Raw genomic sequence first — 101,662 nt, 5'->3', positions numbered from 1 at the left:
TGCCTGGGCATACGTTTTTCCGGTGCCGGGGCCAGAGGTGGGTCCAGAGATTTCTGCAGTTGCAAACTGGGTAAAGGTATCGATGAGGTCCTGGGCTGTAGCCTTCAGTCGTGCTGGGGGCCTCCCAATGAGGGCATCTAGGCCTCTAGCGAGGAGGTCCAGGGCCTCATCTCGGAGGGCCCGACCCTCTCGAGCCTGTTGGAGGGCGGCAGTGGCCGATCGTGGCCCCCTTCCCAAGGGCCGGATAGGGGGGGCGTGAGGCCCCTCGGTCGTGGAGGTAGGGAGGTAGGGGGAGGAGGGGTCCGGGGGAGTCTATGCATAGAGGATGAGAGGCCCCTAGGGGCCTGCGAGGGGCCCGCGGCTGGCTGCGAGGCCATCGCGGGCGAGGGTTCCAGTTGTGTGGGATGGGTTTAGCAGTGTTAGTGTTGATATGGCGGACCCAGCGCAGCACTAACAGTGGGTGCTGGTGGATTGGTATGTAGGAGGAGGGTGCACAGCCTAGGTTAGCCAATAATATCTATGGCGCGCTGATTGGCGCTGCCGTGCAAAAGTCCCAACATGGGAGTAATCGGCTAACCAATTGCCCTCGACGAGCAGCCCCTGCCAGCCACCTCAGATAAGCCCCGGAATAAAGTGACAACCCTCCGAAATGTTGGAGATGTGATCCCCGACTTCCACGATGAGGCCGAACAGGTCATTCTGGAGTGTCTCACCATCCTCCCAAGAATATGGCTTGGCCCATATCTTCGACACCCACGGGTGCCGTGTTCTTATCGTTGGGCTTCTGTAATGCCATACTGTGCATCCTTCCCCGCGCCTTAGCTATCCTAGCCCTGCTAGCCAAATTCGCCGTAAATGTCGCTGAAGGCTCCCCGCCATGTAAGGGGTTTACTTGGACGCCATATCGGTCCATCGCACTGGAGCGCCTGGTTTGTTTCATCGAATACATGGTCGGGATATTAAATCTTTCTGATTGATTCACAGGTCCCATTGATTCTGATATTCACCGCTCACGTAGCTTCACTCATCCTTTATTCCATCTCTGGAACGAACCTAGAAACCATCCGCACCGCAACTACCCTACCAAGCCATGTCACAGAGATTACCTGCGCGCTGATAATTCTCATACTTTACACCAATAGTCGAAAACGATCACACTTACTAGAACTTCTTCTCCTCGGGTTCGCGATTCTAGACAGTTTCAGACTCGCAACACTATGGACTGTCCTAACTGACCATGGGTTCGCGCCAATATATACGGCCATAGTGGCTATTCAAACGACAGCTACAGTCCTTTATGCCGTCTCTGGGTTCGTGATATCGTGTTTGAGTGGCGCTTCCCCTCAGTCAGACACGATGGCGAACGGGTATGCTCTTTTCCCATCAAGAGAGAAGGAAGTAAGCTTGGCCAGCTTAATATTTCTGGGATGGCTTGGTCCGATTCTCTCGGCCGGGAAAAGAGGAGATATTTTACAAAGCGACCTAGAACGCATCGAAACCCACCCAACCTCGGCCTTCTTCCCATCGCCCGATGCAGATCCGAAGAAGGATGAGGACTGTTCTTCTATGAGGCAAATGGCTCGAGACACTTCCCTTCGAACCTACCTCTTGTTCGTGTTGGCCGTGATATTAGCTGCGTTGACAGCTGTGACTACACTTTGTCAACCGATCATAATTGGCGCTTTAGTAGCCTTTCTACAGACTGAAAGTCATACATCTGTCGGCTCATGGCTGGTTGTCGCTCTGTTCATTGAGTAAGTTGCCTAGATTTCAATGCGATTCCCAGTTCTGGGGTCACCAAAAGTGTTGAATCGACAACTAACTTGAACTACAAGCTTCACTCTTCTCAACATCCTCGTTGCACAGAGTACTCATATTGTCGACCAAATATCATTCCGCATTCGGGCTTACCTCACCTACCGCATTCACCTCAGATCTCTAGAGCCGGCGACATCGCAGGCGACCTCCTCGAACGACGCCGAGAGCGCGAAAGTCACAGTGCTGGCAAATGTGGACGTGACACAGGCTGTCTTTGTTCTTAAAGTAATCCCCGACGTTATCACAAGTGCCATCGTTGTAGGGGTCGGGGCATATCTCTTGTACAACGCTGTCGCCCTAGTCTTCCTCGGACCTTTGCTGTTGGCCCTCGTAAGTGTCAGTGTCCCGATAGCCCTTGGTAACAAATTGACGAAAAGTCAACGCTACGCTCTTGAGGCTACCGAGCGTCGGATACGTTCGGTGGGCCAGCTCATAGAAAAGACGCGGAGCATTCGCATGGCTGGTATGCAGGCCGTTGCTGAGAAGGAAGTGCTTGAAAATCGCCAGATCGAAATAGAGGCAATGTCTCTGTACCGGAAATTCCTGATCGGAGTGGTGTTTGCCTGTGAGTTCATGCCTTTTCTCTAGGCTTCAGGCATCCCTGACTTAACCCGTACTAGCGGACTCTGTGAACGGTCTCTCACTTCTAGTGACCTTTGGCATCTACGCAGCTATCAACGGAACAAACTTGGACTACTCGACTCTATTCACAGCTCTGTCGGTTATTTCTATCATGCTCGGATCATTTCCGACGTTCATCCAGATGCTTCCGGCATTGTACGAAGGTGTCGTCAGCTGGGGTCGCATAATAGCCTACGTGAAGCCCAAAGTCAGGTTGGCTGAAAGGCATAACGACGCTACAGCTTCCAACGGGCTCATTCACCTGGAAAAGCAAGTCTCTGTTTTAGCAAAAATTTCCGAGGCATCTTTGGCATGGGGCAATGAAGCAATCATTCACGACGCCTCCCTCACCATTAAGAAGGGAACAATGACTGTAGTCACGGGCAGCTCAGGCTGCGGCAAGTCAACCATCTTGAAGTCTCTTGTGGGAGAGGTTCGCATCTCTGCAGGCACGATACAGTTGGGCACAAAAAAGATTGCATTCTGCGACCAGTCTCCATACTTCCTGGCCGGCCGTACTATTCGCCAAAACATCATCTTACAGCGCCCCTTCGACGGCGCACTCTACGCAGCTGTTCTCAGCTGCTGCTGCCTGGGGCCCGATATCTCGCGGTGGTCAAGCGGTGACGAGACCATCGTTGTCGACAGTGCAGGGACCTCTCTCAGTGGAGGCCAGAGGAAACGATTGGCCCTCGCACGAGCGTTATATCACGAAGCAGATCTTTTGATCCTCGATGACGTCTTCACAGGGCTTGATGCCAAGACTGCCAGAGAGATCAGTACAGCTCTGTTTGGCCCGCGGGGTTTTGTCACCGAAAGAAGACAGAAAATGGCTGTTCTGGCTGCTATGCCATTGGAAACCATAATGATACCATCAAGTTTCGCTCATGAAACACTCTCAATCGTGGAAGGAATGCTTCAACGGACTGAGGCCATTGAACCTGGCCAACATCCTTCAATCATAGACTTGGAGGGACCCTCCACTGTCGAAGATAATGTCGACTCAATTGCCAATTCTCGACGGCAGGCGGACGTGGAAGAAACGTGTCTATCACCGGAAACCGAAAAGGCAAAAGCTCTCGCCACAGAAACCACGCCAACGGCTACAGATGCCGCTCAGTCGCCTCGAGTCAAAAACCAACAGTTCTTGATGCGTGACTTCGGGAATTACATGAAGTCGTTCGGAGTATGGAATCTTGCGGTCTCCGTAACAGCAACATGTGTTGTTTCCGGCATAAATAAAGCCAGTCGTACGTTCCTGGTATCCTCGGGTTTCCCATGGCTAACGTGTTGAGCGGTTGTGCAATAGCATTCTTTCTGTCGTATTGGACAGGGAAATATCAAGCTGGCGACTATTCGAGCGCCCCTGGCTTCTACATTGGGATGTATTCTCTCATTGTGGGTTCAGGGTTCATCGGTACCCTCGTGGCCTGCGGGTGAGTTCGTCCAAGGAGTCTTTCCAAGAGCGGCAGTTAACCGAGCTTTGCTTTTTAGTGTGTTCTTCCTCCGCATGATACCACAGTCTGCAGTCTCAATCCATAGGGATATGCTCGATGTCTTGGTCAGGTCAGCAGTCTTAACATGACTCTCTGTTGTCCATAAGTGGTCCTAATATCACAGTTCCGCAGCTCTTCCGCCGGCTTTCTCGAGACGAATGGCGCAGAAACTCTCAATAGGTCAGTTACAATCCAGATTTTGTGCATCCCCCTCTACGTCGGCTCCATCTGCTCACGAGACGTTCAGGTTCACGAACGACGTCAATGTCCTTGACCTCGCCCTTCCTCTGGCTGTTCTCAACTCAACATGGGGTGAGCTCTACCGCATTAACTGTTCAAAGACTCTCACTAATCATGGTGCTCCTTTTTGAAAGCCATCGCCGCCGTTCTAGCATCCATGGGGGTACTTGCTGCAGGTTCTGTCTTCACTCTGATCAGCCTTGCAGTCTCTCTTTTTGTCCTCTACTTCATCCAGCGCAGCTACCTAGCCACCACTTCACAACTTCGGACTCTACAAATTGCTTCACAGGCGCCTGTAATCGGAACTTTGCGAGCAAGCTGTGACGGACGTGCAACCATTCGAGCCTTCAATTTACAGGACAGCGCATCCAGCACTCTCGTCAATCAGGTCTATCAGGCCAGCAAGTCAGCATACCTCTTTCGATCCCTCCAATCTTGGCTTTTTCTTGTCATTGGACTTCTTGGAGGTGGGGTGGCTGGAACGCTGGCAGCCCTGCTGGTTGGGCTAAAGTCTAAGGTCAACGTTGGCTGGGCTGGCGTTGCTCTGGTGAACACAATTACACTGGGATCTGACATGAAAATGCTCATGAATTGGTTGACTCTTCTGGAAGCACAATTGGGCGTCGTTCGACGCATCAGGGAGTTTATTGCGACTACCCCTAGCGAGAACTTTCGAGCGGTGGACGGAGCTTCCCCGCGTATTGAAGAGCTGTTAGATGACTGGCCATCTAGGGGCGAGGTCGTACTTCGTAATGTTTCTGTGGCGTACGGGTAAGTGTCCCGAGTCAATCACTCACGAAAGACCCTTCATAATCATATTTTTCCAGCGATCATACGGTCTTCACCGATGCATCAATTCATATCCAAGCTGGCGAAAAGGTTGCCGTGATTGGAAGAACCGGGAGGTAAGCTTCAAGGCTTTTGACTTCATCTGAAAGGAAGTAACTGAATCTTCAAAGCGGGAAAAGCTCCTTGGCTCAGCTTCTATTTGGGCTGATAACAAAGACCGGCGGCTCTGTCCACATAGACGGTGTCGACTTAGATACGGTCTCGCCTCAATTGCTTCGCCAGAGACTTGTCGGAGCACCTCAATTCTCATTCTACAACGGACAGGCTAGCGTCAAGACAAATCTGGATCCCGGCGATAACCACTCTCCATCTGATGTTATGGACATGATTAGACTTGTGTCAGTCGGTTTGTCGGACAGCGGCCAGCCCGAAGTCATGGTTGACGTCGATCAACCATGGGAATCTTCTCGATTCTCCTCATTTGGTAGGCAACAGCGCCTTGGTATTGCGAGGGCGTTGCTGAGAAGAAGTGCTCTGTACGTCATGGATGAGCCGACAAGTGGGTGAGTGTTCTATCTTGTCCCTCTTCAAGGGCCGCTACTAACATCAATTTTGAATAGAATGGATACTATGACTCATAAGGCCATGATCCATAACATTCTCAGCACCCATACTAGTAGTACAATGATTATTGTGACACATCACACTGAGGGGCTGGACATGTTCGATAGAGTTCTAAGGGTCGACGAGGGGAAGATAGAGTGGTGAGGGACTTGGGGCACGGTTGGCAAGCCAACACTTTCACTCGGTGAAAAGGTGATTTCATCCAGTAAACACATCATCTTTTCGGAGATATTTGCATGATTGTCCTAGTCAAGCAGGAGACCTAAGTAATGAAAGATCGTCATTATATACCCCAAGAAGATCAGTGCCCACAGCAGCATTACAATAATTTGTATCCATTTCCAGCCTTCATGTGTCTTTAGACAACTGCCTTTTAGGGTGATTGATAAACCAGACCTGACTGAAGTCTGGTCGGCTAAGGTCTTACCCGTGACGCTGCTTGCAACCAACTCGGAACTATTTCGCTCCCGAGTTACCGTTTCGGTTGCCCCCGGAAACGATTCCCTTGACGCAGCATTTCAAAAGTCTTGGCTTTCCTTGCTGTGGGATGATCAGCATGGAGATCGTTTGCACTTGTCTGTCTTGCGGCTGCAACTCGGCTTCCCCGCTAAAGGTGCCCGGTCCAGCTAACGTCAGTCGGGAATAAGCTTGTTGAGAGCTCTGTCGAGGAGCATCTTGGCAAAGAAGCAACAACAGATGAGCCGTTCCACCTTACAACGTCAATTGAGCCACTCCGGCCCTACCGAGGAATACAAACCGGTTTGATCGCTCTTTAGAAAGCTACATCTGCCGATCGCGACCTTGTTTAAAAGACTTTACAAATCCCCGGGCTGGGATTCCATCGGCATAGACTTCTAAATCGAGTCAGTGGCCTGACTAAATATGGCGACCGTATGCGGGGATAGTGTCGCATCTATACTACCGTACGGTAGCGCGCGGGAAGCTCAACTGCCTCTTCGGAACCTACGAGCCGAGATGAACTCAGATAGAGAGCGTTGATCGTGCATCCCGATGGCAACCGGTGATGTACTCTCATGCACAACAGTGGCGCAAGGTATGCAATATCACGAAAACGAGAGCAGCAATAGATGGCATCGTAAGATTGAGTGTCCGTAGAACGCGATGCTACCTGGTGGGAGGCCGGTGAGCGAAGATATAAACTCTCAGAAGAATCTCCGTCGGCATGCCTTTCCACAGCCGCCGCCATCGCCTATAACCACTACTTGCAGCTCTTGTCAATAGCCACAACTCAACTTTCGTTAAGTCGTTCACTCTCAAAATGAAGTTCGCTGCCCTCCTCGCCCCTCTCATCCCTGCCGCTTTCGCCGCAGAGTGCGTCCGCGATGGCGGATGCCCCGGCTGTGGCACTGTCGACAGCGTTAGCTTCTCCCAGAGCGGCAGCACGTACACCGCGACGTCTCCTTCCTACGGCTCCATGACCATGACCGATACGACTCTTTCCGTCAAGAACACCTCCAACAAGTGGCTCTTGTTCTGCGTCTACGGATCCGTCTGCGTCCCTCTTGGCGCTGGCGACAGTTGCTCCACGTCCCGCCTCTCCACCGACAACCCTACCCTCGGCCTGCAAGTGTGGTCTCAGTAAATAGTACGACATTACCAGCTTTCTTTTTCTTGCCTTACAAACGTCTGACAAAATGACCAGTGGAGCTATGAACGGGTTTCTTTCGATAGGAAGAGTTTAGTAGTAGACGGACACACGGGTTCTTTTTGAACAGGTACGGTGCTGCCATGGCTGCAGCAAGCCATCACGCGCGTGACTTTGAAGATGGCCTTGAAATAGGCTTGCTCGAACGCCTGCGATGGTGCCTGTAATAGCAAACTCGTGGATCTGGGGAGTTCTCGACCTTGAACTGCGGGGAGTCACTACATCCATAGCAAGCTAGCAAGTATCCATGACCACCAGACGCAATCAATGACTAGAAATGCAAAGTCGCTGTCAGCAGATCAGATGGCATTCAGTAGCAGCCTTCATGCATTGTTCAAATGACGTATATTGCGGCCTTAAGCCTTGGCCTTTGGCTAAGGAGTGGAGAGTTGGCCCTGGTCCTCCACCTCAATGGCGGGTTGCATCCGCACCCTGCATGCCAGCTTGGCGCTATGGCCAACTCATGCTTGAAGCTGGGAGATGTCGTATCCCAAGTAAAGTAGTTGGTAAATATGTATGGATGAATGAAAGTGTCGTTCCTTCGGGTGCAAGTTCCATGGCTTGCTCCTGTGGTTGTGTTGTGTCTTCCCCGAAACACCAGTAACCTGTCCCTCCTATGATTCAAAAGGTTGATCTGCAACTCAAGGCAGATCATCAACATTTAGTAAAACACTCTCCCCCAATGAAGTGAAACCGTCTCGCCCCATTCGTCGCAACAGCTGGGCTGCTCGCGACTTTGCTTTCTCTGCGGTAGAGAGATCGCGGTAGTTGTGGAAGTTCTCCACGAAATTTTTGTTGGGAAACTCGCTGCGCAAAATGTCAAGCACGGCATCGAAGTTGAAAGGCTCGGCCCACGCAAACACTCGTTCGCCTTGGACCTCTGGCAACACAGCGCAGGCAACATGAAGCCTCGCGGTGTCTTCAACATCAACAAAGTGCTCTAGATTCGCCATCAGCTAAGTCGCCACATAATGATGCGAAATAGAACGTACGTGGTGGACTACACGTCAGTTGGTCCATGTTAATTCCGTACCACAGACTTTCGACGAATGATGATGTTGAAGGGTGGCCTTGGTTGATAACATCGAGGCTCCTGCCGAAGTTGCAGCTAGGGAGCACTTTCAAATCATCAGCAAACTCCTCATTGACAAGACTGGCAGAGAAACTACCTGTGTTGACAACCAAGTCTGGACGGCAGCTCTTGTCCTGGTTGTAGAACTTCCAGACAGCCCTCTCCGCTTCAATCTTGCTTGCCGCATAGACGTGCCATGCTTGGTGCGGATGAGGCTTCCCCCACGCAACCGCCACTGACTCAATGTTCCAGCTTGTTGTTGTCACCTCTTCGCCTTTCTGACCAGGCTTGGGTAGAGCCGCTGCAACCGACGAGCTTGTCAAGACGAATCTCTTGACAGTTGGCGATCTGTTGGCTGCTTTGAGGGCATTCATGGCGCCGTTGATGCTGCTCGGAATGACGCTCTCTGGGTCGGGACTCAAGGACACTGGCGAGGCCACGTGGATGACAGCCGAAACGCCTATGCACAAGTCATTAAAAAGCAACCAGACTGTTCTACTCCAAAAACCAACCATCAACAAGAGAATCAAAGGCCCCCTCGTCCTCCAGGTCCGGCAGAGAGGCCAACGTGAAGCAACCTTTCGGGTTGTCCCTCTCCATCAAGTCCTCGACCCAAGCGTACTTTGTCGGATCTCTGACGGTCCCGCGGACATCGAAACCAAGCTGCAGCAGTTGACTGCAGACATGGGAACCGATGAAGCCATTCACACCCGTCACAAGAACAGTAGAGCCCTCTGGAATGCCAAAGCTCCCTTCCGACTGCATGTTGACGTTATTGGCGGTTGGTGATCGTGTGGGCCGGATAGGACGCGGTGGAAGACGTCAAAGGTCTCGAGGTGCAGGAAAGCTGCTCGGTTGCTGTAGATCTTAAGTCGATCATGGCTGTCAAGACCGTCTAGGGTGTCATGAGCCATCCCGGGGAAGACGGCAAGAATGGAAACTGCAATGAAACAGTGGCATGTCAGTTAAAAAACGCCTCAATTCGAAAATTCATTGCAAAGCGATTACTTTTCGTTTCTTTTCGTTTTACCCCGCCACGAGAAATTTTTATTTATTTTGGATGGAGGGGGGGTTTCGTCTTTGACACTTTTGTGACATTTGTCAAGTGGCTTGAAACGCAACTCGCCCAGAAACCGCTGTCGTTGAGTGCCAAGTGGGACTCCTGAAAATCCCCAAGATGGGGGGCTGTGGGCGACCTTTGAATTCTGGCATCGTGTCAAACCCCGCCAACAGGCACAATAAGCCGCGGTGTTTTCTTGACAATTGCCCATGCACGCGATCCAGATCGTCGGTAGCAACGAAAAATCGGGGAAGAATTAATAATTAGAAATCGCAGGTCCGAGACCGTGCACGAATTGGGCAGTTGGCCGGGAAAGTCGAGACACCAAGACGGGAAGCTAGCCAGGATGAGAAACGCGAAACGCAGCAAGACGATCGATAGGAATGACGACGCTGTGATGAACCCCTGGGCAGATCATTTCACTTGGCCAGTTACGAGAATCTCTCTTCGTTCGCGTCTGAGCGCTCGCAAGAAAGAGGCCGCCATTGGAGCGCCTGGCTGCTGTGCCATGGGCTTTTCAAACCTCCAGAGAGGGGAACGGGGTCGAAATCACGACATTTTCCACCTGTGGCGCAGATCCAAAATTGGCTTCAGGTTGATCATCCAATCCTGGTTGACAGAAAAAGTGGTTGTTTGAGTCTAATTGGACAGTAGCGGTTGTCGGGGATCCAAGACGTACACACAAGAAATCGTGACCCTCTTCTTGCAGGGCTAAGGCATGAGCTCGGGCGGGATCTGGCTCAAGACAAGGCATCCTGCATTTCAGCTCGACTCTTGGGGGTTCGACGTGTCTCGATGCGGAACCATGCGCCTTATCTCGGCCTGGGCGCGGGTTCCTGAGACTTGATTGACATGTGAGCTGATCCCACACGTGTGATAGCACCAGGAATCCTTGACTAACACTGAGTCTTGGGACGAACTGAAGTGACGACGGCTCTGCATAAAATTCATCGAGACATGGCACCTTAGCTGTTGTTAACATGCCAATTATGTGCGGTTTCTACTTTCAGAATCGACAGTTCAAGATCAATAGATTGCAATGACCCTTTCGTTAGGGAACTCATTGAGTCTTCTAGAACGCAATTAATCAGTCACCGAACTCAACAATAACTCGGGAACAAACTCTGAAAATAGGGTATTGGAGAAACGTGTCTTGGCTTGAAAACGGCCAAGCTTCTCGGCAAAACCAAACTGGCAAACTACCTCGAAATTGAGCAGACATCAGCGTCAGTCAAATTCGCGCGGGTACGGGTTGCTGTACCTTCAAAACCAAACAAGAAAAGAGATGAAGATCAAAACCAGCCTGTCTATTACTGATACACATTACTATTCGCAACCGATGTTCCCTTTTCACAAGCCACCGTCTCAGACGCGCACATCTACGGCTTCTTGACAAAAGCACTGTCCCTCAGCCAATCTTCCATGCTAGTCACACCGGGATGAACCTTCTTAGCTTCCGCCAAGTTAGCTTTGTAGCCATCGTTCTTGAACCAATCCACCATCACACCAATCTCCGAAACTCCATGCTTCAGCGCCTTGCCAAGCAGTCCAAAAGTCGTGCCAGTGGGAGCGCCCGTGACCTTCTCGAAAGTCTGGCTCAGCTGCGCGTAGGTCAACTCGTCTCCCGCAATTCCGAAAGCCTTCTTGTTCCACGTAGCTGGCTGATGGAAAGCTTCCGCCGCGAAGAAACCAATATCTTTCGTCGCGATCCACTGCAGAGGCTTTTCCTTCATGGTATCGCGTAGCATGGTGAAGAAGACTTTGCCGAAGAAGCCCGGCAGAAGATTGTCCATGAAGATGACTGGCCGGATGATGGTCCATCCCATGGGACTTTTTCCGTTCGCCGTGGAGTCGCGCAGATGATGTTCAATCTGATGTTTTGTGATGAAATGCGGTACCGGAGTGGGATTGCTCCATGACCTCTCGTCGCCGCCACGTTCCACACTACTGTAAACAAAGTGCTGCACGCCGGCCTTGATCGACTCATCTACAAGAGCCTTCCCCTGCCTGGTCTCGTGGTCTGCATTCTTGCTGTTCGTTTGAAGAGCTTGCACGGAAAAAACACCCCACAGAGGAACAGCCCCGGCAGCGGCTTTGGCGGAAGCGAAGAGTGCGGGTGTCGCGTCGAGGTCGCCTTCAACGAGTTTGATGTTCTTGGATTTTGCGGCCAGACTCTTGGCTGAGGCGGATTGGGCGTTTCGTGTTACTGCGAGGAGAAGAAAGTCCGACGGCTGGCGAGCAAGGAGGGCGTTGATGACGGCGCCGCCTTGTTTGCCGGTAGCGCCGGTGATGAGGAGTGCGCGTGACATGTCTTCGGTTCAATGGTACCGAACAGATTTAGAAGACGTGAATGGAAGATGAGAAAATAGTTGGATGTTGATGGAGATGGAAGAAGTCGCACAGTTTGGGCGGCCGTTTCTTCAAATAATGATCACTTGCTAGACATTTCACAACTTATGGTCCACCGAAAATCCCTTCAAAGCTTTTGCACGATTCAGTACACTTTTCCATTGAAATCTCTGAGATGACAAAGTCGGATGGTCTACCACACCGGGTCGGGCTAGTTGTCATTACGGCAGCACTCACGTCGGACATGGTCGGAGGCCGGTGCTCCTGACGGCGGGAGATCCACCCGGCGTCGGCCCGGTCAATCTGCCTACAACCTCTCGCTATTTTCGGTAGTCTTGTTGTCCCGTTTCAGTGCAGGCTCCTTGACGCTGCGTAATCAGATAGATAGGTAATTGGTAATGACCCGGTGTGAACGGGTGCTTTTCGGAGCCCTGACGGACCAACTGATGACATATGCGGCGTCTCGTGTAGGACCAGTTCAACTTGAGAGATCAAGTGATTATCATTTATAAGAGAAAGATATTTAGAGACCAAATAGCATCTTCCTAACAAAGACATTAGTTTCATTAAACAACTTCTTCGATCATCACTTCTCCAACAACTTATCACCCCATCAAAATGACTATCACCGTCGCTTTGGCTGGCATCACCGGCAAATTTGGACGCCTGCTTGCTTCCAAACTCATCCAAAACCCCAATGTTACCCTCCGAGGCTACTGCCGTGACCCCAAGAAGGTCATCGCGGCCTTGGCATCTTCCCCACAAGTTGAACTCTTTCAAGGTGAAGCCTACGACGAGGAAAAGATCCGAAACTTCGTCAAGGGCTCCGACGTCGTCATCTGCGCATACCTTGGCGACGATAAGCTCATGGTCGAGGGGCAGAAAATTCTCATCGATGCATGCGAGTCTGAGGGAGTTCCTAGGTACATCGCCAGCGACTGGGCTCTGGACTATACCAAGCTCGAGCTCGGCGAGCTCTTCCCTAAGGACCCCATGAAGCATGTGAAGGCGTACCTTGAAACCAAGAAGTGCGTCAAGGGCGTTCACATTCTCATCGGGGGCTTCATGGACGCCATCATGAGCCCCTTCTTCTCGGTCATCGACCCTGTCACGCACACGTTCAAGTACTGGGGCGAGGGCACCGAGCCGTGGGAGGGTACCTCTTACGAGAATGCCGCTGAGTACACGGCGGCGGTCGCGACTGATCCTTCTGCTGTTGGTGTACAAAGATGTAAGTCAAGCTGTCTTCTAATTATACGAGCTTCTTCTGATGCCTTCTCAGTCTTGGGAGACAGAAAGACCATCAAAGAAATTGCGGCCTCTTTTGAAAGGGTCTACGGTATTAAGCCGCATATGGTACGCTTGGGTTCGATTGACGATCTCAAGTCCACCATGCACCGCGCCCAGGCCGAGAATCCGTCCGACATTTTCAAGTACATGTCTTTGTAGGTCATCCAGTCGCATGTAATGACAGTCACTAAGCATTATCAGGTTCTACATGTACTACTGGATCAATGGTCGGACGTTTGTTGGACCCGATGTTCAGAATGAAAAGTATCCAAATGTCAAGCCTGTCACGTGGGAGGATTTCATGAAGGCACACAAGCTGGATGAGCTTTCTGGAGTGTTTTCCGCGTAGGAACTGACAAAGAAAGACACTTGGTTGATGACCTACATGGTCGAAGCAGACGAACTGGAATGTTGAGTTTAGGCATTCAACGCTAAGAATAGTCTCCATTTTCCAGATTATTTGTATGTTGGTCCGAATCGCTCAGCTCACTGAACACTGCATGGGTACTCCTCCTTCTCCTCCTTCTTTAGCGCGCCATTCCTGTAGTACAACTCGATCAATGGTGTCCCTAACCCTCTTGTCTTTGGCGCGACTAATTCGATCCCATATCTCGCTGCAATACCCTTGGCGATTTGTTTCATCGTCTTGCCCTTAGCAGGGTCAGCAACGAACTTGTCAATATTCTCGTTGAGATCAACGGAAAGCTTCCTCATCAATCTTTCGGTGCCGACCCGTGGCACGTCTTCAATGAGCTCCTGCAGTATTCCTTGATATCCGGTTTGACCTTTCCAATATTCTTGAGGCTGAAGGTATGTAGGGCGAGTGTGGTAGTGATGCAGCATTAGCGCAAGGTCGTACTCAAAATGTGAGCGAGCTCCTAAATAGCTCCTCGCAGGCGAGAGAAATGACAACCTCCAAAACCAATTGCTGGCGCTCCGGATGATGAACTTGTCAGGTTCTACTCGGGCGCAGCTTTGGGCCATTTCACTGACCACGGCACAAATTGTATGCCAAATGGGCCAGTCACGCTTCCATGCATCTCCTGTAGGGCGCCCCTGGTCATCGAAGAACCTTTCTACACGCACAGGGTGGGCTACCATGCCATAGTCCACGAGGAGCATATGCTGAAATATAGAGCGGGCGGTACGATCGAAGTCTATGTTTGACTTTCCGACTAAGCACATCAAGTCCCTCCAAGTGCTCATTTTCGAGTGATACTGGCCTTGTAGCTCCACATTCGGATGAGTGTCTCCTTGGCTTCCTTTCTGCAACTGAATGTCATAGACTATAATGGACACGGCCCCAAAGAATGGTTTGCTTATGGAAGGCTGACTGAATGGCATTATTTCCTCGAGTCGTCTGCCATGGCAGAATCCAGAATGAAGCTGTTGCATAGCTCGCTTCCATGCCTGGCTTGGTGGTCTTCCTAGCATTGCTGTGTACTCGAATCGTTCAGGGCGAATGGCACTAGACTCCGTTCGCCAAACCTCGTGGCTGTCCCATCTCGGTAGACAGAGTTAGCTCAGTTTCTCGAACTCCAGATCTTCCCATTCATGAAGAGGAGGTAACGGCTTCCCTTCTATAAACGGACTTGAGCTGTCGAGTGCGTTGGTTTCAGGACCTGCTATAGGTTCCAATTGCTTTTCGTCGGTTTCTAACTTTGGATCTTTCAGTTCATGAAGTATCGGCAGGGGTTCCATGACCCCTTCTCCGAACGAAGTCGGGCCATCTTTTTCGGATTCAGTCGGACAGCTGTTTACGTCCGTTTCCAAGGAGCTTTCCGGGCCCGAACAAAAAGAGATCAAATCACCGGACTCTGGCTCCATGATCTTATGAAAATACGCCGCAAAAGGACAGACACGTCAAACTAAAAGTTGAAGTTGATCTGAAGATTGATTGGATTTGACATGAGTACGAAACCCCTGAGGACGCCTATCGTTTTGTTTGCTCTCAAGGTCCCCTCCTACCTCGGCCCATAATGCTCCCTTGAAGCCACTTTCTTTCATGTCCAGGCAGCGCCATCGTTACCCTCCTTCTACTACGATTGCGATTAACTCGTATGATGGAAGGTCCGACGTTTCACCTGGAAATATTGAAGAGTGTCTTCTGTTGATGACTTCGCGGGCTGGTTCAACTCATCCAGCGAAGGGTCTTCTGAGGGTGGAGACCTTCCCATCTCCAACACCACCAACAACAATAAGAAGCGGAAGGTCCTTTCCGCCACTGACGAAAATGCTCATAGCGACACAAGACGGTGGGCTAATGTCTAACTAAAACAAAGCATTATAATCGTCAGAAAGTGATGTTGACGCAATGTGATTTCTGCCCAGTGCTCAGCTTCCTATCAAGGGTGGCTCGTTCTTCCCTAGTGTTTGTAGTGCAATTGAGAACAAATTCCATAATCATGAGCATCTGTCTTACCTCCATCAATTAGCGTCTTCTTTACCGTCCTTGCCTTTGTCGCTATTTCTGTCCGTCATCGTCGTCCATCGTCGTCGTTCATCGTCGTCTATCGTTTATAGGTGGTCCAACCTATCAAGCAGAAGACAGACAAACAAACATCTTTACTTCACATTTGGCGGACAGGCTTCGGCTATCACAGGAACGTTGAATCTCAAGCCACAATCCTTTGAACTACCGCTGAAGAAGACGGACGTCTACTTTCTCTTGGAGAGCTTTTGCAACACAAAGACTTGTGTGACACAGTACCAAGGCTTCCGGCGATATACACACTCCTCAGACATCGACAGAAGAACTGCAACTTTCCAAACAGAAGCCCAAATCTGCAGCATGTTGTCGACCTCACAGGTACCAAACACCACAAAGTCTATCTGTGCAGCATGCGACCTCAGCCAGGCTTTATGACGTCCACATAAGCCTCCTAAAAAGCTGTTTGATTACCTCTACATGTTAAGTGTGTCAACACAAAAGCAATACCTCCTATCGTCCCATCGAGAGTTCTCAGTCAGGCCACATACCATTCTGTCTCAAGAGTACTTAGATGCATCACTCTCCGCCTTTCATTGCTCCGCATACCGGGCGTTTGGTACAGCTTGCAGAGCTTTTGCCAGGCGTCCTCGCCATCAGCATGCCACTCCACCGCCTGGTAACACATTCTCAGCCAAATGACACTGAATCGGCGTAGCCACTCGACCAAAATATCACGTAGTCAGCCAGATCGCACATGATAGACATCGCCGCCGAGCCTCACTGCCTTGAGTCAAACTTGACCACATGCAAAATCCATCAATAAAGCCAACATCATGGACCACACACAGTGAGCTGCACGCAATGCCACTGACCCAAGCCTTCTTACCATTTAGCTAGACTACCATCAAACCAAATCATGAATCACAACGATCAACCTATAAGACCAGGGCCAGACAGCCAGGAAAAGAAGACGAGCCAGCCAAGTCATTGATTAAGCAAGATTCTATTTAGATCATAGACGTAGATTCCCTCCACTCCAATCTTCCAAGCCGCTCATCCCTCGTGTGATCTGTTCTTGACCTCATCCGTATGCAGCCATCTCATCACCATCGAGGGCACTCAACACTGAAACTGTTTGACACTCGACCGTTGTCCGCACAACGTGCCACCCGTCCGTACCCCCCGAGATCTGACGTTTGTGCGCCCAGCCCCTGAATCATATCTGTCGAGAAACCCACCACCTCAGTAGATAAAGCCTCTCCAAGCCAGCACCCCGATCCTTCCTCGTCCGCGTTCAACAGCAACTTCCATCACATCGCCCACACCGCACCGTGCCAACTCTCCCCCCAACATCTGACGAAGCCATGGTAAGCCCCCCCTCCGCCCACCTCACCTCACCCACCTAACACCCCCAGAAACTCCCCCTCATAAACCTCCTCCTCCCACCCTCCCTCACCTCCCACTCCGCCCCGACCACCCGCTCCGTCCCATCCTACTGGACCTGCACCGCCTCCACCACAACCACCCTCCCTGGCCCAGGCCTACCCGCCCTCGCCGCCATCAGCGATGTCTTCACCGCGCTTTACGGCTCCGACCCAATCACCCTGCGCGCCGAGCAGGCCCGCGTTGCGACCTGCAACGGCCTGCTCTTCGGCCTCTGGAACGGACACCCGTACACCGTTACGGAGCCGGAGGGTCTGCGGGCGGAGGTTGCGAGGCGGGATCCGAGGGATGGCGGGGAGTGTCTTGGCCATGCGGATCAGGAGACCGGGGTGGACGATGATTTGAGGCTGAGTTATATGTTTGGGCTCGCGGAGGACTCGTGGGTTAGTGGTGGGTTGACGGAGATTCGGCGGTGTGAGGATTATTAGTAGGCTACGCACCATGCACGTTCACACGGATAGAAGCTCACAGAAGGGAAAAGGCAGATTTTGGAGAAAGTTCACATGTAATTCATATCTAATGATGATACCTCGTCCTGCCACCGCCTCCTTGCCCCGAGGGGTACCGCCGCCCGTTCACCGCGAACGGGACGGGTTTCCTCGAGGGCTGCACGGTCGTGATGGCGTCCCACATCTGGCGGATGCCGGCCCTGCGCGCGGGCAGCATGCTGTACTGCAGACTGTACAAGTTCTTGCGATTAAGCGGGGGCACGAAGCGGCCTGTCAGGAGGCAGAATAGCACCTGCGGGGACAGGTAGTGTTTGCGGATGCGGTTGCCCATTTGGAAGTACTGGTGGAACATTGCGCGGAAGGTGAGGGGGATGGACTGTGTAATCTGTTAGCGAGCGCGGTTGTGAGAGTGAGAGGCAGGGGTTGCTTACCTTGAGGTAGATGACGGACGTGGGTGGTTCGTTGGAAGTATTATTAAGTCTATAATCATGGGTATCTCGAAGTTCAAAACGAATGCCGCCTGTTCATGTTAGTCTGATGGCTTCTCAGTTGGATACGAATGGGATCTCACCTGGAAGTCGTCGAGGGTCTTTGACCCGTAACATCAGCGCGAAAAGGGGAAAGTGGTTTAAACAAGAAAGAAGCGTATCAAAGACGGCTTTGAGGGAGATGATGACCATGCGGGCGATGGCGAAGTTCAGGTAGAACACAACCACCGTTGGCAGGAGGAAGAATAGCAGGGTGAAGAGGATGGTGCCGACAAGCAGTTGGTCCAGGTCGTAGTCGCACGAGTCGATACGGTTACGGAGGACATTGTGCTTCTTGCCGCGGAAGAGGTGGAAGAGCGAGATGAGTATCGTCAGTTGCCAGTGGTAGATGCGGGCGGATGCGAGGTAGAACGAGTAGATGTGGACGGTAAGGGCAGAGAGGAGGTCGGAAAACATGGCGATGGGCATACTGGCGCCGGCGAAGCTTGAGAAGCCGATGAACCAGATGATGTGGGGAAGCACCGGTTGGAGGGTGACGATGCAGTCTGAGACGTTAGTACAGAGCTTTCATCTGATACGGGGAAACATACTGGACCAATAGTCAATGACCCAAAGGAAGAGGTCACCGAGGAACATAGCCAACTCGCTGTTCAGCTTCAATCCGGCAGGCCATCCCATCAACCACGAGATGCTGCGTTGAAGCGCTTGAACCGTGTACTTGCTAAGGAGCTCGCTGATGGCATTGGCGACCCATTCCGCATTATCGATAATGTACGACCCCAGAGCGATGCCAATGATGACGTCGTTGGCGACGAGCCACAGGCTGTTGTAGAACCTTATGTAGTCCGGATGGCTTGTCGTGACGCTCTCCCAGTCGTTTTTGCGCTGTCGCAGCGTCGTGTACTGCATTGGCCAATAGCAGAATTGCTGCAATCGAATTTCCACCTGTTGCGCCGTCGCCGAGATGTCCTTCAACGCCAAGTAGTTGTCCTTCAACCTGAACTCCAAAATCTGAAGCAGAAACTCGGCAACCGCTCTGTGGCCCATGAGCATGTAGACGAAGCCCCACTGTATCAGCGGGAGGAGGTAGAAGATGAAGAGATCCCACACAAAGTTCCGCATCGTTGTCGCTTGTTCCACCACTCGTTCCGAGACACTCAAAGTCCGCTTAGGCCTGGTGCCGATCCGAGAAATGTTCTTCTGCAACAGCTGTTCGAGCTCCCAGGACCAGTTGATCTGGTTCACGATTTTCGGCAGAGCTCTCTCCTTCGGTGACGGGGACCGCTTGACGATGGTGTGTTGCTTCAGCTTTTCCACCAGCTTCCTCTTTTGCTCCTTCTTCTTCAACTCGTGTTTCTCCTCCTCCGCCATATGTTCTGTCGGGGGTAGGCTCGGTGCCTCCTTGTTGCCCAACGCAAGGGAGATGGGGTTCAGCGAGATGTACTGCATCCGGCTGGGGCGCGGTCGGTCGTAGAGGATGATCTGTATGCTTAGAGCTCTGGCGCAAGTGATTCGAGGTGCCTTCGCGTTGGCTGGGGTCGTCGCAACAAACAAGGATGGGTCCAGGACCACCGCATCACTCGGGTTGGTGAGGCCCAAGACATGCATAGCTCCGTGGCCGCATCGCTCGTAGATGCTGTTGACAGGGTGCGGGGAGTTGCGAAAAAGGGTCCCCGCCTTCAGGGCAAATTCGACATGGCCGGCCTGTTGCTTCGTCAATTGGTGTCCATTTCGTCGGTCAAGGTGTTGGAGCGTGCTGACATCGACATCGTCAAGGATGGCTACGACGAAGACGTCTAGGCTCGAGTTCCTCCATCCCACGACAACGCCAGGCAGGTCGGAGCGCTGGATGTCCGTCGGCCAGAATATCCTCATTAATCCATCATTCTCTGGCATGTCAACCACGCGCGCAGCAGCGGGAGGCGACACTTAGAAGGACCCTCGCCGTCGCAACTGTTCCCTGGCTGAGACGCCAGCTCCGGGGGATCTGGGATGCTAGAGGGTGAAGTTGCTGTTAGCTGGGAGCTTCCTTGCGCCGGCGCAACCACACATGTCTCAGGGGCGAGTTTCGGGGGATTCGTCGTACCAGGTCCGACTCCCTCGTGGCCAAGCGTTCCACGGGAATGAAGACGAGGAGGAAGACAAAGGTCAGGAGCGCAAAGCCTTTGGCAGCGCGGGTCTATCGAGAGAGAGCTGGTCAGAGGCGTGTGAAGTTGGGGGCGGCGCAGGGAGGTCCCTACCACGACTCCGTAGTTCCAAGCAAAGATGGCAAGCTCATAGAGGCGAGTAACCAGATCCCATCGGGCGGTGATGTAGCCTGCTACGAAGATCCCAAGGCTGAGAACGGAGAGGGGGTGCATAGAATCGCTATTCCCTTGGGTTGTGCATGCCGAGGCTTGTCGCCAAGCTGATTGCGGTGCGCTTGGGGTTCGGAGGAGGGACTCGAGGCGTCTTGCGGCTGCGGGCTTGCGATTGCGGGGGAGCCAAGAGGGGGGAGCTTTCGAAGGTCGAGGGGCGAGATCGCGAGCTGGATTCGAGCTTGGAGGGGTTTCCGGGTCTTTCAGGGACGAGATATGACGATGTGACCAGTGGAAGACTCGACTCGAGATAGGCTGGTGGTACAGGACAGCCGTGTTTATCGCGCGTTGTCTGGGGAAGGAGAAGGGACTGGACAATTGGAGCGGACGGGGGGTTGGTCCTTGGATGTCGGAGACGGGGTCGGGAGGTGGGCAAGGGACAAGCTTCGCGCGTGGAGAGGAGGCTCGCAAATCGGGGATTGGGCCTGGGTGGTGTGGCCCGGGACGGGAATTGGCAATGTAATTATTGGCGACAGCGGACCGCCTGTTTCCTGCTGTTCCCCTGGTCTTTGCAGCGATGTCCTGCCGCTAGCGAATGCTGTCGTTAGCGGGTCGAACATGCTGAAGCGCTGCGCTGCCGCTCGGTATTGGGCGAGCAGAGGGCGACCCACCGAACTGGACACGGTTTGCTGCGCGGTGTGTGTGGCCTTTTTTTTTTTTTTTTTTTTCCCTTCCCCTCCTTGACACTCCCGCAGAAGCCTGCGACGGCGACAGACACGGGGGGCCGCTAAGGTGACACGGCACAAACCTCAGTGGATTGGGGGCCAGTTGCAAGCTTCACATTGTCTTGACTGGGATGTGGGCGGTCTGGAACCTGGAACAACCCGCCCTGAGCTGCTTCTGGATTGGCCCAAATCTGGTCCCTGCTTTGACGTTTGACGCGATCCGGGACTGGGAACAATGTTTCTTTCCTCCCAGAGACGGACCACGACGGACTCCCAGCTGAGCGACGAGAATGGAAGAAAAATGTGCAATCACGTGGGCCCTCGGAGTCCGCAAGACGCTTCCCGACTGCGGTGCTCTCGTTGGTTGATTTGACGGATTGTCAGTTTCAATATCTTCAGATCTTCTCGCAGTATGCATTGCGTTGATGGAGACCCGGGCTGATCTCAATCTTTGCCGTTGGCAGTGCTGCCAAGTACATTGCAGTGTACCTTTGCAACAGCATAACGATGATGCCACCTGTGAAATGCACTGCCATCATACTTTATTTTCTGTTCAAAGCTCTCCCGTCCACACAGGGGATTCTCTCGGGGAATTCAAGCTTACGCTAAGGTTATCTGTCCAGGGATAACTTAGTCCTGGGCGGCTCACGAATGATGAAATGCAGAGAGACACGGCGGTTGGACGCGTCATGGGGAAGAACGGGGCATATTTTGAGATTGCGGTTCCTACACTGCCACCTTGTGCCCAACAAATGCAACCCTGGAAAACGCCAAACCGACCGCGAGATATGTTGCTAGTTGGATCACGTCCTGCATGAGTGGTCAGATTGGCCTCCCATCACGTAGGAATTGAGATAACTCACATTTGCGGCCCAAGTACGTCGCGTCGCTCTCTTTGCTGTCCTCCCGTGCCTCATCCAGAAGCTTGTCTATTCCGCGTTCCTTCAACGCCACCTGCGAAGTTGCCCACTCAGCTCATGCTGGCCTAGACCACACACAACAGATGGCACTCACCGTCAGGCACTTTTGGTAGTTCTTGAACAAGTCGGCGCACTCATTGTTATCCGTGCCGGTGCCCCTCAGGTACTCTACACCTACGTCAGATATAACTCACAAACAGCCATAGGGGAGCGGGTTATGGGAATAAGACTGACTTTCGCTGTACCATTTCAGGAAGCACGTGTCGTAGCGTCTGTCACCGTTGTCAGTTTGAGCTCTAGAAAGACTTCACCCGGCGACTCACTCCTTGACTTCATTGCATTCGGGTGCTAACGAGGCAGACATGGTGGGTGTTGTGTTACGGATGTCACGGAGAACGTGAGATGAAGTTTAGGGAGGGCGGCGAGAAGTCGAGGCAAAATCGTCACGGCTTTTCCTTAGGCACTCAACTGCGTCACAGCGGCTGCATCCGCTGTAAGTCTGAGGCTCGGTTGAGTGTCAGCACCTTACTCTCGACTTTCTATCTGCCGCATCTCTTGAATTGAGGCCAAAATTGACTCAATGAAGGAAAACTCATGTATTTCGTCTACTTCTCGTAGCCACAATCATTTCAAGAACCTTGGTTCCCCAGCTCTTCCTACCGACCATACACAACTATGCATTTCTACGTCAGTGACAGCTGGATCGCTGCTTACCTCATCCATACGTATCGATAAGACGGTCAGTGGGGCGTACTATCTTATCAGCAAGGGACCTCTCCCAATTGGCATAATTTTTGATCGTCAAACTTCGCAGCCAAAGCCGCGACCAACGCTCACGACACCCCAAGCGTCGCGCCGACACCATGACCTCCCCTCAGGACTTCAAGTCTCTCCAGGAGAAGGTGCAGTCCGCGCTTGTGGCCACCACCCGCTCGGTGAACCGCATCGCCGCCGAGGACCTTGCTTTCCAGCGCGCCGTGAACCCTGGCGTTGGCGACGACCTCGACGCCAAAACCGAGCGCCTCCTCGAGCTTTCCACGACCCTCCTCAAGTCAGCGGCCAGCGTCTGCGGCCTCAACGCGCCCAATCTCGAAGATGCCGACGACATTGATATGCGCTGGCGGAGCGTTGTGGACGTAGTAGACTCGGTACTGGAGAAGGCCGATACCTCGATCGATGAGTACACGGGAGCTATCAAGAGGAAGGATGCGCCCACCGCAGATGTGAGCGCCTTACGACGGATACAGGAGACTTTGGATTGCTAACAACTTGCGCAGGCTTCCCAGGCGAAGAAGGCAAAGACTACCGGAACTGATAAGGTCATCCGGAATGCCAACATCTCGAAACCCCAGCTCAACTTCGATCCCCCTGTCGACAACAATGCGACATGGAAGCCCATTCTCACCGAGAAGCCCCACGCCAAGGTACCGCTTGAGCAAAGTTTGGTATCCAACGAGACGGACGGCTTTGTTACGTATGATTACACCATTTTCTTGCCTTTACTTCACATGGACGAATCCGCACACTCCAAACAGAATAGATCTCGCATAAACAAGCGCCACAAGACAAGAGGTTCAATTAAGAGTATTAACGGGGAGATTAGGTACAAGCACCCGTACGAAACCGAGATCCTCGAAGCGAAATACCCCGACCGCGTCTATCAACAAGCCGAACCGATTCCCTGGCAACCCGTCGACAAGACCGAGGCGACATGGGTCGATACCTTCGAGGGCGTGCTGGAGATGTTGGAGGAGCTCAAGAACGCCAAGGAGATCGCTGTCGACTTGGAACATCACGACTTCAGGACATATGTGGGACTCACATCACTGATGCAGATCAGCACGCGCGAGAAAGACTGGGTTGTCGATACCCTGAAGCCTTGGAGACAGCAGCTCCAGGTTCTTAACCAGGTGTTTGCCGATCCAAACATCGTCAAAGTAAGCTCACCTTCAACTCACATATGGACAGCGCTAACGAGACTAGGTTTTCCACGGCTCCTACATGGACATTATTTGGCTGCAGCGCGACCTCGGGCTGTATGTAAACGGCCTCTTCGACACATTCTATGCTTGCGAAGCTCTCCACTACCCCCAAAGGAGCTTAGCATTCCTGTTGAGCAAGTTTGCCAACTTTGATGCTGATAAGAGATACCAAATGGCCGACTGGCGCATGCGGTAAGTATAGTCTAAGTAAGGGGTTGACGCACACATTACTAACACTAGACAGCCCACTGTCCCCGGAAATGCTTTACTACGCCCGCTCTGACACACATTATCTCCTTTACGTCTATGATAAGGTCCGCAATGAGTTGGTGATGAAGTCCGACCGTGGTAACCCTGGAACCGATTACATCGAGACTGTTCTCCAGAAGTCCAAGAGCCAATCTCTGTCTCGATACGAGGGTGAACACTTTGACCCGGTCTCTGGAAAGGGTCCCAGGGGCTGGTACGGCCTCTTGCTCAAGCACCCAGCGCCCTTCTCAGGCCAGCAGTTTGCCGTCTACAGGGCTGTTTGGGCCTGGAGAGATGAGGTGGCGCGGAGAGAAGACGAAAGCACTGCATACGTGCTCCCCAACGCGATCATTGGCGACATCGCCAAGCGCATGCCGCCTGATGCGAAGGCTTTGCACGCTCTCATCCCCCCCAGTTCCCACATTGCCCGACGAAATGTTACCGACATCTGGGCACGGTACCAAGAAGCGAGAGAGCGCGGTGTGGAGGAGCCGAGTCTGTACCATTTCTTCCGCTCGGATTTGCCGTCTCGCCCAGCCAAGCCATTGGTCGAGACCGCGGTGGATGATGCAGCTGAAGTTGCCGCGGAGCCGGGCCAACTGGCTCAGTCCCAGCTTTTCGGCAACATGGCTTTGAGTTCGGCGTGGGAGGCGACGCCGTCTGCGGCTAACGGTCTCGGAGACTTCGTCATGCTGCCCTGGCAAAAGTTCGTGCAGAACGTAGCAACAACTGAGGCGGCCGCTCAAGAGGATGTCGCCATGGAGGGAGGAGTCGAGGCCGAAGCCAAGGCTGCTGTTCAGCCTGAGGCGCCTCCGGTCGAGGAGGAGTTCACCCTGAAGGCCGGCACGAAGCGCAGGGCCCCGGCGCAAGAGGAGTCAGATGGTAGTGACGACGAATCTGGATCGGAAGAGAGCTCTGTCGACATTGTGCTGGAGCGGGCAGACGGTACGCCCAGCGGCAAGAGGGGCAAGACTATAGAGGGTGACCGCAAGGCGAAGGTCGAACAGAAGAGGGCCGACAAGGTTGCCAGGTACACCGAGGATTACCAGCGTGCCCAAGCCGAGGTCGAGCGTCTTACGAAAGACGTCGCCGAGGATCGGGCATACCCAGTGCAGCTTGAGGAGGCGCAGGGCATCGCCGCTGAGAAGAAGCAGAAGCTGGACAACTACGTCACCGCGCTCGCGAACCGAAAGGCCAAGGCCGAGAAGAAGGCCGCGGCCAAGGCGCGGAAGCAGGAGAAGGCGGAGAGGAAGAAGCAGAAGGAGGCAGAGAAGCTGGCGAAGAAGGCTGCTAAGAAGGCCGCCAAGAGCAAGAGCGAAGGCGAGGGTGATGACGACGAGGAGGAGGAGGCTTTCGACTACGGACAGGCTGCTTCGGTGCTTCACGCGAAGCGGAACGGGGGAGGTGTCAAGAAGGTCGCGAAGCCGGCGTTCGACCCGTACGCCAAGACGGGAGACGATGCGCCGAAGGGGGCCCGCAAGGCGCCGCCTCCGAGGGGTGAAAAGAGCGCGACCTTCAAGAGGTGAGGGGCGGGTGATGATGGTTGCTTGGATTTGCAAATGGGAGAGGTTTAGTGCAGGAAATATTATTAGCATTGCTCTCGGGCAGGTATGCCTCGAGATGCCAAAATCAAAAAGTTGATACCTGTGGGTGCCTTGGAACCCAAAATTGTAAAATCATCAGGATGGTACATTGTCTTATCGCAAGTTTTCCGCGGGGTGCGGAATTCCCTGCCTCCCCGCAGACGCCCTGCCGCAGCCGGGACCCCACGAAAGGGCGTGATGTCAAGATCGGATCTGACATTTCGAGATAGGGTAAACGGATGTCGTCGTATCGATGCCGCTGATGGCTCCGGGATTGGAATCCTTCCCGCATGCGTGCTTACTTGCGTGACGTGCGAAACGTCAAAATGACAATTACCAAGTGCCGCCCGCGCCCTGCGGTGGACGGCTTGCATGCGCGGAGGGCCGATCTTGGTGCCCCCCCGCCCGCCGGTTGTCGGATCCGCGGGGCCTAGCGTGTGTGATAGGGAGCGGGAGACATATTGTGGTGCCGGGTTGAGGACCCTAGATGGCATTTTCCCCTCACGTCACGGTATATAGTCAATGTTTGTATCTCTCTCTCAATTGAATACTCGTTGTTATAAGGCCTCTGTTTCTTGAGCTTTACAGGGAAAGTAGTAGCCTCCGTCTTGCATAACGGCCCGCCCCCACCACCTTGGGCGCCCAAGCTCCCAGAGCTCACCAACTTCCTTGCGTTAACTTCATCACATCTAGATTGTCAACGTCCAACTCCTCATTAGAGCCGTATACTCCCCACAGCTCAATCTTTTTCGTCTTCTTTTCAGTCAATCTCAAGAATCACAAAATACGGCGAGAAATCGAAAAGGGAGGAGCAAGCACCATGTCCGACCCCGCAACAGAGATAAAACGCCCCGCGAACCTGCCCTCGGCGACGCACCACGTCGTCGTCAAGCTCGAGACGATCCACGTGGCACTGCCGGAGGTCGACACGGGCGACCTGACGCACGAGGTCATCGGGTACGAGTACACGCGCCCGTCGGAGCCGCAGGTCGCCGCGGCGCGGGTGTGGCCGGCGAGCATCCTGATCACGACGACGGTGCCGATTAGCAAGGAGACCTTGGGGGAGGCGCCTTATTTGTGGGTTTTTCTTTTCCCGCATTCTTTGACGGGGAGATTGAAAACACGATGGACGAGGTGGATTAGGCTAACTGGTTCATCGCAGAAAATGCATCATCACGGAAACAACGGGCACAAATCACATTGACCTGGAAGAATGCAAGAAGCGCGGCATCACGGTCATGTACTCGCCGCAGGCGACGGTCGAAGCTGTGTCCGAACACGCGCTGGGCTTCGTAAGTCGTCAACCCTCTCATCATCAAGACACCAATGCTCAGTGGAACAACAGTACTTCTCAACCCGCCGCCGCCTCGTGACGCTGCACAACACGATGATGGACCACTCCCCCGCGCACGCGAACCCGTGGCGCACAAAGGGCAGCATGTCCTCGCTCCTCCTCGACGCCGAGGGCCGCCCGCCGCACACGTGCGGCAACGAGGTCGTCGGCATGGTCGGGTACGGGCCGATCGGGCAGCGCATCGCGGGGATGTGCAGGGCGCTGGGGATGCAGGTCCTCGTGGCGGCGCGCAAGGACTCGCCTTCTTCCACCCCCGCTACCACAAACGGCCCCAACACCACCACCAACGGCGATATCGCCCAGCAAAGGACGCCCTTTGAGGAGGTCCTCCGCCGCGCGACGACGCTCTTCATGGTCGTCCCGCTCACGCCGGAGACGAAGAACCTCATCGGGGCGGCGGAGCTGGCGCTGATGAAGCCGGACGCGATTATCGTCAACGTGGGCCGCGGCGGGACGGTGGACGAGAGGGCGCTGCTGGAGGCGCTGAAGGAGGGGCGGCTGTACGGCGCCGCGACGGACGTGTACGAGGTCGAGCCGGCGGGCAGCGGGGCGGATAGCGTGCTGCTTGGGGAGGAGGCGCGAGGGGTGAATCTGACGCTGAGTCCGCATCTGGCGTGGTGTGCGGACCAGACGCGGGTGAATATCAGGAGGGTTGTGGGGGAGAATTTGAGGGCGTTTGTGAGGGGGGAGAAGGGGCCGAATGTGGTTCTTGATATGAGGTAGAGATGGCGATGAAAGAGAAGATGATGAGCTGGGTCTAAGAGGATATAGAGAGAGCCGGCGGGATGGGTTGCGGCTTCAACACCGAGACGGACGTCTTGGCTCACCGAGAATCCTAGAGGAGGGCTACTGAGAAATGCTCCGCTGCGTACGACACCCCGCACCTTGCGACATGAAAATGTCCGATGCTTCTGCTTGATTCGATTGGCCTGGGTATGGTCGTTTCCCGATGGTGTGCCCGTTCAGCTGCGATGCCAAGATAGGGCGACCGGTGAGCTGGGCTAGCTTGTTTTTGCCTTGCCTTGCCGCCCTCGACCTCGTCCGCGATTGCATGCGACTCTAAGACACGAATCTTTCAGGAGCTTCGACAACGCGTAGCTCGATGGACAGAGGGGAAAGGTCCTGCAAAGTTGCAACTCATACTTGCCGCAAGCTCCAGACAATTTTCCCTGGACATCAAGAAAAAGGGGAAATCGAAAGCCTTGGAAGTTCGAGAATAGAAACATCAGCTGCCATTACCCGCTCCCGCAGCCGCCAGCAGCTTTCTTCTTCCCTCAGCCATCCCGCGAACCATTTCCTGCGTAGACAAATAGCCCTCGTCCAGACTTGCAACAACGAATTAAAAACTGCAGCGCGTCGTCAGCAACCACTCAACCTGCCGGCAGTGGCTGAACCCCAGCTGCATTGTTGATTGAGGGAGCGGGAAACCCCACTGATCGCCTTTAATCTCCCGCTGCGGCTGCAACAATCCCCCTGAGCAGGGCTGGCTGTGGTGTGGGGAATTGGGATGAACCACAACGGGTTTGGGGGGAGGTGCACGACTGACCCTTACGTGAAGGCGGGAAGTGACAGGTTTTCGAGACATTTGTGCTTCTTCCAAACTGCCGTGGTGGTCTAGAAGAAACACCCGCAATTATTCGAAGATGAGTGTTCCTGGTGGTGGTAGTGTTGTCTCGGGAGATGAGCGTTGTTTGGTTTTGTTTTATTAACTTGGATGGAGTGGCGCGTCACACAGCTTTTGGTCGAGACACTGTGAATGTGCTGCCGGCTCCACCACGAGAAATCGAAGACTGTGGGGGAGCAATGTTTCCAGAAAACTCAGGAGAGAAAAAAATTCAAGCAATTGCCAGTGCACCTTGAACCTCGTGTCAAAACATAACATAAACAGGCAACGCGGACGAAAACACAAGAAACTACGTAAATTTGGTCCAGACCGCGGCGGGAAGGCAGGGGTGTTTCCCGGCCGGGCGGGATGGACATGCCGGAGCCGCGACCCGATTGCTCGTAATGGCCCGATGGGAATCTGTTCGAAACGCGGCGGGTCCTGGGAGCTAATTTACATGTCGACGCTACGCAGCTTCGGAACCAAGGAGTTGTTTGGCAGCAATGGAGGGAACGGGCAGACGATCCATGGGATGGGAGGGAGATGATATAAAAGTCAAAGTTCCTTCGATCTAATATGTGCCTCTTGCTATTACCATCATCACCACTTCAACAATCCACAGGCCGGACCACACAGACACAACACACTCTTTTGACAAGACATTCGCTTCAATCCAACCAAACAAACAATCAAAATGCAGTTCGCCTACTTCCTCCTCGCCGCCCCCGCCCTCGTGGCCGCGACCCTCGACCCGGCCACCTCCAACACCAAGGGCGCCTGCCCGAGCGTCTACAACTGCAGCGCGACCAAGGTGTCCAAGGCCATCCAGGCCGCCGAGTGCTCGCACAACACGCGCACCTCCAAGACGCAGACCTTCGCCGTCTTCGAGACGGACCACCAGTACGACGGCAACAACGGCGCCCCCTACGGCACCTGCTCCGCGTACACCTGCGACCCGCCCACGAGCTCGCAGATGACGACTGACGCGGACTGCTGGACCTTCTTCTGGAGGTGAGTTTGCGACGAAGGAACTGTGTGGGAGATACGTGATTGCTGACGAAGACTTTGTGACAGTGGCGAGGGAACTTCTTCTGGCGAGGGCGCTGGATGCATCAAGGACCCCAACACTGGCGAGTGCGGCTGCGAGAACTCTGACGGAACCTTTGTTCCTGGCAGCGACAGCTGCGTCTAAGCGAATCTGCGAGCGGATTATGCTAGGGGTGTGGAGGACTGGTCCGGCGTGATGAAAGAGTCGGCTGTCCTCTTGGACGAGGGGGTACACATCTATTCGTGTATATATAAAAACATTGTATAAAACCAAATCACCTTTGATGGCTATCACTATTGGTCTCCCATATGCATGTTCTTGACGTCTAGCAACCAGACAACCTTGCCGGAAGACAGCACGAACTACTGGCTTGGTTTAGATCATCGAATATGTGTATGTTCCTAGGATTTGCTTGAGCTTTTGCTACCAACTCAATTTAGCATGCTTGGACTTGGACAAGGTCAGACTCGTGCCGATGAAACTAGCACTGCTCATCAGACTTCAATCTCGGGGATGTGAAGCTCACAGGATTTGCTCACAGAAAATGGATGTAACATACAGTTGATGTTGCGTCCAGTTAAAAAGAGGCAATGTCATGCACGTGTGGAGCAGCACTAGGTACTACTCATTCCCAATCAGCACGAATGTGCAACACAGCTCCGCCGCCTTACCCCGCCCGTGATAGCCTGATTCGTTTTTCTGCATGATTCGACATACTCGTGTCGATCTAGTGAATGAACTGCCGGCAAACTAATTCCATGATCCATCATGGATGATGGGGATTGGGACGAGTTCTGGGCGGAGCTCGACATCGATCCCGACAATGACTTGAAAAGCTCTTTAGAACTAGACCCATTCTCACTCGAGGAATGCCACAGGGTCGACAGCGAAAACATATTTTACCAGCCACTGGCAGAGGATGAGATCCGCTTGCTCACCGTCTGGCCTGGGTCTTTTGGCGATGCAGTCCGTTGCAGCCTTGCGGTCACAACGACAACGCGCGGTTACGAGGAGTACGATGCCATCTCTTACACCTGGGCAGGCGACGACGATATCATTGACAAGTCGGGCCGGGTCTCTATCGCTTCGGAAGATTTCCCAGTCACTCCGAACTGCGAGGCTGTGCTAAGGCGAGTTCGGCAAGAATGGGAACCAAGGATAGTGTGGATTGACGCTATCTGCGTCAACCAGGACGATCTTCACGAACGAGGGCGCCAAGTCAGCTTGATGCCGCAGATATACTCACGCGCACGAGAAGTCATCATCTATGTGGGAGAAGCGACTAGTGACATACCGGCACTGTTCAAACATCTCACCTGGGCTCAGCATAATACCACGCCTGGCAAGCGAGAAGAGATCCAGGGGGCTTTGGCGAGGCTACTCAGTCGCCGGTACTTTTCGCGGGCGTGGATTATCCAAGAAGTTGCACTGGCAAGACAGGCAACTCTCATTTGCGGCAGCCACACATTGTCATGGTCTTTGGTCCATGTCAACAACTTGGCCGCTCGCGGTCTTTTATCAGGCTTAGTATCAGAGGACGGGAGGATACCAGGATTGCAAGCGCTGCCTCCTGTAATCCAGTTCAAGGCGCCGGCCTTCAGAACCACCGGCGACCTCCTCCGCCTCCTGGACTTAGCTCGTAACAGTCGGGCAGCAGATCCACGCGACAAGGTCTTTGCTGTGTTCGGGTTGATCACATGCCCTGAGAGCGAGGGCTTTTCAGCCGACTACACCAAAACACCCGCAGAGGTCTTCACGTCGACTGCTCTATGGATAGCTCAGAGGTTCGGCCTGCCGGCCCTTCTTGCGAGGGCTGTCGATGTTGTCCGCCGTGCAACAGTGAGCGAGGCAGTTGTGCTAGACTCAGCGTGGATACCCAACTGGACGGAGGACACATTTCAAAGCCCGGACTCGTTGATTCCTCAGCTCAGGAGAGAGTATCGCTCGGTGTCTAAGGTGGCAGGGTTGCCAATCACGGTGTCCCAGAAAGACCCTGGCGCGATCCGGTTCCCTGCATTCAGATTGGGACGCATCATTGACGAAGTCTTGGCGTACGACGAAGAATCCTACGAGTCGTTCTCCAAAAACGTCATAGGTAGAGCGAGGGATGTACATATTCCTCCCCCGCCATGGGTGTTTAAGATATTCGGCGACTATATCGATGGAAGGAGAGCTGCTAAGACGTATTCATTCGTCTTTTTAAGGAACGACAGAGATTTCTCTGGTCTGGCGAGCGAGGCATACTCACGGTGTGACAACGGCTTTCCGATCACTTTCAAGACTCTAGAAGCTTACGCGGGCTGGAATAAGGCCAGCATTTACCTTCTGCCAGAGCCAGACGACAACGGGAAGTTTCAGTTTACCCACCCTGGAAATGTCTCTGTCTTTGTAAACGGGAAATCACTCACTTGGCTCCATGAGAGAGTGAACGGGAGGACAACGAAAGGCAGATTCAGCAAGTACGCAGTTCTCTGCGCGGCCGATGAAGTCAATGAGCCGGAGCGTGTGCAAGGACTTTTGTACATGGATGGGACATCCCACAAGGGCGTTTGGAGAACAGGAGAATTTACATTTGTTTGTGCCAAGTAGGATATAATACGAGGCGTAATATTGGGGGCTGCTCGCTGGATGCTTCTGTCTGATCTTATTCTCAGCTATCGGACTGACACGTACTGGCAACTCGGCATGGTAGCATGAGGGACTTTATCCCCAATCACTTTGGTCAGCCGCAAGATTAAACTCACTCATAACAATAGGGATTGCATCGGGAAAAAACTCACCTTTCGCTGCACCTAGTGCTGTGGAGAACTAGGGTATATCTATCATTCCAGTACATACATGGCTTCGTAGTTGTGTTCCACCTATTCTAAACTGCTGCGCACACTACTCCTACGCGTGTCTCTGAGCCTTGAGGGACTGATGACACAGCAAAAATACTTGGTGAAATATGATTCGAGGCTTTGCTAGAACGCCCGCTAATCAGCCTGGCTAGGCATGCAGCTCACCCGTATGACCCCGCTTCGAAACTGCCTAACGTGCCACCTAAGTATGTAAGCGCTGGGGCAATTTTATCGGTCAAGACAATTGATTCCTTGTACGTTCAGCTTCAATCATCATCATACAGACACCGACACCTTTTTCTTCCTCATGGTTGCATGGCATGACCCGCGTTGTCGGAAGCTGGACTTTTCCAACAGCGGCGGCTTGCTAAGTTGCCTCAGCTGTGGCTCCGTCCAACTTGAACAGAACTCAACATTAGCCCCTATAATCCGACAACATGCCCCGTCTTGCCGAAGACCGGACACCATCGCCCAAAGTGGTGTGATTAGTTGCTTAAGCTGCGGCTCAGCTGAGCTCGAAACAGATTCCGAATCACCCTTTGCGACTCATAGCTGCAATAATGTCAATGGCAAGAACTCTGCGGCTGCTGAATATGGCTCTATCTACCAACCCTTGAAAAACAGGACAGATATGCGACTTCTCACCCTAGAGCCCGGCGAATTCAACGACACGATTCGATGCAGTTTGTCACAGAGCACTACCTCGAGCATGACCGAGTACGACGCGATTTCGTATACATGGGGAGGAGAAGATAATGTTATGGAGCGTCGTGGGCGAATCCTACTAGATGGCCGAGATTTTCCAGTCACACCAAACTGCGAGGCAGCACTGAAACGGATCAGGAGTCGAGGGGCAAAGAGAATCATCTGGATCGATGCTGTCTGTATGAACCAGGAAGACATACGAGAGAGGGGCCACCAAGTACGGTTAATGCCCCTGATCTATTCTCGAGCACAGAATGTTCTCATCTACGTGGGAGAGCCAAGCCCAAACGAACAAATGCTCCTCCTCTCTTTGACGTATGACTACGACCCGTTAGAGGAGACGCGGCCACTACAAGAAGGAATGTCATCATTATTCCAACGCAGATACTTCGCCCGAGTTTGGATTCTCCAGGAAGTTGCTCTAGCAAGAAAGGCAATGTTGATTTGCGGGAGTTACTCTCTACCATGGTCTTCTCTTGAAGTATCTGAGCTTCATAAACGAGACCTTGTGTTCCTATCAGGCTGAATACCTTGGCTACCAAACATCAAAGCTCGACTGCCTCCAGTAGTAGTCAACTACCGCAAGCCAGCTTTTCGAAATTCTAGCGAACTACTCAAAGTTCTAGACTCAGCCCGTCACAGCTTTGCATCGGACCCCAGAGATAAGGTTTTCGCAGTCTTCGGTCTCATCACCTGCGCGGAAAGTGATGGGTTCTCTGCGGATTACTCTAAATCAACGAAGGAGGTGTTCATGCACATTGCCGCTTGGATCGCTGAGCGATTCGGAATTGCAGCAATGATAGCGAGAACCACGAACGTCATGCGACTCGCCGATCGAACTACCGGCGATTACATGCCTTCTCGGGAGCGCGACGGTGTGCCGGTGTGGGTTCCGGACTGGACAGATACACCATTACCGGTTCAGCATCCAGTGCTTGAAGACATCTTGCAGGATTCCAGAGCACTGCCTGGCATGCTGAGAATGCCCGTCGCAGTCTCAGTTACAGCTTCTACTATCAAGTTCCCAGCCTTCTGTCTTGGAACCTTCCAGTCAGTGGCAGCGTACTCTTCAGTACGTCGAAAGTCGTTCACCTCATACTTATTATTCAAAAATCAAGGAGGTGTCACACGATGTACATCTCATTCTACCTACTTCACGCGGAGTTCAAAGGATGAATGGACGACTTCCGATCGGTCATTCTTACCCTTTAAGAATTTCTTAGTCTACCTGGTCCCCAATCCCGACTCATGCGGCGGTCTCCCACCTGACTTTCTAGACTTATGCCAACCGCCTGCCATGGATGATGAATACGACAACCTCCCGTTCGCTCCCCCAACAGCTGGAATGGAAGTTATTAGTCACAAAAAATATGCATCAGGGCACTTGAGAGTCAAGAATTCGCAACTCCCGTGGAACAATGATGACCTAACAACTATCTGGGGCAGAGGAGAAGACCTATGCTTTAGCCAATACGCACTCATCTCGCCTCCTATGCACGGGTCCCCTCGCACACGCACAATATCAGGGATCCTGTCTACGCACGATTTGCTTCGCGAAGGATATGAAATGAGGGGACAAATTTCAGTTTTCAACTTAGGTTGAGTGTAACTATGAGCCATTAGACCACGATTGGAACAACGCTTAGTAGAGCAGACAGGTTGATGTTGCCGCGCTGAGTATCCATCATCTTGTGGCAAGAATTGCTTCGTCGTGCCATCCGATGACTTGCTTACACTGCAAAGACATTGGCTTGCTAGACTTGGGACACATGGGTCAATCAGACAAATACTAGATAGCAGGATTTATCGCAAGCGAAAAGATGTTAATGATGGAAGGGAGTGAGATATGAGGCCGAAAAGGGAAAGGAGCTTGGGCCATGCAGAGTTTTGGATGGTTGCGAATGGCGGCAACCGAGATGATTTTTTAATTGTTGGCGTCGTGTTGGGCTTGCCCGGAAGGCCGTTGGATCGCTGGCGCCGTCGCGTGTGAGGTTGAGGCGTGTCGGCGTCAATTGCACGAGGAATTCATACGTGTCGACCTCGTTGGAGCTATTTTTCGCAGGGCCAGGAAAATGATCGGCCTGGGCTTCGTATGGAATGTTGAAGCGACTTACTGGAAGCCTTCCCAATTGAAATCTCCCGGGAATAGAAAACTTTTCTGACAGGGTGGCCTGCAGCTTCCTGGGTGCTTGCAAGGTTGTTATTCCCGTTGGTTGAGACTCATTTATCATTCCGGAAAGACGCTGGGATTCGAATTGGCGAATGCACCATCTGGGCGTGACGTCTCACAGTCCCGTTCCTGCCCGTTGGCGCAGGTCCAAAAAGGCTGGGCGTCATCGGGTGTTTCGGTTGATGATGCAGCCACAACGGAATTAAGCTTGAGCCTAAGGCAACGACGTCCCGTCTGGCGGCGCCTGCCTGGGTTGCAAGGCTGAACGTGCCTGGCCCTGATTTTTTTTTTTTTTTTTTCGTCCAGGACGGCAGGAGACGGGCATGGAAGGGACGCCGCCGGGAAGGAACCAACCAACCCAACCACAAGCGAAGGAAGGAACAAGGAGCTCGGACCTAGGTAAGGTCGAACAAAGGGAAGAAAATTTTGCAATAAGCTCGGACGGACTGGCATCCGTCGTTCTCGTCATCCCAACCGTCACAATGGGCACCTCAGTCAATTCCGTCTGACGTTCTGACCCCCGTGGCTTGAACAGGTGTCGTCGAATCTCCCGTTCAATTGGCTCAATAGCGTCAGCAAGCACAGTTGCTTTTCTCTTGCGACACCAGCTGCAGCCAATTTAAGATACGATCAGAATGCAGAAGTCAGACACCGACTCGGAAGCACAAGCAAGCTCCGACTCAACCACTGGCGTCCAGGTCTCAACACGATTGGCGGTGCATTCTAGTGGCTGATGCAGACGTCCGCCGGTAATGCGTCATTTTTTTTGAGGCTCTTACGCCTCAGGCACGCACCGAGAGACAGAGGACAGAGAGACAACGGCGATCGCCCACGCCCAGGAGCGCCAACGTTGTGCCGGCATTTCTTCTTCAGCGAACGTCAGCGTACCCGTGGCACTGCTGTCAGCGTTACGAGCAGCCATCAGTGGCCTATTGGCATTGAACGGCTTGGCCGCAAAATTTTCTTCCGCCGGGCATTTCAGGTTCCTCGAACCGTAATGGTACCTGGACCTCCGAGACAGGACTGACCCGGCACATTACGGACGGCAGTGATGAGGTGTGTACGTACTGCAGGCCAAGCCTGTGAAAGGGCTGCATTGCGTTGGTGGTACCAAGCACTGGGATTGACACAACGCTAGATTTGCGTTTGACGCTGAATCAATCTCGCAGATAGCGCTTTTGTGGACCCTGCAATACGGCCACGCTGGACGGCGTCGCACCCATCTCGGCCATCTCAGACACTGGAGCCTCGGACGTCGGCTGAATGGGGCGATGGCATCTCCCATTGGCGGTTTTTCCGAGCCGGCAGCTGCCAGCACCTCACTGTTGCCTCTCTGCCAGCGCACGCCAGCCAGGTTTCTGGATTTCTGCCGGGATCTCACGTAACACTCGTCTACTGTTTATGCGGTAGGGGGCGACGTCTGGAAGGGGGTGTGAGTGTTCGGGTGCAGTCGCCGACAAGCGTCCCTGACAGCGCTAGGTCTATGTGCCCAGCGTGCTTCGATTGACTTCATCCCATCTCGCCCGTGGTGCGGCCCGGCGAAAAGTCTGATAAGCGGCGGTTGGAAAGAATGGCGACACAGGGTGGACGGGAGGGAGGGACAGCGCGAAGAAATGAAGAGGGAAAACAGAACGGAGGACCATCGCTCGCCACGGCCACCAACCCGCGATCCGTCTCACCGCGTCCCTTTTTATCTCTGGAACCGGATCCAAGCTGGGTCATCGTGCCCACTTTCTTCTGGCGTCTTAGGGTCGCTTTTGCTTGAGCTATTTTGTCGGGTCCACCCACGCACGTGTGAGTGCCAGGCTGCGGCTGATTGGACCCAACCGCCGCAAAGTGGGGGCCTTTGACGGTGTCGAGTGGGGGTCACCACAAGCCATGGCCGGTTTGATATCAAAGCTGACTTCTTCTCTAGCGCGCTGTGCCTGAGGGAATGATTTTTGAGAAAATTTTCTCGCCGTGGGATGCCCGTCTATCGGATTTGGCAGGCGCTGGCAGCCCCCAACATCCACCGTCATCGATATCTCTCACCTTCGATCCGTTACCAGCCAGCACCAGCACCGGCTGAACAATTCCAGTGAAAATAATCCATTGTATGCCCGACCAACAGCATAGCATCTCCGTAACGGAACCCAACTCGATATCCATTGCTATTTCCATTACCTTAGCCGGCCGTAACGGACCCAACCTTGCGGATTCGCAGCCTTGACACAGCCTAACCCACTTCTCATGATTCGTGCTCCCGGCCAAGGGGACTTTTCGCCCTTTCATCCCTCTAAGCAGCGCAGCAAAGCCTGAGGCGCCTGCGCAGCAGTGCTATGCCCAAGGTCAGCCTTTTTGCAGCGCCGTCTCGCTATCAAGGATGCCCTTCGCCGCCCAGCCTCCCGACAATGCCCGAGATCGGTGCGAGGGCGTGTGTGTTGGGTCCGTTGTGTGGATGGGAGGTCCACGATATGTCAACAGGTAGTCAAGTCTTAACCTGATTGGGACGCCTCGCACATTGCGAAATCCATCCCGGCGCCGGGCCCACCGAGCGACTGGATTCACCAATGTCTCTCCTGTTTGATCCGATGGTTGGATGCTGGTGGATGGCTACAGTATTGCCGCACTGCCAGTCACCGTATCAACCTCAGGCTTCTTTGCTACCGTCTTTCACCTCACACAGTAGCAACCCGTGGAACCTGAGGAACCGACCTTGGCCCAACGGCCGAGCCATCTGGATCAACTTCCGCCGTCCCGTTGCCCGGGCCCCTGCCCTCTCGCTCTACCGAGCTTGCCCATCACCTGAGCAGAGCTTTTCCCGTCTCCGAAGCTTTTTCTCTCTCCTCCTTTCCTCCTTCCACTTTACCTCTCCATCCCCAATCTGTCTCTTGTTTTCCTATCTTCTTCCTTCCAGTCCATCACCACCACCTCTCCCCTCCATCAGTCACAATGGCCTCCACTCGCGTCCTCGCCTCCAGACTCGCCACTCAGATGGCCACCAAGGCCGCCCGCCCTGCGGTGCGTGTCTCTGCCATGCCCAAGCGCACCATCTCTGGTAAGTTTTTGAAGACACGTTCGAGGTGAATCCGAGGAGGGAAGGAAAGCAAGAGGAGGAAAAGAAGGCATCGACGACCACAACTTTCACATACCCCGCCGATGATGAGACCAATTGGCCTCGCCGGCACCAATTCGATGTCGATATCGATCTTCCTTCCCGTCCCCCCGACACCATGAGACACAGAAAAAAAAATTACTTACCGATCACCATTTCTGACCCGACTCGAAATTTTCAGGCTTCAGCCCCCTCCAGGTCGCCCGCAAGCAGACCGCCCAGAAGGCTTTCACCCAGGTCCAGGCCAAGCGCGCCTACTCCTCTGAGATCGCCCAGGCCATGGTCGAGGTCTCCAAGAACCTGGGTATGGGTTCCGCCGCCATCGGTCTGACTGGTGCTGGTATCGGTATCGGTCTGGTCTTCGCCGCCCTCCTCAACGGTGTTGCCCGCAACCCCGCCCTCCGTGGCCAGCTCTTCTCCTACGCCATTCTGGGTTTCGCTTTCGTCGAGGCCATCGGTCTTTTCGACCTCATGGTTGCCCTCATGGCCAAGTTCGTACGTCATCACTCCATCTCATTTCCCTCACTCTTCATCGATGCTAATTCACTCCACAGACGTAAGCGATTCAATTCGCACTGGCGAGCTGGGGAGAGAAGGATGCCAGCTTTGGACAAGCTGTCTATCTCACGACTCCCCTGGGACAGGTCGCCTTTTCATCTACGGTTGACCCCCAACTGTATGATGAGAGAGTAATAGACGGGAAAACTTAGACAGCATGGTGGGCATCCTAGAAGATAGAGGTCATAGACCGCACACTCTGTTGTGTTGTATAGATGGAGATTCCGTTTGGCAAAGGAAGGCCTTGGGGCAACGCACTACTCATCCAGCGAAAAAGTCTTGCTTGTACCACACTTTTCTCTTGCACCTGGGATTTTCCCACGTATCCCCCGTGGCTCCTGGCCCCGATACAAATTTTTTCTGTAAAAATACTACAACGTCAAAACACTTACGATCCGTGCCACTTGGTGAAATTTGAAGTGCTGTGAAGAGAAATTCTCCGACTCTAATGGAATTCCACCTGAGCACTTGCCTAAGGCGTTTTCCCGTTCGAGAGAGCTTTCGACATGAACATCTCACTAGATCTCAAAGCCACGGTATCTCCACTCTGGAGAAGGAGCTCCCCTCGATCAGCTCGAGATTCCAAGGTGAATTGGCCAATGTGAGGTGAGAATTGGGACGAAGGGAAGGGGGCGTGTGAGAGCTTTCTTCGCCGGGAGGGAAGCTACTGAGGGCCAGGCACACACAGGCACCACGCGGGAGCGGATGACAAGGAAGCATCACACCCCATGGGGGAGCGCGCACAAGGCAAGCACAAGCTTGGTCTGGTTCCAGTCCCTTTCGACTGCTGCTCCCGTCCGTTTAGATTTTGCGTTCGTGCCCTTCCCGCTGCCCCCATGAACCAAACCAACATCTTTAGAATGCTGGGGGCCTGGCTGATGAACGACGGGGCGGCCCTTCACGATCCTCATCCTGCGAACGTGTCGCTCTCACCCACCCACTCACTCACTGCCACCAGAGGACGATCTCACTCGAGCTCCCGACATGCCAGGCCCTTTGCCCAAGGCCACGCAGCACAACAAGCACACACTGTGCAGTCGAAGTGAACCCAGATTGAAAAATAAAACTCGGTCTCCGAGGCTCCGCCCGCCCATTGGACCGTATGTCCTTATCTCTCGCGATCTCAAGTCTGAAGGGGGGGGGGCCTTACCCCCGAGTCGTGCTCGTGCGTCCGAACACTAAAAATTGCCTCATCGCCCAGCTTGCCCGCTGGTCCGCCCCTTCAAACAATGACGAAAACTCAATTGAAACTCCAAGGAAAAGTGAGAGGCCAAACTATACATGCCCTCTGCATTTTACCTCATACTTCAACTCTGATTCCTCAACTTTGGGAATTTGGAAATGGGACATAGACATGTGAAATGCCGTCCGCAGCGATAAGATCGAACTTTTGGTCCGATCTCGATGACGGTCATCCGCCCGCCATCCATCCCTGGGAGAGCGAGCGAGCGACAGCAAGCTCGGCCGCCCGCCCGTTGATCGAACGTACTTGCTGTTTTCCTCCGACGCCAAACAACCCTCTCTCCTTGAGTCTCTCCTGCCCCTCGCCCCAGTCCGACGATCCAGTTACTGACCCCGCCGTACCGTTTCGTGAAAGGCGCCAAAAAATCCTGCTCTTATCGTGGGATCCGCAATCATCGTCGTCCTCGGGGGCGCTTGGGAAAAGGTGGCCAACTGACCAGCGGGTCCCGACCCAGGGGTGCTCCACACAATTCCCATCACGACATTTGCTGAAATCGGGTCTACGTACCCATTCATCCGTAGCACCGTTTTCGTGTGTCCATCTCACCGTTTTTACGTAGTGCGTTGTGTTGTGCTGCGGCGCAGTGCGTTGTGCATTGAATAGGCCTCACGATGTGTCGTTGAAATAATGAGATGTAGTTGGGAGGATTACTTAATTCCGAGCCGGGGGGCTGGGAATTTGGAGATGTGATATACCCAAGGGAACGGAATTGACAGCTTTCCCCTCACGCAGACGTCGTTCGATTTTTCTGAGACCTGGGCTGTTTTTTTTCTGGCGCGCGTGGCTCGTCTGCGCTGTTTACTCCAATTCTTTTTTTGGTGAGGAGAAGCGAACAACCGAGAGCCGAGGGCTTGGGCCGGTGTAACGGTCGCTCGCTTCTGTGCAGCAGAGGATGGGGGTCCACTTTTCGATGCCTGTTCTGAGCGTGAAGAATTTGGGGGTCTTTGTTTTGACGACGGTTCTTGGGGGTTGTGGTGTGATATATGGAATGGAGTTTTGAGGCTTTGGGAGAGATATCGCGAGATTTAGGGGAGGTTTGGATGGCGTTTGATATGAAAGACAACGTCCAGAGACCGTATCCATGGGCTTTTGCAAGGGAGGGAGGGGGCCTATGGGGCGCGAGTCAGAAGCGGGATGAGTGCTCCGGAGCTAGGTATGGCGAGGGACGGGTGTTTGGTCACGATGGCACTGGGTAGTAGGCCAAGGTATGACGGAATTGAGATGATGTCAGGGCTTGGATTCCAGTTATCCGCCGCGTCTTTCTGCCGTTCCCAAGGGCCTCAGGAGCCGGCCCTGACAAGGTGTGAAGAGGCTTTGTTGGCATGCAGCAAACCGTTATGAGGAGGGTTGTCGTCGGCGTCCTCGAAGTCTGGAGAGATGGGGCACTGAACTTTGAAGCTTGCCCCCGCCCCCCATGGGGAAGCAGTCCCGCAAGTTCGTGAGGTGACTGTGGATGCTTTGCTGGGGATGGGCATGCTGTAGAAAGCGGGCTGTTGAAGCACGGGATGACTCGGGATGGTGGCCATGTGGTTCTCATGACAAGTTTAGGGAGATGGGCCTGATGTCATGGGTGAATCTACCGTCGGCTGCTGCCTCCCCCTGTCTTCATATTCTGCGTCTGTCGTGCTTGATAACGAAAAGGCTCCGCTCGATGTGGCTCAGCCCAGGGTCTTTCTTGGGCGTGAAGGTTATCTAGAGCCTTGAGATAACCATCGTAAGATAAGAAACTTTTCGTTCGTCGGGCTATTACAGATTTAACTTGACCGTTGCCTTCGGTCTCTTGAAGCAACCGCAAGTGCGGCTTGGTTTCTGGGTTCTTGGAAATGGCGTACTTTAACACAAGATGTCTCTCACGCGCCACGTAATCCTATTGGTACGTAATCCAGGAAGCACATTGATCTTCGTGTTTGTCATCGCCCATATTGTCCCGTAGTTGCTTGACGTGTACTCCGCCCTTTTGAACAGTCGGATGCGGTGACCAGTCACGCCAGTGTCCCATAGGCTTTTGCGCAAAGATTTCGCCATGCGGATGGGCCTCTTGCTCACCAGCCAGGCTGCTGCAATTGTTCATTATTCTGTTCTCTTCTCCCAACCACACCCGCCGTTCTTACTGCCGTTCTGTGGTCTAATTATACCACCTCCATCGTTCTGGTGCGTCGCCAAAATTATGTTCCAACACATGGGTATTTATCGATGTTTCCAAATATACCGTGAGGCCTCATCATTAACGGAATAAGTTGCCTTAAGCCTCAAGTCAATTGACTAAGCTGTTTGGACAGTTTTGAGCATAAGGTATGGCAAAATTACGCCGTTGGCCGAGCTTAAGGCCACTATGCAACTCGTGAACGAAATAGTCGATGGCCATTCCAATGATGTCTGAGTCAAAAATACTTGTTTGGGTTATCTCAAGCTGGGTTTGATACAAAGGAAATGGTTCTCCAATCTGGTAACAGTACACCTGTGAACACGTAATGGAAGAACTCGTCCGAATGACAGCCGGTGAAACACAAAGGGAAAGTAGCATTCTCCATCCCGCCGATGTTGAAGTAAATCCCCCAATCCTGCTACAGCCAAATTCCGATATTCAGAAGATCTCAGTCTGCTCTCGCTCTATGACGCCCCGCAGCCACAATCTCTGATTTGCTTCCCATGAAGGTGAAGACTTCATCATTAAGCACACCGATCGTGTAATGCATCGTCTGATCCGCCTCCCTCATGAACCATCCCATTCGAAACTGTACACCCTTCATCATCTTGTGGACTTTGGCTGATGGTAAGTTTTGTGCACCCTGTGGAATATACCTCATTGCATTTGAATTTTTGAGTAGGGCGAAGCTTGTGGCAGGGCTGTTGTAGGCTTCCGGTGCGAGTCCTTCCACATCCAAGGGCAACCTGATCCGCATATCCAAGCTTCGCGCGCATCTGCATGCTATTGTCCATAGGTGGACTAAACAAGCGAAACTTAGAATGGCTAGGAAGGGGTAGGTAGAATATATGAATGTGTCTAGGTATAGGATGTAACCATCCACGGTGGCATTTATCGGAGGTAAGGTTTTGAAAGAAGTTGAGGCGCTCGAATCCTGCCTGACCTCCAAGCGGTTCTCCAGGTTTGCGATTAGAGCGCTTGTTAATGCCATATTATCGTGAAGTCCATCCAATATGTATGTTTCCATGCTCATATTACCGAAGGCACAGAGAAGGGCGGGCTCCAGGGTGTCGATTCGTTTGAGTACGCATAAAAGTGTGGCATGTTGTCCCCGGTGATCCGAAACTTCTTGTCTGTCCATTTTGTAGATAACCGCAGTCGAACTTCAGCCCATGAATAGTTGCACTGTATGAATTTTTGGGACTCAAAATTTCTGTTCTCTAAATTCAGAGATCCCCAACAGTAAGTCTGCGTTAGTTGTGGCGCGAAGAAACGGCTAGTTACGTTGATGCCAAGCTGACAGGGGTTGTTGAGCGAAACCAGGTTTTGAGGAGAAAGCAGCACTACTCCAAAATAAAGTTGCGGGAGGTTGGCCTGAGACTGCTTTGAGGCCCGAAATTTGGTGTTCAAGTCGACGAGGGTCCCGTTTGGACATCTGGCTTGCCTCCAAAAGTCTAACTGTATTGACTGTGACTCTGTCACAGCAATGTTGGAATGAACAGTGCCCTCGGGTAACTCTTTGCAATTCGCGATAAGCTTCGCTGCAGGAATCTCGGCGTACACATTCGACTGCGTGTCTTGCTTTGTATATAACTAACCGTCCAGAGTTCGGACTTCATCTCCGAAAAATGGATATACGAAAGATCCAAATGTGCCTTTCGGATAAATATCTTGCACATCCTTCTGCGCAAAGAGTGTTTGCAGTCTTGCTCGATTTTGCTGATAGATTTCCAGTGTGTTGTTTGTATTGTTGACAAAGCGGCTTTTTTGTTGTACTTGCACAGGTTCTGTGACATGCTGCATCGATATCTCAAGTAGGCGTGGGGACAAAGTGGTCAAGAGTCCGCAAGTAAGAGCCATAATCTGGGATATGGACACAAACGAGGCTTTCAGACGATATGATACCCACATCGCACGAAGGCCAAGCATATCCAACGCGGAGGTATCAATTTGCCAAGAGTTCAAAGGTGTCCTGGAAAGAGTCGACAATGGAGACAGACCTTTCCATGCCATGTCACAGGAGTTGACAAACAACGAAATGCCTAGACCTATGAGACCTGGTATGTAGAGAACTGCCCATACTTGGCTAGAAGAATGCTCAGATGTGTCAGAAAGAACTAGGCCAAGTTGCATGATAACTACAAGAAATGTGATAAGACCAGAAAGAAGTGCCGTGAAAGTGACTTGGATCCAGCTTTTGAGCACCAAAGGCGTATAGGTGTCTTGGAACCAGCGCTTGTTCTCAAGCTCGGAATGTTCGGCCGCAACCTCTGGATGTGTTTTGACGTACAACATCATCCCAAAAGTTGTGGCGGGATCTCGATACCATAACTTCGTATTTTTTCTCTGGAAAATGAGAATGCTACTCGTCATCAAAGCTATAGCTATGAACAGAGCAGACATTGACACAACATTCCCGTATCTGAGACGCATTGGTTGAGAGGATGTTTCTGAGCCGAATCCCGCGGTTGTGTGAGTTATGTTCTGTCGTAAATTGCAATGAGCAATAAAAGGGCCAAGTTTTCTGGTTAATTCGACCAGAGAATCTCGGAGCACATCGCTGGTAATACTCGTCGTATTTCGTTGGTTGAATACGAGATCTGCTTTGAGAGGTCCATGAATTGACTCCGTGCTAGCTTCAGGTGAACGCCAGCCGCCATCGTAGATTGGGATGGAAGATTCGAGTGTGTCCCGGACGTCGACTTCGATTGAATTATTAGGCTCCGTCGGCAGAATGATAACGTCCGGGGTGGTTCCATTATCGATGACTTTGACTCTCAACTGCCGCGCATGCATGAAACAAAACGTCGCAGCTACACTGTCCAATCTTGAGAGGAGAGACGACGAGTTTGACCGCCGCTGGCTCCAACTACCTAGAAGGTATACAAAAGACTTCTTGAGTTGTGGATACCCTGAACATGTGTAGACACTTGAGTTGAAGTTTTCAATCACCCAGTGTCGAAACTCGTTCTCAAGCGGCAAGCTCCTGCTCTTCTTCATTGGGCATACCTTGCTGAACAGGGAAAGTTGCCCGTCACAACTGTGGAAAGAGAGCGCTATTCTATAGCGAAAGCACAACTCTTCTCCCCCTGTAGTATTATGCGTTTGGACATCGCGTTCAATTTCCTCAAGAGAAAATCTGTCAAGCAACCGGCACTCAGTTTCCACCATGAGCCCATTGACATTGACTTCGATGGTACGCTGATATTTGCGTCGCTTCCCAGTTGCAGAGTCCACAAACTTTTGATACGCAGCGCTCTTGTCCACTCCAAACTCGTAGGACCAGCCCAGTTCGTGAACAGCTCGTGCCTTGTAATAAGCATCTAGCCTTGTGTCATCCGCATTGGCTCGAGAAGCGTTGGTAATATTGAAAGTATCCAAGGTCTGAACACCAATGGACTGCATAAACTCGTGCGGTGGATCGCTGGTAAATAGACTGCCTGCAAGGAGAATCTCAGCGTTGAGAATTAGGGCGATGATGGAAGACCACGATGCCATGATATGCTTTTTCCGTATTGAGAGAATCGAAGTCTTTGGTGTCCACATCGTCACGTAATCAATAGTTGGATCGAAGAGGCGCCCACTCTTAGCAGCCATCCAAGGCATGTATCTGAGTACTTGCAAATTGACTCTTCCCCAAAGAGCCGATAGTGTTGTCAGGACTGATGATCACGGATATTAGCAAAAGATGGCCTCCTCCGGACGACACGTTTCTGTCGCCGACACAAGGTAACAAGGGGAACTTACGAAGAATTAAACCAAAGAAAAAAAGGGTTTGGACGAAGTAAATGTCTTCGGAGGCTTCGCTGGTGTTCCTGAATATCCAAGAAATTACTGGGAGCCCAATGCCAAGACCCCAGAATATGCCAGCAAAGCATAACAGAACAACCGGCCGTAGCCAGAAAGGACGCCAGTCCCACATCTCGGCATCGCCAGAATCTCTGACTTCGTCGTTTTTATCGTTCTGCACAGCGATAGCCTCTGAAGTCTGATGGATCGCTTCACTCAACCCACCTGCGTGGGGGCTTTCATTGTTGATCCCAGCATCGTGGCCCACCTCGTTACTTCCTGCCATCTCATGCTCTTCACCATGTTCCATGCCACAGTCAAGGTTATTTTCTGGAATAAGGCGTTGGGGTTGCAGGTCGCCTTCGATTTGCGAACGGTCTTCCATGTCGTTATTCAGTAGTTGATCGGGTTGAGTGGATTCCGTCATGACCGAAATATTAGATAAGACAAGCGCTTTTTGTGCTCGGTCAAGACTTTTGATCGAACAATGAAGAAAGGGCACAAATGAGTAAAGATCAACAAGTTTGGAAGCTGGGCTCGCGTGGCTTTACATGCCTTCTCACCTATGTGAAGTATGCAGTGTTTCATTTTCAAGCAATGGGACACGAGAGACCTTTGAGTCACAACATGTGTGTAAGCTGTAACTACCACGGAACGGCTCAGCTCTTCGAGAAATGCAAGGTAGGATCAGCGTGTTCGTCTAAGTGAGGTAACCACAAGGTTTACAGACGTCGCCCAAGACGTCGCACAAGGCAGAGCAAGTCTGGTCTAGCAGCTTATCGTTTCACGTCATCTGTGCTGCTGCTGTCTTTGGTATTTGTCGGACATCCGTTGGATTCGTAGTTCATCTGAGCCCATTCGCAGTCTCACAAGGCAACTCCGAAGTACCAGCCATAGAATCAAGAGGCTGCAGCCTTGAAGTACTCTCATTCCCCTTATCGAAGAAATTGGTGTTTGATTGCTTATATTTGCATCTGATGTTGCTTCCGTTTTCATACTCGAAGTAGATAATCTTATGCTTCTTAAAGCGTCCATATTGAGTATGTAGACTATGCCTACTAGCTGCTGGGGTCTGGCCATTTCAATTTTGTGTTTCCTTGTCTTGTGTGCAGCTGAACACACGAGGATCAAAGGCAACACTTGTGCAACAAGCAAAAGTTTTCGCTACAGCTCCCGTCACACTTGTGGAACATAAGTCTAAGTAATACAGATGGGCACAGCAGTATTAAATTTTCAAATCATGCCAGTACCCAGCCAATCACCACACTAAATGCCAGTTAAGTCTAAGAACTAGGTGAGATTGAGGACGTAATACTTTCTGCAATTGTATATTATGACACAAACACAAGGACAGAAACAGTCATACAAGTACACGACGCATTAGTCGCAGAGAGGAAATGGATAAGTTGGCAGCGATGTACACGAGAAACATGGATTGTGTCACATATGCAGATCACAGAAAGTTTTTCACGCATGAAGGTTCAAGATTGGCAGGTGGACTGGGCATGAACACTCCGCAAGATTCAACACAGGAGCAGTAGCGCAATGAACTTGATGGGCGTAGAATTTTGATTTCGGGGCATGGGAACCGACACTTTTGGAAGTAAACAGTTACCAAGTTAACAGTCAACCACCAAAACCCTGGGAAATCGACCGCTGGTTTACTCCCAAACCCTTGGCCCAAGGTAGGCGGTAAACGCAACACTGTTTCCATCCCCAGTAGGCACAATTGATGCCATGTTATGCATACCCGTGTCTCTCTTGTCACCTCTGTTTTGTGGATGAATTAGCTATTATCAACGAACTTTTAAGCCCCTGGAAGAGATTCCACAGCAGGGAAGATACTCACAATGTGCACTGAACAGCTGCTTCCATATCATAGTTCCCCAACCCCTGCGTCTCCAGCAATCGCTGATACCGCCTCACGACCCCAGGCTCATCGCGCGCGTACTGCCAAATAGGCACATACATCTTCACATGCGGGACCGCACTGCCCGGCACCAGCTCAAAGGTGGGATTGAGCCCGCAGTACTTACTATCCGGCTCGGCGAGCGGCTTCTGCAGTCCGTCCCTCTCGGCCAGGGGAACGTCTTCCATATCCATGAGCAGGGGCCAGACAGTATTCAGAAACTTGGGTGTGGGGAGGCGGCCGCCCATCGTCATGACGTGCTGGGCTGATGCGAGCGAATTAACGTGCGTGTGGGTGTAAATCTTGAAGCGAGGCTTCATATACGGCGCCACCGCGTCGATTGCAAAGAAGTGGATGAGGTTGTCCTTGCCGTCGGTGGTGAGGAACGTCTTGAGCATGTCCCAGGCATCCAGCAGCGCCTTGTCGCCGTCAGCGAGACGTATCAGGACTGACTCTGTGATGTCCATGAGATCCCGGCCTGTTGCGAGCGCTTTCAGCTGCGGGAAGAGATACGTCTTCATGTGAATAGTCGGGCTCCCGTTCTCGTCGGCAGGCTCGAGATCAAACGCACAAAAGACGTTCTGCTGCGGCAGCGCGCCAGCCGCACCGCTCTTCTCAATCAGGCCGGCTTGTTCCTCATCCGTGAGGAAGACTGCGTCGAGAAAGGCATCCTGGCGCGTGCGGTCCGCGTGGCATGCAATCGCCATATCATCGAGCTTCTTACATAGCTCCTTCTGGCCGAGGAGGTCGTCATCCCTGGGGCTGTCCACCAGCGGCTGCACCGAAAACCGCACTTTGGCCTTTTTGCGAGGTGCGAAGGCGATGCTGATTTCGTATGGCGCATGGTCGTGCGTGCCGATGTATTTGGGCCAGTCGGCCGGGCGAGGCGGGTTGAGGCGGGGGACTACGACGTCGCGCGCGAAGTTGAGATAGTAGTCTTGTAGCTTGGCTGGGTAGTGGCCTGTCCAGCGCATGAGCGGGGAGAGGGTGTCGTGGAAGGTGGGAAGCCAGGAGGAGACGAGGGGTTTTGCTTCAGAATGGCCTTTGTTTGTAGAGGAGTGATCGACTCTGCTGTAGACGTTGGAGATGTTCCGTGTGGTGCCATTGGCGCCTGGAACAGCGGTAGAGTGGTGGATTTCAGTCATGTTGAGGTTGTTGATGTCCGTAATGGTATCCTACTGTATGTTTGGCATTCGTACCTGCGGTCTTGATTGCAATAGTAACCTCGACTCTCTGGCCATTTAACATCTTCACCTGAGGTCATGGCCTTTTAGACGGTTGCTTGGGGGTCAAATGCCGGCAAAGCCGAAGCTCGCAGTCAGTTGCCTCTTCAGGTAGGCCATGACAAAAAGACTTTAGTTCCCCAAGAGATCGAATGGCTTTTTAGATGAATTTAGCTCTTTAGAAGCAAAGTTCTCGCAGAGTGATTAGAAATTAGGTACGGGTCCGAGTGCAGGCGCGCGCACAAGCCGAACCAGTCAACAGGAACAAGGTTGATTTTCTCTACATGTGAAACTGGAACTACACAATAGCATCTTACCGTTCTTCGTCCCATCCGAACAAGCCGGCCTGACAGGTCTGGACTGGAACTCTGAAATACACATTTCATGCAGTACGGACAAACCCCAACAGGGCTAGGTCCCAAATGTTGACGTTCATACGTTACCAACTTGAAGGCTCAAACCTCACGATGAGGCCATCCGTAGAGAATAGATTCAGATGGACGATACATTGAGAAGGCTGGATATCATCGTCGCCAACCTTAGAGCTGAAGCTCTCGCAAAATCTCGACACATTTGCACGTAGTTATTTGGACCGCAACAGCTTTTGTGTTGTTCCCCATTCCCTGTAACACAGTATCATTACCCCTCAGCCACTGAATGCGAATACGGCCTTAGAACTCGGGCGACGGCAATTATGGGGATATCATAACTCAAATAACAGCGCCAAACCTAACAAGAGAGCACCACCCAACTTTTACTCCTCATCGCCATCCTCCTCAACCTCCTTAATCGCATACCCCTCCACGAACCCGTCCGGATCGCATACCTTTTCCAGACTAATCTTATTCGCCTGCACCCACGCCCAGACAGCCTCCTTGTCAACCTTCACCCTGGAGACATCGGGCTTCTCCGCCTCCTCCTCCCCGGCATCCTCCATCTCCACATCCTCGTCCTCGCCCTCCTCCCCGTCTGCCCTCAGCCTCTTCCGCTTCGCGGGCGGCTTCCCCGGCCCCGTGCCCCCCTCCACAACGACCCCCATCTCCCTAAGCGTGATCAGACAGTCCTCCAGCGTAATCCACGTCGCCTTGCAGCAGTCCTCGACATCGACCAGCAGCTCCCTCACCACTTCTCCGTTGTTGGTCTCGTTCGTCCCGCAGCCGAGCAGCCAGCGCGCAATCTCCCCGCCCCAGAAGCGCTTGTACCCCTTCCGGCCGAGCTCCGAGATGGGCTTCTCCGGCCCGCCGAGCACGCCCTCGCGCCGCGAGATCTCGTACGAGACGCCCATCAGCAGCGCGCCGAGCCCTTTGCGCTGCCACGGCGGGAAGACGAGGATGCAGGCCAGGTTGTTGTTGTCCCATGACATCTTCTCCTTGGAGAAGAAGCCGACGATGTGCGGGCGCGGGGGTTGCTGTTGTTGCTGATCTGCGGTGGCGGCGGGTGTGGCGGCCGGGTCGGGTTTGGGAGGAAGGGGCGTGTAGACGAGGAGGAAGTAGTTGAAGCCGCGTACGTCAAAGAAGACGGACTTGTTATCGAGGAACAACTTTGCGAATAGCGACAGGTTCTGGCAAAAGAGCTGTGTGATCCCAAACGTCAGTATGATATTCCACTCAAGGGGGAACGAAAAGGATAGAACTCACAACATCCTGCTCACCATCAACCTCCCATACACTCCACTCCCCCTCGTCCGTAACAACCTCCTCTGTAAACCTCGCCGCCACGTTCCCCTTCTTCCCGCCCTGCCGCGGCATCTCCTTGCGCACCAGCCGCCGCCCGCGCGGGTGCGTGTACACCTTGCGGCCGGGCAACGCCCCCGCGCGCTCGCACATCCGCACGTGGCCCCACCACGCGACGAGCTCCTTGGAGTACTTGAAGCAGACGGGGCACACGTACAGCCTGTCGAGGATCGGGGTGTCGGCGCCCTTGCGGTGCTGGTTCTTCGCGCCGTCTCCTGCTCCTGTGGCCGGCGGGTTTTTCCCTGATGTCGTGCCGGCGGTGGCGGCGCCGGACTTGCCGCTGACGGAGGCGTCGCCGAGGACCTCCTTGCCGTAGTAAGAGGGGTACCACGCGCGGAAGCAGATGTTGCCGAGGATGACCTTGTCGATGTTGCGGTCTGTACGCGGGGCGGATTTGTCCACCGCCCGGGGCGTGGATGTTTGTGCCTGCGTAGTTTGCGTTTGCGGTTTCGTGTGCGTTTGCGTCTGCGTCTGCGGTTGTGGTTTCGAAGGTGTAGGCTTCGGAGGGACCGGCGTATGCTGTTGCGACGGCGGCGGCGCTTGCTGCTGCTTCGGCGTCGAAGTCGGCGGCACCGGCACGGGAACATGAGTCACCGTCGCCGGTATGCCATGCTGGTACGGCTGCCTAGCCACGGGACGGAAGTGCGATGTTATCGGCGGCTGGCTCGTCGGCGGGCTGGGCCGCACGAGGCTGCCCCCCGAGCGGTGCGGCGTGGGCTGCGAGGCCTGGTACGTGATCTTGGGCGCGACGAGCGTCACCGGCCGGACGTTCTCCTTGGCCTCTTTGATGGCGGCGCCCATCGCGGCGGTGGTATCGGCGGCCGTGCCGCTTTGTCGTCGGCTCGCGCGGGGTTCGGGTGCGGCGGCGGCGGCGGCAGCTGGAGGATTCTGGCCTGCAGACTGCGCTGTCGACGACGATGATGAGGGCGGCACCGGAATCGGGATGGGTGTCTCGGAGATCTTGTGCAGCTGCGGCCTGGGGTTCGTCGAGGCTGAGGAGCGACGGCGTTTGTCCTCGGCGGCGGCGGCCTGGGACAGCGAGGTCGGGATCGGAGGGGGTAGGATCGGAGTTTGACGCGTTGCGCGACGCGTCGAGTCGGCTGCGCCAGCGACGGCGGCAGCGGTCGGAGTGGGAGCGGCGGCTACGGTGGTGGTGGTGGAGGAGGTGGGGGGCGGAGGATCCGGGTCTTCGTGGGGTCGTTTGCGCTTCAGCGGCGCCATGCTCGGGGCATGCGTGCTTTAGCCTTTTTTTTTCCCCCTCGTTTCTTTTTTGGCACAATTTAAAAAAAAGTGATCGGCCCGGTAATGGAGTGAGATGGGTAAAAATTCCGTGTGGTTGATCAATTAGACTTTGCGGTATCGTGGGCGCGGGAGTGACCTTGCAGGGGTGCGAATGATGGAGAAATGGCGTATTCGGGACCCGACGTGGGTGTGGGATCGGAGCACGCGCGTCGGCGATGGCCAGAGACAGGTCTCGCAGTGTGAAGAATGCGAGAAAGGGAATGATGGTTGAGAATGTGGTTTCACTGGGTAATTGGAATGCGATCGAGTCAAAAGCAGCCGGCGCTGGAATTGGAACGACCTGCGACGCGCGATTGGTGCTTCTCTGGGCGATCTGTTGATTGTTGACGGATGTCTCTCAGGGTCGTGTCCCAAGCAATGACGTTGGCGCTTATGTAAGTCAGGTGCAGGGTTTCGTCTGCTTACAAGCCTCCTCGCCGATAGGCAATTCTCCGAAGCCCTCGTTACATGCATTCCACGAGCTGTCAAAACTCACTTTGAAGAGTACTAGGTAAAAATCAATTCGCTTCTAAACAAGAGCCACGCTGAGCTCAAACACCGCCAACAGCAAAAGAATTAGGTCCATCCAGGATTCGAACCTGGGCCTACGGAAGAGACTGATGCGATCAGAATCCGACGTCCTAACCAACTAGACTAATAGACCTGAATCAATTGACTTATTGACAGAGGAGAGCAATTTTTCGCAACCTATGATTCGAGCGTCATCCGTGCGCAAGGTCATTCCGTCAATGCGACCTTGCTTCCGAGGCGGGCCCATGTCGCCCGACTGCATCACAACTTCTCCTCAACCATCTCGCTAATGGTTTTTCCCTATGCAGCATCCACGGTTCCCATTCAGTGTCTCCGTCGGGTGCGAACAGGACCCTGCGCATTCGCAATATCAACAGGTTTGCGTCGGGTGCAAAATGGACCCTGTGCGTTCATCACTCGGTCCAGAGTGTCGTCGTTCTCGTCCCAGTCCTTCACCAATGCCTTGAGCCGCCGGCGCGCGTAACCGGCATCGCGATTGCGGTACACCGAGTCAATTTTCCGCACGTCGGCTTTATCGTTCACGATCCACCGCCTCTCCTCATCCATGAAGCGGGAGTAAGTCATATCGCTGCCATACTTGGCTTTCACATTGGCCTCGAGATGCTCATCGACTGCCTTCTCGACGGCTTTTTGATCCTTGGTAAGCGCCCCCAATGAGTGCAGGTTGGGCATTGTCCGATCGGCTGACGGATTGAATCTAGGCTCCTTGATCGTCGTGTCTGGCAGGATAGACTCGGCATCGTAGTACAGCAGCAAAGACTTCAAGACAGCCGCGTCGATCTCCCGTAGGACCGGCGGTGTGATCGGGCAATGGCCGAGGTTCAGGTATTCGATGACCTGGTTCGTCGACAGGAGCTCAATGATGAAGGGCGCGACAGCGTCCTCGATGTAGTTCCAAGCTTGGCCGAGGTCCAAGGTCGCATATGCCTGACCAACGTCAAGGAAGCGAATCCTAGGATGCGATGCGACGGCATTGCAGATGGCAATGGCACCCGCCGTGTGCAGACCGGTTGATTGAAGTGACAAGCGAGTCAGTTGAGGAGCCTGACGAACGCCCTCGGCCAGTGCCTGCACGCCTGCGTCGCCGAGTGGGTTGCAGGACAGGTAAAGCGAGGTGACACCGCAGGCTGGAGAGCCCAGGAAAGATGCAAGCCTTGCGGCAGCCGTTGTCGACATACCGGTGCCGTTCAAGTAAAGATGTCGCAGGGGCAGCTTACGGCCGGAGGGATCGGAGTACATGGCCAGACGAGTGAACAACTCTGCGAGACCGGCATCCCCGAGCTCCGTTTGGTCAAGGTCCAGCGTGCGAAGGTTTTTCGTCTGGGTGATGAGTCGATAGACATCTGCAGCGGCCGCAGCGCCCAGCGGGTTGCGTTTCAGCCAAATGTTTGTGACGGCGTCGGACGTGACCATGGCATCGACGAGGATCTTGAAGCTGGGGGCGTCGATGCAATTGCCAGCGAGATACCAAGTGTCCATGCGATCAGGCAAGTCTTTGATGAAGCGGGCAATCTCCTGAGCGCCAACCGGGCCAATGATGTTGTTCCCCAGCAGGAAATGTCGGACGAAGGGGTTCGGCCGTAAGCTGTCCATCAGGCTGCCGATGTGGTCTGGGCCAACAACCATTTTGCAGAGGTCCATGCGACCATCCTCGTAGACGACTCCTTTGCGGAACTCGGCGCCCTTGACGCCGTAGTATGGCTCGCCCTTGCCATTATCGAGGTCAGCTCCAGCAGAGTTTTCGTCGAGCTCGTGGGTGCCGCCGAGCTCGAGGTGGTCGAAGAAGGATGCCAGGTCGGCGGCGTCAGCGACGGCGACGGGCATCGGGATGGCCCTAGGGCCAGCGGTCGAGACGGGAAGTTTTGACGGGTCCCACGGGCCCTGAGCAAGGATCCGGGATGACCAGAATGGGGCATGCACACCGGGAGCCGCTCCGCCAGTCAAGCCGCGGAAGCTGTGGCCGTTCCGTTTGGTGGCGGCAAATATGTCGTACTTCCGCTGCAGTGCGACCCACGCGCGCAGTCTCACACGAGCAGCGTCGTACCGGATCACGGAAGACAGAGCTTTCTCGTGGGTGGCGGGATACAGCAGAGTCGCAATGGCAGATGCGAGGGAAGATCGCGTAGATTTCCGGCGGGGCAAGCCGTGCAACTCGTCGGGGATGCGAACTGTGTCAAGAGGAAGGGCCAGAATCTCGTCTGCGGTGAAGGCATATGAGTGGTTGAAACGGGGCATCTCTGCGTCTAGCAGGTTTAATGCCTCGCGGCAGAGGGGAGCGAGCCGGATTGCCTCTTCCATGTCGGCGACGGTGACATTGTCCGTGTCACCCATGCTGGTGGCTGGCGACATGCCATAGGGCTGATTGGCACCGATGATGGACGGCGTTGTCAGTTGGACAGTAGCAGCGGCGGCCATTTCGTCGTTTTTGCTGTCCTTCGGGTTCTGGTGCGAAGTCTCGGGTTCCGATGTTCTTTGCGACGTTGCGTGTAATGTGGATGATTCAATGTGCTTTTTTTTGATAATGAATTTGTAGTATTGGCTGATGATGATGCCAATGCCAATGCTTATGCCGATGCCAATGGTGTTGATCACTCGAGGCGATTCGACAGTCTTATAAGCTGGTTTGGTGATTTCGCCAAAGTACAGAGAGTAATACTCATACGTCTGGCCGGCAATGAGTCAAACGATGGAGGTTCTGTTATGCTCGACGTGCTTCTCCGCACAGGCAAGGCGTTCCTCTGGGCTGATGTTGGTTCGCAAGGCTTAGGCAGGTACACCAAGGATTGACTTCCAGGCAGCCGCTCGATTGTCCAATGAGGAAGGCGCATGGCTTCCATCAGGGGGCAAAGGGCCCCGTCGCTCATGTCGTCGATGTCGTTCATGTCAATGTCAAGGGCGCAGTTGACCACTTTTTGACAAGAGACCAGTCATAACCTGGGCAAGATCCAATGACATCGGATGGAAGGTGCGAAGGTGGTTGCAACCCACCGTCACAGTTGTCAGCATTGGCAGCGGCGACAATGACAACGATAGCAACAGCAGCAGCAGGTACAGTGTAAGGTAAGGTAGGTCGAATGCTAGTGGAGTTCATCGGGGACTTTTGCTCACCGGCCCCCACCTGCCATGAACTGATGGGAAACCACCATTAGGTCAAGTTGGAAAGTGGAAAGTGCGACTTCACGGGCAGGTGCCTCATGGGATTGGGAGGAATGTACCTGGCCCTTCCTGGAAGGTGTCCAATTGTTACGCTGCAGGTGCAAGTGGCTGGCGCCTTCTGTATCCGTACGAGAGAAACATCTGTGGCGGGGCTCTCGCAAACGCTGCGACCTTGCTGCAAATTCAGCCACACGAGGTGAACCACTCTTTTCTTCCACTTCCACCTCCCATCACGCTGCACACTGCACACACGACAAGCGACGGGACAGACAGGCACACCAACACATGCACCACGACGCTGCCCCTGGACCGCCTCACCACCACCTCCATCACGTCGCTTGCCGCGTCCTCCACACACACACTCACAGCTCTCTCTGCGACTCGGGTCCCGTCAGGTCTCTTCCCACCGTACCACCCACCCTCGCACTACGGAGTATTCCCAGGTCTTGCTTCTCGCCCTCCCACACCAAAACATCATCTCGGAGCTTTTCAGCTGCAACGCAACTCACTCAAAAGCAAACAACCACGGTCCTCCAGGTCGCATCACATCTGCCATCACCTCTGCCACGCAGTATCCGTACCCTCCCTCCTGTCTCTGTCGCTTCTTCTTCGCGCCTTGCGTTGCACTGCGTCACGTCGCAGCCGGCACTTTGCGTCCCTCCGTCCCCGTCTCCGGCCGCTGCCCTCCGCTGTTCCGCTGCAACCTATCACTCCTGCTCCCGTCCCCTGTCGTTGTATTTCATGTCTCGTCGCCATTTAACATCCTTTGGCAACCTGTCTGACTCTGTCACGGCTGACCGCGGCTTCCAGGAATCCACCGCAATCAATCTGTGTAACACATGGCAGCCCGCCCTCCACCACGTCAATAAACGCCGCCCGTCACGTCGCCAAACACTCAAAGCTCCAACGTGACTGGCCTGCAGAGACTACCACTGCTATATACCACGCTCCCTGCGGTTATTAATTTAGCACATCTCTGATTCGCGCGATGCCATTGTCTCGTCCTGTCTCTGAGGGTCTCATATCCCGGCGCTCGGACGACCATCTTTGCTTTTCCTCGCCTTGCTTCTTTCAAGACGCTCACGCCATGTTCCCGTCTCTCATCCAGCGGTGAGCAGACTACGGATCCCGCCGCCGACGCTTTTTTCATTTTTTCAAACGTCAGCCTCCCGAGACTCCATTCCTGGCTTTTCGGGACGCCCTAACCGAGAATTCAGCGCAAGCGAACAAATCTCCAGGCGAATGTCAGACGAACAACGCAGCCGTCATATGCATCCAACGCATCATCGCATCCTGGTCTTGTTGCCCCGCCCTCCCTGTTCGGATGGACTTGGCTTGTTTCGTGCCGCCACGCATGGTCCAAATATGATATATCGTGCAGTTCCGCGCCTGCAGCCCGCTAATGGGGGTGTGAAGGGCCTAGAGGGGGGCCAACACCCGGCCACTCACAGGCCCTCGAGACCAACTTTGCTTTTGCCGTCATCCTCCCTCGGGCAGCGACGCATGCAATCAATCGGCAATGCCACAATTTCGGCCGGTTGACACGAGGCTCTGAACCGGCCAGCAGCACGCGGGAGTGGTTGCCGGGCTCCTTGATTGGTCTTTACCTTGCTTTTTGCATAAGCACAAGGTCGATCTCTCGGGAGGCATGCAGGGAGGTGACAAGGGCCATCGAGGCTGTGGAAGACACTTGCGCACACTAACACACGAGATGGTGTTGTGTCTCCCAAGTGCCCGGTCAGGCGGGGGCCATTTACCTCAGCGCATACCATCGACGAGGATAGCCCTACCAACTCCTCCTCCAAAGTGTCGTGCGTTGGATGCGAAAGAAGAAGAAAAATAAGGCCCTTGGTATGTTGGCTGCTGAGGGATTGGCTGCTGCGGGGAGGACGCAAGACACCATGTCTCGGTGTGCTCCAGTTGGCTGACCGCTCCCCCCCTTTGGACCGATCGTTTGGTTGGTCTTCGATGGAGAGCATCTTCCGTATATATGACCAGTCCGCCGGCAAGTGTGCGGCCCATGTTGGCTCTTTTCTCACGGGTTCTCTGCTTCCGAAACTCTTCTTCTTTACGTTTTTGTTTTTGTCCTTCAGCATGTCCTCCATGTATCGCTCTATGCCGCGAAGGAATATCGAGGGACAAGTTTCCCTCGCCAAGTGGCCCACTGTGGCTCGCTCTCCAGCATCTCCATGGGACATAGACGAATCAACGGCCCACACAGTCAGTAAACTCAACTCGTACTTCGGTTTCCGCCCTCCAACGGGATACGCCAAGTCAATATACGGCACGCCTGACGAGACTGGATACTCCCCAGACATTACCCAGCTGTCCGCAGACCACACGCCTGAACTTCGCCACGATACGCCATCGGAGGTGAGGACAAGGACGTCGTCTTTCGGACCCGAGACACCGCCAACCAAGTTCGATCCGTCCTTCACCTCTGATCCGCATGTGCAGCCTTTGACGCCGGCACGGCACGGCCCTTCCCACCTCCGGTCGTACTCCGACGGATGCAACCTGCAGAGCTTTCGGTCCGATCGAGCCGGCTCGGAAACGGCAGACTACGACTACAAGCGGCACTCGCATGCTGCCCTGATGCCGCAGGCTGAAGAGGGCCTTCACCGAGCCTCTTCTCAAGAACCCGCCTCTCCGCATCACAACTACACTGTCAATCTTACGCGAGACAACAGAGCCGTCACTCTCTGCTTGACGTCCGGCGGTTCCCCAAATCGGATGGAACCTTCTATTACATGCTATCGCCAGACGTACCTTCCCTTAGGCGGCCAGTATGCTGAGTTTTTCAAGGCATCCGAGGCCCTGTCCCTTCTTCAGCACATGGTCAACGCACCGTCTCAACCCTTTGTCCCTTTCTCCAGACGTGAGCGGGCCGACTTGATGCTTCGCATGCGCAACACCCCGGAGAGCATGGTCCTCGGCGACCCTTGCTCCAACGCGCGCGCGTGGACAAGCTTCTTCGCCGCAGAGCTCTCCGCTGGCAGAGCCTGGGAGGCTGGTACCGTCATTTTCCCATGGGCAGTGCTTCAAAAGCTCATGAACTCGCTCAACTCCGAGTGTGGGCGAAGGCGGCGCATGCAGACAAGAGCAGCTACGTCCCAGTCCAGAAGAGATATGGACGAGCCTCTCGGGTCGCGTGGACACTTTCAGAACAGCCAATCACTCGAGTGCCGCACCGTCTCTTTGCGTCTTTCGGAGACCGACAACCGTGATGCAGTAGGAGACCACAACTCTGTGTCGTCCGCCTCCCCGCCGCCCCGCACACCGACGGATCCTCACCCGCCCGCACGCATTCAGTTTATGCGGGAGCGGGGCAAGTCACCGCTGTCATTATCAGCCGGCCCCATCCGGCGCAGGCGCCAGAACTCCGAGCCTGTCCGGAGATTGAGTCTTTCTCCGCCCCGCATCGCGCTGCTCAAGTCCAACCCCTGCCGGCAGAACCTGCGACGTCTCGCCGCTGCATCAACACCTGCGCGACTCGTCTTTTACGACTCGATTCGCTCGTGGCCTGCCAGCTCGCAGCGATCGCGCGTGAGACTTCCGCCGTGCTCAAAGTTCTTGGAGCTTACGGCCGACCAAGGGACCAACCCCCACAATCCCATCGTGCTGTGAAGGATCCTCATGTGATCCGTATCCGGTGTGGTGCGACACACCCATTGGCCATTCTTACTTTTTTTCTCTTCTTCTCGAGTGTCCTTTCTTTTTTTCGGGGACTTTGCATTGGCAACGGGGATGCGTAGACAGGGGGGCTTGCTCGGCTTGTACGCTGAGAAGGGCAATGATGCTGCGGGCGTCCAGGGGTAAACATCTAGACGGACATTGGCTTTACTTGTTTTTTCTCTCTTGAAGACATGGTGAACGGTTTATGAGACAACGGGATATGAGAAAGGATACGGGATATGAAAGAAAATGATTTCGGGGTCTGAACACAGGCTTACTCCGTACTTAGCATTTAGATTAGGGGGGAGGGTCTTCATGTACACATGCATGACAAAAACGGCGTCTCGCTGGGCGATTCACTGGATGAGAAAGGGACTTTGATGTATCATGACAACATGCTTCACTAGGCATTTCGTATTCGATGTAACTTGGTCCGGGGACCTGCTGCTGCAGGCTCCGGGCTGTGTAAACACTCTTTGAGAATAGACTTATCGGCGTGCTGGCTGACACTTGGGCGTCCGCGTCCGGGGTCTGGTTTGTTGGCCGTGATGTTTCATGTAGAGCGAGATGCACGCGCGTTGCTCGGAGTTAGACGTGCAGGATCGGACTGGTCGTTTTTTGTTTCAAGCCGGGGGGTGTTTAAGGCCGAAAGGCGTTGTGTGAGTATGATTTATGACCAGAATCGGCTGCGGCCGTTGGTAGAGTACTGGATGTGGTCCGTCATTGGAGGCTCGCATATGCTTCATCGCTGTCGGGGTCCTTGGGACCATGGCCTGGTACCCTCGGACTACTTGACCAGGGTATATTCGGGTGACTGTCCCTGAGGTAGGAACCGAGAGAGGTAGGGGATGTGGATGGCAATGGTCTGAGGTCGAGCATTCGAGGCGATGCCGCAGCACCGAGTTGCTGCGACTCGTCGGAAGCTTGCAGACGCATTCAACGTCGGGTTACGCTCGAGAGGTGATCCTCAAGCGGGATTGCTGTTTGGAAGGTTTCTGGCCCATGTGAACTTGGGGTTCCTTTTAAAGCAGACGTGAATGGCAATGTGGGTGCCACTTTGGTGCACGCTAGATCATGGCGTCAGCGCCGCGTCGAGGGGTGAAGTGCCTCCTGGCTCCACGACTGAAGGCAGAGAGTATGTAATGATTTGCTTGAGCCATCCCGGCCCTCTCAATCAAGAAAATAAGCCAGTTGGTCCTTATTAGCTAGTTCCATTCCACCAGCCACGGGTGAATCGTTTGGGCGGTGCCAAGTGCTCTATCAAGGCCTTTTGATCAAGGGGAGCATTCTGAGTAAACAACTGACGGCACTGGAATGAATCATCTGTGGATACACGAAAAGAGATGCCGCGGCTGGGCGATAAAACACTCAATCAAGGGACTAGAGTTCAGCGACAAGTGATCGAGGTGGGATTCGTGTATCCGAGGCGAGAGACCTCGTACATTACGTCTCTTGCCTTGGTTAACGGGGTCACAAAGGTGAGTACATTTCATTCCCTGCTGTCTGCTTCTTTGGCCCGTGGCAGAGCTCTGGACGCTTACATACACATGTGGATGTTCGGGTGTGTGGAGAACTAGGTAAGGATGAAGGCGGCCGAGCTACTGCTTTGCGGGATCGGTATAAATAGGGGGCAAGGGGGAGTGGCTGAACCCTCGACGGCACAATTGTCCGGTATTCTCATCTTTTACAGCACAAAAGCACACAATAAATGGTTAGGCTTTTGTGCTGTAAGTTGCGAACAGCAATGCGAATTAGAGACTTTGTTTTCTCAACGGTGGTAGTTTATTTGGGTTGTATTGACTGGGCGAAGACGACGGACATTGAGGGATAGTAGCTAATTATGAATATTGAGCTTCTTGTGCTGATGGCTTTGGTTCTTGAGCTCGGGTTGAATCAATTTCCTCGCAGGTTGATGCAGGCCATCTTCTGAATCATAAATTACCTCGTACCACCCGATTATGGTTGGTGTCTTGCCAGAAGCACGCTGGACGACTATATATATAGACAACCGGACATCGACATAGGCGTGTCATCGTCTGCACGACGCTCGAACGGCCTGAAATGGGAAAGTAGGGGGCTTCGGATTGTGTTGCGAAGTATTTATTCGACGAGAATGGCTTATACGATATTTCAGTAAGCGAAGGAAACGATTGCATTGGATTCATTTTTGTAGCTTGACGGTCTGGAATCGATCGAGCTAGAAGGCCTCTCGATTATTGATCTCTATGGCAAGCTATCTATCTGCGAACTGTATGTCGGAGAAGTCTGCCGATTATCCCCGGGGTATGCATGAATGATACGTCAGGAAGAGTGACGTTGCGGAAGGATGAAGATGGGTGAGCCCTCTGAGTTGGTCATGAGGCCAACATTCATGGAATGTTCGAAATAGCTCCTCAATCCATAAAGTTTATCCATGAGAAGACTCGATGCAAACCGTCATGAAGGGGGATTCATATTGTGCTGGGCAATGACTTGAGCAGTCGCGGGCCGATCAATTCATTTAGGCTTCATTGAAGTGAAGTAAACCCAGATCAGCTCGTTTTATCTATAAATTAATCGACCAGACCCCCGTAAACCTTTGCCTGAGACACCCAATGCATTCTACAGGTCTGGGATTGCAAATTCGCTCGTTGGCTTGCGGAAACCTAGACTTTTAAGCCTGACAAGTGGTCAGGAACATAACCTCCCTTCTTCGACTGGAAATCCGGGAAGACTGGCGCATGAGAATCATGTTCGATGAGTATACAAGCGATTATCGTAAAATTGTGGAAGATTCTAGAGACCAAAGGATTCCCATCACAAAAGTTGATCACTGATGTTTCTGGCTCTCTGTAGGTAGTCTATGAGCTGGGCTAATACAGACCAAACGCACGATCTACAGCAACTTCTCTGTCCCCAAGAAGGTACGCTTTTGAGAATTTGATTGTGGAGTAGTTGATTTCATCTTCCGGTGCAAATGCAACCTAATTTACACGCCACAATCTCACCGTTTACCCTTCATTATATTGCGCAGCTTCGCAGGATCTTGCGGTCGTATAGTCGTCTTCCACGAGACTGGCACCTGGTCGTCTATATGCAAGTAATGGACGTAATGTCCATCCATGTATGCGGATAAACATGACTTCCCATTGCATTGGCTGCCTTATTTAAATACTACTTCCACCCCCAATCCTTTAAAAGACAAGCCAAGCTTGGTATAAATTGAGCAGGATCATTTGTTGTTCTAACCTAACCTGGCTGTCCCTTACCTGATTTCAACAATAATATCCAAAACGTCGCTCTTGTCTGCTCGAAGTTTTGTTTGAATCCGGCCTCTCATGCCATGCACTTCCACCTTGGTCTTAGTTGCATTTGACTTATACCGACCCGCCTCCATTCCAAGCACTCCCACCTGGTGCAGATCAGCGTTCTCGGCTGCCTCGAAAAGACTGCGGTTCACTCTTCTGGCCGAACCCACACAAACCCATGCTTTACCTTCGGGGCCGATTCCGCATGCCACAACGAATGATAAATTAGTATTACCCCCATTTGCATTTGTTAAGTTTCGAGTGCAGATGACAAAACCTTCAAACCTGTCTACACCCTGTGTAATAAACGAATTCTGCTCTTTGCTCCAATTAAGGGCCGGCATGGCCTTGCCAAAGTTGACTTCTCCCTTGGCATGGAATTGAAATGAGCGATGGAACATAGAACTCAATTGAGAAGTTACCATCGACCGCTCATCCCAGTCGATCGACTTTTTGATGTAAAACGTCATGTCGTGTCCCTGATTGTCGCCTGGCCATTGTATGCGAGAATTGGCATTCCACCTCACGAACACGCCACCGCCCACTTCTCTGAGCAAGATACTGATGGCGTGTCGAGGATGACTGTCGGCCGCGCATCCCAAAGAGATACGCCAAATGTGTTCTCGTGTGACTGCAGCTCCTATTGTGATCTTCAAACCCTTATTGGTAATGGTGAACTAGAAGCAACATTAGCTTTCTGCAAAAGCTGATTGACAGGTTAGATATATTGCAACCAACCTACCTCAGGATTATACTTGGTATCTCTCCGTAGAATAACGTCATGTGATAGGCGGAATTCATCAGGAGAAACGGCCAAGACTCCACAGGGCTCTTCCGGCAAACCTGGCCTTGTTGACGATTCGAGTCCGTTCTCTCGGCTCTCGATCTGCCACTCCAAACGCGTCCACGCGAATAAAGACAAGTCATTGGACTCCTTGGCAATCTCTTCTTGTAGACGAATGAATGCACGACTTCCCTCCCCGTAGAGCAAGGGCATATTGACGCTAAAAATTCCCAGAAGACTGTAAGTGCGATCTTCTTCACGAGTGGTTGTACGTCCTGCAGCCCAAGACATCCTACGGGCTACTGAGTTGCGCGCTAGAATTGTTTTTATGTTTCGAGCTTCTGACGTTTCGTCGAAAATCTCCCCGACAATGCGTGTACGCTTTTGGATGACCTGCCGAAGTTCCAATCGTGTCCCAATGCGTTTCCAGTCCTTGTCAAAGAACTCCATTCGAGCGGGAGCGATGAGTTCCTGTAAGGTCCATCCTCGAGTAAACCAAAGGGAATCTTCAAACGGTTCCCCGAGCGTGATGTCGGATAGATAAGTATAGCAGACTGCCGACCTCGCGTACCACTTGAACATGGAGTTGATTGCCTCGGTAAGCTCTGTGAGGTCCTCTTTGTTAATGCAGCATGTGTCGATCCAAACATATTCATAGCCGTTGTCGAGCGCAACGCGACAGAAGTTGTCTATTTTCTCCCAACCGGCCTTCTGTGCGGCAATCGCTGGGGTTCGAAAGTCTTTGTAGATGACCTCATCATTTTCCCACCGGTGTGACAAAATAGCATAAGACTTAGAGATAGCAGTGCCAGAGAATTCTTCGATCTGGCGGGTTCGGCAGTTAAGAAGCTTCATGGTGTCTTATTGGCGTTGTTGCATTGTTTTGCCCAAGATTGTAGCCGGGGAAATGGGTAGATGAGTCTCGACTTCCCTAAAAGCATGCATAGAGATATCGGGCACCTTTATTTATCCCTGAATAAAATGACATACCAACGTGGCAGCAACCATGGCGTCGCTGCTTTGCCACTAAGAGAGGGCTGAAGAAGATGCAGGTTTGTCCAATCCGAGGTGATCTACAGTCTGTTGGGTGCCTGTCAGCATGCTAGTACAATTGCAGCCCAGCCATGGACTGCGCTCACTGCGCCGATGATACGCGAAGAACTCGGCAGAGCCTACAATTCGCAGGAAAATGTTACGAACTTTATTGGAGGATTAAGAAGCAGTGTGCATGTGGCTCAGGCTCCAAAGCCCAAAATTCAAATCAATTGACACTGGCCATCTTGATTCACTTCAAGATTACATCTCTCGGAAAACTACTTGCCTCAAAGTATCACAACCATTTTCGGCTGACTTGGAGTGAGTGACAGGCATCAACCAGTGTCCGTTCCGTTTCGTCGCACGAGAACCCAACCCGCTTTCCATGTGTTTTTTATGAGAAAGTCAGGAAGACATTGAAATAGAATACCGCTACAAGAAAACTCTCGCCAACTAAAAGACAGCTGTGCCAGTAGTCAAGGTCTGCATTAGTAGGAGAAGCATGCACATACGTTGTGCAAGTAATGTTATTTCACGAGTCTTTGAATTAAGAGCAAGAATTCCCTCGGTACTCAAGTCATCAGCTGGTCAAATTAAACGAGCGAATGTTCAACTCATTTTTCTACGCTTGAGAAACGGAAGAAACCTTCGGGACCTTGCAAGTGCCGAGGATATGCGAAGCGTGGAGTTGGAAGAGGAAACTGGCACGTGGACGGCCACAGTAGCCGGTGCTCGCCGAGTCTCTTTCAACACAAGATATATGAAATGTTAAAGTTGGGATTCATCAAATTTCTGCCTTAGAGGTTGCTTCATTCAAAACCCTCCTAGGTAGTCTGCCTTGACCGAGCTTCACGTACCTCATGACTCGCCGACATCTGGCCTTGAGTTTCGCGTGAGTGTCGAACCTTCTCAAACGAACACCACCAAGACAAGCGCAAGAACAGCTGTTGTCTTACCCAAACTCGATTCCAGGATCCGTAGGCTTTAAAACAATGCTATTCCCACAACCTCATAGGACAGTCTGGCATCTCCCAAGAACCAGTCCGCCGGAAATAGGGGTTCACTCGGCACTTGCATGCAACTGCCCAGGACCGGGGTTTCAAAATAGACTTTCTGAATAGATTGCGCGCCCGCTCTTGAGACACGTCCCCGGGCAGCCCGCAGTCACGTCAGCCCCAAAAATTGACATTCGACGGGTGGACCGCACAACACTCGTCATGAAAGGTTGGGGCAACGCTGCTCCCCCTTTCCCGGTGGTGGGTGCTGTGCGGTGAGATATAACTGCCCGACGAATCCGCCCATGCGTGACGCGCGCGGTGGTGGATGCGTTCATCGCAAGTTTCACTCACCACAGTCACTCGTTCCCACGCGCCAACGTCGATCCGCCGATCAATTCGACTACGATCCAGAATCCCATCCGATACCTAGTAACGTCTTACGAAGAAGGAATTCAAGATGGTCAACTCATTCGTCAAGCTCGTCGCCTTCGCTGGCCTCGCATCCGCCGGAATTCTTTCTCCGCGCCAGAATACCACGCCCGCTGTTGACATCACGGCGCTGACCAAGAACGTCACGGCCACTTCCGGAACCGGCGCCGTCAGCGCCGCGGGAACTTTGTCCCCCTTCGGAGGTATTGGAGTCGGCTGTGGCATCAACTGGGCTGAGGGCCAGTCTTTTGGAGGTAAGTTGGTGGTCAAGCTGGGACGGAGTGACCCGGCTCGGACGATGGACTCGGGACGGAAACCGAGGGACGCATATCGCGTTCCCGGAATTCTCTTCTTACAACAGAAATACTAAGCGGATTGCTTGACAGGTGGTCTTCAATCCGGCTCGGACTCTTTCGGCCTCGGCGGCGGATTCACAATTACCAAGGACACCATGAACATTGGTCTTGGCATCGGCATCAACCCCATCAAGTTCAACTCCAGGTAAGCCTGCGTCGCAACCATGTTATCACGAGTGATAGCTGACAACAAGCTAGCGTGAACTACGAAGCTTCAACCAACGGCACTGTGACCATGACCTTCACCTCCACGACGGCGATCAAGTGTGAAGAGACCACGGTTGATGGCGTCAAGGGTGTCAAGTGTACTTCCTCATAGAGAGTCTTAGCGATGCAGCGTTTTTAGACGTCAATAGATATACCCTTTCAAGACTTCCAATTCATACAGTATGCTCCGCTTTTCCGTTTCTGCGATGGTGTGGTGATGAGAACTTCAACGTCCGTAAAAGTCAGTAGCCGCCGTAGAACAAGTGTTTTGTTTCATCTAACCTGCCGAGCTAGCGTCCTCGTTCCGCGTTCATCCAGTTCATACGGATGCGAATACACGAAGCAAGGGTATCTATCAGGCTGTGGACGACCAAAACTACCACCCACCATTATTTGATTTTCCAATTGTGTGACAGAGTTTTGGCCCAAACCCTCTAGCCACAGACACCGGCATTGTTGCGGGGTTGATAAAGGTAAGTATGCACCACATTCAACTCATACAGAGAGACCAATGCCTCTGAATGCCACCTGGGTGGCACTCAACTAGATATATGACAGCAATGGCAATATAGGGTGCTTCCTACAGCGAAACAGCCAGTCCAATCTTTCTGATGGTAGCTTTCTGTGATGGCTATAAGGTTCGCTTCTGTGGAAATTCAAGCTCATCACGATCATGGTTTTCAAGACACTGTGAAAGTAATGTTGCTTGTTGATCGTCCATCTTTGTCGCTGTTTGTGGTTGAAGAGGGGCGTATGTATCGCTAAGCACAACAATACGTTGCCTTCATATAAGCCTTGCCGTCAGTAAGTGCGCCTCCTGACCCAGCAAGACCACGATATCATACCATAGGGGAAAAATACAACGTCAGTCAATCTTGAAGAGTTTTGCTAGTCGGGCAGTGTTCGTTAGCTGTCCGGGTAGTGTCCCCTATAATTCGTGATTACAGAGAGAACGATAGAAGTAGTAGTAAGGATAACGATAACGACGATGACGACGATGATAATAATAATAAACGACGACGAAAGCGAGAATAGGAAATACAATAGTCGCTTTAGAAACAGGCTTCGGATTATATATATGTGCGTAGACACTGCCCGGATAGCCAAATGACACTGCCGGACTAGCAAAACTCATTTTGAATTGAAGATCGGCGTCTCGGTTGAAGAGAGGAAGGAGGCGTGAACCAAAAAGCGGAAAGAAACGAAGGACAAAAATAAAGAAAAAAAGATGGTCCTGACCAGGCTTGAACTGGCGAGCCCCGCCATATCTGACGCGATATCAGGACGATGCTCTGACCAAACTGAGCTACAGGACCTTTTCGTGTTTGTTGAATGACCAGCCAGTAATTCAAACATATGAAGGGAGTCCATGGTCCTACGTGGTTGACTCATAGTCTCGAAACATCGAGGTCTTGAGATTTGAGTTTGGGTTGACTCACAGGTTATCCGGGCGGTTGATGTAGGAAGATAACAGCCTGCGCCGACGCTCACAGGTCTCCGTACAAGGTGCTGTCTCGCTGTAGCATTGGTGCATTGCGGTATCACACCTATCACTTCACACACCCAGTGACCTCCCATCCCCTTCCTTTGGCACCGTCTTGCGGCGGAGAAAGATGTGGCTGGAAGCTTCGGCCCTCCGAACGCAATCGGATCTTGGAGTACAGTGTACTTGATAGAGGTTGCCCACAGCTGTGACTTTCACGACAAGTTTCACAACATCCACCGTATGTCAGTAGCTGTCTTAGTGGTGATGGTTGTTCAGCTGAACTATCCCAGCCTGGCGAGAAGGATGGTCGAGACACAGCTACACAGCGGATGTGGTAACACCAAACTTGCTACATCAGGTAATTGTACGTCCCGGTGAAGCTGAATGATCCCTAAAAGTAGGTTCAAATGATCTTGGGACACTTTTAAGTCATAGAAAATTCACCCAACGCATCTATTGTCTGAGCTGAAAATTGGCAAGCCCCAACCCGCCGGTATTCTGAACATGATCCAGAACTTGTCATTTGCAGGGACTCCAGACAATGGAGGAGGATATTTAACCATACTAAACCCATAAGGTAACAGTAGTGGGGCTGGTTTGAGCACCATAATGGAACAGCAACAAGGCCTCTCTGATCATGTCACGAACTCCCACTTTCCGTGTGACATTCTCCGAATCATCACCTAGCGGGTTTCAGCAAAATAGCTGAGCAAAAAACCTGAAAGCATCAGAGCGATATGTAGGTGTGCTACTAGTTAACAAGACATTGTGTGTACAAGACATTGCTCACGCATCCATTCACTCAATTAAGACCATGATTGCCAAGGGCGCCCACGGCCTTGGGGTAATACGATAAGCATCACGTTGCTCGATGATAGTTCTCGGCGCCCACAATGTCTCAAACAAATACTCATAGTCTAAAGAAGCTTTAGGAGGGAGCTCATGGAGACACCGTACTTATGGTGGCTATAAGAGTCCAAATATCTCTCGCTTCAGTAGCATTCTCACTCATCTTATCATACTAATTGGATATTATCCTCAACGAGACTACATCGCACAGCCCACAAGCTTCATACTTGGGTATTTTCCACAGTCAAGTCTCACGAACAGGCACTACGAATCGTGCTGCTGACAGTAAACCTGGATATCAGTGCGAATACAAGCCACCTTTATCGCCAGTCAACATGCGCTTCAGCATCGCGATCATCACCGCCACTTTGGCTGCCGTATGCGCCGCCGACCGCATGATTACCACCCGTAGTTGCAGCAGGCCCGGTGGTTTTATAGATGGGTAACCTGACCTTGACGACGCAGTGAGACAGACAATACTAGACTTTTGTGTAAGATTCTGAGATCACTTCTGCCAAGGTGCAGGACATCCAAGTATCCCGGTGTCTTGAGCTTCGGAGAAAGTTGCGGGATGATAGATTGTACGTGGAAGCTAGTAGAAACCAATGCCAACATTCCTTGAAAGCCCGGTTCGGGAAACCTGAAAGGTTGTGTTACTGTCAATGAGAACAAGAGCGAAAGCAGGGATGCCACATCAGGAAGTGACCGAGCTGTGCTGTTTGAATTTAACCTGTGCGGTCGACACCTTTGTGGAGGGCGTGTGTGATGAGTATCAGTCAAGGTCGACACAGGAAGCAGAATCGTGTGAAGCCGTAAAGGTTTCTGGTATCAATCTCCCTCAACGCATCACGTGCACGGAAGCCATCTTGGGGGAGAGGCTCGAAATATCAGACTCGACCAAGGTAGAATCATCACAGGTTCTTCTGACTACCTGGAGGACTCGACCACGCGAGGTTCTCAAACCCATCGTATCAACCAAACTCCTCCCTTCGGAGATGTCTCTGTCCAAAATCCAATTGTGAAGGATAGCCTCAAAGGTTAACCTTTCACAACGAGGACGTTTCTCCGGATGATTGGGTGTGATCCAGGAACTGCTTAAAAGCAGAGCAACTTTCCTCGATGTGTTCTGCATCTTCGGACCTCCCCATCACATCTTAGGATATCACAATCGGCATATCACACGGATTCCAGTAGTGCATATACTAACTTGACGATCCACTGCAAACAATCTTCTTCACATCTATACCCATATTGCAGGCCGCCTACCACCACATCTATCCTACGAATAGATTCCAACAGGCCTCTTACCTACACATCCATTCTACTCCTTATCACAACTACTCACAAGGCAACTTACGCACACAATGGCAGCCCTCAAGAGTCTTAGCGCTATCAGGGCCAAGTACGTCCAGAAGCAGCAGGAGAAGGTGAAGACTGCCGCCGTCGCCGCCGCTGCTCCCGACCCGTTCCAGGCGGTCGCCAATTGGAATTGGGAGGGCGTAAATTCCCCTGTTCAACAAAGCCACAGTGCCGTGGCACGCCAATTCACCGATGGGAGCAACCCCTCAAACGGTGCTGACTACTGCATGGCCGGCATGTGCGCCCCGGCCCAGGGATACAACAACGACGTCCCCAACGCCGGCGTCGTCATGGACATTGACGATGCCTCCTACAACTCGCCCGACGTCAGCATGAGCGACGTCTCCAGTGACTTCTCCAGTGACGTCTCCAGCGACGTCTCCAGCACCATGTTCGACATGGACATGGACATTGTCTCCGACGCCATAGCCGACATCACCATGTCCGATGTCCCCTACGCCAGCCCGGAGATCCACATGAGCGACGCCTGGATCGTGGGCTCACTTTGCGACGAGGATCACTCGGACAACATGCTCAAGATCCTGGAGGGGAAGAAGCGCGCCACGGGCCTGCTCCAGCTTGAGGACTCTCAGCGATTGCGTCCTCGAGAGGCCAACAGCCGCGAGCACATCGCCGCAGAGATCTCCAACTCGCGGGCCACCATTGAGAAGTGGCAGAAGGTGCTTGAGAAGATCCGGCTCGAGATGCAGAGCGGGCACGTTGACCCGTGGCCTACTGCCAAGTGGATGGCGAGAGGCGAGTGCCTGCTCGCGGAGGAGTGGAAGAGGCTCGATCGCCTCGACATGGAGTACTACATGGCCTCGAAGTATGTCGCGGGGTTGCATGAGTGCTGCGTCTGGTGAGGCTGGCTTGGTCGTGTTGGTGGGGTGCGGGATGCTTCACTAGGTTCGTGGGTGATGTGATGCCTTGGATCGGATCGAGTCCAGGACATCTTATGAGAATATGATGATGAGAATATGATAATGACCTAATGACTCCAATATACCCTGTCATTTTCTGTTTGCACATTAGCATCCTGTAATCTGCGTTTGTGATGTTGATTTTGACCCGTGAGTGTTTCTTCATCTTCAGAGAGCTTCTGGCACTTCCAACCCTGCTCCTTCCTAATGGGTTGGCGCCGTCGCATGACACCTTTCCTAAAATAAAAGACGTCTTTCCCAAATGAGAAGCCGACAAACGAACCACGAGAAACGGCTTCTCTGCACCCCAAAACTCAAATCCACTGCCGCCAAGTATGTCTCCATGCCTACCTATTCATCAGATGAAATGTCACGATGGATTCTGGGGCTTCAGCTGTCGTCAGAGAAAACGTCACACCCACGGTCGTCACTGCGCAACATCGTAATGTCGTGGAAGACATGCACATGAATACCCCACACTTTATCCACCACCCATTACTTCATCCCAACTCCCGCAGGCGGTCCGGCACATGAAGTCTCCATGCGAACGACGTCAGACGGCCCTCTCGCTCACACACACACACACACACCAGGAGACGGCCGATCCAGGGTCCAATTGGCACACACAGGCCGGCGATGCATTGCGGGGAAGGCATGGCGCCTGCGGTCTGTGCCGTCAGCGCTTCCACACTGACACCTCGTCTTCCCCGCCCCTCATCATCGTGTTTGCTGCAGCGTAGACGATGTGGTGGTGGTGGTGGTGGCTGCGATCCTTGCAGCACCAGGTCATCGATCCGTCGGCTGGTGGTGTTGACGGCTCGTCTGCACGTCAGTGTAGGTGCCAATTATGAGCGAGGTTTGGAGTTGAAGAGAAGAAGATGTGGAATCGTCGGTGCAGTCCCAGGTCGCCCCACTGAAGAAAACCCGACTGAGCCGCCAATCTGCGCCTGGGAACCCCTGCCCCAGCGACAGGCGAGCCCCGCCGGCTAGAACCACAGCTCGCCGCCTCCAAGCTCTGTCTGCGGCAGGCCAGGGCTGGTTCCATTGATGGAGGGAGAGACTTCAGCAGGCATTGATTCCATCACCTCACCTCACCCTGCAGCAGCGCATCATCCCACTCGGAGACACAGGTGAGCTGCTTTTCTCCCCGTCGAGCTGCTACTACCCTTCCTCTGCATACCTTAGATGCAGAAGCACAGCACACACGACCTCACACAGCATCAGGACTGCTCTCTTCCAACCCCGGATCTTCCAGCCCGCCATTTGCCTACCTTACCTTAGGTGCGCTACGTAGCGACGTCACACCCAAAAAGAGTCGCGTGTTTTTCAAGACACAAAAGCGAACCGAAGCTCGGGCTAGCTACCCAGGAAAGATCGCCAACACGCCACTTCCCCGGGATATCCTCACCCCAGCTGGCCAGCCCACAGACCGTTGTCGAAAGCGAACCTCCCCCGCGCGCGCCTCGATTTTACCTTTTATTTACCCCAGGTAACGTCGGCAAGATTTCGTCCCTTTGTTATCTGTCACACACACCCCTCTTCCTCATTCTTGAAACACGAGCTCAAAAGCTTGCTTCTTTGTGTGTTTCTCGCCTCGTATATAAGAGGAAGGTCCATAAAGCAAGACAATTGCGATATAATTTCTTGCCTTTTGAGAAGAGACACAGTCAAATACAATGGCGCCTGAAGTGATTCAGCCTGTCGCTTACGGAGGAGGATTGCCAGTAACCAGGATGCAGATCGACCCCAAGGAGAAGTTCTACCGCCATTTCCAGGATGAAGTCGCCGGTATGCTCGTCCTCATGTCATTGAGCTATGATATTGCTGCCACTGAGCTACCCTGGGATTTCATAGCTGACTCCACATGTAACAGGCTTGCAAGACCAGATCGACGGCCTCGGGTCCGTATCCCAGGTAGGCGGCGAGAGGCAGGATGCCATTGACCACATTCTCGCCGGCATATCCGCCCTCTCCCACGAAGTCGCCGACGCTTCGGACTACGTGCCTTCATATGACCAGCGCTCCTACGCCCAGGTGAGTCCTCTTCCTTCACCCATTTCCACGATGCCCGGTAAATCCTAACCAAACTGCAGGCCGTGAAAGCTCTTACAGACAAGTTAAACGAAACAACCACCAAACTCGCCCCCCGCTCCCGCTTCCAGTTCAAGTCGCGCGGCAAGGCCGCCGCAACTAGCGACCTCTCCGCGCCCAAGAACGACCCGCGCCTCGTCGTCGGCGCAAGCCTCGCCGACCCCCTCCCCGCATCTCGCGGCGGGCCCGTCATGGCCCCCGAGTCACGCGCCGCCGCCGCCGAGACCGACGACGGCCTCGGCGAGCTGCCCTCCTTCCCGCACAAGAACTACAACGAGGAGATGGCGCGCCCGAGTACCACCAAGGTCCGCAAGCCGAGCTTCTCCACTGCCAAGGACATCGCCATCTACGGGCAGGACGGGCTGCACATCATCCTGCCGTCGTCGGCGTCGCGGGCGACCTCGTCGGGCCGGCTTACGGACCTGCGCGGGTGCATCGTCGACATGTCTCTCGCGCTGTCCGGCACGACGTCGTTTGCGAACCTGGCGCTGCGGGATGTCGAGGGCAGCCTGGTCGTGGCGGGCAACGTGGCGGGGCCGGCGCACATTACCGGGGTGAGGGATAGTATCGTGGTGGTGTCGGCGCGGCAGGTGCGGATTCATGAGTGCAGGAACGTGGATATCTATCTGCACTGCTCAAGTCATCCGATCATCGAGGATTGCGAGAATATGCGGTTTGCGCCGCTGCCGGCGGCTTTTGTGAGTTTCGCGGGCTCAGGAGGGTTGAGTGTGACATGCTGACGTTTTTGCAGGATACCCCTGAACACCCGGTGAAGAACCAGTGGGATCAGGTTGACGACTTCAAGTGGCTCAAGTCGGAGCCGAGTCCGAACTGGAGCGTGTTGCCGGAGGAAGAGCGACTGGCTGAGGAGATTTGGACGAAAACGGTACCGGGAGAGAAAGGCAAGGATTTGCATGATATTCTGAAGGCTGTTGGTATACCGAAGCATTAAGCTGTTCGCATATTCCTAGTCGATCGGTTTGGGACAGGAGTTTGGCGGGCGAGGTATTGCACGGGCGCAAGGAATAGCGTCTTCTGTCCATTGTTCAAGTATCGTCCAAGTCGCATTTCGGGTATCATATGAGCAATCTGGTAAAAAATCAAACGTAGTCCCTGCCGCAGCATCCTGTGTCGTCGCTGATGTGAAGCTGCTCAATCGTCGTGCCTGTGCCGTCCCCAACCCTCCTGCCATCAACCAACGTCAATCCACTACTCCGTCTCCATCTTATCACCGCCCCCGCCCTCATCGTGTCCAAACTTGACGCCCGCTTCCCTCAGCCGGTCCAGTACTTCCCGCTGCATCTTGATGCGCTCCTCGAGCTCCTTGATCTCGTCCTCCTGCTCGGCGGTGGTGCGCTCCATGTCGGGCAGCGCGCGCATCTGCACACGGGCGCGCTGCAGCTTGTGCTTCAGGGCGTCGGTCTGGGCGGGCACGTCCTTGAGGGAGAGCGGCGTGTTCGGGCTGGCGCCGAGGGTGTTTGGCGTCGCGCCGGGGCCGGAGGCGGCCGGGGTCGCGCCCGTGATGCCGCCCGCGGCGCCGGAGGTCTGGATCGCGGTGCGCAGGCGGGTGAGGATGCCCGTGAGCTCGGTGAGGGTGTCGAGGGCGTCGGGGGAGAGGGTTGATGGCAGCTCGAGCGGATGGGGAGGCATCTTGATGGTTTGGGTGCCCGGGAGGCAGGCGCGTGTGGAGGTGGTAGATTGTAGGTTGTTGTGAGTGTGAGATAGGTAGGAGGAGAGTCGGAGCTTCAGCCTCGGGGTGTGTGCGTAATTGCCGTGGTGTCGTTGGTCGAGGTCGACGAGGCGTCAAAGTCAATTGCAGGCGAAGGTAAGGTGCAGTCGCAGTTGCGAGGCAGCAGTTCCGGGCTGGGCAAAGTGTCGAGAGTGGCAGGGGCGAGCTCCGCCGAGACAGTTGCGGTGCGGGAGCTACCACGGGCGTTTTAGCGCGTCGCCGATTGGCAGCTAAAAATTGTTGAAAGTCAACAGAGGGGCAGCTTCCATCAGCCCACACTGTTTATGATAGAGACAGCACTGTGTTTTGCTCGTCGGATGAGGATGTTTGGACAGTGCCAATTAAGATCATGCCGACACGGGTCTATTATCGGCGATACTATGACATAAACCCCCACCAAACACTGACACCGATAAAACAGAACAGCAGACACTGGACCGACCGGAGCTGCTGGGCAGGCAGGTCCCGACTGACTGTGTGCAAGGTGCATTGGCTGGGCCGATTCAGTCAAGTCTTGCCTCCTCAACCTCACCACCACCGCGGCCGAGAAAAAAAATAAAAAATCACGCAACCCTCTGCCCTTTTTCTGTTTCCTTTCCTCCTACATACCCATCCTGTAAAAGACATCGAAGCATAGAATACATATACACCATGGCCAAGACCGACCAGAAGGCCTGCCTGAGTACGTCAAAAGATCTCCCTCCCAACCCTCCGTGCCCCTCCTTGCGACCCCGCGGTGGTGCTGGTGATGGCAGTCGCGTTGTTGGTGGTGTTGATGGTGGTGGTGGCAGGGGTGTGAGCCTCGAAGCTGGTCGCGGAGCCCAGAACCAAGCCAACCAGCAGTTCGAAGAGGCACCTCCCCCTCCTCCCAAGCCCTCAAATCTGCTCAAGCCCAAGCCCAAGCACAATTCCCCCGACTACGTCCTCACCCTCGCCTACATCGTCCTGTACCTCGAGGTCGGCTGGCTAATCTTGTGGATCTTGCGCTCCTACAGTCGTGATTGATGGCTGGGGTGTTCCCGGCGCAGACTCTCCCAAGGATGGCGACGCCATCACCAACGCAAACACCCCCGTCATGGACGACTTCGCCAAGAGCAGCACCGGCTACTGTGAGCTCGACGCCTCCTCCCTTGCCGTCGGTCTGCCCGAGGGTCTGATGGGCAACTCTGAGGTCGGACACTTGAACATTGGCGCTGGCCGTGTCGTCTGGCAGGACGTCGTCCGCATCGACCAGACCATCAAGAACGGCCAGCTTCCTGACAACGCTGTTATCAAGAAGACCTTCGAGAGCGCCAAGAACGGCAACGGCAGACTGCACCTGTGCGGTCTCGTCTCTCACGGCGGTGTTGTAAGTCGCACCAAACAGCAACATCACCCCACTCAGCACAGCAGTGTCACTGACGTCTGATTTCACAAACAGCACTCCAAGCAGGAGCACCTCTACAACCTCCTCAAGGCCGCCAAGCAGTATGGCGTCCCCGAGGTCTACATCCACTTCTTCGGTGACGGCCGCGACACCGACCCCAAGTCCGGCGCCGGCTACATGGAGGAGCTTGTCAAGACCGCAAAGGAGATTGGCATCGGCAAGATCGCCACTGTTGTTGGCCGCTACTACGCCATGGACCGCGACAAGAGATGGGAGCGTGTCGAGCTCGCCCTCAAGGGCATGATCCTCGGCGAGGGCGAGGAGAGCACCGACCCCGTCGCGACCGTCAAGGAGCGCTACGCCCGCGGCGGTGACAAGGACAAGGACGAGTTCCTGACTCCCATCATCGTCGGTGGCCAGGAAGGCCGCATCAAGGACGACGACACCGTCTTCTTCTTCAACTATCGCTCCGACCGTGTTCGCCAGATCACCCAGCTCCTCGGCGACGTCGACCGCTCCGTCCTCCCCGACTTCCCCTACCCCAAGATTAACAAGCTGGTCACCATGACCCAGTACAAGACCGACTACCCCTTCGAGATCGCCTTCGAGCCCCAGCGCATGGGCAACGTCCTCGCCGAGTGGCTCGGCAAGCAGCAGGTTGAGCAGGTCCACATCGCCGAGACGGAGAAGTACGCCCACGTCACCTTCTTCTTCAACGGTGGTGTCGAGAAGGTCTTCGCCCTCGAGACTCGTGACGAGAAGCAGGATCTCGTCCCCTCCAACAAGTCCGTCGCCACCTACGACAAGGCCCCCGAGATGTCCGCCGACGGTGTCGCCAACCAGGTTGCCAAGCGTCTCGGCGAGCAAAAGTTCCCCTTCGTCATGAACAACTTCGCGCCCCCCGACATGGTCGGCCACACGGGTGTGTACGAGGCCGCCATCCTCGGTGTCGAGGCCACCGACAAGGCCATCGGCAAGATCTACGAGGCCTGCAAGAAGGAGGGCTACATCCTCTTCATCACCGCCGACCACGGCAACGCTGAGGAGATGAAGTTCGCCGACGGCAAGCCCAAGACGTCGCACACCACCAACAAGGTCCCCTTCATCATGGCCAACGCCCCCGAGGGCTGGAGCCTCAAGAAGGAGGGCGGTGTCCTGGGTGATGTCGCTCCTACCGTCCTCGCCGCCATGGGCCTGCCCCAGCCCGAGGAGATGACTGGCGCGAACTTGCTGACCAAGGCATAAACTTGCGTGTTTGGTTGTGAGTAGGGTGCGCAGTTGCGGGTGCTGTTTTCGGGGAGCGGGTTTATGGGAAAAGTTGAGCGTGTGGCGTGAGTTGAATACCTAGGTTATGACGAGTAATAGACCTATAGAGAATGAGAGCACGCTTTGATGACAGCCTAGGGGACAAATGAACAATGGTCTCTGTCTCCTAAACCAATCAACCAGGCTGGGATAGTAAGACATGCTTCGACCAGCTTCCACTCCTGTATCTTCTAAGGCAGGAAAACAGCCAACCAATTGTGGTTCGCGGACCACTTGCCTGCACGATGAGCTCTTTCAAGGAGTTTTATGCGGGCAACGGCGCTGCCCCTGCTCCTGCATCAATCCATTGGTCGAGCATACCATGCTCCAACATTGGCAGTTAGCTTCCCCTCCTTATTGCCAACTGATTTCTTTCGCAACCTGTTTTGGAATGATTTCTCTTCTTCCTCCTAATAATCTCGACTCCATTGCGTGGCTCCCGCGGCCAGCTTCTCCTCTATCTCCTCAGCTTCTTGCTCAGAGGGACGGTCTACGTCTTGCTGAAGCATTCCCGATCCTCTCGGCCATGTCCGATCCTCTCAGCGTCATCTCCGCCATCGTCGGCATCCTCGCCGCGGCAGGGAAGGTCGTCGAAGTTCTCGGGCCGTATGTCTCAGCGGCGAAGGATACGCCGAAGATCGCGCGATCTGTTCATTCCGAGGTCGTAAACTCCCGCATCATATTGTCGGCACTGCATAGTTTGCTGGACAATCTCAGCATGGTGCCGAGGAGCAGGACGTTGCTTGTCCCGATTGACGATCTGATCACTGTTTTCACGAACGGTGTTCTCATCTTTAATGAACTGGAAGAATCTGTGTTGAAGATCACACAATCTGGAGGTGACCGACTCATGGCGCGTATGCAATGGGTGCGCAGAGAGGGCGACTTCTCTGCATTTATTATTCGACTTCAAGCTTTCAAGGATACTACTTTGCTGCTTCTCAATATTCTTCAATGGTAAGATCACCTGAAATCTGTTGGACAAGATGCAAGGGCTAACAACTTGGGGTTTTCAGTGACTCCGATCGACGAGCTGCGCAAACTCAAGACGAGTTGTCCGTGAAGCTCATGAAACTGCTGGAAAACACCAATCTTTCCCGACGGCTGGAAACACTAGAGGACTCGTTTGACGCTTTGAGCCTTGTTGAGGCAAAAAGACCCATCCAATCCCAAGGCTCCCTCCCATGCCTTTCCGATCATCAATCAGACATGGACGACCGAACGTTCTACTCGGTGCAAACAATGAAATCAAGTTCGGAGGATCAGAGAATCGAGCCGGCCCCCACTCAAAACGAATCTTCTTTCGCCATCCCGACCTTCGAATTCCAAGCTGCTCTAGATGATTCGGTAGCATATCGTAGGGCTCGGGAAGGGACAATCGACTTCTCTACCAGGAGCTCTGTCGCAGCGTCAAATACTTGGTCTGTATTTTCTGGGGTCAGCTTGTCTGACTTTTCCACTCTCTCGAGGATCGCCATCCCGGTCTTTCCTCCAGACATATCAAACTCTCATCACTACGAGTTCATGAAACCTGTAACAAAAAGGTTCTACCCGAGTTTCCAGCGCCTTAGAACGAGATCCAACGCCTACAAACGTGTAGATGAGCGAGCCGTTGGGCTATGGTCTGAGAAACGCAGGCGGGTTTTCAAACCTTACGAACTCCGGTTTCAAGTCCAGTTCGAAGTCCCCGTCATTTACGTCAATTCGCCCAACATTGCGAGAGGACCGGTGAAGGACGCAGAAGTCATTTTCATCAATGGAACGTCTGAGAGTTTAGCGAAGACCCTGACTCGGTTGCCAGAAGCTGAGGCGCTGTATACGCCGAATGATGCACTTGCCTCGTGGCTTGTCCTTCTATCCGCTCTGCAACACATGGAACACGAATCTCGAGCATGGCAGCGGAAAATGTGGTTGGAAGCTTCAAAGCCATCTTCGAAATTCGGAATAGACGAATTGCAACTTAAGGTCAGCAGAAGATATTCTGTCACCGCTGTAGTGCAGAGAAAGCTTATGAGCTGGGATTCGTTGCCCCCTAATTTCCAGAAACCCTATGCAATCACCACCTGGTGTTACGTCATAGAACTTGCGGCTATGCTGGGAATTTACTGGACTGAATTCAACCGGTCTCGCAATACATATCGCGCGTCAGGGAATGGGTATATGATCACGAGCGAAAATGTGCCGGATCTCGGGATTGTTTTAACATTCAAACTCTACTGGAGAAGTCATTTCGAGCAAAGCCGGGTGATTCCCAACGCGGCCATTCGGTGTCTGTGTTTTGGTATGGTACCGACTATATTAGCATCAGAGCCTGTGGAGAGCAGCAGGATAGTTGTGGGCGCAGACGGTGTTCGGCCCTCATCGCAGTTAATGCGAGTAGCGAGCTCAACCGAAATAGCCGAGTCGCTTGGAGCCATTGGTTGCAATTCTTTCACTACCAAGACTTTCTTGCAAGATAAGGTAGTTGCGCACATCTTTCCAGGTAAGCTAGCCGTACTCTTGTCAGCTGAATCAGCCCAATGACACTTGTCAAAGTCATTTTTGAAATCATCGGGATGTTGGCAGAAACGATACACATCAAGGACAGCATGTTTCGCATGATACCGAGTCCCACACAGCATCGGTGGGATGTTGCTGGCTTTTCGCTCAATCTGATCATGAAGGCATTTGTCTATCAACTGAACGATTGGCGGATACCAATGCATGACACTGCTACCAGCAACCACACATTCATCCAGAGAAGAATACTTCAAAGCGCACAAGCAATTCTGGAACATACGCATCAGATCCCAGATGGGACACACGACATTCACAGCACTCCGGACGTCAATCTCATGAAATTGCTGCATGAGAGTGTAGATGACGCAACTGAGGTCCTGACAGCGCGCAACGCGAGGGGGCATGTGATGCGGGAGAGAATTTCATCTGAAGCTCAAAACATCTGGCACGAAGAACGAGAGATTTTACAGAATAGGAGAAGAAAACTCACAATGCTCATGTTACGCAATCACATCCAAGAGGTACTTGCTGGTCTGAACGAGGGTACAATCTCAGGAACCCAAGTCGACGTCATGGCTAGTGGCAGTTTAACCCCGTCGCCAACGTGGAAAGAACTGGATCATATACCACCAGAACTAAAGGAGGCAAAGCTCATGGAGATATACTTCCGAATTGTTTGTCCGAAGGTTGTCGCCGAGATGGAGAAGTTCGCTCGCGATCTTGATGTGTCTTTGCCTGCAGAGAGCCATGATCACAGCACAAACAGGGTTGTTGAGGACAAAAGTCGTGGTAATTTGGACAACATCCCGTTATGGATGGTGGAAAATGTTACCTGCGAAGACATTTGGTGCACTCTCATGTTTCGATCGATTTGCTGGCTAATGCTCCACGATTTTCACCCGGATGACATGCAGATTCCGAAGAGCGATTTGTTTGGGAGTCGTTTGCCGGTTTACATTGCATGAAGGAATGTCAGCTTTCTTGTTTTCCTCTGCCTAAAGCTGTAATCTAGAGTGATCCACGGTTGAGGGTTTCACACTCGTCAATCGCTTTGCTTGACGATACCATTGGATTATTGCCGTGCACTCTAAGTGTACATTCAAGACGGTCATTATGTCACATGTGGAATGAACATATGGGGATTGTGACGTCTGCTACAAATAGTACACAGATGGTAAAGCCAAGGTGAAGAAAACCACCACAAACAGCCACTTGGCAGAGAGGGTGTATGCCGCAGCATGCACCGCTCCCGCGCTCTGGAAGCTACTCGCTGCCCCCTGAAGCAGGTCCATAGCACCGGGCACCTTATCCCCGAAAACAAACCAGCTTCCAGTGCCGGTGTCATGGGTGATGTTCGTTTGCTTCGTCACTCCGCCCTTCAAGCTCCCGAACTCGACACTACCTCCTCCAACCGGACGCTGCAACTTATTCTCCCCAGCCTTGACAGTGAAGTTTGCCAGCGCAATTTCATACCCGTTCCTCGTGACGTACGTCGGAAGCCCGAAAAACGTAGCATTCATCGCGTCGTAGCCCACACTGAGCTCAAAGTAGCCCCGATAGAAGTACTCCTGCCACTGCAGTTCCGGGTTGGCCGCCGTCATCCACGAACTCCTGTTGAGAGCCTTCTCTTGCGTGATGTTCTGCCCTGCTGATGAGGGAGACGAGACCGCCGTGCCGGCGAACTCGACGCCGATGGACCCTGCCCCAGTCTCAGGGCCGTAATCCTTCTCACCTAACCACACGAGATCACTGACCCACGAGGCGTGGCTATCACCCGCCAGAAACACCGTATTGTCGATCTTGTTATCATACAGCGTCTTCAGCGTGCGGTTCCTGTTCGCGACGTAGCCGTCCCACTGGTCGTAGTTGAAGGGGTTCTTGGGCCCGTTGGAGAGGCTCTGATTCATCCTACTGAACACGATCTGGTTGCCCACGATCCTCCAAAGGGCCGGTGTATCCTTGAGCTGGCGGTAGAACCAGTTCTCCTGGCGCGAACCCATGAGCGAGCGGCTGGTGTCGTCGCTGATCTCGTGGATGTACCCCGTGTTCCAGTATAAGTCGGTGATGGAGCGGTCGTAGTTCCTGGTGTCGAGCATGATGAGGTTGAAGAGGTCGCCGAATTGGAAGTTACGCCAGATGCGGAGGTTGTCGTCCATGTCGACCTGCCGAAGGGGCACTATGAAGATGGATGTTAGACAGAGACATGAAAGAGATGACGTGGGATGGACTTACTCCATTCAAAGTACGCGCGCACGGCGTTCATCTTGCGCGCGTCAACGGAGATGCCGTCGTCTTTGATGAACGACTGTTCGGTGTTGTTCATCGCCGCCGACCCGTCTCGGTACGGATTGTCCATCACTTCGTGGTCGTCCCAGACCGTTATCCAGGGAAACTTCTGGTGGCTTGCGCGGAGGTCGGGATCGCTCAGATACTGAGCGAGGCGCTTGCGATAATCGTAGAGTCTAACGCATCTCAAGTCAGTACTAGAGCAACCGAAGCTTGAGGTTGTGAATCACACACGTATGACAAGAGCGGTTGGGTTCCGGGACTCTTCCGATTGAGTCGCCCCAACCCAAACCGCCGACGGGGTATTCTCCGTTGCCGTACTCATAGATGTAGTCGCCGAGATGGATCACATAGTCGACAGAATCTTTTCGCTCTGGATTTCCGTAGGCGTTGAAGAAGCCGAAAGCTGTCACGGCTTGTGTTAGTATGCTAGGCCTGCAAGTATGTCACAATACCCACGGTAGTTTGCGCAACTGTAGACAGCTAGCTTGACAGGACGCTTGACTCTGGAGTTTGCTTCTGGAAGAGTCCGGGTTCTACCGATGGGAGACTTGGTCTCGGAGTTGCATACGTTGAACTGGTAATCTGGCTCCAGTTAGGTCATGTCTGATAAGTAGGGAGACTTATGCATGAACAGTAGGTTGTAAAAGCCTTCAGCCCTTTTGCTTCCACCTACATCAGTTAGCTACAAGCACCGAGACTGCAAATAGACTATGTTAACAGACCTTGACCGTGAAGTCTACATCCGAACTTGTATAAGCCGTACCCGATCTGGCGGCGCTCCCGTTCATAGTCTCCGACGTGCCAATTTTCCAATCGACGCAGATCGGCGATTTGCTCGCTTTGACAAACACATCATTGTCGTGAGCGAAGACAGGGGCTGTTCCCTCAATCGTGACGTTGCTATGGTCGTTCTCCATCGTCGGGGCGACACGGGTCCAGAGGATGACGCTGTCATCGTACGGGTCGCCGGAAGCCACGCCGTGAGTGAAGTTGAGCTGCTCCGGCGTCCATGGCGTGCTGCCTTCAGATCGACCTGCCACCTTCCGGATAGAAATACCGAGAAACGGATGGTGCAAAGAGGGTGATTCATAGTTGAGGTTGCCGGCGTAAGTAGCGGTCGCCGCCGCGATTAGACTTGCGCCGCAAAAGGCTTTGAGAAACAGCATTGGAACGACGACAATTGAGAAAGACGTCTGACTCATAAAGGTTTAGAGACAAAAGGCCACTACAACAATGATTGTCGCCAGAATCGGCCGCGACAAGTGTGCAATTCAACCCATTATAAACGCATAGTTCTGCATAGGACGCTTGAGGTTATATGTTTTAGCCTACGCCCAAGCGCTTGTAAGATACTTTCGTCGGTATCCCACCGGTAGAGTGGGGGAGATGAAGGCACAGTAGCCAGTTAACCGGAACTCAATTGATGTTTTGCGAACTCTATCATTGGTTTCTAAGCGGCGAAATGAGACGAATCAAGCGCCCGAACGGTGTTTGATAGGGCGCGTAGACGCAGTAGGGCGTATCATTGACTCCTATTTCCCCGGTGGGACCTCAGGTGAAAAGAACGCGGAACAGATTTTAATGATGAGATGTCATGCCCCATTCTACCATACTGACCAGACCATGGAGCTTGAATCAAGAGATAATCAAGCCGCCCAATTCATTTCAGCTTTTCCGTCTCTGAGATGGAGGTTCAGATAATCCGGATCGTTCGGACTTCCTTATCAACTGTACTCAGCAGACCAATCTCTTCGGCCTCGGCCGTCACCGCGGTCCCTATCCTACGAAACGTGGTCTCGGTCTCGTCTACAGCCACTAGCAGCAGATACCACAAGTCCACGCCAGCTGTTGTCTGCTTTTGCGTGGGAACGTAGTACAAAGACCCCGCCTTGTTCTCGTCGTCGAAGCTCTTTTGGCTGACATCCAAATACACTCCCACACCAGTGGCCCAATATTCTTTATGCTTAGATTTTACGATGGCGCCATCCACTTTCAAGAAGAGTTTCCGCCGTTTCCCAACGCCGTTGACCACCATTTCGAAAGATCCCGGCCGGCACTTGAGATCGAGATATCCTCCTGTAATAAGGCCGGTTGTGTCTGGTGATTCGTGGTCAAGATGGAGGTCAACAACCTGGATGAGAAGGTTTTCTCTAGTTGGATCAGGGGTAGTTATCCGCCCATCTATGGAGGCCCATGAGAAGGTCGGTGCGCGGTATGTCTCAGGTCGAACGGATGGCGAGCCGTCGATTTGGCCAGTAGGATCTGCTTTCCAAAGTAGACTGCATTCCAAAGTACTACGCCACATGCCCACAACATACATGCCCACAACATACATGTCTTTCATCTTTGCCTGAAAATATTTTGCAATCCCGGACAATGCAATCAACTTGTCGGAGGCTTTGGTAAGCTGAGTTTCGGAATATGACCATACAATAGATTGCCATATTCTGTGATATGCGAATAGATCAACGGCCACTTCTTCATCAGTATTGTGACTGGGCACTATCGGGTTCCTCTTGAACTTCACAAAAGCGGTATTGCGCAATGCTTCGGGCAGTCCGTCTGGATAACACTCGGCTGCTGTGTGGTGTCTGCATTCCCAGTACAACTGCTCTCGGCCGAAATGGAGAACGCGAGGGGACAGCAAACGCTCCTGCAAGACCCAACCGCGTTTGTTGAGGGGACAATGGCCAACTGCATGGATCCAAAACATCGAGTTTACACTCGTACAGTCCACATAGTCTTCGCCAAGGCCAAGCCCCTCAGTGCATATCTTCACATTTTCTGTGAGACTCTGCCGTGGATCCCTTTGGAAGAACAGCCCCTTGGAGCTGTCTTGGGCCCCTGAAGACGAGATGTTGCAGTATGAGTATGAGTAAACCTTGTGCATTAGTCCCGCTTCGGCGAGCCAGTCAGAGAGATCATCTCGGTCTTGGAGAATGCAGAGAGAGTCGATCCAGAGGTAACGTATGCCGAGACGCCTAGTAACCTCAACGGCATCGCTAAATGTCTTAGGCAAGTTGGACAACTGAATTCCTTTCCGAAAGTCTCCGTAAGTAGACTTTTTGAGCTGAATGAACTGCGCCGAGCCCCAGCAGTGACTCAAAGTCGTGTACCTCTGCTTACACTCAATAGCCTCATCTGACGTAACAATCAAACGAAGAGTGTCAAGGTCTAGGTCCGGGGCAGACAAGTCCAAAAGCCGGGTAGGGTACCACGCCTCAGCGGCCGCTTCGGCGTTGCATGATTGATGGCCTGAGCAGCACGTCTCGATCTACGTGATAGCTTTCCCCCAGGCTTCTTCCGACGCAGTGTTGCTGGATAGAAATGGTTTCATTTTCCCCAGGTCTTTGCCTATTAGCCAGAATTAATATGAAATACCAATCATATTCAAGAACGTTCGCATCAGATAACTAACCTGCTCTCCTCTGAACGATGTATGTGACATGCAATTCCTCTTTCCTCAGCGGACATTTTTCACCGAAATCTGGCTTGAGATATACACACACTAAAAGGTCCATGCCTGCAGCCTTCATGCCGTCATCCGCACCGAAGTTGATGATGGCACAAATGGTGACCAATCCATCCAAATTGTCGAGCTTCTGACCGTTTGCCCTCGGCTGTGCTCCAGTACCATGACGTTCAGCCCACTTTGTACCAAAGTCTCTCAATCCGGACCTCTCATCTTCGTCTATTTGTGACCAGAATGGGTGGCATATTTCGCAAACTTCCAGAGCGGATGCCTCGAGGCTGGCGATAGACTCGTGATGAGCCAGTAAGATTGTCGGTTGGGGATCGTTCTGGTCGCTACTGGCCCACCCCTTTCTGTCATGAAGTGCGCCGATGCAAACTTCACAGAGCATGACGAAGAGCTTCAGCCTCTTGCTGTCTAGGATGTAGATAATACGAGCGGAAGAGACTTAAGACATGAACAACAGATTCGGTGCGGGGTTAATCGGTTCAAGATCAGTGGGAACCAACTACCTTACCAGCGAGCTGATTGGCGATGCGTGTGATTGTCTTTGATTGGCGGCACGGAACGCCACACTGTCTTCTTTTCATTCTAGAGTGGTACAGCTTCACAGTATCTTGAGATTTTCTGTCATTTATTGTCGGCGAACTTGCGTATGTCTATCACCCGATGTTGGCCAGTAGAAACCCACGGATGCAGGCTGAACTTCTCGATGAAATACACCGTTTTCACGAGGACGACTGCGAGTCCCATCGTTTATATTCCCATAGCACAGCTCGAAGTATCATGCTTCAGCGAGATTGATTTATGTGGCCAAGGCAACCGGATCTTTGGAGTTATGGAGATGGCATGGCGCATTCAGAATGCCCAAATGGCAATATCTCAGTGCCCCAACCCAGACCTTTCTCTGCCACAACCCTATGACGTGCATACCAAAAAGAGACTGGAAACTCTGACTAAGAGCTTTATAATGCATCTTCTAAGGGATTTGTATCCCTGCAGTCTCCATGTTCTTGCATATGGATGGAGCCGATTGCGCGCGCGTCCAACAGGCCAAGCAACACCTCCACCTTTCATCATCTAATAATTCAGCGGGTGCGTTTCTTCTCTCTCCCCTTCATGAGGCCGGCGAATATTGGTACGCACCGTCATTCTCTATCTGCGCACTTTTTCAGGAGGTAAACAATCGCCGCTGGTCTGTTGCTATCTGTATTCTGCACTCAAAATGGCTACGAATACTCAATCTGTCCTCTCTGGGGGTAGACCTACGCCCCTAGATATCGATGATCAGGAGCCGCCTCTCGAGCTTGACGAGGATCTTGTGGTCAGTGTACATACCAGCGACTGTGTGCGCCGAAGTTTATTGTGCAACTCTACTAATTCGACTGAAGACCGATGACGTATCGTCCGTCGATGAGCAAATGTAATGAGTCGTCGATTTCCTACGTCTGGATCATGAATTGACCTGCGAACAAACCAGTTCAGAGTACACTGCCTCGTTGGCGCCCAGCGTTCTGAACTATCCCAAGGAGTATGGTCGCCGATATCATGCTTTTCGGCCGGGAGGTTAGTTTCCTGCTGGACTGCAGCTCAACCGCATGATACCTCACGCACGTTGTCTCACACTGGCTCAGCATATCCTCTTCCCAATGATGATTCGGAATCAGAGCGCCTCGATATGACCCATGAGCTGATTGTCAGACTCATGGGAAACCGTCTGTTCCTAGCCCCTCTGGAACGGCCCAAGGTTCATCGGATTCTCGACATCGGAAGCGGTACCGGCAAATGTAAGAATCAACTTCCGTAATTAAGCTGCTACATGAACTGTATTGACCAGAACGCCGAAAGTGGCCGTCGCACTGGGAACTCTCTTCGACGACGCTGAGGTGAGCAATTTCAATCATCCATCGGCGCAGAATGCGATGCTCAAGGGAATAGGTCATTGGGAATGATTTGAGCGCGATCCAGCCCACTTGGTATGTGAGCCTACCCAAACATTCGTCCTGTCTGCAGCTCACCGTCGAGAAAGGATTCCGCCTAACGTCACTTTTGAGATTGACGACGTTGAAAGTCCATGGGTAGGTAGTCAGAAATTTGACTTCATCATCTGCCGCTATATGGCCGCTGCAATCAAAGACTGGCCGAAGTTGGTGCAGAGTGTCTACGAGTATGTTTCGACTGTTTTATTGACCCCATCAGTCGTTTTCTGGTCGCCTCCAATATCACAGGTTTTTCCATGAATATTTGTCTTGTTTCTAACGTTTGAAAGGAATCTCAACCCGGGGGGGTGGGCGGAGTTCCAGGATATGGATATTGAACTCTACTCAGATGATGGAACTCTTACTGAGCAGCACGCCACGAGGGACTGGAGTAGAACCTTTGTGACGACTCTGAGAAGCATGCAGCTCGATCCGGCTCCTGGCCCGCAGCTCGAGGGATGGATTCGACAGCAGGGCAGTTTCACCAACATCACCCATCAGAAGTTCAAGGCGCCGGTGGGACCCTGGCCCAAGGATAAGGCCTATAAAGATTTGGGAATGTTGAATCTTATTCAGACATTGGACGGGCTTGAGGGTTTCTCGCTCAGAATGTTCTGTGGCGTTCTTGGGCGCACGAAGCAACAGGTCTTGGACCAGTTGTCAGATGTGCGCAGAGAATTGAAGAGCAACGCCTTTCACTGTCACTTCGACATGTAAGTCATGCATCCATGCGAATGCATTATGTTTTTGAATATTTTCTAACCACTGCTTTAGTCACATTGTATATGCACAGAAGCCCTTTGCAGAAGAATAGTGTTTGAGGACAACGTGTAGAACATGCGATACAGGTAGCTTTTTGGATTGTTACGTGAGAATACAAACCCACTCAAGTGGAAGGGATGGTCCTCTCACTCCCTGGGTGTATCAAATGCTTTTCGCTCCATCGCTCACGTGTGGTTTCTGGCATCGCCTACCTGCCAATTACGATAGATTCCCATGGTTGACAAGTTGGGGGATCTCATTGTCTCGTCGCCGCGCAAAAGGGAGAAGAGTCAGCTCTAAACAGCAAAATACATGTAAGTATCTATGAAAAGTCCATGAACCTGCGCATCGTCAGCTGGGAACGCAAGAATCTGAGCTTGAGCAGCATCTTTTTGCTCACTGGCCGATCACTTCATTCGAGGCAGACGGACGAAGCTATTCAATTTTGGGTCTGGCCAGATTTCTTGCCAAGAATGTCCTGGAGCATAGCAACGACTGCCCAGGGGGGGATGCAGGTCAACCGATTGAGCTTTGGGGCAAACAAACGTAGAAAGACTTCAGTCCGTAGCAAGCTTTTAATTCAGGATGAAATATTCAGGGAGATTTAGAATGTTTGCATTCACATCTATGGATACAACTTGCATCTGAATGTCTTCGTGGAGCCATTGAGGCATTTGAATCGCGGCACATGGACTGAATCCACAAATCCATACAAGGCTGACACTGCTTCGGGTGCATTCCCTTCCGTGCGTATGCAAAGATACGGCGAGGATCCAGGTGAGCTGTTATTGTCTCTGAAAGAGGAAAATGCGTTTGGGTGACCACAGGTTGCATATGCAAATGGTCCGGGGAACCGAAGCGGTTGAATCTGATTGGGGTCGAACCGACAGATGTTGGATGCAAAAGCACGGCAACCCCATCACGAGAATGTTCGCAGACTTGTGATTAGCTGAGAGGCTTCCAGGGGCACTAGAATGGAACGTTCGCTGCATATCACCCATGCTGCCTCGCACAGAAAATTGGGGCGCCGAGATGTTGGAAGTCGCAAGCAAAAGCAGTGATGCGACAAGTACAAATGTCTGTCCATTTTCGACAGCGGCAATTCCGAAACTACCCCTCTTCTTCAACCACACGTTCTCATCAAGCTTGCAAACAGCATTCTTTCCCGTGACGATCACTTCTTACGACATCCAAATTGACAGCATGGCAGAGGCGCAAAAGGACACCACCGGGCCAAACTTGGCGCCGAAATCGCAGACAGCATCACCTGCTTCAGAAAATTCACCGGAAGCCGTGGACGATCTCGCGCCTGGTGCCCTTGATGTAGATGAGGCGGAGCATGTGCGTGGACCCTTTTACTTTTCAGTTTGTGATGATGGACTTTGTTGACATGTGGTACAGCAATCCGATACTGCTTCAACGATCGATAGCCGGATGTGAGAGCCTTCAGTGTCTGATATCAAGCTAGTATACTGATGACTTAGTTCAACTTATTCGGCATCTCTGTCTGAAAGCGTACTTGATTACCCGACCGAGAATGGCCGACGTTATCATGCTTTTCGGGCTGGCTGTAAGTAACGCGAAGTTGCGGACTCTGCTGCTGTTGTCAATTTCGAATGCTGACGTGATGAAAGCCTACTTTGCTCCCAACGATGAGGTACATTTGAGACTGCTCAACCACGCCCCTCTTACTTAGGTTGCTAATGAGAACCTGCGGTGCCCGCACAGAGCGAAATGGATCGACTTGACTTCAATCACATGCTGGTGCTGAAAACACTGGGAAAAAAACTTTTTCTGGCCCCTGTTCCGAAAGAGAAGACCCATCGCATTCTTGACATTGGAACCGGTACAGGTATCTGTACGTGCGACGTGTAACATTCGCGCGTACCTATCAAGTCTGACGAACACAACAGGGGCCATCGAGGCATCGGATTTGTTCCCCAACGCAGAGGTACATTTGACAAATCACCTGTTTTTTCTGGGTTGAACTAATAGGTTGAGAAGGTCATCGGCAATGATCTGAGCGCTATTCAGCCGGAATGGTAGTGATAACGCTCAGAGAGATGTGATCTCCCGTGCTCTTGACTGACAATGCCACAGGGTGCCGCCCAATGTCAAATTTGAGGTCGATGACGTGGAAAGCGAATGGGTCCACAACGAGAAGTTTGACTTCACCTTCTGTCGGTACATGGCAGCATCTATCTCGGATTGGCCGAAGCTCATGTCGAGAATCTACGAGTGAGTTACATGAACAGGCATTCAGACAGAACGCTGAGAAACCGGGACTATAGAAACACAAACCCTGGCGGATGGGTAGAATTTCAAGACTACGATCTCTTGTACAGATCAGACGATGGCTCGCTGACTGACGATCATCACACTTCGAAGTGGACCAAGGACTTCCTTGATGGCTTTAAATCAATTGGACGAGAACCTTGCCCGGGTCCCAAACTGGAGGGCTGGGCTAAAGAAGCTGGGTTTACTAACATCAAACATCAGGTGTTCAAATTGCCCATTGGGCCTTGGCCAAAGGATCCCTACTACAAGGACGTAGGAATGACCAATATGATCATGCTCCTCGATGGCTTGGAGGGCTTTACCCTGCGAATGTTCTGCAGTGTTCTCGGGTGGACAAAGGAAGAGGTTCAAGTTTTGTTGATGTCGGTCCGCAAAGAGCTCAAGGCTCCGGCATTCCATGCCTACTACAACCTGTGAGTATGTCGTCAACAGAGTTGGTGCGACTGTTTTGCTGATGAAGTATATCTCGTAGCCATGTGGTCTACGCACAAAAGCCCGAGGCCAAAAGTCATGAGTAATGCAGTCATTTGTTGGAATCAGTAATTTAGGACGAGGTCTGGCGATTCTTTACCACAGACAAAGTCCTCCTGTCAATATTTTTTTTACACTCTAGCAGAGCTTAGTTGAAAAGTCATGGCACATTTCCGTGAGAATATTTGAGAGAATTGAGGTATGAAACCAGACATCAATGGAAGCTTCAAGTGATTTGGCTTGGTGGGAACCTTGCCCTCTTCCAGCTTGCACGAAGTTGATCAGCGACGGGCATGACAAGTCCCCGAGAACCCGGGTCTCCAGCAGAGTTTCTGAGTTCTGATTCCCTGGATCAAAACCCGCATCCGCCAAGACCTGATATTGCGACCGCTTCCATTTGTAATGCGACATCCCGCCGGTAAGAGCTACTATGTCTCATGCAGCAACGTCTTGCTTTTCATTGGATGACCTGACATCAGATGTTCATAAGCAGCTCAACTCCACGGCGCCGATGCCTGTTGGTCATCGTATCAGTCAGCCTGATATCCCAAATGGCCCATCTGCCGTAGCTAGCAGATGAAACATATTTCCTAATTTGTAGTCAATAAGGTTTGCCTCGGTTCTTGGTAACGCTAGTAGAGAATTCACATCGAAGCCAAGATCCGTAGATGTGAGGATGACTCCACTTTTCCGGATGTTACGGTGTGGAATAAGGGACTTGCGTTCATCTGAGTAAGAAACTTGCATTGGCGACACGAAATCGACATACGACGTGCCTAAAGAGGAGAAGTGGGTATGTGTAACAGGATTCCCCTCACCGCGACCCATCATTATAAATATTGTCCGTAGGTCCTGTGCAAAGTATCAAGTCCACCATCTTCATCTGATCTCAATCTTCACCGAGGCCCAACAGATATACCCCGCCATGGCCTCGACAACGCTCACCGAGAACACCTTCAGCCACAGCGGCGACAAGGCCACCTTCTACTGGTCTGCTGGCCCATCTCAGGGACCGTTGGTCATCTTCATCCACGGCTGGCCCGCCAACGGCGAGTCGTGGAAGCCTCAGCTCCTCGCTCTCGCCGCGCTCGGCTTCCGCACGATCGCGCCCGACACCCGCGGCTACGGACGATCCAGCGTACCCAAGGAAACCTCCGCCTACGCGTTGGAGCACCATGTATCGGACATGCTGGCCCTGCTCGCCCACCTCGGCCGTGACAAGGCGGTGTGGATCGGACACGACTGGGGTGCCGGCCTCGTCTGGGGCTTCGCCGCGCAGCACCCGGAGAAGTGCGTCGGCGTGTGCTGCATGACGGTTCCGTACCACGTCCTCGAGCATGGCCTGGAGGGTCTCGTCGCTCTTTCCAACCGCGAGCTGTATCCCGAGGACCAGTACCCGCTCGCTCAATGGGACTACCAGGCCTTCCACACCGAGCAGCCCGAAGCGAGTGCCAGCCAGCTAGCGGCCAACGTCACAAACACCGTCAAGCTGCTCTACCGAGGCGGAAGTCCGCAGACCTACGGCAAGCCCGCTTTTACCGCGTCACTTCGGAAGACCGGGGGCTGGTTCGGCGGCCTCCCAGAGGCGCCGGACACGCCCTTCGAGTCGACGCTGTTCAAGGACGACAAGCCGGCGTTCGATCGCATGGTCGCAGAGTTTGAGAAGAACGGCTTCGAGGGCCCTAATGACTACTACCGCAACCACCCAGCCAACAAGGCGTACGCCCTAAAGGCACCGAACGGGGGCCGGCTGTCGTACCCCGTCCTCTTTGTGGAGGCACGATGGGACAGCGTCTGTGATACGTCCATTTCGAGATTGAGTGAGCCCATGCGGGAATTGTGCGATGACCTCACCGAGGTGAGCATCGAGGCGGGGCACTGGGTTGCGATGGAGGAGCCGGAGGAGACCAGCGCGGCACTGGTGAGGTGGATTGCTCAGAAGCTGCCCACGCACTTCCCCGGCTACTGGAAGACACCGTTCGTGTCGCGCAAGTGAGAGGATAGTCTGCAGCTTTATGATCTTACTCAGAAACGATGACATGAAGTCAGTGCGGTTCTAGCCTACGCGTTTGCCATACTCTTTCGGCCACCGGTGACCATGATTGTCCGAACGGATAGACGTGCCGGCGCACGTTTATGAACACGATAATTTGCCACCGCGAAAGCGCATCGCTATTTGGGTAAGGCGGTGATCGAAATGGATCGTCAGCTAGCTATCGTCATGGGAGAATTTCTCGAGTCAGCTCCCAGGTCCGACCAACTCGCTTGTTGCTTGTGTGGATACTGCTGGATATGAAACAATGGACATGATGCTTCTCATTGGATATGAACTCTTCGTGGAGTTTAAGGCTGGACCTATCCATGTGTCGGGGCGCCCGGGGAACTGGACGATGGCCGATCATCCTAACGGAGGACCTGATTGAGGATGAAGCAACCTGGGCAGAAAAGAGAGCTTTACGCAAATAGATTGGACCATTTCAGCGCTGACGACTCGATTGAATTTGGCGTATTTTCCATGTTTTTATCCGAGCATTGACGCGTGGTCCTCGACGGTTCAGAGGTGAGGTTGTTGTTTGTGCGTCTAAGGTTAATCATCCTGATGGCCGGGGTAGGTCTGCTTCCATGGAGCCTCTAATTTCGGTTCTTTATGATCAACCTTCGTGACAAGCTTGAATATTTTCCGTCTCTTTAGGGGCGCCCGCCCATCCCAACAATGAAGGGCACTTGTTGTCCTTCTTGCTTAAGGCTGAATGTGCTCAGAGCACCTCGGTTTAGTATTTTCATGCTTCAACCTTAACCGCAACAACTCTGGGCGGAAAGCACCTGTTTGAGCATGGCATCATCGCAAAAGGCCTGGGAGCTCGAAGACCGGCCCTCGCCGACCTTTCATCAACAACCACAACAACATGCGCCCGCGAACGGCTCCGCACAAAATGCCGTGCCAGAACATAGGTGGCCTTTCCAGGAGGTAGAGGACGACAAGCAGCCTCCTCAGTGGCCCTTCCACGGCGAGGACGAAGCCAAGAAACCGCCCCCCACGTCGTTGCATCCGCCGCCCGCAGCTGGCCCGCCATTTCAACGCCAACCTTCAGTCAGTCCGAGTCCGAGGCCAAGCCATACCCGCCATGTGCTTAGCTACTGGGCCCTCGAGCTCCTCACGGTGTTCGTCGCGGTCGGCCTTCTCGTTGCCATCATCGCCCTCCTCGCGTACTACGATGGCCGTTACATGCCAGAATGGCCGTTCGACATCAACCTCAACTCCGCCATCGCCTTTCTGTCGACCTTTCTCCGGGCGGCCATCGTTGCCGCTGTTGCGGAGATCATCGGTCAGATCAAGTGGACTTGGTTCACTGAGCAGACGCGCCCACTTCACCACCTCCAGGACTTTGATGCCGCCAGTCGGTCTATCCTCGGCTCCATGAAACTCCTGGCGGTGTTGATATGGAACATGGGATTTACATCTGCTGGTCTGCTTGCCATTGGGGCCGCATTGGTAACCATCGCCAGTTTGTCCGTCGGCCCCGTCACACAGCAAGCCGTCAGAACCAGCACATGTCCTATGTTGCAGGACCATATCAACTCTTCCATTCCGGCTGCCAACTATGTCCCCGGATCATCAGCTTACTACCGAGTGGGTGCGGGCTCATATGAGATCGAGGTGGACATGAAGAGTACCATGATCCAGGGCATCACAGACCCAAACAGCCAGTACAGCAACGTCCAAGTCAGCTGCCCCAGTGGTAACTGCACATGGCCGGACTACGGCACAGGCGTCACGCACGCGAGCATCGGCATGTGCAGCAAGTGCATCGACACGACGAGCTTCGTCAGCGGGCCCAACAACGTGAGCAACATCACGCTGCCTGATCAAGGCGCTTTCATCAACATCATGTCTGGCAATTACATGTGGATGGGGTACAGCAACCTCAGCGCGTACACCAGTCTCTTTACCGAGGATTTCGCCGCGGCATCGGCAGTCTCGCTTGCAAACTTCAGCATGCTCATGATCTCGAGCTCGCCTTGCACGTCGGACAACTCGACGGGGATACCCAAGCTCGAGTGCCCGCATCGCGTCACCGAAACAAATATGAACTCCTACGGTGATCTCGGAGACTACATCGCCGCCTCGTGCGTGCTGTACCCTTGCATGAAGGAGTATTTCGCCCAGTACGAGAACAACACTCTGACAGAGAAGCTCGTCCGCACCACGACGGCGGTGCCCAATAAGGCCGAGCTTGGGTCTCAGGGCTCGTACTATTACTCGGGGTACGGTAACTACACGGCCCGCCGAAGCCCATGCGTACTCGACGACGGTACATGGTACGACTTCAACAACCAGACCGACGCCCTCGATATCCCGGGACGCACCTGGACGAACTATACCATCGCCGACAACGATATCCGCCTGGTCCCCAACGCCTGTCTGTACAAAATGGACGGCACATTCTTTTCGGCGTTGTCAAGTTTCCTCAGCGTCGACCTCTTTAGCGCCACTTGTAGATACGACAGCATGCAGAGTGGCCATCTCAACTGCTTCGAGTCGTGGTGGCTGACACCCTTATGGGCCGAGAAGAATGCGACGGTAGCCAGTCTGACGAGCGCCATAGACAGCTTTGCATGGGCCGTCACCAACAAGTTCCGCATGACGGGTCTTGGTCCCAATATTCACCGAGGCGTCGACGCCCTCAAGAACCGGGGCGCCCAGGCACTCGGCGAAGTATGGGCGAGCAGCACGTGCACCTACTTTGACAGCAAGTACATTGCTTTGCCCGCTGTCCTCGTCGCCTGCTGCGCCTTCCTCCTCGGCTGGGTCATTATCAAGAACTACACCGACCCGGAGCAGCCGGTGTGGAAGGGTAATGTGCTCCCGCTGCTCTTCTTCGGGCTGCATGATAAAATGGGTCCGCAAGCCGCTGGCGGAGGAATCGGCCCTAGCGCTACCAGCGAGCCGGGTCAGCCGAGGGATGGCGGCAGACTGGCGAGGAATATGTCGTTCTTCCGGGAGAATGGACGCGCGGCGCCGGAGCTGGACCGGATCCAGCAGGAGTCGGGACGGATGTGGGTGCGGTTCCACGGCGGAACGGACCCTGGGTTCTTGGATCTGGGTACGAAACGGCATGACCCGGAGGCTGCGAACTCGGGGCTGGTTTCCGGCAACTTGGGGAATAATGATTTCCGCGGAAGGCCGGCGGGTAGATAATGTTTAGATGATAATGTGTATTTCTGGTTTCGACGTACATCTTGTTGTTGAAAGTGACGTGACTAGATGTTCTCATGCACGGCAAGTATTTGCAGGATTAATGCTCATAAGTGAATTTCATGACTCATTTGTAAGAGTTTGCTCTTTCTAATTATTTTACAGCTTGGACTTGACGTCTTCCTCTCTGCCCTGCAGGTTCGGGTGGGGAACCCTTACTGGTCGAGTTACCGCGTAGAACGCCAGACCCTCGGACTTGGTTGAGAACTAAGACACAAACACGCAAGTAAGCCATCTAGCTTGTAACGAAGGAAAAGGGGGTTACGAACCTGGACCTTGGATCCGACGTGGAAGAAGGCAAAGTCACCGGGTACTAGGTGGTGAGTGATTCCAGTGGCCTCGTCCTATCAGAAACGCGTTTGTTAGTGTAAATGTCTCATGATCTACCCTTTTGGATGGAACTTACCAAGATGTCGATCTGACCGCTGAGGACGTACTTGGTCTCCTCAAAGGTGTAGTGGGCGGGGCGGGAAGGGCCGGCGACAATCTTGTAGAAGCCCGATGTGAAGTGGGCGGGAGAGTCGGTGGTCTTGGTGCGGATCCTATTGGGACGTCAGACTTCTTCATGTGAGCTAGGGGGCTTCAAGAAACATACGAGTGGAAGTCGGCAACGGTGGCGTTCTCGCCCTCGGGGAGGGGGATGAACTCGTGGCCCGCGCCCTTGATGATGGTAAGAGGAACGAGGCTCGACACTTTGACGACCATCACAGTAAGCAAACATGTATACGACCTTGGGGCATGGTTCTGCGGCAGAGACGCAGACACGGGGTACAAGGGTGTCTTACTTTTGATGATTCTCTCAAAAACTTCCATAGAATTGATTAAACGCACGATAAACTTGCTTGGTCCCGATAAAGAATTACATACTTATACCACGACTTATAGTCGTCGTCGGTTGCAGTTCCGAGAGACAACTCGGAGCATTCTCGGGGTGTTGGGTTTGCCGTTGATGATATCGGGAGCCGACCCGGCGGTGTCTCCATCCCGGTTGAGGTACGGGTAGATCATCCGCCGCCTATCTGATGTCGTGCGAGCCGGGGTAGTGGGGTCTGGCGGGCGGGGCAAGTCTTCCTTTACCAATGACATGATTGATACACTCCAGGCTATCTAGAAGATTCATCAGACTTCATTACAACAGACTTCTAAATTTCACCATTCGCCTAACATGACAATCGTGGATTTTCTTGAGAGGCGGTGTCCATGATCCTAGCTATCCGATCTGAGTCCATGCGGTTGTCAGATGCTTGGCAGCCTCCATTAGCGTCGCGCCTAGGCTTGGCGGTATTTGGACCTCAGCATCAAGCTAGACAGCTTTCAATGACCACATTCAAGTACGTTGAACTAATATTCTTTTCGAATTCCGATATTTGGGTACTCGGAAGCAACTTCTTGGTGTCCACAGACGAACATTCGCTATCTTATGGATCAGCAGGCGGGCGATGCATGATAACTGCCGCTGGACCCCTGCATGCAGCTAGCTTCTCCAGATCCGAACGCCGAGAAACGCCGTGTCGGGCCCAGGCCCGCGTGGAGGGAACTTCGCCGAGCTTGCGACGGTTGACGGACCGAACCGGCCAGTGCCGAACTAGCGCGAGCCCGGACGGGTCGGGGCCGTGAGCCTTTGTACCCCGCCGTCTTCCGGCGAGTGTACTTACCGACAATCGTAAGGAAAGCAGACAGGCACTTGATGGTTTCACGCAGGCCCGATGAAGCGCACTGAGAAATGCGTCTCTCTAGCGGCTAGTCTAGTATTTAATACAATCCATGCGCCATCGCTGCTTCAATTCATCCATTACGGCTGCGCAATGACGCAGTCACCCACTGACGATTTGCCTCGAATTCACAGTGGTCATCTTTCTCAACTTTGCTACTCATAATCAAATCAAAGGGGGAAGAGAAAGGTATCTTTCGAGCCCATTGGGGGTTCTTCGAAGGAGAAACCGCCGCAGACCGTGGAGTTTCACTGTTGGCCAAAGAACTTGATTTCATTGGCGGCCAAAACCTGTCGATGCATACCGCCTTTGGCTGAAAAAATACCAGTGGCTATGAAAGTGAACAAAGTGTTTTAACAGGCCTGTTGGGTCGCACTCAATACGAATGCTGCAGCACAGGGGTCAATCACCCCCTGTTTCACCAATTTTCTGCTTTATATATACACGGGGTCATCTAAAGTGCGACGTTCTCGTATTTAGACATGCAAATAACTCTACTCAGTATGTCTATTGCAGAAGGTCTGCATGCATGCAAAACGTAGTCTCAAGTAGAGCAGGAAGTTTGACGTTCATCATCACCTTGTGCATTGCTCCAAACATGATTCTGCGGTCAAACTCAGCTCCTCCATCGTACATCTGAGGCTCGGCAGCATGACACAGCTATCTTCGCACACAGCATATGCTGCTCAGAGGAGGAAGGTCAAAAGGCAATTACACTTTCATCTTGTGCGTCATTCATCATTGGCATTTGATCAGCGTGTTGTTTTCGAGTGTATGGTCTCTACCTCCGATGATTGGCAGAATAGAGAATATGGCATCCATGACCGAAACAAAATCAGGCCTCATGATAGTTGAGCCAAACGACAATGTGATCCAAACGAGATCATCATCGCGTACGCAGAAAGGGCAGGAGCAAACCTAGCAGCCAGCGGAGATCTTGCATTCCTGCAGTGAGTCTCGGTGTGGGCAATGTTGAAAAGCGCATCTCCTCCTTCTCCGGCATGGAACAGATGGGTTGCAGTTGAACGTCCAGCCCCGCCGAGTGAGACGGGTCGGCACCTTTGACGCGGCTTGGCGGTCGATGACTACGACTTATGCTGTAAGTTTTGTCGATCTGTTTGTTTTGCCATGAGCTTGTATTGTGGTGGCAGTGAAGCATCAAGAGTGTGGTGTGGGACACACACAAGAGGTCCCCTCAGATTCGTCTCTGTAAGCGGCCCTTCTGTTGCGGCATTTTCGCATGAGACCGCGGGAGAGACCAAGTAGGGATCATCAACTTTGGACGTTGGGTCAGGAGCTGGGTAATCATCCCGACTTGGCAATGTCAATTTCAACGGTTCGGACTTTCTCGCAGCTCGAAAGGGGGGCAGGTTGATTCCATCGCGAGTGCCACTTTTCAGACGATGCGAAACAGGGCATTTCAGTATGGATAGGGGACATGGGACAAACGATGGCGACCTTCATGGCTGGCCATCCCCCCATCCATATGGAAGCCAGGTTGGTAAGCGATGGCTTTCTGGAAGCCCCCGACAAACGGTGCGCGATTCGTTCTCAGAGTCTACAGACCTCTCGCAGAGGGTAGTTTTGCTGTTTTGGATCGCGGTGGAGACGGCGGTGATGTCGTTGATTCGAGGGATATTATGGGACACACGTGTGGGCAGGGAGATCTGACGTTGTCGTTTGAGGCGTCATGGTGTTGGGCTGCTGGTCGACTGGGTCTCTGGCCTTAACCCATGATGTATGGCTGCTTTGAGACACGAAAGTGGATGGGGGAGGTTTTCTGACAAACCTCGTGCATCCTTGATGTCCTCGAGTCGGGCCCCTGGCTCGACAGGGGTGATGCCGGCTTACCGCCAGTGAGGATGCGACCTGCGCTAGCCTGGTTTCCGCATGCTTCAAGTTGCCCATTTTTTTCTTCTTCCCTCGCTGTCTCGTCTCCGGATTTGCAAGGTGGGAAAATCATTGGATTCGGCAGTACAACCGAAAAAGGAGCGAAGGGGTGTTTCTCTGGGTAGGTTGGAAGATCGGCGTCGATCAACCTAGACACGGGAAAATCTCCTAATGCTGTAGACGATCAGTACCTCACAAACAGCACCCTACCTAAGCTTTTGTCATTTCCTTTGCGCCTCCCATTACAGCCTTACAGCCAGTTCTCGGCACGAAGCGATGTGTTCGTCGCCGCGTGTCTTGGCAAGTCAAGTGCCTTGGCGATTTACCAAGAGAACGACAACGGCAAAAACACCCGAGTTTGACAGCTCCTAGCGGCGTCATCTGGTCTGTGCAAAGTCTCATCACAGCCACAGTTCATTCGGCCAAACAGTTCAGACCTAGCAACTATTCAGACGCGGGCGAGGGAAGAAAAGGGTGTGCGAGGGGGCATGCGACGAGGGGAGCCGGGGGCAGGGAGTCCGCGGGCACAGCGAGTTCAGCGCGAAAGAGGCGAAAGAAAAAGGCGTGCACACTCGCCAGACAGGTCACAGAGACAGCGAGCAGCAGGTTCGAGCATGACGGATGACAGGTGACAGGCGACAGATGACACGCGCGTGTCAGTGTCGTCCAATACCTCAGGCCGTCATGCGTTGCATCTCGTCTCCCCTCTCCTTCTGTCTCTGTGTCTCCCAGCGCCCTTCAGCTTCATCTCATCTCTGCGAAATGTGCCAGATCTGACGGCCAATTGAGCCGCAAGTTGTCGTCGAAGGAGCCCCGCTAAGGTGATGGTGCTCTTGGCAAGTGAAACAATATGCGTCCGGGGTGAGTAGCCCGCGCTCCCCGACTACAGTTTCCCATTTCCCAACGCGGCCTAACAGGCGTTTCAAGATCGTCCTTTTCGATGGTGGAGAACGGTAGCGAGAGCGGCAATAGACAACGAGCAATGACAGTGCCGTCGGCAGACAGTTCCTCGGGGAAATTATTTCGTCAGAGCGCCGCGGTTCAGAAACCGAGGAGATTTTGGAAGGGTGGTTTGTGGCTTTTTCGGCTGATGCAGGTTCGGCGTACGAGTTCGGCTTACAGGTTCGGCGCCAATTGAGCCCCCCCTCAGATGAAAATGAA

The 101,662-nt window shown here is 53.1% G+C and overlaps 26 protein-coding genes and 2 non-coding genes across 28 annotated transcripts; 16 read left to right on the top strand and 12 right to left on the bottom strand.

Annotated features, from left to right (window-relative positions):
- Nucleotides 1-6,867: 6,867 nt before the first annotated feature.
- Nucleotides 6,868-7,191, top strand: COL26b_006005 (uncharacterized protein; the record flags this gene model as incomplete). The annotated part of the gene is made up of 1 exon (XM_053178835.1): nucleotides 6,868-7,191. The coding sequence occupies one exon, from the start codon at nucleotides 6,868-6,870 to the stop codon at nucleotides 7,189-7,191; it is 324 nt and encodes a 107-aa protein (XP_053037306.1).
- A 704-nt stretch (nucleotides 7,192-7,895) lies between these two features.
- On the bottom strand, nucleotides 7,896-9,091 carry COL26b_006004 (uncharacterized protein; the record flags this gene model as incomplete). The annotated part of the gene is made up of 3 exons (XM_053178834.1): nucleotides 7,896-8,194; nucleotides 8,295-8,786; nucleotides 8,839-9,091. 3 exons carry the CDS (start codon nucleotides 9,089-9,091, stop codon nucleotides 7,896-7,898), a joined length of 1,044 nt encoding a protein of 347 aa, XP_053037305.1.
- Nucleotides 9,092-10,765: 1,674 nt separating this feature from the next.
- COL26b_006003 (uncharacterized protein) lies at nucleotides 10,766-11,695 on the bottom strand (the record flags this gene model as incomplete). Its single annotated transcript, XM_053178833.1, has 1 exon — nucleotides 10,766-11,695. One exon carries the CDS (start codon nucleotides 11,693-11,695, stop codon nucleotides 10,766-10,768), a length of 930 nt encoding a protein of 309 aa, XP_053037304.1.
- A 658-nt stretch (nucleotides 11,696-12,353) lies between these two features.
- On the top strand, nucleotides 12,354-13,374 carry COL26b_006002 (uncharacterized protein; the record flags this gene model as incomplete). The annotated part of the gene is made up of 3 exons (XM_053178832.1): nucleotides 12,354-12,966; nucleotides 13,018-13,180; nucleotides 13,227-13,374. 3 exons carry the CDS (start codon nucleotides 12,354-12,356, stop codon nucleotides 13,372-13,374), a joined length of 924 nt encoding a protein of 307 aa, XP_053037303.1.
- A 3,623-nt stretch (nucleotides 13,375-16,997) lies between these two features.
- On the bottom strand, nucleotides 16,998-19,732 carry COL26b_006001 (uncharacterized protein; the record flags this gene model as incomplete). The annotated part of the gene is made up of 5 exons (XM_053178831.1): nucleotides 16,998-17,331; nucleotides 17,465-17,724; nucleotides 17,780-17,868; nucleotides 17,920-18,381; nucleotides 18,427-19,732. The coding sequence occupies 5 exons, from the start codon at nucleotides 19,730-19,732 to the stop codon at nucleotides 16,998-17,000; spliced, it is 2,451 nt and encodes an 816-aa protein (XP_053037302.1).
- Nucleotides 19,733-21,253: 1,521 nt separating this feature from the next.
- COL26b_006000 (uncharacterized protein) lies at nucleotides 21,254-22,142 on the bottom strand (the record flags this gene model as incomplete). Its single annotated transcript, XM_053178830.1, has 5 exons — nucleotides 21,254-21,375; nucleotides 21,722-21,812; nucleotides 21,873-21,946; nucleotides 22,013-22,050; nucleotides 22,102-22,142. 5 exons carry the CDS (start codon nucleotides 22,140-22,142, stop codon nucleotides 21,254-21,256), a joined length of 366 nt encoding a protein of 121 aa, XP_053037301.1.
- Nucleotides 22,143-22,641: 499 nt separating this feature from the next.
- On the top strand, nucleotides 22,642-25,535 carry COL26b_005999 (uncharacterized protein; the record flags this gene model as incomplete). The annotated part of the gene is made up of 4 exons (XM_053178829.1): nucleotides 22,642-23,001; nucleotides 23,056-23,715; nucleotides 23,762-23,952; nucleotides 24,005-25,535. 4 exons carry the CDS (start codon nucleotides 22,642-22,644, stop codon nucleotides 25,533-25,535), a joined length of 2,742 nt encoding a protein of 913 aa, XP_053037300.1.
- An 877-nt stretch (nucleotides 25,536-26,412) lies between these two features.
- On the top strand, nucleotides 26,413-27,669 carry COL26b_005998 (uncharacterized protein; the record flags this gene model as incomplete). Its single annotated transcript, XM_053178828.1, has 3 exons — nucleotides 26,413-26,669; nucleotides 26,755-26,884; nucleotides 26,938-27,669. The coding sequence occupies 3 exons, from the start codon at nucleotides 26,413-26,415 to the stop codon at nucleotides 27,667-27,669; spliced, it is 1,119 nt and encodes a 372-aa protein (XP_053037299.1).
- A 1,574-nt stretch (nucleotides 27,670-29,243) lies between these two features.
- On the top strand, nucleotides 29,244-29,741 carry COL26b_005997 (uncharacterized protein; the record flags this gene model as incomplete). Its single annotated transcript, XM_053178827.1, has 2 exons — nucleotides 29,244-29,560; nucleotides 29,624-29,741. 2 exons carry the CDS (start codon nucleotides 29,244-29,246, stop codon nucleotides 29,739-29,741), a joined length of 435 nt encoding a protein of 144 aa, XP_053037298.1.
- Nucleotides 29,742-38,243: 8,502 nt separating this feature from the next.
- On the top strand, nucleotides 38,244-38,966 carry ATP9 (ATPase complex subunit 9; the record flags this gene model as incomplete). The annotated part of the gene is made up of 3 exons (XM_053178826.1): nucleotides 38,244-38,349; nucleotides 38,588-38,901; nucleotides 38,961-38,966. 3 exons carry the CDS (start codon nucleotides 38,244-38,246, stop codon nucleotides 38,964-38,966), a joined length of 426 nt encoding a protein of 141 aa, XP_053037297.1.
- A 9,021-nt stretch (nucleotides 38,967-47,987) lies between these two features.
- On the bottom strand, nucleotides 47,988-49,196 carry COL26b_005995 (uncharacterized protein; the record flags this gene model as incomplete). Its single annotated transcript, XM_053178825.1, has 1 exon — nucleotides 47,988-49,196. One exon carries the CDS (start codon nucleotides 49,194-49,196, stop codon nucleotides 47,988-47,990), a length of 1,209 nt encoding a protein of 402 aa, XP_053037296.1.
- Nucleotides 49,197-50,028: 832 nt separating this feature from the next.
- Nucleotides 50,029-52,228, bottom strand: COL26b_005994 (uncharacterized protein; the record flags this gene model as incomplete). Its single annotated transcript, XM_053178824.1, has 2 exons — nucleotides 50,029-50,847; nucleotides 50,912-52,228. The coding sequence occupies 2 exons, from the start codon at nucleotides 52,226-52,228 to the stop codon at nucleotides 50,029-50,031; spliced, it is 2,136 nt and encodes a 711-aa protein (XP_053037295.1).
- A 638-nt stretch (nucleotides 52,229-52,866) lies between these two features.
- On the bottom strand, nucleotides 52,867-52,952 carry COL26b_005993. The gene has a single exon. It is a non-coding gene; the product is annotated as a tRNA-Gln (tRNA).
- Nucleotides 52,953-53,143: 191 nt separating this feature from the next.
- Nucleotides 53,144-55,255, bottom strand: COL26b_005992 (uncharacterized protein; the record flags this gene model as incomplete). The annotated part of the gene is made up of 1 exon (XM_053178823.1): nucleotides 53,144-55,255. The coding sequence occupies one exon, from the start codon at nucleotides 55,253-55,255 to the stop codon at nucleotides 53,144-53,146; it is 2,112 nt and encodes a 703-aa protein (XP_053037294.1).
- Nucleotides 55,256-58,090: 2,835 nt separating this feature from the next.
- Nucleotides 58,091-59,623, top strand: COL26b_005991 (uncharacterized protein; the record flags this gene model as incomplete). Its single annotated transcript, XM_053178822.1, has 1 exon — nucleotides 58,091-59,623. One exon carries the CDS (start codon nucleotides 58,091-58,093, stop codon nucleotides 59,621-59,623), a length of 1,533 nt encoding a protein of 510 aa, XP_053037293.1.
- Nucleotides 59,624-66,232: 6,609 nt separating this feature from the next.
- Nucleotides 66,233-66,879, top strand: COL26b_005990 (uncharacterized protein; the record flags this gene model as incomplete). Its single annotated transcript, XM_053178821.1, has 3 exons — nucleotides 66,233-66,458; nucleotides 66,591-66,705; nucleotides 66,759-66,879. The coding sequence occupies 3 exons, from the start codon at nucleotides 66,233-66,235 to the stop codon at nucleotides 66,877-66,879; spliced, it is 462 nt and encodes a 153-aa protein (XP_053037292.1).
- Nucleotides 66,880-67,996: 1,117 nt separating this feature from the next.
- COL26b_005989 lies at nucleotides 67,997-68,083 on the bottom strand. Its single transcript has one exon. It is a non-coding gene; the product is annotated as a tRNA-Ile (tRNA).
- Nucleotides 68,084-70,466: 2,383 nt separating this feature from the next.
- On the top strand, nucleotides 70,467-71,324 carry COL26b_005988 (uncharacterized protein; the record flags this gene model as incomplete). The annotated part of the gene is made up of 1 exon (XM_053178820.1): nucleotides 70,467-71,324. One exon carries the CDS (start codon nucleotides 70,467-70,469, stop codon nucleotides 71,322-71,324), a length of 858 nt encoding a protein of 285 aa, XP_053037291.1.
- A 1,733-nt stretch (nucleotides 71,325-73,057) lies between these two features.
- COL26b_005987 (uncharacterized protein) lies at nucleotides 73,058-74,424 on the top strand (the record flags this gene model as incomplete). The annotated part of the gene is made up of 4 exons (XM_053178819.1): nucleotides 73,058-73,169; nucleotides 73,255-73,415; nucleotides 73,475-74,170; nucleotides 74,224-74,424. The coding sequence occupies 4 exons, from the start codon at nucleotides 73,058-73,060 to the stop codon at nucleotides 74,422-74,424; spliced, it is 1,170 nt and encodes a 389-aa protein (XP_053037290.1).
- Nucleotides 74,425-74,681: 257 nt separating this feature from the next.
- Nucleotides 74,682-75,122, bottom strand: COL26b_005986 (uncharacterized protein; the record flags this gene model as incomplete). Its single annotated transcript, XM_053178818.1, has 1 exon — nucleotides 74,682-75,122. One exon carries the CDS (start codon nucleotides 75,120-75,122, stop codon nucleotides 74,682-74,684), a length of 441 nt encoding a protein of 146 aa, XP_053037289.1.
- A 730-nt stretch (nucleotides 75,123-75,852) lies between these two features.
- Nucleotides 75,853-77,812, top strand: COL26b_005985 (uncharacterized protein; the record flags this gene model as incomplete). The annotated part of the gene is made up of 3 exons (XM_053178817.1): nucleotides 75,853-76,198; nucleotides 76,230-76,549; nucleotides 76,622-77,812. 3 exons carry the CDS (start codon nucleotides 75,853-75,855, stop codon nucleotides 77,810-77,812), a joined length of 1,857 nt encoding a protein of 618 aa, XP_053037288.1.
- A 586-nt stretch (nucleotides 77,813-78,398) lies between these two features.
- Nucleotides 78,399-78,833, top strand: COL26b_005984 (uncharacterized protein; the record flags this gene model as incomplete). Its single annotated transcript, XM_053178816.1, is given in 2 exon segments — nucleotides 78,399-78,556; nucleotides 78,572-78,833. The coding sequence occupies 2 exon segments, from the start codon at nucleotides 78,399-78,401 to the stop codon at nucleotides 78,831-78,833; spliced, it is 420 nt and encodes a 139-aa protein (XP_053037287.1).
- A 2,692-nt stretch (nucleotides 78,834-81,525) lies between these two features.
- On the bottom strand, nucleotides 81,526-83,826 carry COL26b_005983 (uncharacterized protein; the record flags this gene model as incomplete). The annotated part of the gene is made up of 5 exons (XM_053178815.1): nucleotides 81,526-82,547; nucleotides 82,604-82,833; nucleotides 82,892-83,063; nucleotides 83,117-83,242; nucleotides 83,424-83,826. The coding sequence occupies 5 exons, from the start codon at nucleotides 83,824-83,826 to the stop codon at nucleotides 81,526-81,528; spliced, it is 1,953 nt and encodes a 650-aa protein (XP_053037286.1).
- A 3,589-nt stretch (nucleotides 83,827-87,415) lies between these two features.
- On the top strand, nucleotides 87,416-88,925 carry COL26b_005982 (uncharacterized protein; the record flags this gene model as incomplete). Its single annotated transcript, XM_053178814.1, has 7 exons — nucleotides 87,416-87,456; nucleotides 87,613-87,698; nucleotides 87,767-87,919; nucleotides 87,981-88,018; nucleotides 88,071-88,108; nucleotides 88,402-88,824; nucleotides 88,886-88,925. 7 exons carry the CDS (start codon nucleotides 87,416-87,418, stop codon nucleotides 88,923-88,925), a joined length of 819 nt encoding a protein of 272 aa, XP_053037285.1.
- Nucleotides 88,926-90,525: 1,600 nt separating this feature from the next.
- Nucleotides 90,526-91,588, top strand: COL26b_005981 (uncharacterized protein; the record flags this gene model as incomplete). Its single annotated transcript, XM_053178813.1, has 4 exons — nucleotides 90,526-90,530; nucleotides 90,726-90,731; nucleotides 90,974-91,111; nucleotides 91,165-91,588. The coding sequence occupies 4 exons, from the start codon at nucleotides 90,526-90,528 to the stop codon at nucleotides 91,586-91,588; spliced, it is 573 nt and encodes a 190-aa protein (XP_053037284.1).
- Nucleotides 91,589-92,567: 979 nt separating this feature from the next.
- COL26b_005980 (uncharacterized protein) lies at nucleotides 92,568-93,638 on the top strand (the record flags this gene model as incomplete). Its single annotated transcript, XM_053178812.1, has 1 exon — nucleotides 92,568-93,638. One exon carries the CDS (start codon nucleotides 92,568-92,570, stop codon nucleotides 93,636-93,638), a length of 1,071 nt encoding a protein of 356 aa, XP_053037283.1.
- Nucleotides 93,639-94,475: 837 nt separating this feature from the next.
- On the top strand, nucleotides 94,476-96,842 carry COL26b_005979 (uncharacterized protein; the record flags this gene model as incomplete). Its single annotated transcript, XM_053178811.1, has 1 exon — nucleotides 94,476-96,842. One exon carries the CDS (start codon nucleotides 94,476-94,478, stop codon nucleotides 96,840-96,842), a length of 2,367 nt encoding a protein of 788 aa, XP_053037282.1.
- Nucleotides 96,843-96,998: 156 nt separating this feature from the next.
- Nucleotides 96,999-97,604, bottom strand: COL26b_005978 (uncharacterized protein; the record flags this gene model as incomplete). Its single annotated transcript, XM_053178810.1, has 4 exons — nucleotides 96,999-97,106; nucleotides 97,169-97,243; nucleotides 97,306-97,441; nucleotides 97,495-97,604. 4 exons carry the CDS (start codon nucleotides 97,602-97,604, stop codon nucleotides 96,999-97,001), a joined length of 429 nt encoding a protein of 142 aa, XP_053037281.1.
- Nucleotides 97,605-101,662: the final 4,058 nt, after the last annotated feature.

This window comes from Colletotrichum chrysophilum (genome assembly GCF_026319265.1).
Source record: "Colletotrichum chrysophilum strain AFK26 chromosome Unknown scaffold_42, whole genome shotgun sequence".
Classification (NCBI taxonomy): Eukaryota; Fungi; Ascomycota; class Sordariomycetes; order Glomerellales; family Glomerellaceae; genus Colletotrichum; species Colletotrichum chrysophilum.
Note: the sequence above shows the minus strand (reverse complement) of the source record. Positions and strands in the feature narration are given on the sequence as shown.